This window comes from Populus nigra, chromosome 16 (assembly GCF_951802175.1).
Source record: "Populus nigra chromosome 16, ddPopNigr1.1, whole genome shotgun sequence".
NCBI lineage: Eukaryota > Viridiplantae > Streptophyta > Magnoliopsida > Malpighiales > Salicaceae > Populus > Populus nigra.
Genome location: NC_084867.1, coordinates 3,420,177 through 3,564,355, shown reverse-complemented (window position 1 = coordinate 3,564,355; position 144,179 = coordinate 3,420,177). Strand labels below are relative to the sequence as shown.

Below are 144,179 nucleotides of genomic sequence, written 5' to 3'. Positions count from 1 at the left end.
ATTAAAAACTAAACACTAACACTAAAATTCAAACCCCACACACTAACACTAAACCCTAAAAAACAATCTTTAAATTTCTTACGTGATTACACACGTACTCTAATATGGTCGATTACGAGGACAATGTGGCTAGTATGGTATGTGTTGTCACATTTTCTTCCATCTTTAAAAGAAATAAATAAATTACACTCTAAAATAAAATATGTACTTTGGAATTCTTAAATCTATTATCTATGAGCATTTAAGACATGTTATTCGATGACAAAGAAAACCCAAATAGCTTATAAATAAAATTTCTTTTAGACTTAGTATGAATTACATTAAAAAAAAACTATATTTTTCTTACCCATTTTTAACTATTATTTCTTTTCTTGTATTTTCTTTGGTTTTCAAGAAAAATCATTTGAACTGGTCAATTGTTACATGTATAATTGTAATTGGTTTCAGTAATAACATGTATCAATGTTTATTTCGTTCACTTGTAAATGTTTGAATTTAAATTCTAAACCTAACTAGAAAAATTTTAAAAATAATAAATATTAATAATTTCTTAAACAAGAAAGCCTACAACAATATTAATATTCCAATAACACTTAATCTTGTTGTCTTTGTTCATATGTCCACCAGTAAGATTTTGATTTAAAATTATATTTCTCCAAAATAAATATGAAAATTAAGATATTCAAATCTCAACTTGACCAAGCTAAAAAAATTATAAAAAACAATTATACGACCGAGGCCTAACTATATAACAAAATCTTGTTAAAGTCCTATAGAATGTGAGGTAACACAGTGACACATAATTTTCATTGAGATTCGTGAACAATATGTTAAACATATACAGTATGTACGATCTAGCATACTTATGCATTATCTCTTCATCAAACTAAAATTCACAAATATGTATTTGTATAATTCGTAAGTCATCATATACCTGCACAAGATCTCATCATCGACATTGTTTAAAGGGTTTGTAAAAGTCATCTCAAACTATTAAAGCCATATGTTACCCTTTTTAATCATGTTTGGAGGAGGTGTCATTTCAAATACATGTTTATATAGCTCATTTTAGTCATAAACCCTCTCTATTGTTATTGGTTTTTCATTAATAGGGAGGCTAAGCAAAATAATTATGTTCTCCAATATAGATGTCATTTTACCTCATTAAAAATGGAACGTATGAGACCCACGCTCAATTAAAGAAGTCAAAGGAAGTCATGATCAAGCTTGATATGCTGCAGGCAAGTAATGTAGAAAAAAAATTGCATGTGCGATGTATAACATCACATGTTCACATAGATGCATCAGCTTATGTTGTCACCAATACATCTTATCATCATCCTACAATACAAGTAAACACATTAAATATGTGTTTGACATGGTGAAATTAATATACTAGTCATATTAGTGGTAATTTAACTACAATTAAAATATACCTACAATCCTAATAAATATATCATCCTATATGTGTTTGTCTTACAACCACAAGATAGACTTAACAAGGGGACTGGGAGCAAGATAATGAGAATCTTTATCTTCACCATATGAATCTGATGTAAACATACCGAGAACGTTAGCCTAATCATGTGGATGCCCTCTATGAAGAATAAACAACACCTCGAGCATATGAATGCCATTCGTGTGAAGTTAAAGCATCACCTTGAGTATGCAAAATCTTATGTAATCATTTCTATAAGTCATAATTTATTATTGTTGATTAGAATATAATATGCACTATCAAAACAACATGGATATACGACAATAACAAATAACATCTTGTATGTATACTTATGATAATAAGAAACATATGTTGTCTCATTGGATAAGTTTTTATATTATAGATTGTCTGATTGTATATGTTATGTCTATATATGGACATACCCCTCCCTTGCATCTATATTGTTATGCAATCGAATCGAGTCTCCATCAAGAAAAGTCTAGTTTCATTAGAATGGGGTTTTAAATGCATTTATGTAGCTTTAGATAATGTAATGGCAATTAAAAAATAGGACATAATTAATATGATTTTCTACGTAACATACAAGAACATGTGAGCATAATCAATAAATTGTTTGTTATTTACCACATATGCACATTTCTTTATTCAACTTGATTGTTCGTCAAATTTATTTCTTCACATCAGGTTTTATAAGGGTATTTACATGGAAAACTTCATGTTTGATGTTGAACAACATTGCAATATGATCTCTTGATGTATTCCTGCTTGTTAATTTAACTTACATAGTTGAAGACTATATTATCCCACATGTCATTAAATCAAATGCAAGCCCTCTTAATTCAAAAAAATAAGTATAACTCCTATTAAAGGTCATTTGGATTAAAGTAGAAACATGTATTGTATTGACAACTTTCAAGACGTGATTAAAGGCTCTTGACATATTGGTTATTATATTGTCAAACTGCTAACACTCATAATAAGATAATGCACATCTTTTTTTTGGTTAACACTCAAGTTATTCTTGATATGATGGGTCTATTTTTCATATATTTACAAACCACACATTGAATTTACATTTTGATGATTCATAACACATCTTCACCAAATTGTTATTTGCAGTTGAAGTTTCTCATAGAGTGTTGGGTGTAATATCGATGATATCTTAAGGGTATATGCCATATTTCTTCCATTCCACTCTTAATATTTGCGCGCGCGCGCGCGCGCGCGCACGCACACACTCATCATTAATGTATCGCGGCAGGAAAAGTAAGAACCATTTTTAGTTAGAATTATTTTCTCCTTGACTAGAGAAAAATTTAAAAAGAATATCACATTATCTCTATAAAAGCAACTACAATCAACAACTTTTTATCAAACCTCTTATATAGACGTGTGTTGTCATAAAACTTAAACCCTATGACTGCAAGCCCAAATAACTAAAAAAACTCTTTCAAATATAATCATTTCATTATTAAAATTTGCATTGTGATTCCACTAAAAAGCCATATCGAGATTTGATTCTTTGATTACCAACATTCTTTGATTTTGGTGGCCACCTTTTACAATTTTTTATCCCATAAAATACCTTCTTATCTTTTATAACCAAATTTTCTTGACCACCTTCCCATCTCAAACTATTTTTTTCCTTCTTCCCCTAGTTTGTTTCTCCTTCTTCTTTGCCTCTACTTTCTCTTTTTTTGATGGTCTCCTTCTATGCTTCTTCATTTCCATTACGACTCTAATTACTCAGGCTTCATTTGCATGTTTATGTAATGGTATACTGGTTATTATTGTTGACTTAGCATTGAGGTTTCTTTCACCAACGTTTAAGTATTACATCGGTAATCACATTTTCTCTTCCTTTCTCCTCTGCTCTTGGTTCTTGATGTTGTGTTTTGATGATGGGAACATGCAGCAGCCATTAGATATGATTGTGATCTCTCCTTTGATAGCTAGCAGGGCAAGGTGGCGACACAAAAAACTCTCATGTGCCCATGAAAGGTTATGATACTATGATTTTATATACGAAGATATAGATGCATGACTTGACCCTTCTCTCTCTTGTAATGCATGATCAATAGCTTTGTGTATCATCTATAACAATTTTCTAATTTCATGGAAGTCAACCACAAAATATATACTTTAAAATTGAATTGGAGCTAATTTGACTTAATGAACTCTGAGCAAGGTGGGTGATCCGAGGTATAATTATGAATTCCAGCTAACATTTCTTCAACATGTATAATTGTTTGCACTGACAATGGATATGCCAGGACGAATCTTGATAGCTCATCGGAACAACATATCTAGACCTTTACTTTGATTCAAACTCTTTAAAGTTTTCTAATGCAGTGATGTTAGTATTAGTCTTCCCATGAGAACAATAATCTAGCTCATTTCATTTACAGTATCTCTCATCTGCTGGGACATTAATTGGCAGTCTGTTCATAATTGATTGTGTAGTTCTAATGATCACATATATTATGAGTGCATATGACCTAGGTACATTAAATAAGAAAAGGATATGGCCAACTTACTTCCAAAGCAAGAACACTAATTGTATGAAGGCATAATTGCATGAAGGCAGGATTGCTCTGAATCAATTTTATTTTATTTTTTTTGTTTAGAGTGTGATTGAGACACTTGAAATAAGCTTCTTGATCAATTACAACGATTGATCCCATTATCAACCATCTCGGTCAAATATATAATGGTAACTATAGAGTCTACAAAGTAACGTGGAAAATAATTTCTTAGTTTCCTACAAGTAGTAAATTTCCTATTTTCCGGTGGCATTTATTTAAATATTTCTCTATCTATTCTGAATATTAAACTTAATTAAAAAAAGAGCCATCAATAATGTATTGGGGCTTATGGGGTAAAATATTATGTTTTCACAGTGTTTGGCTTCTTTTTTTCTCTTTTTATTTTTTTTGACTTCAGTCGCTGGTTTTTTTCTTCAAATTCATTCTTTAATGTTGTGTTGATTAGAGTTTTGGGTTGATGAATTTTTTTTATTTGTTTTTCATAATTCTTTCAAACAATCCCAACATTGGGTTGGTGCTTGATTTCATGAAGAAAAAAAAATCAATTTGGTTATTGCAAAGAATTGAAGGTAAAGGAATCAAAACTGAAAACGAAGAACAATGGCAAGCCCCTTTTTTAAAATAAAAAAAATAGTGTAAACTCTGGTCTTTTTTGTTTTCTTTTTCTTCAATTATCTACAATTTTTATTTTCAATTAGATTCTTCAATGTTGTATTGATTGGGATTTAAGGTAGATGATTTTTTTGGTCTATTTTTTATGTAGTTATCTTGATCTCAAAAAAAGTCTTGCAATTGTCTTGGTGCTCAATTATATGAAGAATGGTCCGATTTTATTGTTTGTTAAAAATTAAAAATCAAATAACCAAAATTGTATGACATAAAAATTTAGAGGTTGTTTTTTTAAAAAAAAATTATTGGCAACATCTTTTTCATAAATTTCCTCTTTGGGTTTGCAAAAATTATTTTTGGTCCCTTGTGTTTGGAGCTTAAGCAGTTCAATCCAAAACTTTATTTTTTGTTGCAATTTAATCTCTGAGTTTGAGAGAGGAAATAAAAGTTGTCGAATTATTGCTAGTAGAGAGAAAATATTAGCAAACATTCACTTTTTGACGATAAAACTCGTTGTTCTTGGTGTTAATAAATTCTATTCAATGAGAAGAGTTTCATTTAGGTATTTTTTTTCTTTAAATTGCCAAAAAAAATAGAACGGGACTCGGGATTTTTTATATTCAGGTTGATTTTTCATTTTTAAACCAATTAAATGCTAATTTAAAACCAAAATAGGTTTATTGAAATTCTTACAGTGCTTCTATAGTGTTTTCTCATGAAAAAAATATGAAAAATATGTTTTTAACTACAACTGCTTTAATAAATTGTGACATTCTTGTTTTATCCTTCATAAATCACCGACTCTGATATCAATTATAACAAACCTGATAATTCAAGTTCATAATAACAACAAGTTTGTTAAATTAAAAGAAATTAATTAACAAAGATCTAATTGAAAAAAAGATAAAAGATAAAGTTCAAAATTCGATGCATTTCTTGTTTTTTTTAAATTAAATTAGTTTGTTTTTTTTCAAGTCAACTAAACTACGAAGACACCCACTAAATTGAATGGAAAAAAATTAAATGAACTCCCGCCCAATTTATCTTCACATCCGGACTGTTCTAAAATTCATGTTTTTTTTTTTTTTTTGTCTCAACTAAATTGTATAACATTGCGAAGAAAAAAAATTTCCCATGACGACGCGCGACTAATTGACTAATAAAATAAATTATTTTATGTTTTTTTTTTTTAAAAAATAGATATTTACCATCCCCATTGATGGTTATAGAAGTCAACAATTGGTCCACGTGGAAGGAAGGGAAAAGAGAAGCAGCTAATGGAGGGAAAGAAAATAAATATGGAAAGACAATTTCATCTCTGTACTTTGGAAAGAGAGGGAAATGGCAGAACTCAAAAAGGAGAATTTTGTTTGCCTTGTTTGGAAACGGGAAGAAAATGGAAGGAGCTGGAAATATCTATTGTGAAAATTACTTAAATATCCTTGGTTTCATTTAGGCAACATTTTAAATTTAAATTTAAATTCAAAAAACTTTAATTATTTGAATCAAACTCCCTCCAAATTATTTTCTCCCCTTCATTTTATTGCATGTGTTTTTTCTTTCTCCTTCCAAATAATGATAAATAACTATAACTAATAACATTTAATATAATGATTTTATATGCCTTTTACACCGCAAGCAAATCACTTGTATAAACCTATCACTTACCACGTTCATCAGTAAGAAATATTTAAATGTTACTCTTATATTTCAATAGAGTATATGAAAATTTTACGGTACTCAAACTATATAAATAATGATATTTTATTAGTTATTTAATGGAATTTACTTTGAAGAAAAAGAAAAAAACAAGTGGGAGAGCAAGAACAAAATCCATGATTAATCGAAAATGATACAAATATTTTTACTTAGTATTTCTCTCTCCTACTTATATTTATTTATTTATGTAAAGCGGGTCATATTGATTAGTTGACAAGATATCATTAATTACATCTTGATCACCATGAGATTTCTCTCTTTACAAGACACGGGTAAATAAAAAATTTTAAATATAATTGAATGGGCTCAAAATTCATAAAGCAAAGGCAACTTAATTTTCTATATAGCAAAATAATTTCACAAGCAATTTGTACTTAAACTAAAAGACATGAAGTTTGGAATAAATGTAATGCTGCCCAATTTTATTTTATTTTTTTAACTGTGGGTGTTTAGGCCAGCTTATGCGTATCTTGATTAATTCTTCGAGATCCTAAAATTAACGACCATGTAAATCTCTAATGGTTTTAAGGTTTATAAAACTTAAATTAGTAATATTTAAAAAAAAATCTAGAACTTGACCAGTTAAAACCTAAGGTTTTGATTAATGAAAAAAATTAGATGAATAGAAAATTGAAGATATGGTAACATTACAAGAAATATTAAAATCTAAGGTTTTGATTAATGAAATAAATTAGAGGAGTCCATATTTAATAGTTGTTTTGGGTTTAATTATACCGAATGTTTTGTTAGATTTGGTGATTAAGACAAATAAAATGACGGCGAGTTTTTCTTTAAAAATCCCTGATATGGATTTACACTTGATTTGATAATTTGTGAAAAATAATTAAATTTGATACCTTATTGAAGTAAAGGCATGTTTGTGTTTGGTTCGTGAAAGTAAAGGAAGTTGAATGAATCAAGATTTTAATTTTAGTATTCTTGTTTTATAATTTAAATAAATTTGTTGTTTTTCTCACTTGGTCAAATATGACCTAAAAGAACATCCAAATTGGGCATTTGAATATAATAAATTTGAAAATTCATTAGCTCAAATGGAAATTATAGGAGTACAAAAACTGGTATAGTTATAATCATAGTTTTTAGACTCGAATCGGATTTTGAGTTTTGACCGGGTCAACAGGTTGTTCGGGTTAATTTTTTTTTTAAAAAATCAAAACGACGTCATTTTTAATTAAAAAAAATAAAAATCAACAGGTTGCAACCGAGTCTTGCCGAGTCAACCGGGTCGCCGGATCACACCCGGTTTTTTTTTTTTTCTTTTTTCTTCAACTTAGCTCTGTTTCAGCCTCGATCGACCCGCCGGGTCGAACCTGGTTATAAAACTATGGTTATAACGAATGGTAATTTAATTGATTATAACTAGAGCATGGGATCAATTTATTTTATTGATTTAATTGATTATAAAAACTAAAAATCTATAATCGTCAAATATTATATTAAACATCACCTCGAGAACATAGTAGTTCATTGATCACATCATTTGTAACAAAATAATTCTGCGCCAAATACATGAGATCACATTATGCAGCTAGCGATTTTGAAAAATAAATAATATTTGCATCACTAAATAATTTATCTAATCTTTATTTTAGATGGTAGCTATATGCTTTTTGGATTAGAATTTGATTTTGCATCTTCAAAATTTAATGGCAGCATCCAAGAATTAAACATTTACCAAATTTTTTTTAAAAAATAGATAATGATTCAATTCATAAATTAAGAAAAAAAAATCAAAAGGGTATATAAACAGTGGTAGAGATTGATTTTTAAAATATTTTTTATTTAAAAATATATCAAAATAATATTTTTTTTTGATAAAATGAGTATTCTTTTATATAATAAATAATATTTTTATTGTGCAAAAGTTACTAATATTATGTAACTGAAAAATCTCAAAATATATCATAAGAAAATTATTGTATCTTCATCCCTAAATAATTTTATTTTTTTCTTTTATAAAATGAGTCTTCTTTCTTAATAACCTCAAGTCAGAGAGAAACAAAATCTCGAACTTGTCTTAGTTCTAAAAGCTATCTACTTTATTACATTAAAACATAAGTCAAATGATTGTAGAAATAAAAAATTTCTACAAATCAAAATTTGCTATATATCATTTTTATTTTTATTTACATAAAAGATAAAATAAAATTGAAATAAATAACATGAAAAGTAAATATTCATTTATATATTTTTTTGCCAATAAAAGATTGACACATAGGATGAAATACTTAAAATATTTTATCATAAATACAAGATCTCATAAATAAAAATTAATTAATAAAATAATATACTTGAGAATTTTCAAAACTTTAATGTTTATTTTGATCCTCTTTTCCTTGTTTGTTATCACTCACCAGTATTTTTATTTATTTTCTTTTTTCTTTGAATTTTTTAAAATTTTAATTTTATAAAAATTCATCATGTTAACATATGAATATGATAAGTGAAAGGGTCAAAAATTATGAAATGGTTGCCGGTGAGCTTTGCATCAAAAATAAATTTTTTAGAATTTGTTCTTTGTTTTTATAGTTTTTGAAAATGTGTTAAAAGAAAAATAGGGGTTTAAAATAAATCATGATAATAATTATAAAATTAACTAAAAAAAGGTAAAATACTATTTTTTTTAATTGTGATGCATCACCCGAGCACATTGTGGTCAAATTTGTTTTGTTATAATTATTGATTTATTTTTTAAATTTTATCCTTCCATATATATATATATATATATATATATATATATATATTACATGCTATTGTGTATATGTAAAGCTAAAAAATGTTGCGAAATAAATTTTAATTTTATCAATTAAAAATCTTAAAACAATAAAGACTAGATTTAACTTAAAAATAAAAAAAATTTACAATTTATGAGGCGTGAAAAACTACAATTTAGTCATTCAAGTTTTTGTTTTTAAATTTAGTTCTTGTATTTTAAGAGTTTCATATCAATTCTAAATTTCATTTATTTCATGTTTCAATTCCAGAAATTTAAAAATAGAGAGAAAATCATTAAAAACATGAATATAATAGAGAAAATAGTTTATGAAAAGCTGATTTTAATGTTAAAAAGTTCATCTAAGAGAGGGTGATTCAATTTTTGGTGATATTTTTCTTTGGATCTTGTCTTGAAAAACAAATAATTAGCCGTAAATGTTTTTATTTATTTTGTTAACGATGTATCATCTTCCCGTTGAAAAAAGAGAGGCAAAAAGACCAAACCTTTCAAGTTCCAAGCATACATGAGCTCAGGCTTTTTTCTTGGATATCCCTTAATTTCTCTTTCTTTTTTCCATTTCCTTATAAACTCTCTCTTTAAATCAATTTATTAAACTAAAATCCAAGTGATTGTCTAATTATACTGTTGTTTTTAAAAAGACTGATTGATTTATGAAAAAAATTATATTTTTTAATTTTGTTTGCTGTTCTTTTCACGAATATTTATTTTTATTATTATATAATTAAATAAAAAATAAGATTTAAAATTTTATCTGCGACAGTGTTCAGTATACTATACTGATTTTAACTTATGAATATTTTTTTATTTATTGAGTTGCTTATTAATCACATAATTATTCGAGGAAACAAAAATTAATTACACCATCGATTTAAATTACCACATCAAAGCTTGAAAACCATATAAACATCCATCCCACCGTGGTATTCCAAAACAAACCATGGGAAAAATATAATATATTAAAATAATATATTTTATTTTTAAAATAATTTTAAAAAATAAGAATAAAAAATAAAAAGAAATTTAATTTTTTTAAAATACTTTAAAATACAAAAATAAACGGCATCTTTATAGAACTTTTGATTAATTTTGAAGAGAGGAGAAGAAAAAGACAGGAAAAGAGTCCAATAACATTAGCCCCACAATTTAAAATAATAAAAATAAAACAAAGCAAGTAGAAGCCATTTTCAACGGTTCGATTCCATCTCTTTTTCCGCATTAAAAAAAATAAAAAAATAAAAAAAAATAAAAAACTTTATCCCGTAACCCTACAGTACTATTTATTAGTCTATTATGCAATATACTATTATTACATACCTCATCTTCATCATCATCATCATCATCATCATCATCAATTTTTTTCAATTTTTCATCAACCTCCACCCAGCCCTCAATTTCCTCCAAAACACACACTCACATCCTCCACCCTATCTACCTCTCTCTAAATTCCTCACCTACCCCTCTTTCTCTCTCTAGAAATAAATTAATTTTACTAAAAATCTCTCCTTTCTTTTCTTTCTCTCTCTAAAACCGCATCCATGGACCCACCACCTCCTTCATTATTGATCCATCCACCACTCCCACCGTCCACCCCTCCACCACCCACCACCGCCATCCCCTCCACCACTGAAACCACCCCCCATTTAGCTCCTCTTCTCAACTCTGCCCCCACTGTAACTCAGCCTTCTTATGCTGAGGTATTAACGGCATAAAACATACTAAAGAAAAGTTAAAAAGACTTTCTTTTCTTGTTTTTTTCTTTTTTGTCTAATCTTGATTTCTTTTTTCTTGTTTTGCAAGATGATATATTCAGCGATTACAGCTTTGAAGGAACAAGATGGGTCAAGCAGGATAGCTATAGCAAAGTATATAGAGAGAGCTTATCCTGGCTTACCCTCAAATCACTCTGATTTGTTGACACACCACTTAAAACGTTTGAAAAATAGTGGGGCGCTTGTTTTGAACAAGAAATCTTACATGTTACCCAGATCTGACAGTAACGCAAACATCACCACTACTACACCTACTGTCTCTACTAGCCCTACTCAGATTCAGCCACAGCATGCTGTTCCTGTCTCTTCTGCTCCTCCTGAGCAGAAAAGGGGCCGAGGAAGGCCTCCTAAAGCTAAGCTTAATGGCCTCACTCCAACTCCTGCTCCTGTGCTTGCTAATGGGCAGGCACAGACTGGTCTTGGCTTAAATGTTGGTGTTACTGCTCAGCCTCTCTCGGTTGGGTTTCCTATCGACCCCACCTCCTCGACGGTGAAGAAAGGCCGAGGACGGCCGAAGAAGGTGGCGGTGAGTGAAGCTGGGCCGTTAGCGGTGAACAAAGGAAAAGGGAGGCCACCGAAGACCGGACCTTTAGGGTCCAAGAAGAGTCCAGGAAGGCCCAGAAAGCCTAAGTCTTTGGTGGATGCTAAAAAGGGCCCTGGACGTCCACCTAAGAATCAGTTAAAGCCAGTGAACGTTCCTTACGCTGTTGCAGCTCCTACTGCTACTGCTACTGATGCAGCAGCTATGTTTAATGTGGGATCACCAAGGCCCCGAGGCAGACCCAGGAAGGGTGCAGCCCTAGCAGTTGCTGGTGTTGGTGCTGTGGTGGTGCAGGCTAAGCCACCAGGCCGCCCACCTAAGCTACCTGTAATTATGAAGCCTAAACCGAAGAAGAGTTCGGGCAGGCCTGTTGGCCGGCCAAGGAAGGTAAATGTTGCTATTCTTACACATACTTGGATATAGATTGCTGATGGTTTTCTGTTGTTACCACGTTAATTGTTGGTTATTGTTAATGTTTGGTAAATTCCATAATTGTTGGAGTAATCTATTTATTTGGCAAATATGTAGGTGCTTTCTTTTTAGTATCTGCAATTGATAGGTAATGAGGCGCATTAAATTTTGTAAGCAGTGAAGGGTTTGTGTTTTGTTTTAGAGAATTATGTTTTTTGTTATTTATTATACTGGTCTCATCATTTGAACATAATAAGAATTATATCAAGTTTCAAAATGCATTTGTTTTGCATGATGTATTTGATATAATTCTCACGATGAGCGAACGTAATGAGCATTACATCGAGATTCACAAATGCATTTGGTTTGCTTGCTATATTTTGATCTTTTGGGGTTGTAAATTGTCTTTGCTCTTGTGGGACATGAAAAGCAGACTGTTATTAGTTAATTTGCATCAATGCCGATTAGTTCCTTAGTTTCAGCTAGATCACTCTGCACTTGTTTCTTATTTTATGAAAAAAGAAAGGTAAAGGAAAGGCATTGCTTTGTTTCAATCTGTTAGCTAAGATGTGTTCTCCTGTAAGCAGAGAAAAACATGTTTGCAATTTATGTTGTGCTGACAGTCACGTTATACTTATATCATGCCATGGTCTGAAAATCTTGAACTTTTTTTTTTGTTGTTGTTGAGAAAGAAAATTTGGTCTTGAAATTTTAACTTTAATTTCTTTCAAATACTTTGAGGTGGGTCACCCCCTCTCCCAGAAAAAAGGTTTTGAAAAATTGAAAATAAGCTTAGATTTTGAAGCGATTTAATTATAAAAATAACAACCCCCATAATATTCCTAATTGAACTCTGGCCCTTATTCCTTTTTAATTATTTTAGTGTCTGTCATCTCATAACTCCCGACAGAAAATTCATACGTCTAATCCCCTGCCTGTTTTCAGTAACTTTACGCTGTGTTTAATTTGTCTCATAATGGTGTCCACAAATATTGCGAACATGTTATTGAGTTTCTGTCAATAATTCTGTTGGGTGGTGATATTATTTTTTCCCCCAGTATCACAACACCGTGAATTTGATAATTCAAGAAAAATGTGGATAAAATGGTAACAGCCAGAAGTTAGAAAAATTATTTGTGTGAAGGGAATCGTTCTTCTAAATGCAGATGGGTTTGTTTTCTAAATGTCAATAAATTGTTTTCTGTGTGTTGATTCTTGAGTCAATCATATGATACTAAATTGATACCTATTATGAGTAGAATTGCATCAATCTCCATGTTCTCCTAATCTGTTCATGTTGAGTTAATTCTCATCTATACTTCTTATTTTGGAAACAAGAATGCAAATGCACCATGGGCAATTACCAGAGCATCTGAGCCTCAAGCACAGACAGAATTACATGGAGATCTCAAGAGGAAACTTGAATTTTTTGTAAGTCAGACAACAATTTTCTTGCACTTTTATAAAATTTACTGTTCTTTGTGATGGACTGTAATTTACTCTGTAATATGTTGCTTGCAGCAATCAAGAGTTAAGCAAGCCATTGGGGTGCTAAAGCCTCACTTGACCAGTGCCACTATCAGTGCAGTTGCTGCAATCCAAGAATTAGAAGGGCTTGCATCAATGGACATTAACGTACCATGGAGAGAGGAACCTCAACCACAAATTCAACCACTGCCGCAGCCACTGCCACAAATGCAGCCACTGCCACAAATGCAGCCACTGCCACAGCCGCAGCCGCAGCCGCAGCCGCAGCCACAGCCACAGCCCCAACCGCAACCACTGCAGCAACTGCTCCAGAGCTAGGAGAAATGTACGAGGATCATGAATTTGTTCGTAATGTTAGAAACCTCATTGTCAGGATCAGAGACTTGTAAGAAACTTTCTAACCAAGACAGGAGTTAAAAACCAAAAAAGTATGTAAAGGGAATTAGGGAGGACTAATTGTTGTTGTGAAAATGAGGATGTAGTTTGTTGTTTAAGCGAGACCATGGGTGACCATGGATTTCATTGTCTGTTTTAGATTTGATATGTCATTATGATTTTAGTACATTTGAACGAAATTTGAATTCCCCTAGTGTTAGCAGTGATTTATGTCATAATTATCTCTTATCTTTGTCACTCAGCTGAAGACGAATGTGAGAGTATTTATATTAAATCTGTCATAAAATGTAGTTCATATGTTCGCACACTTTGATACCATTTTGCAGATGTAAATGTGAATTGATGTCACTTGAACTTGCCTGAAGATTAAGCATTAGCGACAGGAAATTCTGTCGAGATTTCTTGTTGCAGGCATGGATATGGATGCCAACAAGTGATTTGGTTTTGCTATGTGCTACGATTCGGCTGGCTTTAATTTGATTACTGCATGGTCACTGCCGTCCTTTCCTGCCTTTTGCTTTAACTGCTCAAGTAGGATGGAATCTCAAGAGTAGAGGTTTCAACAGTAACTGCATTTACCAACCAGATCATAGTGCATTGAATTTTTCCTTTTGAAATTCTGGATAAAAAAAACTATAATATGAAAAATAATATTCTAAAAATGCCCTTAACAACACGAGTTCTATTTTTTTTTTTTTAAAGAATTATTTCCTTCTCCTTTTGGTTTTAGCTGTAGAGTAAAGAATCTGATGCTTCAATAGAATCCAGTAAACAAGTTAAAATCAAAATAGAGTACACTTTCTTGCACATGTATACATGTTGTGTTGTAGATTTTAGCTTACAAGGTCCTTTTTCTTTTTTCATCAGGAAAAGCCCGATACCTTGTCTGCTCAAACTCGAAATGGCTTCTACGCAAATGCTACTTTTGAACCTGATAAGCTTTGATTTGAAGTATTGAGAGCATCAACTAGCAAAGACCTGTGACTTTTGAGCCCTCTTTAATTTCTTCATTTCTAGTGCTAAAATTGATCTGTAAGTTACGCTCTAAAAAAGATGAAAATATTTCTGTAGCGTGGAGCGTACAAGATATGCCTACAAACCATCAATTTCAATTACCTGGCAACAACTTCTTCTAGCATGGTGGTATGAAGAGCTGATATGAACCTGCTGCCACGGAATGATTAGCATTTAGCAGTATTGTTTTTCTAACAATATTTAGCAGTAATCTTAGAGCTCTATTAATCTTGATTTTAAATGAAGAATAAATATTGTAAATTCTCATTGTTAAAAACAGATCTGACAAACTGGCAAACATCCTGTCCCACCACAATCCATTGAGACTGGTAAAAACAGGGCTGAAAACCATCAGGGCCTGGAGCTTTCATGTCAAAGACAGCTTTCCTCACTTCCTCATCCGTCAAGTTAACCACCGATCTGTCTTTGCTTATACTATCTGTCCTGGGGAAATCAGCAAAGAAAGGATCTCCATTGTAATTGCCTCCTTCCTAGGTGAGAAGTTTTCTGTAAGATTCTGTGGCCATACACTGAAGCTTTTCATCAACCCATGCCCATTGGCTGTCAGCATCCTTCAGGCCAGCAACTTGATTTTTATGTCTTCTTGTAATGGCTTTTGTGTGGAAATAACTGGTGTTCCTATCCCCACTCAAAATCCACTAACATCGAGTTTTTTGACACCAAAGAATTTCCTCGTCTCAACGCCTGGTTGTGTTCGTTATCCAACTGCTTTTCCAATTCTAGTGAAGTAAAAACTGGTTTCTACCACCATTACGCACTCTCTGAATACCTCTCAGTCTAGCCAAAATTCTCCTTTTTTTTTTAGGTTTAAAATGTTGCCAAAAACTTCCTTATTCCATGCTTTTAGTCTGCAAGTCATGTCTTCCAAAGCTAAGACCAAGTCAGAATCCTTTCTCCAATTCTCCTGCATAAATAATCCAAACTTCTCATGTGTAACCCAAGCTGCTTCGAACCTGGACGGTCTATCCCCTCTCTACCTCAAATCTCTGCTATGCTGAAACTGAATTAACAAAGGGTGATGACCAGACTTTTATACGCGGAAGAACTTTGATCTGCTACTCTGGGAATTTCAGTCTGAATTGCTGATTGCCCAGGCCTCTGTCTAATCTCTCACCCCTGAATTTGGATTTTGATAACAGAGGTTTGGTCAAATCAACCTCCACACAAGTCCTAGCATAATTATCTCTCGAGCCAATCGAAATTGTTCGACCAATCTTTAAATTCCGGTCAATGTGATTCTCAATTTTCCATAATACCGAGGTATCATAATATTCCATCTCCAAATCTGGAGGTCTCACCCATACCGCTACCTTCCCGATGGTTGCTTCAAACTGATCAAAACTCAGATGCCATTGTCGCGCCGTAAGGTAGTGATCTGCTATCATCCAAGGCACTCCAAACAGTGCAAAATCTCTGCCATCCACGTTAGAAAATTTGGCTGGAAAAAAGTTGTTTCTCAAATCGACCAAACTGAGATCCCCTTGTATCTCTCGAAACGCACCGTATAGCTTAATCAATGCGCTACGTTTTGTACTCAATCACTAGCTAGTTATTTTTGTTGTCTACTATACACGTGTAAAGAGAAGCTAATTCTAGAATGTTGCAGCTTCCTTTAAGAATTTATTGTAACGTAATGTTTGTCATGAAAAAAAAACGCAATGAATGAATACAATTGATTCTTCTCTCTCAATTGATTCCTTTTCTTTTTCATTCTTATTTCAACAAATCATAAAAATAGCACACACCTACAATTCAATCTTGCCTGCATTGCTTAGTTATGGAACTATTTTGGTAACCATTGCTATAACTAGTATCAAAGCTTTCAATTCTTGGAATTTCAATATGGCACTAGGATCTCAGGAGATCAGGAAGCTGACGAAGTCCATGGAAGCTGCAAACAAGGACCAAATACAAAGGCATGAACAAGTTATAAAGTTATTGGAGACCTATGAACAATAACCACATACCACTAAGTTAGTACAAGATACCGAGATTGAAGAACTTAGAGAGCTTGTTAATGGACTCTCTTACCAACAGGATACCTTGTTACAGAAGCTATAATCCAATGATGGAGACTTCAGCACAAGATAGAACAATCAAACATCCATTCAGAAAAAATTTATGACCAGATCTGGTTAGCCCTACGAAGACAAATTCAATAACTCTAGGATACACAAACCTAGAAGGGACTTACCTATGTTTGAGGGTGAGAATGTTCATAAATAGTTATATAAATACAATCAGTATTCTGATTTGGAAGAGATTGTTGAAACTAACAAACTCAAATTAACTTCTTATTACCTAAATGAAATGGCTCTATATTGGCACCAGAATTTCATGAGGAGTAGGGAAGGTCAACTTGTATGTTGGAATGAGTATGTAGAAATTATGTGTAGTAAATTTGAGGGGGCATAAAGACCTTTTAGAATAGCTCAAGGATCTAAGGCAACTAAGTGACTTGGAAACCTATATTAGAGACATTGATATCTTATAAAACAGAGCTGATAAACAAGCTATGATGTTTTTTTTAGGGGGTTGAAAGCAAAGATCAAAAACTTAGTCAAGATGTTTGAGCTTAAGGAGTTGAAGTAAGCATACAACCTGACAAGATTGTAAGATAACACCCTAACATATAAAAGGACACATCAAAGTCATCTGAAATCTTTTAAAACAAACACCCTACAGCCTACCCAGGTTAAAATTAGTATTAACCCAATCAACTATAAAAATCCACCCACCTTATCTAACAACCTGAACAATCATAACCCAGCCTGCTACCTGCTCCAAACATACCACCCTTTAACAAATCATATACAAACCTATAAAACTTGTAAGGAATAAGGAGCTAGATAAAAAAAGGGCTAATGGACTATGTTTCTGGTGTGACAAGAAGTTTGTGACGGGCCATAGGTGTAAAAATAGAAAACTCCACTCCTTATGTATATCCTACTAGACAATGTTACACAAGTGGTGGAAGTCAGCCTATATAACCTAAGAATTGTGTCAGACTCAAGAACCAAGGTGAATGCGATGTATGCGACCCTTTCAGCAAACAACTATAAGACCTCTGCTTTATATGCCTTACTCGAAGCTTATCAGGATGCATTTAAGGAACCTGAGGGCCTACCCTCATCCAAACCCCAGGACCACTCTATTCCTTTAAAGAAAGGTTATGAGGCCATCAATTTAATACCTTACAGGTACTTGGGCATACAAAAAGGGTGGTGGAGAAGCTGGTAATAGAGATGTTTGAATCAAGTATACTACAACCTAGTCAAAGTCTTTTTGCTTCTCTAGTGGTGTTAGTCGAGAAGAAAGATAATACATGGAAGTTCTGTGTGGACTATCGAGCTCTTAATAAGATGTCCATTAAAAATCACTATCTTATACCACTGATAGATGAGTTATTAGAGGAACTAGTAGGGGTAACAATTTTTTCTAAGGTTGATTTAAGAGTTGACTATCATCAGATTAGAATACATACTGAAGATATTTACAAGATAACATTTAGAACTGTTGCGATGTCGCGGTCGCACAAATTAATTACCCTAGCTTCAAACACAACACACAAGATAGTATAGAGCAAGCAAGGGGTCGATCCCACGAGGAAGATTCAAGTTAGATTTTTATGCTAGATGATATGTAATTTGGAGGGGTTTGGACGTTATCTAGGCTAAAGCAAAAGAAAACAGAAAACTATCAAACTAAATTTAATAAAATCAGAAAATTATCAAGAGAACAAACCTTGGTCACAAGCACACATCCACCTACAGAAATCAGAACTGATAATGGAAACGAAACATCAATTTATATTCTGAATATTTATCTCTTCTTAACATTGGTTAGTTAACGGATCCGCCGTATAACTAGCCCTAACCATCAAACATCCACAGTGTCCGCACTAGCAATTTAATTCAATGGCAGCCTTAAGAACTAGATAAGTTGATTAATCAAGAAAACATAACTGTCCGCAGTCTATGTTTGATTTGATTGAATGTTCTCCCTAAGATTAATAACGTAGATCCGCCACAATTATTAAACTCAGTTGCTTCACAAGTTCATATACCACAACTCCGGTTTTGATATCAAACTTAACAATAGATTGTCTACAATAATAACTTAGAGTCTGCTCTAGCAATTAAAATAAACAATCATAGGAAAAATAAGCATAGGAGAACAAACATATTCATCATATAAACTGAAAAGAAAAGGTAAAATAAATCTCACAGTTCTTGAAATCCAAAGGTTTCCGTGTCCTTGCAACCAAGAAAAAGTGTAAAGCCTTGCATGTTTGTTGAACAACTAATCAAAAAGAAGGAAGAATGCATAATTTAGGGTTTCTTAGAGGAAGGGGGCGTTTTTCTCCCTTTGGCTGGCTGCTGCCTCCTTCTGCTCTTCCTCTTTTCTGCTGGCTGCTGCCTCCTTCTCTCTTTCTTTTTATATGCTAAGAAACCCTAGTCTCTATTTTACAAAATAGTCCTTCCTTGAGTTGGCAGTTTACATTTAAGTACTTCAATAACTATTTTTCCTAAAAGGAGAAATAGCCTTGCATGAAATCTTCAAGATCTGACTTAGAGGAGCTAAATTGCTGATATAAAAACTTGGATGTCGGTTTAGATGCATCGGAATGTAATTTGGACTTGTTTCTTCACGAAACTTGTTTGTTGGCAGAATTCAGTTGTCATCTTTGAAAAATCATATCTCCCTCATATGACATCTTTTTTTGCTGAAATTTGGAGCGTTGATAGGTCTGTAAGTCAGGAATCCACAAAAATTGAGTTTGCATCAATTTGACTTCTGTAACTCCAGATATTAAATTTTGAATGGCCAAAGGTCAACACTGGCAGAATGCGAGATTTGACTTTGCAGGATGTGATTTTCATGATCTTTCTCTTTTTATTTTTCTTGCATTACATTTCCAGAAAGGTATGGGTGTTAGCTTTTTAGTGCCACTGGAATCACTTCATTTCGATCTCTAGAACTCACGCTTTGCACAAAACATCGACTGAACGTCAAATCTGCCAATTACCTCCAATTTACTCCTTTTTGCATCTTTCATCCAAAAATGCCTTCAAAACATAAAACAAAGAATATCAAGGCATTTTATATATAAAACATGGACAAAACATTAGGTAGATGTGGGTGAAACTATCGAATAATATGGTTACATCAAATACCCCCACACTTAGCTCTTGCTCATCCTCGAGAAAGGATAAATAAAATCAAATTGAAAATAACTATGATCAATCTCTTAATCTCCCATCAATGTCCAAGAATATATGCATTATAAACAAGAATACAATCATGAAGGATAAATAGTATAATTCTCATGAATTCATTTACATGCAAACTTCAAAACTCAATCAATCGTCGGGATTTAAATGAAATCTATGCCATGCCAAAGTGATAGGTCCTCTCATTGATATACACTCCAACACTCATGTGTTTAGGGTTTATGTGTTTAAATCTCTCAAATTCAATCAAAGAGTATGTTCTACCATAAGCTTGTTTTTCAATCTCATCTCCATTAGCAACTTATTACAGGTACTACATGAATCAAAAGGTCTTATTTTCCGGTTGTAATGGGGCTAAGGTTAAGGTGAGGTAAAAGAAAGTAAAAGGAAAGGTTCAAACCAAAGAAAGTAGAGCATTCTGAAAAATGATATTTCAAACAAGATATTCCATCAAAGCACATAAATTTTCCATCTTTAATCACCAATGCTTAACTTCTTTCGATTTCAAGCTTTTTCAACATAAAATCTTAAGAACATAAAGGAACAGTTTTTTTTTTTCTTTTTTCTTTTCTTTTCCTTTTCTTTTCCTTTTCTTTTTCTTTTTTTTTAACCTTTGGCAACTTTGCCCATCTTTTCATCAAGCATCACTTCTTCTTTCTTTTCACATAATTTCCAACCATAATTCCATGAGATATCATAAGTATATGCTCTACTAATCCTTGGCCAGGGGAATAGAAAAACATATAAAAAGTTAAGTCTTATACTTGGATAAAGCAAAGAAAAGATAAACAAGTTCAAAAGGGGCTCACTAAGGATAATATGCTTTAGGTTGACTTTTTGGCTCAAGTGGTTAAAATTCCTAATGCCTTTATCATCTTCATGTATATATGTAATGTGAATGTAATCTCAACAAGATATGAAGCAAGTTCTAGCGATACATATCATTGAAAGAAGGCACAATCAAAGAATATAATGTTGAAGGCTCAAAAGCTTGCATTGGTATAACACTATAAAGTCAACATGGCATATTCTCAAAGTCAATCCCTAAACCAATTAAACCTTAAAATTTGCATGCATACTCCTTCATTTGATTTATATCTTCATCTATCTCAATTAATTCTCATACATAATACTCATATTCTCCAAAACCAATGGGAGTTCAAAAGATCAAACATAATTTTTTTTTATTTTGAAAAATAACAAAGAAAACCAAAATTAGAAAACCAACATTCTCCCAATACCCCCACACTTAAAACATAACATTGTCCTCAATGTTGAAATAAAAGAAAAGGAATATTGGAGAATGACAAAAATAAAGTAAAATGCGAAAAATAAAAGACAAGGGAAAAAGAAAGCAAATCTGTTTTTTTGTGTGTGTGTTGGGTTGCCTCCCAGTAAGCGCTTTTGTTTTATGTCATTGGCTCGACATGTTGCATGCTTATTCTTCATAGATTGGTTCAGCTAACTCCGCAGAAGCGGTGAGTTCTGTCGTCCAACCTTCCTAGAAAGGTTTCAAGCGATGCCCATTGACCTTGAGTACTTTGTTGGTTTCTAAACTTGTAATTTCAACTGCACCATAAGAAAAAACATTAGAAACAACAAATGGTCCAATCCAACGAGAGCGTAACTTTCCAGGAAAAAGTTTCAAACGCGAATGATAAAGAAGGACTTTGTCTCCAACATTAAACTCTTTTGTTGTAATCATTCGGTCATGGAGACTCTTAGTCTTTTCTTTATAAATCCTTGCATTCTCGTTAGCATCATTTCGAATCTCTTCCAACTCTTGCAATTGCAACTTTCTTGCAATCCCAGCAGCATCATAATCCATGTTACATTTTTTAATGGCCCAAAAAGCTTTGTGTTCAAGCTCCACCGGTAGATGACATGCTTTTCCATAAATCATCCTATAAGGTGACATTCCTATAGGTGATTTGTAAGCAGTTCGATAAGCCCAAAGTGCATCACCAAGTCGTAGACTCTAATCTCGCCGGTTAGGTTGCACTGTCTTCTCCAAAATGGACTTGATTTCTCGATTTGAAATTTCAGCTTGGCCATTCGTTTGAGGATGGTATGCTGTGGAAGTTCGATGAGTCACATGATATTTGCGTAACAATGCTTTCATTGAACGATTGCAAAAATGAGTGCCACGATCACTAATGATAGCTTTAGGGATTCCAAACCTGTCAAATATGTGAGTCCTGACAAAATCTAAAACAACCTTAGCATCGTTAGTTCGTGTGGCTTTCGCCTCAATCCATTTGGACACATAATCAACAGCAAGAAGGATATAAAGATTGCCAAAAGAAGAAGGAAATGGACCTATAAAATCAATACCCCAAACATCAAAAATTTCACTCACAAGAATATTCGTTTAAGGCATTTGATTCTTATGAGTGATATTACCTGTTTTTTGGCATTTTTCACATGATTTGCAAAAATGATATGCATCCTTAAAAATAGAAGGCCAATAAAAACCACTTTCAAGTACCTTGTGGGCCGTTCTTTTTGCTCCAAAATGCCCACCACAAGAATGAGAATGACAAAAGGTAAGAATGGAATGAAATTCATCTTGTGGTACACATCTCCTAACTACTTGATCCATACAAAATTTCCACAGATAAGGAGTATCCTAAAAATAATATTTAGCATCAGCTCGTAACTTGTCTTTTTGGGATGTAGACAAACCTGGAGGGAATTCTTTGGTGACTAAATAGTTCACCAAATCAGCATACCATGGTCTTGTAGAGGAATGTAACACATACAACTGCTCATCGGGGAATGTCTCTCTTATTGTTTCGGTTTGTATATCCTCAGTCCTCAGTCGGCTCAAGTGATCAGCCATATGATTTTCGGCACCTTTTTTGTCTTTGATCTCAAGATCAAATTCTTGTAAAAGCAAGATCCACCTAATCAATCTTGGTTTGGACTCCTTTTTCTTCAAAAGATACCTTAAAGCTGCATGATCAGTAAAAACAATGACTTTTGTACCAAATAGATATGACCTAAATTTTTCAAGAGCAAACACCACTGCAAAAAGTTCCTTTTCAGTTGTATGGTAATTGCATTGTGCACCGTCCAACATGCGGGAAGCATAGGCGATAACATGCAAATTCTTCCCAATTCTTTGCCCAAGGACAGCCCCTACCGCATAGTCACTTGCATCACACATTATCTCAAAAGGCTCATCCCAATTTGGTGGTTGGATGATAGGGGCAGATGTGACACGCCTCTTAAGCTCATCATGGGCATCTTTACATGCTTGATCAAACACAAAATCCACTTCTTTGGCTAATAGTTTGCACAAGGGTGCTGTAATCTTTGAGAAATCTTTAATAAAGCATCGATAGAAACCTGCATGGCCAAGAAAAGAACGAATTTCCCTCACGCAGGAGGGGTAAGGCAATGATGAAATAACGTCTATTTTAGCTTTATCAACCTCTAATCCACGTGAAGACACAACATGCCCAAGAACTATTCCTTGTTCTACCATAAAATAACACTTCTCATAGTTTAAGACAAGGTTAGTTTCAATGCACCTTTTCAAGATCAAAGATAAATTTTCTAGACATTTATCAAAAGAATCACCATACACCATGAAATCATCCATGAAAACCTCAATTATTCTTTCAATATAGTCAGAAAAAATACTCATAATGCATCTTTGAAAAGTTGCAGGTGCATTACAGAGACCAAAAGGCATTCTCCTATATGCATATGTACCAAATGGACATGTAAATGTAGTCTTTTCTTGATCCTCAGGATTAATAACAATCTGATTGTATCCACTATATCCATCAAGAAAGCAATAAAAAGACTTACCTGCTAGGCGTTCAAGCATTTGATCCATGAATGATAATGGAAAATGATCTTTACGTGTAGCAAGATTTAGCTTTCTGTAATCAACACACATTCTCCATCCACTCGAGATGCGAGTAGGAATGAGCTCATCATTTTTGTTTTTCACCAACGTGATTCCGGTCTTTTTAGGCACCACATGGATTGGCGCAACCCATTTACTGTCCGTGATGGGATAAATGACTCCTGCATCTAACAGTTTTAAAATTTCAGCTTTCACTATCTCCATCATAGGCGGGTTCAACCTCCTTTGCATTTCCCTTGTTGGTTTCGCATTGTCCTCCAATAGTATGTGATGCATACACATTGAGGGACTAATGCCCTTGATGTCAGCTAAAGTCCATCCAATGGCCGTCTTGTGATCACACAACAATTTCACAAGTTTTTCCTCTTGCGTATTTGTCAAACCTGATGCTATAATAACAGGAAGTGTATTGTTGTCGCCAATGAATACATACTTCAAATTATCGGGCAAATGTTTCAATTCTAACTCGGGTGCCTATAAAATAGATGGCAAAAGCTTTTTATATGAGAGTACTAAATCAACAAAGACATTACCATGGGGAACAGTTTGCAATGATTGCAAAGCCAATGCTGATTCATGCACGTTTTGGGGAACACATATGTGCCTCTCCATCTCTTCTATCTCGGTAAAATCATAGCCATAGCTCAAAGCTACGCTTAATCCATCCTCACAATTAAAATCAAAAACTTGCTGCACACACTTATCAACTTGGTCATAGCATGTGATAGAATAAACATTGCTATAAGGATATTTCATTGCATCATGAAAATTAAATTCAATCTTTTCATCTCCTACTTCTATAGACAAAGTATCCTTACCACAATCTATCCTTGTATTGGCAGTTTTCAAGAATGGTCTCCCAAACAATATAGGAGTGCTGTTTGATGAATCACAAGAATCATGTTCCATATCAAGAATATAAAAGTCGCATGGAATGACCAAACTATCAATCTTGACTAGGACATCTTCTATCACACCAAGTGGGTAAACAAAACTACGATCCGCAAGTTGTATTACAATGCTAGTTTTATTCAAAGGCTCAAGACTAAGAGAATCATAAACATGTTTGGGCATAACACTAATGGATGCACCTAAATCGCATAAAGCTCTTTTAAAACTAGCATTACCAATAACACATGGGATAGTAAACACACCTGGGTCTTTTTATTTCAAAGGCAGATTCTTTTGAACAACGACAGATACAACTTCACCCATACTTACCGTTTCATGACCTTTCAGTTTGAAAGCTCTCTTGGTAGTACACAACTCCTTCAAGAATTTTGCATACTTGGGAATTTGCTTGATAGCATCAAGCAAAGGAATGTTGAGTTCTACTTTCTTGAAAACCTCTAAAATCTCTTTTTCTTTGTCCTTTTTCTTTGACCTAGAAGAACTCACAGGAAAGGGTGGAATTGTTTTAAAACTGGAAGTCATTGATTGAGGACTTACCTTTAGAGTGTTGGTCGTGGTTTCAATTTGTGAAGGAGAATGATGTTTCTTTTTTGTACTCAATTCAGTTTCTATCTCTTCTTCTTCCTCCATCTCAATTTGTTTCGACCTTTTCTCTTCAAGTTCTTTCCCACTTCGCAGCATGATCGCACTAACATTCTCTTTTGGATTCAATGCTTGGGAGGACAATTTTCCATTCATTTGTGCTTCCAATTTCCCCACACTTGAAGCTACTTGCCCCATTTGCTTCTCCAAGTTGTGAATACTTGACCTTGTTTCCTGTTGAAAAGACATGACATTTTGTTGCAAGGTCACAGTGTTAGAAGCCAAAGTTTTCATCATCTCACGAAGATCATCACTGGATGACGACCCCATAACATTGGAGTTTGTGAATGGAGGGGGTTGTCTTGCTTGATAATTCTGTTGGGGCTAAAATCCATGGGGATGGAATTGTCGGCCTTGATTGCCTTGTTGAGGCTGGTTCCCATACCGTAGGTTGGGATGATCTCTCCATCCAGGATTGTACGTGTGGGAAAAAGGATCATACTTACGCTGAGGTTGTCCATTGAATGCTCCATCAACTGCATTAGCTTGTTCAATGTAATCTTCTTGCATTGTTGGGCACATATCTGAAGCATGTCCTTGTAAGGAGCATATGCTACAAACTTTCACCTGCTGTACATTGCCACAAGCCAAAGAACGCACAAGAGAAGTAAGATCATTAACTTTATTCTCAAGGTTAGAAATACTTATCTCATTTACTCGTTTATTTGTGAAGTCTCCACGAGTGCCAAACTGTTTCGAGTTGGCTGCCATGTTTGAGATCAATTGGCGTGCAGCCTCGGGTGTCTTATCTACCAATACCCCTCCACTTGCAGCATCAATGATACTACGGTCAGTAGGCATCAATCCTTCATAGAAATATTGAATGAGCAGCTGATCGGGTATTTGATGATGAGGGCATTGAATGCACAGTTGCTCAAATCTTTCCCAATACTCGGAAAGTGTCTCTCCATGAGATTGTCGAATCCCACATATTTCTTTCCTTATGTTGGCAACTCGAGATGCTGGGAAATACTTCTCAAGGAAGATCTTCTTCATGCCATTCCACGTTCCAATTGAACCTGGGAGAATGGAGAAAATCCATACCTTTGCTGCCCCTTTTAAAGAGAAAGGGAAAGCTTTCAACTTAACCTGTTCTTCATCAACTCCATTCGGTTTCATGCCAACGCAAACCATATGGAATTCCTTGAGATGAGTATGAGGATCTTCTCCTGCAAGACCATTGAAAGTTGGTAGCAAATGTATAAAACCAGATTTGAGCTCAAAGTTTACATTATTGTCGATGTTTATGCACAATGGCTGATTTTCCACGTTAGGAGCAGCAAGCTCCTTGAGTGTTTGTTGTCGTGCAACAACCATGGTGTTAAGGCGAGCTTCCTTTCGTAACCTGCGTAAAGTTTTTTCTATTTCGAGATCCAAATGGACTTGACTTTGATTAGTAGAACGGGTTACTGGCATAAATCATCAAGAAAACTCAAAATAAACCAACCACACAAGAGATCAAAAACAATGCAAATTGTACGAAAATCCTACGGTAGAAAACAAAAACTGCCTAAAAACCCTAGAAAACAGTGGAATTTGGCCTCGATAGGGTGGGGCTAGTGGTTTACCACTAGTCCTGTTTAGAACGTCGTTTCCCTTCAGGAAACAAATGGCCGATACCTAATTCCACCAAAAAATATGTTTTGAACAGTACCGCTGCCGTAATGAACAGTATCGCAGCAGACAAAAATTCTGTTTTTTTTTTTCAGAAAAAGAAATAACAATCACAGCAAATAAAAATAATAGCACAAGAATCAACTAAAATTACTTCCCCGGCAACGGCGCCAAAATTTGTTGCGATGTCGCGGTCGCACAAATTAATTACCCTAGCTTCAAACACAACACACAAGATAGTATAGAGCAAGCAAGGGGTCGATCTCACGAGGAAGATTCAAGTTAGATTTTTATGCTAGATGATATGTAATTTGGGGGGGTTTGGACGTTATCTAGGCTAAAGCAAAAGAAAACAGAAAACTATCAAACTAAATTTAATAAAATCAGAAAATTATCAAGAGAACAAACCTTGGTCACAAGCACACATCCACCTACAGAAATCAGAACTGATCATGGAAACGAAACATCAATTTATATTCTGAATATTTATCTCTTCTTAACATTGGTTAGTTAACGGATCCGCCGTATAACTAGCCCTAACCATCAAACATCCACAGTGTCCGCACTAGCAATTTAATTCAATGGCAGCCTTAAGAACTAGATAAGTTGATTAATCAAGAAAACATAACTGTCCGCAGTCTATGTTTGATTTGATTGAATGTTCTCCCTAAGATTAATAACGTAGATCCGCCATAATTATTAAACTCAGTTGCTTCACAAGTTCATATACCACAACTCCGGTTTTGATATCAAACTTAACAATAGATTGTCTACAATAATAACTTAGAGTCCGCTCTAGCAATTAAAATAAACAATCATAGGAAAAATAAGCATAGGAGAACAAACATATTCATCATATAAACTGAAAAGAAAAGGTAAAATAAATCTCACAGTTCTTGAAATCCGAAGGTTTTCGTGTCCTTGCAACCAAGAAAAAGTGTAAAGCCTTGCATGTTTGTTGAACAACTAATCAAAAAGAAGGAAGAATGCATAATTTAGGGTTTCTTAGAGGAAGGGGGCGTTTTTCTCCCTTTGGCTGGTTGCTGCCTCCTTCTGCTCTCCCTCTTTTCTGCTGGCTGCTGCCTCCTTCTCTCTTTCTTTTTATATGCTAAGAAACCCTAGTCTCTATTTTACAAAATAGTCCTTCCTTGAGTTGGCAGTTTACATTTAAGTACTTCAATAACTATTTTTCCTAAAAGGAGAAATAGCCTTGCATGAAATCTTCAATCTCTGACTTAGAGGAGCTAAATTGCTGATATAAAAACTTGGATGTCGGTTTAGATGCTTCGGAATGTAATTTGGACTTGTTTCTTCACGAAACTTGTTTGTTGGCAGAATTCAGTTGTCATCTTTGAAAAATCATATCTCCCTCATATGACATCGTTTTTTGCTGAAATTTGGAGCGTTGATAGGTCTGTAAGTCAGGAATCCACAAAAATTGAGTTTGCATCAATTGGCTTCTGTAGCTCCAGATATTAAATTTTGAATGGCCAAAGGTCAACACTAGAATCACTTCATTTCGATCTCTAGAACTCACACTCTGCACAAAACATCGACTGAACATCAAATCTGCCAATTACCTCCAATTTACTCCTTTTTGCATCTTTCATCCAAAAATGCCTTCAAAACATAAAACAAAGAATATCAAGGCATTTTATATATAAAACATGGACAAAACATTAGGTATATGTGGGTGAAACTATCGAATAATATGGTTACATCAAGAACTCATAGTGGCTATTATGAGTTTATGGTAATGCCCTTTGTTCTAACCAATGCTCCAGCTACTTTTCAAAGTTTGATTAATAAGGTATTTCGTGAACATCTTAAAAAATTTATTTTGGTGTTTTTTTGATGATATTCTAATTTTTAGTTAGACTACCCATGATCATCTAAAGCACTTAAAGATGGTATTTGAGTTACTAAGAAATCACAAACTGGTGGTTAAGGATAATAAATGCATTTTTGGCAGTGAAACTGTAGAGTATTTGAGGCATATTATATAAAAAATGGTGTAGCTATATATCCTAAAAAAATACAAGCCATTGAGGATTGACATACTCCTATAACCATTAAGTAACTTTGAGGGTTTCTAGGTTTAACTGGTTACTATAAAAGATTCGTCAGGGGGTATGGATCAATAAGTAAGCCTTTGATAAATCTACTAAATAATGAGGGATTTAAGTGGACTCAAGATGCTGCTGTGGCTTTCAGAAAACTCAAGGAAGTTATAACCTCACCACAAGTCTTAACATTACCTAGTTTAGATAAGATATTTATGATAGAAACTGATGCTTAAGCTACGAGAATAGAAGCAGTACTACTATAAGAGGGGAATCTATTTGCTTTCATCAGCAAGTCTTTAGGTCCTAAACAACAAGCAATATCAATATATGAGAAAGAAATGTTGGCTATTATACATGTGGTTACTATGTTGAAGTATTATCTATGGTGAAGGAACTTCAAAATTAGGACAAACCATGTTAGTTTAAAATATCTATTAAGATAAAAGTTGACTCTACCTTCTCAATATATATGGATGTCAAAGCTTATTGGGTATGACTATGAAATTGAATGCAGGAAGTGGAAATAGAACATCATGGCTGATGCACTTTCTAGTACATAATTATGTTTACTAGGGCTGCCTATTATCTCTATTAGGATTATAGAAGAGATTAAGGCAACATGGTCTAATGATAAGGCATTGCAAGCACTTATACATGATCTTCAACAAGACCCAACTTCCCACCCATACTATCAATAGATTAATGGCCATCTAAATAGAAAATGGACGATGGTGGTGGGTGACAATCCATCATTACACATGAAACTAATTTCTCTTAAACATGATACAGATATGGGCGGTCATTTAGGCATTGTGTTACAACCAAGAGAGTGAGGGTTATTTTCTATTAGAAGGGATAACAAAAACTTATCAAGCAATTTATTAAGGAATGTCTCGTATACCTGTAGAACAAGAGTGAAAATATGGCCTATCTAGGTATGTTATAACCTCTCTCTATACCTCAAGCACCATTTATTGATATCAATATTGAATTCATTGAAAGTTTACCTAAATTTGATGGAAATGAGGTAATTTTAGTGGTGGTGGACAGATTTAGCAAATATACTCATTTTATGGCATTGATGCATCCTATATTGCGGCTATTATGGCTAAAACCTCCATGGGTTACGTCTACAAGTTACATGGGCTACTAGTTACTATTGTTAGTGACCGAGATCCTGTTTTTCTTAGCCATTTTTTAAAACAAGTTTTCAATTAGTAAGGAATCGACTTACACCATTCCCCAACTTATCACCCACAAACTGATGGTCAGATAGAGATAGTAAACAAGTGTTTTGAAAACTATCTTTATTAATGGTTAAGAAGAATCCTACTCAATAGGTCAAGTGGCTAGGTGGTATAACAACAATTTCCACTCTCTCACTAATGCTACTACTTATGAGATATTGTATCACTTAAAACCACCTCTTTATGTACCCTCTATTCCTAAGGACTCTATGGTGGTAGTTGTAGATGCTTTCTTAACCATGAGGGAAGAAATGTTCAAGAAATTTAGAGCTCATCTACAACATGCATAGTAGAGGATGTCACACAAGGCAAATAAGAAAAGAAATGAAATAACTTTTGAAGTGAGAGATTATGTTTATCTCAAATTACAACCTTATCATCAGACTACTATGACACATCAAATTTCTCAAAAATTAGCTTAGAAATACTGTGGTTCGTACCTAGTGTTGGAAAAAATTAGAGTTGTGGCCTATAAACTCAATTTGCCTATCTCAACGGCTATTCACTAAGTGTTCCACGTCTCCCAACTAAAGAAACATTTGAGCAATCACATGACTACTTCAACTCTTCCCTACCTCTCAAAAGAGAATCCGTTACAACCCCAAGCTATCATGGAGCAAAGAATGGTAAATAAAAGGAATTAAGCCGCCACACAAATCCTCGTCCACTAAAAGAATCAATCTCCCATTGACTCCACTTGGGAGTTTATGGAAGTTTCCAAATTCAAATTCCCATAAATTAACCTTGAGGAGAAGGTCGAAACTTAAAAGGGGGAAGTTGTTATGAATTAAAAATTAAAAAAGAAAACACTGTAGTTGGTTACATTGTCTAGCACCAAGGAAATAAAACATCATTATCAAAACACATCGTATAACTTAATCTATGCATTGCGTTTTGTACTCAACCATTAGTTAATTATTTTTGTTGCCTACTATACACGTGTAGAGAGAAGCTAATTCTAGAATGTTGTAGCTTCCTTTAAGAATATGTTGTAACAGATTGTTTGGTATGCAAAAAACATAATGAATGAATACAACTGGTTCTTCTCTTTCAATTTATCATTTCTCCTTCCTCCTCCTTATTTCAACAAATTATAAAAATAACGCATAACCACAATTCAATCATATCTGGATTGCTGAATTTTAGAACTATTCCGGTAATTATTGTTACAATATGCAACAAATATGCATAGCCTAATCTCTTCCCCTATTACCTTTACAATAATGGTTTGTCTACAAGGTTCTCTAATACTTTTCTTTTCCTCCACAGATAACTTAATCAACGGGGAGTCCTCCTCTCCACAATCCTCCTCATCATTTGATATGTATTCCAACTGAGATTCCTCGTTTGGTATAAGTAAGCAGCCCCCACAAATGATTTTTTTATAACTAAAACCTCCTTTATATCCACTTACATCCTTCTATGCTTCTGAAATTCCATTCTTCGTTAGCTATTTACCTATATCTATCTTGATTTTCTTATTGATTTAATTAGCAAATCCACTTCCTTTAAAGTATTTTCTTGCAAATTTATTTTACATTACATGAATCAATTTTTGTTTATATTAATAGAAGTAGAGAGTTTTCTCTAAAATATTAATTACTAATAAAAAATGAGTCTCCCTTATGTTTTTAGATGAATCTAAAACCTATAGCCTATAATCTAAAAAATCTTGTCAAAAGATAAATAAAAGATTTAATGTATATTTAAGAATAAAATTTATCATGTCTTATTATATAAGAATATTTTAAACCATTAACCTACTTTTTTTACGTGTATAATCCGTGTATGTATCAAAATAGAATCAAATATTTTCTTTGTAATAACAAATATTTCCCATGTACTATGGTTAGAAGTCATGAATCATGCTTTCCAATGCAAAATTGGCCTTAACTAATTTTCTACAGTTTCCCAACCTTGAATAATTATTACGAGATGCATGCCCGCGCACTGTCGCAGGTTTATAAAATAAATATATTTGATAGTATTATAATTGTGAATCAGCACTAGATAAGTAATAGAAACTAAAGGTATGATGGAGCCAATATTTCATGACAGAAAAAAAAGTTGTATTGGTGATAAAAAAAATTTAGAGACTGAACAAAATGATTTGTAGGAATTTACAGTGTTTTGAGAGGAAAGATATAATATTTTCACCACATGATTTAGCTTTTTTGTTAATAAAAAGCAAAAACAATTACAAAGCTAAATTCTCTACCAACTTAATATTAAAAAAAAACCAACAAAGATAATTTTGGAAGGAAAAAAACCCATGAGGAAAAACATTGTAGCAATTCACAATGTTTTGTGAGGAAAACTACAGTGTTTTCCCTAATAAAATAAAATAAAAAACAATTTAGAGAAATACTATAGCAATCGATAGTGTTGTGTGAGAAAAACTACAATGCTTTCCCCATATGATTTAGCTTTATTGTAATTATAATTCTTAACCATCTCAATATTAAAAAAAAATTGACAAAGATAATTTTGAAAAAAATCATATGGAAAAACACTGCAACAATTCGCAGTGTTTTAAAGAAAAAAATTACAAAGCTAAAATCTTAATATTAAAAAAATCAAATCGACAGAGACAATTTTAGGGGAAAAAAACAATAAAAAGGGAAAAGAAATCATGTTGGAAACACTGTAGTAATTTATAGTGTTTTGTGATAAAAGCTACAATGCTTCCCCACATGATTTAGCTTTATTTGTAATGACTTGTAATTGTATTTCTCAACAATGTTTTGTGAGGAAAGCTACGGTGTTTCCCCACATGATTAAGTTTTATTACAAAGTTAAATTCTCACCAACTCAAAATTAAAAAAAAAATCGACGAAGATAATTTTAGAAAAAAATATTACAAAAAAAAACATAAAAGAAACTAGAAAAAAACTATGTGAGGAAAAACTGTATCAATCTATAGTGTTTTGTGAGGAGAAACTTATTTTTACTTGTAATTGCAATTCTTAACCAGCTTAATATTTAAAAAATAAAATTGAAAAAGATAATTTTAGGAAAAAATATAACAAAATAGAAAAAAAAATCATGTGGGAAAAAACACTGTATCAATCCACAGTAATTTCCAAGGAAAGTTACAGTGCTTTCCTCACATATTGTAACTGTAATTTTTAACCAGCTCAATATTAAAAAATAAAATAAAAAAATATAATTTCAAAGAAAATCATAAAAAAAATAAAAACAAAAAAAAACATGCGGAGAAACACTATAGCAATCAACAATGTTTTAAAGAAAAAAATTACAAAACTAAATCTCAATCAGCTCAATATATAAAAAAATAAAATCAACAAATATAATTTTAAAAAATATAAAAATAAAATATAAAAATTATGTGGAAAAACACCGTAGCAATCCATAGTATTTTAAAAAAAAATTACAAAGCAAAATTTTTAACCAGCTCAATATTTAAAAAGTAAAATCAACAAAGATAATTTTGAAAAAAAAATAAATAAAAAAAGAAAAAAGGGAAAGTTGGAAAAAAAAATGAAAAAGTGCAAAAAATAAAAAAATAAAAAAATAAAAAAAAAGAGAGAGGATTGCATTGTGGATTACTATTGTAATCCACAGTGCATTGGGTGTGGGGGGACAATGATTTCCCCACACCCTTTAGTTTTATGTAAAAACAAAAATCGACAAATATAATTTTAAAAAATAAAAAAATAAAATAGAAAAACTATGTAAAAAAATACCGTAGCAATCCATAGTATTTTAAAGGAAAAAAATTACAAACCGAAATTTTGAACCAGCTCAATATTTAAAAAGTAAGGTAAAAAAAGATAATTTTAGGAAAAAAAAGAAAAAATAAATGAAAAAAAACAAGGAAAAAAAAAAGAAAGTTGGAAAAAAAAGGAAAGTAATTTTGGAAAAATAAATAAAAAATAAACAAAAGAAAAGAAAAAAAGGGAAAATTGGAAGAAAAAGTGAAAAAAAAAAACGTGAAAAAAAGAGAGAGAAATGCACTGTGCATTTTGGTGTGGTAAACAATGATTTCCCCACACCATTTAGTTGTATGTACGAGATGGCATGCCTGCGTGCTGCCGCAGGTTTGTAAAACAAATATATTTGATAGTGTTATAATTATGAACCAGTACTAGATAAGTAATAGAAACTAAATGTATGATGAAACTAATATTTCATGATGGAAAAAAAAGTTGTATTGGTGATCAAAACTTATAGACTGAACAAAATAATTTGTAGCAATCCACAGTGTTTTGGGAGGAAAGATACAGTGCTTTCGCTACATGATTTAACTTTTTTGTTAATAAAAAGCAAAAACAATTACAAAGCTAAATTCTCTACCAACTTAATATTAAAAAAAAAACCAACAAAGATAATTTTGGAAAGAAAAAAACCCATAAGGAAAAACATTGTAGCAATTGACAATGTTTTGTGAGGAAAACTACAGTGCTTTCCCCAATAAAATAAAATAAAAAACCATTTAGAGAAATACTGTAGCAATCGATAGTGTTTTGTAAGAAAAATTTCAACGCTTTCCCCATATGATTTAGTTTTATTGTAATTATAATTCTTAATCAATTCAATATTAAAAAAATCGACAAAGATAATTTTGGAAAAAATCATAAAAAAAATCATATGGGAAAATACTGCAATAATTCACAGTGTTTTTTAAAAAAATTACGAAGCTAAATTCTTAATCAGCTAAATGTTAAAAAAAAAATCAAATCGACAGAGACAATTTTAAGAAAAAAAAACAAAAAAAAGAAAAAAAATTATGTTGGAAACATTGTAGCAATTTACAGTATTTTATGATGAAAGTTACAGTGCTTCTCCACATTATTTAGCCTTATTTATAATAACTTGTAATAGTAATTCTCAACAATGTTTTGTGAGGAAAGTTACAGTGCTTTCCCCACATGATTAAGATTTATTACATAGTTAAATTTTAACCAACTCAATATTAAAAAAATTAAAATTGACAAGGATAATTTTAGAAAAAAATGTTACAAAAAAAAAACACAAAAAAAACTGGAAAAAAACCTTGTGAGGAAAAACTGTATCAATCTATAGTGTTAAAATTTTTAACAAACTCAATATTAAAAATAAAATAAAAAAAGATAATTTCAAAGAAAATCATAAAAAAAATAAAAAAAATCATGCAAAGAAACACTATAGCAATCAACAATGTTTTAAAGAAAAAAATTACAAAACTAAATTCTCAATCAGCTCAATATAAAAAATAAAATTGACAAATAAAATTTTAAAAAATAAAAATAGAAAATAGAAAAACTATGTGGGAAAACACCGTAGCGATCCACAATATTTTAAAAGAAAAAAATTATAAAGCAAAATTTGTAACCAGCTCAATATTTAAAAAGTAAAATCAACAGAGATAATTTTGGAAAAAAAATAAATGAAAAAAAAAGGAAAAAGAGGTAAGTTGAAAAAAAGAGAGAAAGTAACGTTGAAAAAAAAACAAATAAAAAGGTGGGAAAGTTGAAAAAAAATGAAAAAATGCAAAAAAAAATAAAAAAAGAAAGAAGAGGAATGCTCTGTGGATTACTGTTGTAATCAACATTGCATTTGGGTATGGGGAAACAGTGATTTCCCCACACCCTTTAATTATATGTATGATATACTCAATTTTAGCTTCTTATAATAATTATTTTTAAAAAAAACTATCTATTTTCAATGTGCACTCTTTTATATTTTACTATAAATTGGAGCAATGTCATTTTTTTTGTCATCAAATTTTTTTATTTTTAATTTGATTTTTTTATGGGCAAATTGATGGTTAAATACTTTGAATTTGTTAAGAAAAGACAAGAATTGAGAATAGAGGATTGAAAAACACCGGAAAAATAAGTTGTCATTAACAAGTTGACATGAGAATTCTTCTTTGATCTATCTATTTTCATGAAAGTTCATTTCTACTTTTAATTTGATCTATCTATTCTTAGTTAAAAAAATATATTTTTTATTTTTTAGTTCTTAGATTTGAAAGAGGAAAAAGAAAGTTGTTAGAAAATGACAAAAAAAAGAGTTATAATTTCATTAGTTTAGAATTTTTCTTAGAAAAGGATTTGTTTTTAATTGAGGTTGAGTTTTATTTCAAAACTGATTTTTGGACAATCTAAGATTATAGATAGATTTATTGAGATATCTAAATGTTTTTTAGATGTTTTTGTATTAAAAATAGGGTTTTTTTGTTCAAGAAATAAGAGACTCAACTTTAGTACAAAAAACACGTCATCTAGTTATAAAAAAGAAAGAGATTGGGTAGACAATATATTGCTCTAGCAAAAAAAAACATAAAATTATTTATTAGAAGATTGTTCTATTAAATGCTATTTAGCTTTGAATTTGTTTTGAAATGAAATTATGAATTATTACTTTTTTATATATATTAGGAGGCATTTTTTTTACAACTCTTTATTATTGTTTTTTTCTTCAAGTTTAATCAAAGTTAATTATAATTGAATAAATAAAATTATGTTTGAAATATTATTTGATTATATGTCAATCAATTCAATATTTATTTTTGAATGAGATTCTTTCAATTCTTTCATTTTTTTAAAAGAGTTAAAATAATGGTTTTTCTTGCAAGAAATAATCTTTTTGTTGTATAATTAAATGAATATAAATTTGTAGATCTCCATGCATGGATATTTTAGTATGTATTTTTTTGTCATTTTCTAACTCAATCTTTAGTTAGTGTTATAAACATTTTTAAAATTTATCAATTCATTGATTTACTTAAGCAAATACGTACATATCCTTGCGGTGCCAATGTCTCCATTTTTTCTTAGCATCGATAAAAAGATACTCTTAGCATAAAAGTCAACAACCCGCACGGCCCAGCAAATTCTAAAACATTAATATATTATATACATCTTGTTTTCATCGAAGGTAATTCATTTTCATAAATTAAAAGAGAAGGAATGACTTTTAAAAGTAGTTTTTTTTATTTAAAATAATATTTTTAATTTTTTTTATATCAACCCATCAGAACAATTTAAAAATATAAAAAATAATTTTAAATAAAAAAATTAAATTTTTACTAAATAGTATTTGAGACGAGTTCTAAAAAAAAATAAAAAAAAATGAAATGACACCATAACCTACCAATTAGCACTTACTAATTAAGTATTGTCATAAAATTGACAATTCACAAGGACTTTAGACTTTACATTACTATATTAATTGATTTTTAGCATAGTTTTTAGACCTGATCCGATAACTAGCCTGGTCCAAGACACGGGTGGATTTTAATTGGATCACCCGGGTTAATTTTTTTTTTTAAAATCAAAACGACATCATTTTAGTAGAAGAAAAAACAAAAGTCAACGGGTTGCAACCGAGTTTTTAACCGAGTCAACCGGATCATCGGATCATACTTGGTTTTTTTTTCTTTTATTTTTTTTAACCCGATCAGATTTCAACCCCGGATCAGCTAAATTTCAAGTCAACCTGTAAAACTGGATCAGATTTCAAAACTATAATTTTTAGTGGTCTTATAAAAGGATACAATTGAATCGAAGTAGAAGTCAACATTGCATCTTGGGAAGGAAAAAACAATCAAAGCACCATAAAATTCTCCCCAAACAGTCCCCCAGCTTGGATCGCCGAGTAATTTACACAGAGAGGCACACGGTCCAATAATAGTCTACGAAGATTTTCCACTTTTAGCTGCTTTTTTCTTGGACAGTGGTGGGCCGGATTTTTGCAAACCTTTATCTTAGACTCCTTCACATTGTAAAAAGCTGATATTAATTTAATAACTTCAATTATTAAATAAAATTTTAAAATATAGTTTATATTATTTTTTAACGCATTTCTTTAAATAAAAGTTTTTTAAACTTAAAATTTGCATAAACTCATACTATTTTATGTTTAATTTTTATCAAATAAATAAGGATGATGAAATTCAAACTCGTGATTGTTTGATTATCAAGACTTTGATATCATGTCAAAGAACCAATTTATCCCAAAAACTTAAACTTTTTTATGAGGTCTTAGGATATGATTTATATTATTCTCTAACAATTTGAATAGTATTTAATTTCAAATTAAGACATCATTTTTCTTTAAATGCTAACATAAATACCAATACAGAATATAGGTCTACTTACTGACATGATCACAAGATTGATGTCTTATTCCAAGTGCAGGAGTGTCGAAGTAATAAATAACCTGGCAAGATCGGGATCATTCCACAGGGAGGTCAACTATATAAATCATAAATAAAAGAAAAGATTTGAAAAGAGCTTTGAAATGTGATAATGATATAAGGATTTAAACAAAGATAAAATAATTGTCAAGGGTAGAGGATCCACTAATAGTATTTCAAATAAGTATAATATAAACTCCTTTTGTTTCTCAACTGGAAACCACACACAAAGGAGGTTCCAATCGGATTATAAATTATTAACATGATTATATTAATTATCTTATTTGAGTAATGCCAATACTTGTAAATGTTGTCAGGTATTTATGATGATAACTTATGTTAACAACAAATCAAGTTCCTTTCATAGTACAGATGTCGATTATACCATACAGTTATGATACGGTTCAGCCTTGTGATGTGACCCAAGTAAGGTCAGATTCGGATTTTGGAGTAAAAAGCGCAACAGTCCAGGTTTACGGCAATAGTCATAATTCTCAATCCAACCGTTGGATCGGGCTAATGTTTTATGTGGACTCTCCAGGCATGTTGTCCTATTATGGGTTACAATTTCAGGTCAATCAGAGTTCGGGAAGGTACCACAATACTGGTCAACATAGGCTGTATGAATTTTGTTATTTACTTCCATTTGACTTGTGGACTTCCTATTTGGTTAGGATTCTTTTCCTACAAGGATGTGGCAGCTGGTTTTGGGAATTTCACAGTTCCACAAGGATCTTTAATAAGGTGCAATATAATCTCCAAGTGTGGCAAGGATTCATTAATGTTTCAGAATCCTTTTCTTATAAGGATTTCTTATTCATCCTAGCTACACAAGGAAAGAAGAGCTAGTGGTATTTAATGACACATTAGTTATTTTTTTTATTTTCTTTCATGTTTGGGCTTAATTAAAACTTTATTTTGAGCTAGGATTTGAGGCTTGTTTGGATCAGGTTATGGGCTTTTCAGTTTAGGGTTTTTAGGTTAGTTTTGTATGGGGTCAGTTCAGCCCACAAGAGTAGATCCATTAGGGTTAATTTTTCAAGAACTATTTAAACTCATGTAAGCCAAAATTTCAGCAGCTTTGATGATTATTACTTCTGAATTTTTCAGTTTTAACGTGTGAGAGTGATTCTTGCATTCTCAGTTCTTGAACGAACTGAATCTGACTTATCGAAGATTAACTGGCTTCGTGGCGTCGTTCTACTTAATCCAATAGTGTTGGTGCCTTGGGGCAGGTTTCCATTGTGTCACACTCCTATCAGACCTATTTTGACTTTCCGGTATCAGATCTCAATCTTGATTGTAGGTTGCGTGACCACGTGATCACGAGGTTCGCATCAAATTGGCTATGAAAGGATCAAGTATTTGTTGTACCAAGGGTTGTTCAACACAAATCTAGATCAACCATCTCACAAGCAAGGTATTATGAGTGAGTAAGATAACAAATACAAGGTTCGAGTCCTATGGTTGCTAATATGATCGCCACTGGAGGCTTGCATAGTCGTTAACTTTAGGGCCCGTGGGATTAGTCGTGGTGCGCGTAAGCTAGATCGGACACCCACGTTAATAAAAAAAAGAAAAAAAAAGATAACAAATACAAAGCATGTTAGTATCAAACATTAAAGACCATGTTGAGTTTATACTATACTTATCCTTACACCATTAGTGTAACCTTTTCACCTTGATATAATAAACTTAGCTAAACATTATGAATAAGAGAAACATAATAGACTAGATAAGAACATAGTTATGATGAAAAATATAAACAAGAAATTAATGAAAACAGAACTTGAACATTACAAAATTACAAAGAAAGAGAACAAGAGCAAGATCTTGATCTAAAAACCAAGATATCTAAATGTATGGAAAATGCCTTCTTTTACAGGCTAAAATTCAAAACTATTGATTTGATGACTAATTATTGAGTGGATGGCCACCTCTTGACTTGGTGACAACCATTATCTTCTTATCTAAACAAAACGTCATTGCTAACGTCAGAATTTGAACAGATAGTCTTCATGAAAGTTCTGGAAATTTGTCTCGACTTTCCAAAAAAACAAGAATGAGCTCATTTGAAATTTTAGAACTCGAGATATGGGCTGAATACTGAACAGTTTCTGAGCTGCAGGATAGATTCCGACTTCTTTTTTGTTGCTACAATTTGAACTTGAAAATTACCGTTTTGAATCTTAGACTCTTCATGAAAGTTTTAGGTCTATATTTTAGCTTTCCATCCATATAAATCAGACCTAAAACCAAGTGCTACAACTTCAATTATGATCCAATAACCGAATGATGTTCCAATTTAAATTTAACCGTCATATCCTCTTTAAGCTTAGTCCTCTCTTTGTCTTTTCACTTTCAATAGTTAAACACATCAATCAATCTTTTAAATTGTGAGATATGCTTGCATTCAAAATGAGCTTTACTATAAATTAAAGATATCTTATGTTATCAGACTTGTTATTATAAAACATGCTTAAGTTATATAATTTAATGATACTTTAAATGTAATATAATAATATAAAACCTTGATAAAAATATATTTTTAAGTACTAATCACTTACTATCCAAATATTCCCTTTAAAAATGAAGATTTCCCTTTGTATTTACATTATAGTTTTTTTTTCATGAATTGGTTGCATTATTTACATACATTTCTTAAAAAAAGAAAAAGAATGGCAAGCATGTTTTACTTTGGCATTGAACACTTGCTGACAACAAAAGCCGCCCGCCTATCAATAATAAATCCACGCGGACTAGACTAGCCATAGAAGTTGATGGGGTTTTTTTTTTAATAATTTAAAGGGTTGATGCCAAAGTTATACTTATTTCTTTGATTTTTAAAATTTAAATAGTAAGACTAGTATTTAGAAATATTTATTATATTTTTTTTTTATATCATGTGGATGTAAATGTTGTGTTCTTAAAATCGGGCAGAGAGAATTTAAATTTGAGCAATGTATAGAAATATTTTTATTATTAAATTAAAAAAAAAAACCATGACATTTCCTTCTTTCTCCTCCTAATTGGTACTACTCGAAAAACGGAGAGATTCTCTAGTAAATTGTATGCTATGAAAATTTGGTAGTCGCCACCGGCACGGTACCGTTCTTAAAATCTATTTTTATTTAATTTTATAAATATTAAAATAACTACTTTAAATAAATTGAGTAATTGAAATTATAGAGTAAAAATTGTATTTATTCTATTAAAACTCTGTGTTCTTATTATAGACAAAACTCTCTTTTCCTTGTTCATTCATTTTTTATTTTGGTGAGCAAAGGTTTTTATTTTTCAGGAAATTAGTTCTCCCTAACAAAACTTATCATAATTCATAAAGTAATTTTCAATCGAGAAATAATTAATAATATTTCAACTATTCTTATGCAACTACATGATAAAAATAAATTTAAAAAAATTCAAGTGTTCATAGGCCTACAAGAACATGCATACTAATTTGATTAAGTATTTTTTAAAATAAAATAAGAAATGACACATTTTTTAGATTATTTTTTCAGTTATTTTTACAGAAAAAATATTTAACCTCTAAAATCTAATTTTGAATTTGTTTTTACTCCTTCTAGGAATCATCGAGAAGTTATTCAATTTTTGGTTCATATACGTGGATTTGTCTATAAATTTCCTGTTTGTTTTTGTGTTTTAAAATTATTTTTTAAAAAATTTAAAAAATTTTATTTTTACTTTAAATTAATATTATTTTTAGTGTTTTTAAATTATTTTGATGTGCTGATATCAAAAATAATTTAAAAAAAAATATAAAAAAAATATTTTTTTAATATATTTTTAAATAAAAAATACTTTAAAAAATAATTATAACCGCAGTCTACTAATCTACAAAAGAGAGGCATGAAAGCTATGTGAATTGATGCTTTAATAATTTGATGCTTCGACTTTCTGGTAACCAATACGAGAAACAGGTTCCTGGTCCTGGGGAGCTAATTAGTCAACACTTCAATTGCTATAGCTCAAAGCTATGAAATGATGGATGTTTCATCGGTCATCTTCACCCTCTGTGGGCAAAACATATATCGCTTTCTCATGGTAACTACCACACTAAACCAAGCAATCCTCTTGATGGAATATTAGGGTTTTGTAAATTATTGGCTGATTAATATATACCAAGGTGGCCCACGAATTATATGTGCCTTTACAAATAATATTATGTCAAGATCTTGAGTATAAGACAAGACAAGACGCTTTTTCTAAAATAGCGGGAGAGTAATTTGTTTTTGAATTCTTAAGATTTTCATGCAACGATCGAAACTCCTTCTAAAATTGATGTTAATTAGGGTTTATTGGAGTAAGGAAATACATGTAATGAAGAAAAATGACTGAAATATTTGTGTATCATGAAATATGCATAGGAAAAGAATATTAATGATACATGGAATTGTTTGAGCTCAAGAATAAAAGAATATTAATGGAATTACCTCAAACCCCATAGTTCTAATTAGTTTTGGTAATGTTTGAGAATACAGTTCAACTGTTATTTGATAAAAAATTATTTTTTTTATATTTTTAAATTGTTTTGATGTGCTAATAAAAAAAATAAAAAAATATTATTTTAATATATTTTCAAATAAAAAACATCTTAAAAAATAATTGTTAACACACTTTCAAATAATACCTTAAAAGATTGACAACTTCGTTAGTCAACACAAATGCATGCACAAAATAAATTACAAATTATAATTGTGAGCTTATGTATTTCCACGCAGCTACATGATTTTCCACGCAGCTAAATGAACGGTTTATGGTGCTAGATTTTAGGGCATGAAGACTAATTTGATCACTCTTTTAAACTTGAGGGACCATAATTAATGCATCAATTTAAAACATAAATGCTCTAAAATTAAAAAAAAAAAACAAAAAGAGATAGTGATCTATTGCAGAACCAAAACACAAAACATTGTGAATTAAAATAATATGATTATGTTTTTGCTCTTCTTAAAAAATCTAACAAAGCTTACTTCAGGGGTAATAATATTTTTTTCCAAAGGATTCATCGGACATTACAAAATTGATTGGAGGCAAATTAGTTTGCACATATTTTTTTAGCATGGTGAGATGAAATTTTTTATCCTTACAAGTAATGTGTGTGTGTGTGTGTAAAACTTTCATAAAGGGGTTCTTTTGTCTTTTTATTTTTTTATAAATTGTAAATTGATGAAATTACCCTCAAAAGCAAAAAACATAAATTGTCATGCAGGGGCATTTTTGTATTTTTTATTATGGCTTTTTAGTTACAATCGATTTGGCAAATGGAAAAATAGGTCTTTTAATAAATACAAAAAAGTTATTTTAATAAAAAAAAAGGAGGCGTGTGGAAGATCCCATATTTTTTTATCAGCACATGCGGTGGCGTCAAAGACGGCGATGAAATTTTCTTAATAACCTCTCCATCCCTAACCAGCACGTGTGGTTTCATCACCTCTAGTTCAACATCAACAGTCATTTTTTTTTTCTTTTTTCTTTTTTCCTCTTCCTTGAAAATTGTGTTGACCCTCCAAATTCTAAAGCCAACCCTTTAATTAGTTTTTCCTCAAATTTGCTCCATATTCTTTTTATTAGTATTTGAAATAATTTATAAAATTAAATTTTTTTTTTACAATTTCATCCCCCTTCAATCCTTTTCCTATTAGATTTTATCTTCATTTTTTTTATTGTGATTTTTTTTTTACTTTGGTAGAGTTTTTAGATTGATATTTGTTTCTCGATATCATCTTTCAATATTTAATTTGTTGCGAATTGAGCTTCTTGGTTGGGTCTAGGTGTAGGATTTAATGAATTGCAAATTAGGAAGATTAACTTGAACCTAGGTTTCTTTGGTGTATCCTAATTTCCAAAACAATGTCAAATGATCAAATTACCTTTAAAAACAAAAAAATATTAAATAGCATCTAGGAGCTCTTTTGTTTCTTTATCATGGTTTTTTTTAATGGATCTGAAACCAAGGAGAAATATAGTATTTTAATAAATATAAAGTATTTTAAACATAAAAAATGATTGGCAACATGTTGTTTTAAACAAATAGTTAGTATCCTAGGTTTTTTTTTTATCCTTTGACTTTGTTCATTTTTAAAAATAGATTTCATAATTTTCTTTGATTTTATTTCAACTAAGTTATTTCAATCTTATGACCTTGATAATAAATTTGGCTAGTTAACCATGTTCTTTAGGGTTTTTTTAAATCTTTTTTTTGTTTTATTCTTTAAAATTGGGTTATTTTTTAGATTAAACTTTGTCATTTTTGCTAGTTTACCTTCTATTAGGTTATCTCATTAACATAATTTAGCTTGCGAGGTTTGGTAGCCTTACCCGGGTTTTCAATTGTTTCATTGTTTTGGGTTTCTTTTCGTTTGCTGATTTTATTTTTGATTTTAACCTTCTACTTTTTTAGGGGTGAGGTTTGACAATAAAGGTTACAAATATTGCATGCTAACTTGGGTTGATTTGAAAAGCTTTATTTTGCCATTTTTTAACATCGGGTTAATTATCTTGGAATTCCACTTTGTTGTTTTTTTCGACAAGCGTTCTTTTACTCATGGTCATTGTTATGACCTTTTCTTTTAATATTAGATCCATTTAATGTTGCTGCTATTTCTATCATCTAATCAATTTAAATCCAAGATAATTAACATCTAAGTATTGTTTTTTAGGTTACAAAAAATCATCATAGCCCGTGACAAAGCACGAACGATCTATCTAGTAATATTATACAATGCATGAAAAGAATAAGCAAAATTGATCAAATGGCTAAGCAACACAATTTTTTTTCGCTTATTGGCCAAATAACACAAGTAGAAAAAGTTGTGGCAAAATAACACAATTTGATACATGTCACAATTATTAGTAATGAATTTGTCAGATCTTTTCAATGGCACTGGTGTTGTTGTCATCGGAGTTTCGATGTGCCTTCAGAGTCTTTTCTTTCTTTCTCTCTCGTCTCTCCTCATTATAATTACTCAGTTGCCTTTAGATGGAGAGTGTGACCTACTTCGATAATCGTTGGTAACCCTTCTTAATGTTGTTAAATTCGTCTGTTCAAGATTTTTTTAATGGTATCGATAGTGTAGTAATTGGAACTTCAGTATGCCTCCAAGCTCTATTTTTTTCTCCTCTCTCCCCCTTGAAATTTATGCAATTTATTTTAACAATTTCTCTAGAAGTTATCATTCTCAATTATGACTTTTTATAAAGTCGCTATTCATAACCTCATATGTATCCAATTGTGTTACTTCACTAATTTTTTTTTAATATATTATTTCACTAATATTTTTTAAACAAATCTAATTTTAAAAAAAATAAAAATCAAGCAATAGTGAAGTCATTGAATTTTATTTAGGATCAACTCACAACATAAAACTCGAGAGCTTATACCATAAAAAAACATGTTTAAATGTCTCTCAAAATTTAATCTTTAAATTTAAATTTATTATTTAACACTATATTATAAACGGTGGACTTTTAAGAGTTTATTAAAAAGTATATCATAAAACTGTTCTTTAAATCTTACATAAACAATTTAAATCTTTGATTTTATATATATATATATATATATATATATATATATATATATATATATATATATATATATATATATGCGCTTAATGTTTTGTCTAGTGTATACTCGACTATTTTAATATAAAAAATTAAGTTTTCTTTCATTTCCATCCAACTTTTATAATATATCATGTAACTGAAAAGTTATTCCATTAGGGAAGGATTATTGTTTGTTGGTAGCCATTGGTGGAAATAAACATTTAAGACGCAATGTGAGGGGACGATAAAGCCAACATATATACAGTCACTTGATGGATTGGTTTTACTGAACAAAAGTAGAATGGATTAGTAGGATCCACATCAGCATCCAAAAAGCCATGGCTGCGAAGTGCCCTAAAATAATATACAAGAATAATTAAATATATAATGATGTAATCCAAAACATATTCTTTTTTTTTTTATCTTTTAAATAAGTTAAATTTGTTATGATTAAATTTTACACATTAGGTATTATATTGATTTGATCACTCTAATAGCTTTTTTATATATATATAGAGTGTGGTGTTAATTTATATGCCTCGTAACTAACCAGTTGATTACATATAACATTAACTTTGTTTATGTAATTATAAGATTTGTATTGCATCAATGCATTGTTCCTAAAATATCCATGGTTAATGCTCTATTATGACCGGATATTAATTAGAGTTATAATTTTGATTTAATTAAGTGTTAAAAAAACAATGGGTATCATGGAATTAATCTAAAATTTACAGAAAAATACATGTTTCTCTTTCAAGGAAATTTAGGCCAATGGTTGAATAAGAGGGATTAGGATTCTTTAGTCTAAATTGATATGGAAATTGTGATTGATTGTGTTATATGATATATTTAATATTGGGTATAAAGTTAATTGAATGAAAATTTGAAGAAAAACCTATGTTTCACTTTCTCTGAAGTTTCAACCTAGACGAATAAAATGAAAATAAACTTTTTTGATTTAATTTTTGTGATAATTGGATTGATTTGTGTTACGTAAAGTATAAAAATGAAAGGGTAATGTGAAATTAATATGAAATTTTGAAAGAAACTCATTCCTTATTTGAAGGGTATATTAAGCCAAAATAGGGGATGATGGAGAATTGCTTTGTGCTTTAAATTATTGAAATATTTATGTTTAATTGTGTTATTTAGTATGTTTAATGAATGTCTATGGATCTAATTTCATGAAAATTATGAAGGGAACTTATGTTTCTCTTGAAATAAGGTGTCTCATGTGGGTGAGAGGTGTCAGGAGGTTGTAGGAGTCACCATCTAATTATTTGTTTCAGGGTTGCTAAGAAACTCGGGTGTACTGGTTTTATCAGAAATTTAAAGGGTAAGAGTCTGGCTGCGGTTAGAAAAGGTATTAGCACCCTTATCTCACCCTACCTGCGGTAAGCTGCAATGTATGGTTTGAAGGTTTTGATGGGTTCCTAACCAGTGGTATGTTTATGACTTAAGATAAGAATTTATTCGCGTGAATAAACCAGGTGTTTAGAATTTTATTATGGGCTCGTGTATCCAAACAAATTCTTATGGAAGGGATCCATATAGGTGTCTTGATAGGGTTTATCTATCCTGGAAGGCAGATGAGTTTTCCACAACTCACGTGTTGTGGTGAAAAAATACTCCCAATTAAAATTGATGAATATTTAGAATAAATTTAAGATTTTTTTGGTCAACTCTTGATATTTAAATACTAGTATCACTTGGAGGTTTAACATTTATACCATAATATTAACCATTAATTTTCATGAATTAAAACTTTAGTGATTATTGGAATTTGGTCACAATCCGATGGATTGAATAAACTAGTTGTTAAATCCAAAATGTATACAAAAAATAAAATAAAACATACAATGTATTTTGTTTTTTTAAAAAAATATATAATTTTTTGTATTTTTGCGAGGCTTGGCCGTTTGTAACACGCAAAAAGACATTATATGTTGTAGACTTCTTGAAATAGAAACTACAAAAAAATCTAAAGGGATTTTGCCATACACATTCTTAAACAAAATATTCAATTAAAATCAATCCAAAAAAAAATTAAAGACTGATATGATTTTTTTTACCCGACCGGGTTCACCTAGAAATAGTTGACCTAATTAGGTTGACCTAACTGGGTTGACTCAGAAACAAACCAAAAAAGCAAAACCAAAACCAAAAGAAATCAAACTTCACAAAACATAAAAAACTTAAAAATATTTCAGTCAAAACGGATTAAACACATAAAAGACAAAAAGAAATGAAGAACATTCATCAGCACCTCTATAAACACAAGTCTCAATCCAGACCAGATCTCAAACAATGAGGGGCATGGTTTGTTCACAATCATGCATAGAGCAAGAATAAGGGATTTGTTTGCTTCAATTGTCATCAAATTAACATGATTTTACCAAAATAAGTTTCGATTTAAAACCAAAACTCTAAGATTAAAACCTACTAAAACATGTTATTGGTGCATAAAACTTCTAGATTATTTACTAACAATGACAGACGAACTTGCGTAAACTGAAATTTAATTAAAATGAGCTCTAAAACTAGTACCTAAGAAAAGATTCATCGGATGAATCTATAGAAACCAAAACCCAGTAAACCTCGAAAACCAAAACAAACCCAGAATGACCATTTTGAGTCTCTAAAGCATGCTTTCTTTATTCCCACAGACCACATTATCAATGATGTGGGACTAAAAAATAAACAAAACTAAAAAATTGCATTGATTTTCAATCCTAAAAACTGTCAACTCAAACAAAAGGCATGCTTGAACAATCTGAGCTTTAAAATTCATCTTCGTCATTCCAAAAGACTAAACCATGAATCCAAAACTTTGCATTGAACACGAGAAATCAATCTCGTATGCCTAATGGACTCCACTTTTAAGGTTTGAATGTATATACCTTCTAAGCTTAAAAATATTCAAATTTGAATCGACTTTTGATAATGCCTTCCTTTTCCTTTATCTTCAGACTTAACAAAACAAAGTTGAAGCTTCAAAGTTCTTTTAGATTGAATTTCTTGCACTTTCGCTAAAAATTCTTTTTTCTTCTCTATTTTGCTCACTTTTTATCGCTTCTTGTTTTGCCTCTCTACTCTTAGTTACCTTTTCTCTTATAGGTAGATTTAGAGCTTCTAAACAGGTGTGTTAGGGTTCTAATAAACTAAAACTAAGCTAGTTTTGCCATAGAATCAATGGTTTTGTGTTTAGGTGGTTTTGTAAGAAACTTAGAGGCCAATGTGAGGTGTTTTTTGCCTTTAGATCCAGAGAGAAGGGTTTTAAATCCTTGATAGGAACTCTTTGAGGGTTTTTTAAAATGGGAACACATGAAAAAGTTAGGTGGTTTTTTACAAATAGGAGTCTTAATCAAGGCTGACTAGGTTGGTAACTTTTGTAACTTCGCTGGAGCAACTCTAACGTCAACGTTGTCTGAGACCACTTGAACTTGGTTGAGGGGGTAAATACCTTTTGATCGAATCTATTCTTGTTTAATTTAGAGATCTGTAGTTCCACATTCAACCGTTTAAAAGTGGCAACTCAAACAACGTGACAACTGAAACTGTAGTGATAGCTAATTAGGGACAATAAGTTGTAGAGATCAATAGAGAATATAGGATATAAACATTTGATTTCAAATATATGGAGTTTTAGGGGATGTTTCTCAGTTTAATGGTGGTGGCTGCAGTTTCTGAAGTGATCGGAAACGCCACATTCATTCGCTTGAAAGTGCCCACTCGATCAACTGAAAACTAAAGAAAAGATATATAATATCTTGAACGATGAAGTTTTGGCTAAACCTTAAAGATTAGGGTTTTTTGATTTGGGATTTTACAATTTTCAATTTGATCTCTATTCTTTCAATTTTGTTTAATTTTACTCTTAATTTCTCTCTAAACTCCTAATTTCATGCAATTGCATCCTTGCCAAATTCAATTGCCAGCCTTAAATTTGAGCGTCTTTTACAAGTATGTCCTTCATCTTTGATTTTTTCAAGTGGACCCCTAGATGACCATCAAATTTTTAATTTTCTTCTATTTGATCCCTGATTTCACCAATTTCAGTCCCCGAAGTTGAGCCCCTTTTGCAAGTTGATTCTTGTTTTATAAATTGTTCAATTAAGTCCCTAATTTCTCACCAGACTTTTAATTTTATGCAATTAAGCATTTGATTTGACCAATTAAAATTTTGAAAATCCAATTTCAGTCCCCAAACTTCGATTTGTTTCAATTAACATCCAAATTGAATCTAAAATATGATTTTTCTTGTGATTAAGTCCTCAATAAATTTAATTAAACCTTTCAAAATTTCAATGAAGTCCTTAAACACTCAAATAAAGTATTTTTACTAATAGGCCTCTTTGTTAATCAAAATTTAGGTTGTTAATTTTGTCAAATCTCGAACATTGTGGTTTGTCAACTTTTACTTGGAATTTTGGTATTTCACCAGCAAACTTGGGCAGTCGTGTTTAGGATTTCTTCATATGTATTTAATTGTAGATATTTTTTATTTTTTTCTTTCTTTTTTTGGATTAAAAAAAAGGTAGAAACATAAGGTTTGGCCAAAATTAAGAATATACATTGTTATCTTGATTTGATATGATATTTTTTTTAAATAGGGAGATTCATATGTGTTTGCATGGTTAAATTATTAATACGCTTGAATGGAAACTTAAGGAAACCATTTTTGAAGTTTTGGTCACATTGGAAAGAAAATGGGTGGGTTTGTTGAATCATATTTTTTTAGTGTGAAAATATGTGTTGATATGTGTTTGGATGTAATTGAAATAACTTATCAAAATGGGAAACAAAAGACAATATATTGTTATCCAAAGAAGGACTTTTGGCTGAAATTCCCTCCATATATGGAAGAAGGATCTAATTTTTTTATTAAATCCTTTTGGAATTGTTGTTAATTGAGGATTTAAATATATGAACCTTTAATAATAAATATGTCCATAAAAGTATGAATGTATAGGAAAATTTATTATTTTCTTGTTAATGCCTTGAAATATGAATTTATTTGGAAAATTAAAATTAAGTATAAGATGGTTGACATGGTTATAATGATGGTATCCCTATTGGTACAGCGGTAAATGCTAGATCAAGACAGCATCAGGGAGCAACAATACAAGCACAAGCTCACAGTAGGTGCTTTGCACCTTCTCTGCTTTTAGGATATCTCAAGTACATATAAGTAAAAATCTTTAAATGCATTTAATTATATATTTATATTTCAAGAATGATTTAATAAACTAGCTATTTGAAAGTAGCTAGTGACTTCTGTTAAACTAATGATTGCGATATTTGATAACCTAGTTGTTTGGAAGGAGCTAGTGGCATTAGTAAGACTGATGACAAGGATATTTGATAGACTAGCTATCCGAATTGAGTTAATGGTGTTAGTGAGACTGATGACTAGGATAATTAGATTGACTAGTTTACCTGAGGGGAACAAGTAGTGTCAATGTGACTGACTGCCATGATGATTGATTGACTAAATGCTCTAAAAAGAGTTAATGGTGAGATTGACTTTCTTGGATTATAGTTTAACTAGTTGCTATAAATTGAGCTAGAAGTGCCATTGAATTGACTTGTCGATTTCTTTATGAAAAAGTTTAGATGATCAAAGTGTTAATTGATAAGGGAGGGGATATGTTTTCGAGATATCAAGAATTTTTACAAGATTGATTAGTTGCTTGTGAGTTTGTTGGTAGATGATACTAGTGTGATTGACATTAGAATTACAATATTGCTCATAAGAATAAAAGTTAAAGAATAGGTTGACGAGGGAAAACATGAAAAGAACTTGAATGTTTTAATAAAATACATATCTAGTTCTGAAAAAGGCCAAAAAAAGGAATTAGAGTTGTGTGAGAATGGAATATCAAGGGATTAGTAAAAAAAATAAATAGAGAAATCCAAAGGAAAAGGGTATCCAAAAGGAGTTGGATAGTAGAAACAGGGGCTAAATTAGTAAATATAGCCTTAAAGTACTAGAGATTAATTGAATAAAGGAATTGTAAATATGAGTGGCATGAGTTAAGAAGTGGGTTTGACAGCTCATTAGAGGTTAGACCAATGACAATTGATAATCTAATTGTATTAGAATATTGGTTGATTTAGCAACAGGGTTAAATGTGATTTAAGGTTATTCCTGCAGTATGTTTAAGTGTAAAAGAAATGTCATTTGATTAAGCATCAAATGAATTTCAAGATTATCTATGAGGCAGTATTGAGGCATGATTCAAAAGTTATTTCTACAGTGTAATGTATAAGGTTTAAAGCTGTCTTTGGAACTACGTTGAGGTTGTGTCTAAAGGGTTATTTGACTGCTCAGTGAAAGAAATGAGGATCATTTTAAGGGCTTTTGGGCAATAAAATTACATTAATTTAAGGAATTGTTGAGTTAGTTCTAGGGTACTGTTTTGACAAATGAGATATCTAACATTAAAAAAGGAATATAAATCATGTGATAGATATTTCATGGTTAGTGGGTATAGCCAGCTACTTGGGACTCTGATTAAAATTTCTAGTAACTATAAGATAACACACATGATGGCACTTATTCTTTAAGGAACTATATGATATATGTCTGAAGGAGAGACTTACTTCAATCTTAACATGATGATGGAAGATAATGTCATAAAAGAATAATATATGTAATGAACCTTTAAGAGGGGATCCAGAAAGTATGCCTTAAAATAACCATGAGTATGAGGCGTGATTTTAGAAATGAAGTTACACCTCTTAATTGTCTTGAATAAAAAAAAACATACAATATGCATGTTGAGTTGATATTTATGGACAATATCTTGATAATAATATTAAGATAAGGAAATAAAAGATCAGGTGTAGAACTTGTACTAAAGATAAAAGAAATAATGACTTGGTATAGACTACGGAGGAGGGGGTGTTTGCTAGTATATGGTTAAAGTAATTAAAGCAAGTCTATAAAGTATTGTTTCGTATCTTACATAACGTATGGTAAGGTAAATTACCCAATATTTCTTGTTAAGGGGTAATTAGAGTGTAACTTGATGTATGAAAAAATAATTATATAATTGTATATAAGTGTTGAACTTAGAATGATGAAGTAAATAAATATGTGTATTTGATATCAAGTGATTTATGACATTGCATACTTATTTCGTGTGTGTGTGTGTATTTGATTTCAGGTGCTTCTCAAATTTGAGCAGAGTAGTATATATCTTATTGGTCTTTTTAGATAAAAAAACGATAATGTAATTAGAGACCTATTAGATTTCTTTTGTTACATAACAAGATGTCGACCGTTTTATAATGCAAACAAAATAAGTATTAAAGTTGTAAGTGACTTAGTTCTTGCTTTTATTTATTATGTTGTAATTTAGCATTCAACTTATGTATATTAAATTAACTATGAATACAAATAAATTAAAATGGTTTTTATATATATAATTATTAATGTTGTTTATTGCAAAGTTAACGATGTGCATGATCTATGAATTATAATGGATAATTTGATGGAGTAGAGGATATATACTTTTGACTTGTGTGGAGAATGGAAAAACTCTGAGATGATTGGACAATATGAGTTTTTGATGTTGATATGTATATAGGTGTCGATAACTTGAGAATGTTCATATTTAGGGAAGACTCTGCCAAACTCTCGATAGAATCATTATTCATATATTAAGTATGAAAACTATGAAACTAGTAAGTTTGATGGATTATGAAACTAATATGGAATGTATATGCAAAAAAAGAAAATTACCTTGTTTTCCTAAGTTTAAGGCTCGAAGCCTTTTTTTTTTACATTATAATTTTTAGGTTGTTATAGAAATCCTCCTATCTTCCCAATTGATTAGGGCATCATAATGAGACAAAGTGAGAAACGTATATTTATCTACAAAGTTGTTACCCCGATCAATTATCTTTTCTTTTGAATCCAAATTTGGATAGAAGAAGGACTTGAACCAACCTTTATCTATTTTTGTATTTGCTCTCCAAGAATTTAAGAAATTTGTAAAATAAAATAAAAATTTCAAAGATTAATTATTATTGTTATTGTTATTGTTATTATTTTGAGAATGAAAATAAGTTTCCTTTTAAGTGAACTAGAGGAAATAAGTAAACCTTTGGAAATGTGTAGTTTACGTCTTTATCATAAATTTATGAAGGAGTGATACTTTCCAGATGCAAATATGTTGCCTCCAATAAAATCAATAGTCAACTAGAAAAATTAAACATTAAACTATTTTGTGCCTGTCCAAATTTAGAACAAGATAAAAAAAGACTTGAAATTGATTTTTGAACTTGAATATTATAGAATGTTATCCATGCATTTGCTACAATAAAAATAGTTTTGCCATCTCAAAGGGGTAAACTTTTATACAAAAATCTTAAATTCAACTTGGAGCAGTACTCTAAAATGGAAAAACAAAGCAAAAAAATAGATTTAAAAAGTCATCAATTGTTAGGGAAATTAATATTTGCAGGTGTATATATATATATTGGTATTATGGTTGAAATTTCTTGCATCCAAAATATGAATATGATAATCAAATAATTGAATATATATTATTGAATATCGCGTTGTGTTATGGGTCAGATCAATTTTTTTAACGTAGAACAAATATTCAAGCATTGTTAACATGTTTTCTAATAAAAAATAATCGAATCAAATCAGGTCAACCTGTCAAAACCATAACCTGAGTCATGAGATCGCGATGACCCCATATAAAGCAAATCAAAAGAAATCACAAAGCTCAATTAAAAATAAATCAATTAAAAAGGGACAAAAAATTAATAGAGTCAATATAGATGAACTTGCTAAATTCATGACCCTGGTTATAAGGTCGTGATAACTCCATAAAAAATAATTCAAAAAACAATTATGAAGCTTAATTTTCAACCAACCCAATGTTGAAGGTTTAAATTGGAAAAAACAATAAATTAGAAAAAAAAAGAAAAAAATGACTCGAGTGAAGTTGTTAAACCCGCGACCTGAGTCATGATATCGATGTAAATTCATAGAAAACAAATAAAAAAATACAAAGCCCAACTTCCAACAGATTTAATATTAAAGATTGAGATTGAGAAGAAAAAAAAACTAAATGTATTAGACTAGTATATAACCCAACATACAGAAAATTTAAAACATTATGAAGCAAAATTCATAAACATAACATAATATTAAAGGATAAAAAAAAAGGATTAGATTGTTGAAGAGAAAAATAGAAAAAAAAAACTATTCCAATAAATAATGTTTTGTGAGTACAACTTTAGTGATTATCCTTTAGTATTTTGTTAATGATCTCTTTAAAACTTGAGTAGTAAGTATATATCATTATTATCACATTTTAAGTTAGTGTTTAGCTATTAATTTAGAATAAAAAAAAGATAAAAATAGTTAAGATATATAAGAAACTAGATATGTTGCCCGCGCTTCACCATAGGTCGAGGAATTTTTTTTATGTGAAAAAAAATGTTAGGCTAAAAATATCAAAGTCCTCAGTCATTGGTTCAAGTTGTAATTTAAATAATGTGAAAAAAAAATAAAAAAAAACTAACCAAAAAATAACCAAAAAAAAGATTAAAAAAACCATACTTGAGACTATTCGGATTATTAAACAACTCAATGCTAACCTAATAGAAGAAAAACCTTAAAACAAAAAAAAAGAGAAAAACTTAAAACAAAAAAGGGAGAAAACATAAGCTTAAAAAAGAAGAAAAAAACCAAGAAAACCCAAGCGAATCTCCTAAACCTAATCTAATCTTAAAAATTTACAAGTCATGAAATCTTGGACTTGAGTTTAATTAAGAAGCTTACTTGTCAATCAATATAATTTTGAAGAATGAAATTGTTGAAACAATATTGATAAAAAAACTTACAAAATAAAAAAAAAACAATAAAAAGAATGAGAATACAATTTGAGACAAAAACACCTAAGGAGAATGAAATTTGAAAAACAAATCCCAAACAAAATAAATAGCAATTAAAAGAATAAGTATGAAATTTGAAACATTAAAAAATCATAAGGGATGAAATTGAAAAAAATTATGGATGGCTAATCTTAGGGGTGAGAAAAAAAACCAAAAAACCGATTAAACCGAGAAAACTAGAAAAAAATAACCTAAAAAACCGAATCGAAAAAAAACCGATTAAAATTTTGAAAAAAACCAGCCGGTTCGGTTCGGTTTCGGTTTTATAAGCAAAAAACTAAAAAAACCGAACCGAACTGAAACCGAAAAAATCAAGCCAAACTAGAAAAACCAAGCCAAACCGAAAAAATCGAGCTAAACCGAAAAAAACCGAGTCAAAACCAGAAAAAACCGAGCCAAAACCTAGAAAACCGAGCTAAAACCGAAAAATCGAGCCAAACCGGTTTGAATTGGTTTTTGCCCTAAAAAAACCGAACCGAATCGAAAATGAACACCTCTAGCTAATCTAACATAATCAAACAAAAAAAAAACAAAACCTAAAAAAATAGAAGATTAAAAATAAGCTCAAAAGGGAAAAAAAAACCAAGCAAACCCAAGTGAACCTTCTAAACCTGTTCTAATCTCCAAAACCCATAACTTGTGAAATCCTATACCTAAGTTTAATCAAGAAACTTAACTCTTAACAAATTTAATTTTAAATGATGAAATCATGAAAAAAATATTAATAAAAAAACTTTGCAAAAGGAAAAAACAACAACAAAAAGAACAGAGATAAAATTTGATAGGAAAAAACAAAAAGAAAAAGAAAAATTTGTAAAAAATTAAAAATGATTCCAAACAAAATAATAAGGATTAAATTTAAAAGATTAAAAAATCATAGGGGGCGAAATTAAAAACATTTATAATTTGATAGATTAAAAAAAATGATAAGGGGTGAAATAAAAAGAAATTGATGAGAGCCAACCCAATAGAATCAAACCATAAACTTAATAAAATAAAAAATAAAAAATAAAAAAGGAAACATCATTTTATAAAAAGGGGAAAAACCAAGTAAACCTGACAAATCTCTTAAACCTGATTTAATATCTAAAAGTCACAACCTGTGAAGTCTTTTACCTAGATTCAATCAAGAAATCTAATTCTCAACTAATTTAATCTTGAAGGATGAGACCGGTAAACAATATTTAGAAAAAACCTACAAAAGCAATAAAAATAATAAGGATAAAACTTGATAGAAAAAAACCAAAGAAGGATGCAATTTAAAAAAAATGATATGAAATAAAATAAAAAGAGGTCCAAATTTTAAAGATAACAAAATAAAAAAATTGATAGATTAAAAAAATCATAGGGGTGAAATTGAAAAATATGTAAAATTTAATAGACTATTTATATATTTTAAAATGTTAGGGGGGGTGAAATTAAAAAATATTTATGATTTTATAGATTATTTACAAATTATTTATAGATTAAAAAAATATTAGGTGGGTAAAATTGAAAAGCTTCTATAACTTTAAAGCTTATTCTAAAATAAAAAAAGTAATAAAAAATATAGGGACCAAATGTTAAGGGAGAAAAAAAATTGAAGGGAATGTTTAGAATTTTTGTATGGGCCGGTGCAAAACTCAAAGAGGAGAGAGAAAATAAAATAAAAAAATGATCGTCATGACAAATTGTTAGAAATCTTGGAAAATACGTTGTACCACCATGTAGAGGGCATCAATATCTTCCAATCGTCGCCTTCAAAGGTGGTGTTTGGACGACCCCTTATGCGCCAACAAATTGTTTTTAAAATTATATTTAATAAATTTAATTTATAGCAATGTCCTTAAGTATTCTTGAAAATCACAATAAAAATAATGTAAAATGATAAAAAAAATCCTTACGTGAGGGTTCAATTAGTTTTGCCTTTAAGAACATCAAAGTAATTACACTATTCTAAAAAACTAGAAATACAAAAATATCCTTGAGTAATATGCATTATACTATTTAATTACATGGTTAAATAAATTTTTTTATTGTATATTAAAAACAAAATTACTAAAATATAATTGGTAAAAACAATTATTTCATGGTAAAAAAATAACTCCTAGTTAAAAGTTTTAATGTTCAAGGAGTAATATAATAATTATATTATTACAATAAATAGTAATCTTTATTTTGGGCATAATAACTTTCCTTTGTTTATATTTTTTTATGTCTCTTTATCTTTATTTTTTATTTTATTTTTATTAAAAAAAACTTAAATTCACTCAAAACTATTTCATTAATATATTTATTTTTTTATTTTCATATTTATCTTTACAATCTTACCTATTTTTGTATTTTCAGTTTTAAAACATTAACAAATAAAAATCTAAAATAGCTTATGATTAATGAGTGCTTGAGAATATAATAATTTTTTAAAGACACATTTTAAAAATATGTTTTACTATAAAAAATATCAAATTAATTTTTTAATATATTTTAATAATTTTAATACAATGATTTTAAAAATAAAAAAATTTTAAATTTTTTTAATATATTTTAAAACAAAAAAGATTTTTTAAAAACACCTTTCTTTACCCCCCAATTCTTTACCACCAATTCGGTTTAAAAACAATTGTCCGAATTCCAAAAGGTAATGGAAAAGGATGCCTGTAGCACAAAACGACAAGTCAAACATTTGAAAAGAAAAAAAAAAGAAAAAAGGTTGAAGAAATAGTACCAGTTTCAATGTAAAATCTCTTCAACTTGCAAATTGAATATTATTCCATGCCTCACAAATTTCCAACTAATGCCCACCATAATACCCCTCCATAGGGAGGGAGGAGTTTGAGACTTCAATCCCATCTAGAGAGAGGGACCAGGAAAGAGACATCAGTTTTTGGACCTTCTGAAGAGAGAGAGACACAGCTAGGAGCAGTTTTTTTTTTAGAGAGAGAGAGAGAGAGAGAGAGAGAGAGCGAGCGAGTTGAGATTGTTTCTGTTTGCCACTAAATTAGTCTTTTTTATGGGACCTTGAAATCCTTGTGCCTCAAAAACTCCTAGTGGGTCATTCTTTCTTGTTTCTCGAGTCCTACTCTCCCACTTGTTGCTCTTTGGCTTTGCTGTCTCTCTGCTGCATCTATTACCTTTTCTTGTTTCCAAACTTAACCCTCCTTAAGACCCTTTCTTCTCTCGTTTCTATGTACCATCTTCCCTATATCCAAAGAAAGATCCATTCCATACCGTGTTGGTATTGGTTTATTCTTGTTGGAGGCTACAAAGATCAATTCTGTTTAGTGGGATAGTCTTTGTTTGTGTAATGCATGCAAGTAGGCAAGGGTGTTGCTGTTCCCTGGAAGGGAAGCTATTTTCATTCAATTGAAGCATCTGGGCATTCTTGATTTTTGAAAAGATGAACTGGGTATTGCTTGAAATGGTTATTCTGCTTATTGGATTGATGGGTTGATTTAGGGTCAGTTAATGTTACGGGCTTTGAGGCAATATCCGTGTTTTGGATTGGTTTGAACTTAATTTGTGTCTCTATTGGTTGTATTTTAGACTTTTTGTGATTGAGATTTCATGCTTGGTCCAAGACAATGGAGAGGTTTATGGCCAGATTTTTATTTGTTTTGCACTGAAAAAATTAGTCAAAGAATATGAAGAACTTTCTCAAGAAGCTTCATATCATGCCTAATCAATCAGAGGATGCAGAGGGGTCAAATTCATCAAGAGGCCATAAGTCCACTAATGGATCATCCCCTGATAATAAGTCTTTTCATTCTAGGTCCCAAGAGAATAAACCCTTTTCTGGCCTTTCAAATTGGTTAAGCTCAGTTGCTAATAGAAAAAGTCCTAGTCCACCATCATCTTCAAATGTGACTAGAGGAGAGAAGGTGGAGCAACCGGAGTCAATTAGTAGTAGTGGTTTTGATGTTGTTTCAGAAGCTGCAAGGCGTGATTCAGGGTCTACCACCTCCAGGGATCCTGATATTGAAGAGGAGTATCAGATACAGCTGGCTCTGGAGTTGAGTGCAAGTGAGGATCCCGAGGCAGTTCAGATTGAGGCTGTTAAGCAAATAAGCTTGGGCTCTTGTGCACCCGAGAATACTCCTGCTGAAGTCATTGCTTATCGATATTGGGTAAGTTTGTCTGTCTCTTCATTTGCCCTGTCTAATCTATTCAAAGTATCCTTTTTCATAGTCTAGATACAGTAGAAAGTTATGAGGAAATTTGTTTGCTTAACAGCTACTTGTTAAGTCAACTCCTCTATGATACAATACAATGGTTTGAGGAAAATGTATATGAATGGAACTTGTTCATTAGATTGTTCTCCTGACAATTTTTAGATTGCCAATAAATTTATAAAATTGCTTCCATGAATTAGATTGTCTCCGACATAATGATAATGGAACTGCGGAAAAAAGAGAAGGAGAGAAAAATGGCTGATGAGGGTGCCATTATTAGAAATCCTATGTCACTCGTCATCCTTTCTAGCACCTGTAAATAAAGAAATAACTGAAACTATCAATCTATAGTATCATTATGGCACCGTAAATAATATTGTTGAAGGTTCACAATGATGCTCCTCTGTATTATTAACTCTAACCAGTTGGAAATCAGAAATAGTGGACAAATCATGACCTTCACAATTTAGAAAATCTGAAAGATCATGTACATATGAAAGAAGAAAAGGAAAGGAGAAAATTAGTAGGGACCTTTTTACTTTCATCAAGTTAGTGGAGATTACAAAAATGCTGGCTGGAAGAGAAAAAGGGGAGGAAAGGGAAAGCTACATCGTTCTCAATTTTAGTATTATAAGTGAAGTTGTGGTAGTAAAGACAGGAGTGTTCTTGACAACTTTTTAGTTTCCTCTTTCCACATCTATGACTGGATGTTTATTAGTGTGTGAAATTGGTTCCTTCAACTCCTGTGTTTTAATGAGATCAATGACTTGAAATCATGCTTATTTGATCTTATTGGAATGCTCATTGTCAAGGAGATAGTTGATGGTTTTGTTCTAGAAATTAAAAAGCACAGTCTTGAATATTGTAGTGATGAGTGATGGAGGGAATATATATAAATGTATGAATTAATGCATGCTAATGGCCTATTGTCACCAGAAAATCAACCAGGAAGATGTCAGTGCTTTCCATTTGTTACTTTTTCTACATTTGGAAAACATAGCAGAGGTCAATGTTTCGCTTTTGATTATGACTTCTGTTATCTTCTTTTTAAACCTGGTCTGCAGTCTCTGGCTTTGGCTTTGGCTTATATCTCATTTTTCTATGCACTGAAGATATTTTTAGACTAATAGGAAGTTAATATGATATACATTAGATTTATTCCTTCAGTTGACTCTCTTTTCTCGAACTCAATTTATCACATGTATATTCCTTTCTAACCAATCTCATATCGTAGATTTATGCATGCTTCACAGAATTACAATGCTCTTAGCTATGATGACAAGGTCTTGGATGGTTTTTATGACCTGTATGGAATCATGACCGAGTCCACAACAGACAGAATGCCTCCTCTCGTTGATTTGCAAGGAACACCAGTCTCAGATGGTGTCACCTGGGAAGCAGTGCTGGTCAATAGGGCTGCTGATGCTAATTTGTTGAAACTTGAACAGAAGGCACTGGAGATGACTGTCAAGTCAAGGTCAGAATGTCAAATTTTCATTGGCAGTGCTTTGGTGGGAAGGCTTGCTGTTTTAGTTTCTGATTACATGGGTGGATCAGTTGGGGATCCCAGCAATTTGTCAAGAGCATGGCGCGGTCTTAGCTATAGTTTGAAAGCAACCCTTGGTAGCATGGTTTTGCCACTTGGTTCTCTTACAATCGGCTTGCCTCGTCATCGTGCATTAATGTTCAAGGTACTTCAGTTTTCATTTTTTTTTAATCTTAGTGCTTGATACACTTAGTCTAGGGTGCTACTACAACTTTTAGGTAAATGGTTTACTTCTGCTGACATATTTGAAAATTGTTTTGGACAATTTGACGAAGTTTATGCTTGCATGTTACCTGCTCACATTGAGCACACTTTCTTACTATGCAACATTCTTCAAGCATCCAACAATGGGTCTCTGCTGTGGGAGAAATTTTTTCAATAGTCATGATGGATTTGTTGAAATCAATCTTGAACATGCTTTATAGATCTATAGATAAGACAGGTTCAAAACCATCCTCCTCAAATGAACTGAACAGGTCCTTGATTTTTTGAACTCCAAATATCAGTAATGCTCCTCATTTACTCAGTTTGGCCTCTGCATATCCTGTCTATCCAATAATAAACTTTGATAAACAATCTCTATCAGGTTCTTTAGGAAGTGGCCTACCAAGCACCTTTATTTCTTAAACTTAGTCTCTAACCTCTTCAAAGACTGGTATTATTATTGGTGTATTTACTAACACATAAATATTCATGCTAAAAGGAAATGCTCACCCTGAGATAAGGTGGTTTCACCTTCTCTTAGAGCAGCTGATGACCACAGCTTCGGATTTGTGATCTCCAATGATTGTCCTTGGCACCAGTGAGCCATTCAATTATATTCTCATCTTTAATGAAGCAACAGAAATTCAAATTTGTTTATAGAAATCTTGGTTTGAACCTTCTGAAACTTAGCATATGGAAATTGGTGTCTTGCATTGCAGAAGCAAAGCTGTATCCTGTGAAAGGCATTGACACTACTGAAACCCTCTGAGGTTTTGTATGGTTTGTCTTGCTGAAGCTGTAATCACATCTTTTTCCTTAGGAAGCATATACAGGGTGTAACACAGCGGGTTCATATTCTATGCCAGAGAGCAGAGAAAATTTCTGCTGATCAAGATTCTTTTCCTTAGGAAGCATATATACAGAGTGTAATACAATGGTTCATATTCTATGCCAGAGCAGAGAAAATTTACATTGATCAAGATTCCCTTTCATGTTTTGTTTTATGCTGAAAAGCATGCTTATGAATACTTATTTCATATATCCTCCACATGTTAGTGTTTGAAAATTCATATACATATTACTGATATAGTCTTCTGACCAGTTGCTGTTCTTCATATTTATGAGCTTTAAGTTTGCCATATTTCATCAAAATTCTTTTTATGAGATTGATGGTACTGTTTGGGAAGTCTTGGTATCTTACTAATTGCCTCTCTTCTTTACCTTTTGGTTTCAATGATTATGTAGGTTTTGGCTGATAGTGTTGGCATACCATGCCGGTTGGTAAAAGGGCATCTGTACACTGGTTCTGATGATGTAGCTATGAACTTTGTAAAGCTCGATGATGGAAGGTAATTACAGTTACAGTAGTTTATTTATTCCTTCCAGTGGTGAAGTTTCTTAATGAAATTCTGCTGGATTGTTTAGTGTTTAGCTCACTCTTTTCTGTGCAGTAGAACAGAACATGATTTGGTATGCAAATGTGAGGTGCTATCTCTGATGCTTCTAGTCAATGGATTCTTAAATGCAGATGAAGCTTTTAGATTTTAGCTCTGCAAACTAGCTTATATGAGATTCTTGTAAAAGAAAACTTATGCTGGTGGCACACATGATTTTGCATTAGTTTTCTTATGAGTTTTTTGCATTTCTGTAGCTGTTACCATTGATTGTAAATTCTATGGATTGAAAAATGGTAAATTGCCTCTAAAATTTGTAATATTTCATTGGAAACGATTGAAATGCTTAATAAAAGTGTTTATTAAGGTGATAGATGTTGTGAATTTCAGGGAATACATTGTTGATCTAACAGCAGATCCTGGCACCCTTATTCCTTCTGATGCAGCTGGATCACATATAGAATACGATGAGACATTCTTTTCTTCCAGTCCTTTATCTAGAGACATTGACTCTTCTCATATAGCTTCTTCTAGTAGTGGACACACAAGTTCATTTGAAGAACATTCAGAACTTGGGACATTGGAAAAGCAATCCAGATTGAGAAATATTGCTGCTGTAGGGAACCAATCTGATGGGAGAAGTGAATCTCATGAGGGGGCAAGTTTAACTAGGCCGAGTAAATGTGGAGAAGAATCTACGATGTCTTCAGATGATTTTGGAAAAACTTCCAATGCTGAGAAGGTGCCAGTGCGGGAGCTTCCTGGCAGACCTATTTACCCTTATGCACATGCTCGCTCTCCTTCTTGGACTGAAGGTGTTAGTTCTCCTGCTGCCCGTAGAATGAAAGTAAAAGATGTTTCACAATATATGATTGATGCTGCAAAAGAGAATCCACAGTTAGCCCAAAAACTTCACGATGTGTTGCTTGAAAGTGGTGTTGTTGCCCCCCCCAACCTGTTTACTGAAATCTATGCTGAACAGTTGGATTTGTCTACTGCTGAGACCAAGTCCCCAACAGTAGATAAGGTTGATCACAAACAGAGGACTGAAATCCGAAGTGTGAAGGATCAAGATGATCTTGTTCCTGCTCGATTTTTGCCTCCTCTGCCTCCTCATAGGCTGCCATATAAAGCCAGTTCACCTGGTAATCCACCTGATCAATCTAAACCTGTGGAGGGTTCAGGGGTCAACCATCCTTTTGATACAAGGGAGATTACTGGACTACCCATACCATTGCAGTCTGAAGTTACTCCTGTGAAATATGTTAAAAAAGTTCCTGTAGCTGCTGCAGCTGCAGCCGCTGCAGCTGTTGTTGCATCTTCTATGGTTGTTGCTGCAGCAAAGTCAGGTACTGACTCAAACCTTGAACTTCCAGTTGCAGCTGCTGCCACTGCCACAGCTGCAGCAGTGGTGGCAACCACAGCAGCTGTCAACAAGCAATATGAGCAGGGTGCACGGAGTGATGGAGATGCAGATAGTGCTGGTTATGAGCCACGAGGTAGTGGGGACAAGGGTAGTGGAGGACGCAGCAGTGAAGGCCATGGCAGTGGTGGCCGAGAATGTGATGCTTTAGGTGCCAATTCAGAAGGTGAGAGAATATCTGACAGATCAGTTGGAAATGATAGCTCAAAGTCTGATGCTGCGATGGATGATGTTGCAGAGTGTGAGATTCCATGGGATGAAATTTCCTTGGGTGAACGTATTGGACTTGGTACTGCCACTTGCTCTTGCTGTTATTTTTATGACTTCATATCTACTGTCAATCTCGATAACTGTACTCCCAGTTAGGTTTCCTCTGATTGCTTTGGATGCTTTGTGTTGCAGGATCATATGGAGAGGTATATCGTGGAGACTGGCATGGAACAGTGAGTATTTTCCTGTTGACCCTAAAGCTAAGCCTGTTTGCTATCTCTATGTTGCATGCATGTGCCAGAAAGACAAAAGACAATAAATGGCTTCTTGTCACTGATTTTTTTTTGGAATGGTATACAAAATGAATAATGCCAGAATGAGTTAGTTGAATTTGAAGATTCTTACAAGATTCTGATCAATTTTGGGGAATGGAATCCAAGGAAGCAAGTTTTGCAAAAGGAAAAAGTTGCGGTGAAGTTTGACAGCTGGGATTTTGTGATTGTGCCTACTAAACAGAATATCTGCTGACAATAATAAATACTCTATCCCAATGCTTACTTATGAAAATATATTGACTTTGTTTTGACTCTTGTATTTCATAGGAAGTTGCTGTGAAGAGGTTCCTAGACCAAGATATTACGGGTGAATCTCTTGCAGAATTCAGAAGTGAGGTATAAGCCCATTCTATTCTTGCTGCTGTGTTAGTAATTCACTCATTTCATATCATTGAAAGCAAAGCATAGTTGAATATTTTTATAATGCTTGCAGTTGAAGATGTCTTAAACTTGTGGTAATTTTTATATTATTAGAAAATATCTAGGTGAGCACGCACATTAAGTCTCATTATTGCATGATATAATGCAGCATCCCAGGTATCTCATACTATATATGATTTAGGTCAGCAGTCCTTTCAATTGATCATATTGTTATTTTCATATTCTCTAGCTGATCTGAAGAAACAAAGACAGGCTGACAAAATAACTATGCTAGTATTGAGCACATCTTCCAGAAATTTAATGGTAATTGGGACACTTTGTGAAGTTGATGCTATAGGTATAAGCGCATATTCACAGAAAATTTGCACTTTATGGGATAATCTCCTAGATGCTGAATTGACTTTGCAAATCATGATATGTATATAGTACTCTCTTAAAATTTGAAGATTTTTCTTTTGGCTCTCCAATACTTGGCAACAAATGGTTTGTTCCAATTATTAACCTTCTAGTCTGAGATCTTTGGTACACCTTTACCTGCTTACAGCTAAACCCGTGAAAAATGTCAATGAAGGATTTCAGTGCTCTGTTTGGTGTGCTATCATATTCTGGAAACTGTAGTCATTGCATAAAATATATCTCGGTTTAAGTAGATGACATGATTACTGGGCATTGGTCTTTCATATATGTAAATTTGACGCTAATGTTGGCTGCTTCATATTTCATTTTTGCAATTATAAAAAAATGTCTTTGCAAATTAAGAACATGTTTGACATTTTAAATTTTAGGGTGAAATACTTTTGGTTTGCATGGTTCAAGTGTACCTTACTGCTTAGAATTCTCAGTGAACTGTTTTTAAATTTTAAGGTGTAGCTGTGTCATATTTTGCAAATGACCATTCTGTCTATACATGTTAGCAAAATCTTTTCTTATAGGATTTCCTTAAAACTTGCATTGCCAAAGTTGAATTTAGCAAATCTGTTTGTGGTTTGAATTGCTAGGTTCGAATCATGAAGAGAGTCAGGCATCCCAATGTGGTTCTCTTCATGGGAGCAGTAACTCGTGCCCCAAATCTTTCAATTGTTACAGAGTTTCTTCCTAGGTATGTTGGTGCTCTATAACTTCCATGTTCATAATTTTATCTCAAATAATATCATCTGCAAGTAAATATTTGAATATTTACTGAATGGACCATTACTTGGTCCAATGATCCAATGATAACATTCTTTGACTTGAAATCATAAGGTACGGGTTTGAGTATTGAGAGCAAACATTTTCATGCAAGCATGATAAATGTTAGGACTGTCCAAATTCTCCCACCCAAGAGCCCATGTATGCTGTATAAGCCTTTTGAAAAGACTGATATGATTTATTCAGGCGCTTGATGCAGGAAACAAATAGCACTTCTAAGGACTTCTTGACCTGTTCTGATAAGTTTGGGTTTAAAATGCAATTTGTATGATGCTCAAGTACTTGTGTGGTTCATTGTTCCTTGAGAAAACGTTCAAGTTCTGATGACAAATGAGATTGTAGCAAGTTGAAAACCAGATGCTTACACTGAATGCTTTTAAAACCACTGAAATGGCTTCATCAGAAGAATTTGTATAGGGTCGGATAGTTTAAAGCCCATATGTTGTATCTTGTCAGCAGGCTTGTTTATTTGTCACTGGAACATTCATGTTTCCAGTGTGTTTTTTCCTGGTCAAACTCACTGTAGTCTTTTTCCTGTAAGCTGTATTCTAGTTTATTGACAAGATTTCAACAAGAGCTGCAGTTTCCTTGCCTTTGAGTTGAGAGTTGTAGGTTTTCTATACCAAATATTCATGTTAGTTGGGGTGTATTGAAGCATGCTAATATTTTGCAGAGGTAGCTTGTATAGATTACTTCACCGGCCTAACAGTCAATTGGATGAGCGGAGGCGTTTGAGGATGGCCTTTGATGCTGTATGCTTTTTTTAATTTTGACTATATTCAAATATACTATTTATTGTGCTGAGTTCATTGGAGGTTCTCATAATTGAAAATTTTCAGGCTCGGGGAATGAATTATTTGCACAACTGCACCCCAATGATAGTACACCGAGATTTGAAGTCCCCCAATCTTCTGGTTGATAAAAATTGGGTAGTTAAGGTGTTATCTTTTCACCAACATCTTTGAAAAAACATTTGAAATATATTCCATGCATTTATTATTTCCCAAGTTTTACCGAGCATGACTTTGAAAGTCCTTTTCCTTTTCATTTACTTATTTAGGTATGTGATTTTGGATTATCGAGGATGAAGCACAGCACATTTCTCTCTTCAAGATCAACTGCAGGAACGGTAAGCTGTGCCTGATAAGCTGTACCTTTTTATGTTTTAGCTATGTATTATGTATTTATGTATGTGTATGTATATAAGCAAGTAATAGCATTTTGCCCATGCATCATATGGATTTATATTTTAAAAATAGCATTATAATGATTATATGAGATTGTTCACTATCAGTGATTTTTATTATATTGAAGGATTTGTACCAATATATTAAAATGTGTTAGGAATAATTATCTTCAAATCTAACAACCACTAATATTTTTTATTAGTTGAATAAGATCTGGACTAGTAGTTTTTTGGTTTGGTGCAATTTGAATGTGATGAAAGTGGAAGAGATGAATAAAGAGAAACAAATTCAAAGCATTGGTGAGAAAGGGACATCGAGAAGAACCTTCCGATAATTTGAGATTGAAATGGAGTTGGATACTCTTCATTAGCTATTCTGAGCTTAATTTATGAAAGAAAAACATATTAATAGACCAAATTCTGAAATAAGTTAGTGGAAAATTTTGTATGCAATGTGAAATTTATGAGTCATAATGATAGGCATATTCTAAATGAACCATGTAGCACTTGGTACCTTTGAGTAGAACATTGTGTGTTACATACTGACACCAAAAAGCGCTTCTGCTATGCCATTTACATGTATGAAATTTTTTTATTGCAATCTGTTTCCTCATTTCCTTAAATAATACCTGTTGGTTTTCTGCTATTAAAACTGTCACTCATAAAAATTTAATTTCTCTTACATGACTTTTCAGGCTGAGTGGATGGCCCCAGAAGTGCTAAGAAATGAACCTTCAGACGAAAAGTATGCAAATATTTCTAAAATTTGTTTTAATGTTTATGAACTTTTCATTATATGCTTATATTAAAGTAAGAATCAAAATGCAGGTGTGATGTTTATAGCTTCGGGGTTATATTGTGGGAGCTCTCTACATTGCAACAACCATGGGGTGGAATGAACCCAATGCAAGTTGTTGGTGCGGTTGGATTTCAACATCGCCGTCTTGACATTCCAAATGATATGGATCCTGCAATTGCAGATATTATTAGGAACTGCTGGAAGACGTGAGTATTTATTTTTTTGGTTTATCCTCACTGCTCTGCACACACCTGATTTCTTCTTTTTTCAGTTTGATACCACTGTCTGCAAACATGCTTTGGTTTATATTTTTGGTTGGGTTAAACTAGAGTATAAAGAGTTTCTACTTATGGAAGCCATACTTATGCCAATGAAAACTGGTAGTTCCACTAAACATACTGTAACGAACTTCAAGGCCCCTTTTCTCTCATTTTCATGTTTGAACATAAAACAACATCTTGAGAAAATATCAGGTATTGGGTCTGGATGCTTTTGTGTCAAAAGCAGCAGCTTCTGCTAAAGACATGGCATATAGTTTTACTTGGATATGTTCTTTATTTATTTATTTACTTAATCGATGTAAAATTGGCATTTCTTAAAACCGCAGAGATCCAAAATTAAGGCCAACATTTGCAGAAATCATGGCTGCGCTGAAGCCATTGCAGAAGCCTATAACTGGTCCACAAGTGCCCAGACCAAATGCATCATTGAGAAGTGGGCGTGAGAAGGTTCAGCTGTCGCAAGAAGCTGAAGACCAGGCAGGCTAGCAGAGCAAGTTAGAGACCAAACTGAACATTAACTCATTGGATTGCCAAAAATGGAGGCAAGTCGCGGACTTTGTGGGACAAGAGAGACTGGTCGAAGACCAGACATATACTTTGATTTGAGATGACTGATTCTTTTTCTTTGTTTTTACCTTTGTTGTTTATATTCTTGTTCAGCCATTCTCAAGGTTGTATATTTGTTTGTAAAAATTAATTTGAAAATTGTTGTAATCAATGTTTTGTTCTTCAATTGTTTCTTTTCATTTCCCAGCCGATACATTGCATCCCAGAAATTTCATGAACTGGAGAAGCAAGTCAGTAGTTGTAAACCATTTTTTTGGCCATGGAAGCCGAGGCAAGATAAAAAATGACGTGAACTTTGTGCCGCCATAAAGACAAGACAGCAAGCGCAATGATCCCAGGGGAAAAAAACTTGTCGCCAACATTTTGGAGTCAATCATCTAGGTGACTCGTCGGGCAACGTACAATTGTTCTGAGTAGCGTATTTTGGACCCTAAATCCCTTGCAGTGAGAAAGATCTTAGTGGCCAGCAATTCAACTTTCACAAGTCAATATTCCTCAGTAAGAAGTCTTGAACTTGTGTAAGAATGGCCATGTTTTGTTTGATGGAGATTAAACACATTAGGTCTAAGCTCTCAATGCTTATTTGGGACTAACTCGGCTTTTCCACAGGTCCAAAAAGGCAGATATTTGCGGAGGCAAAAGGATGCAAAGCTATTCTCTGATGCTGTGAAACAGGGACGAATGGGGGTGGCCTTGTCGCCTCCCCCAAGTTTACAAAAAAATTCAAAATTCCCCTTATTCTTTGAAACTTCTCAAATAAATCACATTTTGAAAATGTAATAGCCACCCCAACCAAATGAAAATGTTATATCTTGGCCCTCCCAAACACCTCATTCTGTATTGTCCCTGCTGCCAAAGCCACACCGTTCAAGTCCGTAGCTTCTGCTGCACCTATCTATCAAGCTTCCTGATGCATATTTTATGCAAGGAAGTAAGTAGTGACTGCAAAATTCTGGAGGTTTCCATAGTCAGAGGAGGCGTTGGAGAAATTGGCAGTCTCGTTGTGAAAAAAAAGATGGCGCATGGGATGGGTTTGGTCATGCTAGTGAAACAAGGATGGAGGTTTAGTCCACGCAAATTTCTTCACCTTAATCCATGGTAGTTCTGTGAATCTCCGAAACATTGTTCCTCTGATAATGGAGTTACACCCCCTCAAGTTATAGCCTCTCGAAATGAATCTGATGACGAGAAGAATGATTTAGTGTTCGAAGATAATGATGAGGAGAGCAAAGAAGGGGAAGATAGCAACTTAGCTATTTATTGTCTCAAGTTTGTGATTGTTTTCTTCCCTTCATCTGGGCAAAAGCATGGAGGAATAGAGTTCGGTTTTGCTCCCTGATGAATTAAGGGTCCTAAACAAGGAAAAGCAGATGGATTGTTCATTGTATCCAATCCACCACTTTGCACAATCCTTGATGATACTTTCATTTTGATTCCCATTTGTCCTTTTCTTTCGGCATTTTGGATGGATAACCCGCAATTGACTAATCATATACGACAAAATAAAAATAAAAATAAAAATGGAGTGATAAATTTTCCAGTGCAAATTTTTTTATTCAAAAGACGTGTGATTGGAGATCTAGAAGATATTACATATTTCACACGTAACATGTTGTGGATGAGATCAGATTTTTTTTAATAAAAAATAACATTTAGAAGTTGCAGAAAAGATTAAATCCGGTGGTTTATTTGATATAACTTGGTTGATTTTACAGGTTTAAAAGTAATTCATTTAATTTGTAAAAATATAGTTTGATTAAAAATAATTTCAAGATAATTTTTTTTTAATAATAAGATAACAACTTACTGTATTGACTTGGATAAATCCGGGTTAACATGTTAAATTTGCGACCTACATTATAAAACTATGATAATCTCATAAAAAACAAATCAAAATAAATTATGAAGTATAATTTCTAATCAACTTAATATTAAAGGATAAAATTGAAAATAAAATCAAGTAAGAAATGACCTAAAAAAGCGACATGAATTAATTTGTCAAACATAAGACTGAGATAACCCCATGAAAAATAAATTGAAATAAATTATGATTTTCAATCTCTAATTAGCTCAATATTAAAAAAATAAGATTAAAAATAAATCAATTAAAAAAAAAACATAAAGTCACTCCGCCAAATCCATGACCCGGGTCATCAGACATATAACTTCATAGAAAAAAATAAAAAAAATGATCTGATTTAACTCGAGTTAACCTGAAAAATTTGCGACTTTGATAATAAGATTGAGATAACCTTATAGAGAGCAAATAAAAAATATTATAAAACTTAATTTTCATTTAAAAAATAAGTTTGTATAAGTTTTAACTAAAAATATGAAATAAAAAATAAGTCAAGTCAACCCGGGTTAACCCGTTAAGTATTATTGTCAAGTTATGAGGTTGAGATAACCTAAAAAAGAGAACATGAACAAATCATGAAGTCTAATTGCCAATCAAACACAATATTAAATGATGAAATTGAAAAAAATCAATTAAAAAAAAAAAAAACTTAATCAATTAGGTTAACTTGCGAAACTCGTGACTTAGGTTATGAGACGATGACAATCCAATAAAAAACAAATCCAATGTTGAAGGACCAATGACTTGGGTTATGAAACCGAGATAAGCTCCTAGAAAAAAATAGTCCGATTTAACCAGGGTAAAAATACCAAAACTCATGATCTTGATTGTGAGGCCAAGATATCACTATAAAAAGCAAATCAAAATAGATTACGAAACTCAATTCTCAACCGATCCAATGTTAAATGATTAAATTAGAAAAAAAAATTAAAAATAACACAAAAAATAACATGAGTTAACTCGGGTTAACCTGTTAAATATTATTCTTAGGTCATGGGCTGGAATAGCATAATAGAAAGTAAACAAAATAAATTATGAAGTCTAATTCATAATCAACATAATATTAGAAAATAAAATTGAAAAAAAAGTTAATTAAAAAAATCCGAGAAAAAGTTAATTAAAAAAATCCGAGTTAATCAGGTTAACCCGTCAAATCCGCAATTCGTATCATGAAAATATAATAATTCAATAAAAAATCTAATATTAAAAAATAAAATTAAAAAAATATTGATGAAAAAGAAGAAGTAAAGCACAATCTAAATAAATAATGCTTTTGAGAAGAAATATAGTAAAATCCCCTTTTTTTTATTTTTAGTTTATAGTTAATAATTAATTTGAAAAATGAGAGGAGACATGCAAAAGTGAAGAAAAAACATTGGGATTACCTTTTAATTTTCATTAGTTATGGGCTTATCGCACGACGGGATATCATCATAACCTCTAGGAAACTCTTATGGATTATAGAAAATTTAAATCTTATCACGTAAATCTTAGAAACAATGATAAAACTTTTTGAAATTTTCTAAATATGCTATATTAACATGAAAGTTATGTCTTAAAATTACATCCCAAGAAACTTAATTTTGTTATAAAATAATATAAATTATATTTTGAAACCTTACCCAAGATCTTAAATTATTGAGTTGAGATGATTCTTTGACTTTGTATTATAATCTTGATGACCAACCGATCACGAGTTCGAATCTCACTATCCCTATTTATTTAATAAAATTTAAATATAAAATAATATAAATTTGTGCAAATTTCTTTCACTTGAAAAGATATGTTAGAGAATAATATAAATTATATTCTAGAATCTTAACTAACAACTTAAATTATTAAATTAAAATGATTTTTTAATAAATTTAAGTGAAGACGACTCAAGGATAATGTTATCATGGAATATATATATATATATAAAGAATAAAAGGGAATTAAAAAAAAAAAAAAAGTGGTTCGTTTGAATTGTTCCCATCGCTAAGGCCCAAAAAGAGGAAAAGGGAATGAATTGAAAACTTTGAATGCTAAAAATAAACAAAACAAAACGGTGTTCAAATCCCAACCCCATAATACCTCTCTCTTATCATCCACACATTTTTATGGCAAGAGAAAATAAAAGAAGAGACACCCCATAAGCATAAATGAAGCTGACAAATGAACACAACAAACTGAAAAAACCAGTCTTTCGATCGAACAAAACTATAGTGAAGTACAACGTAATCCCCTCAAAATGGGAACCGTTTTAGACTCCCATTTTCTAGCACTCACTGCCATCGTCACTGTAAGTTTCTCCCTCCCTCCCTCTCTATCTATCTATCTATCTATCTTCCATTCTTCAATGGCGGCCTTAATTTTTTTTGAACATTGCTGTTATTTTGTTTTATAGGTGGGATACCAACTGCTGTTTTTTGTTATCACTGCCCTTCTTAAGTTTGATAAAGTCACTGACTTTGCCGGTATTGTTACTTTTCTAGACTTCAATTTCCCAACTTTCCTTGAGAATTTGCTGGAAGGAATTGATGAATAAATTGATATAATCAACTTTGTTGATTTAATTTGTTGTTGGTAACTTTTGTAATATTTGTGGAAATTGATTCTGGTTCCTTATATCAGGAAGCACAAATTTTATTATATTAGCTGTGTTGACTCTGGTTTTGAAAGGGACATGGCATTTCAGACAGGTAAATGTCTCTCCTCCTGAGGTTATAATATTATTTTAACACTGTTGTATCACTCTTTGACGGATGAAATTGTTATTATGCCTTAAGACTCGGCTGGAGTCTTTGATAATCCTAGACTCAGTTGATGATGTGATTTAGCAAAGCATTATATAACCCTTTATCCACATCTTGTTCAATGGGATTTTATTGTTTATATCCTTCTTCCTTTCAACTTTACTAAAAATCCTGGTGTCCTTTGATTACACGCATGTACAGACATGTATGCTGAGAATTGCTTTAACAAGACTCCTAGTGATGCGAGTTTAGTAAGGTGTAACGAGTCACCTATTTTATTTAGCACATCTTGTATGACATAATACTGGAATTTGATAGGCTGATTGATTTGAAGTGATCAGCTACATGGATTCCACATTCCTGTTTGTAAACCTCTAGCTTTCTTTCCTTCTGTAATTTCATCTGGGCAAATATTGTTTGCATTACTACTGTAAATTCAATTGCTTGCTACTTAATATTTACTCTGATCCTGCCCTGTGTTTTTTAGCATGTAACCTTCCACATTTATGATTTTGCTGCTCTGTATTTCAGGTAGTCTTGAGTTTCCTTGTAGTAACTTGGGGTCTTCGCCTGGGACTGTTCCTGTTACTGAGGTACTAATGACATGATATTCTACGGAAGGGCTTTTAAATTCTATAAGCAATTCTACGACATACTATTATTTCAGTTCAGAAGTTTTGAGTTGCATGAGATGAGATGAAGTTTGCTTGATACTAAAATCCCTAATCAATTTGCCACTCAGACATTCCGTGGTTGCCTGTACTAGCTTCATGAGATACTGGATAATAGTATATTGAAATTGATTGACTGTATTTGTGTGCTGTTGTGAACAGGATTCTGCAGTGGGGGGAGGATAGACGTTTTGATGAAATGCGTAGTAACTTGGGGAAATTAGCTGTTTTCTGGATATTTCAGGTTTTTGAGGATTCTTCATCTTCTTTTTAAATTAATGATATTCATATCTCAATTCTTGTCGGGTATGGTTTGATGTTTGAGAGGTGAATTATTCGTTTTCATCCTCTTATTATTCACTGCAGGCTGTCTGGGTGTGGACTGTGAGTTTACCTGTAACAGTGGTTAATGGAATTGACAGGGATCCTTCCGTTCAGGCTGCAGACATAATTGGCTGGATTATGTGGTTTGTTGGTGTTTCAGTTGAAGCTACAGCTGATCAACAAAAACTGACATTCAAGAATGCTCCGGAAAACAGAGGGAAATGGTGCAATGTTGGATTATGGAATATATCTCGTCACCCAAACTATTTTGGCGAGGTTTGTCCTGCATTTTTCTCACCAATGTTGGGTAATTTAGAAAGCAGAGCAGCGTGATGCTTTTTTAATGCTGGTTGAAATCAAGCGGTGCTGCTCCTGTGACAACTTTAGAAAAATATGCTCTTTGTTCTAATGGTTACAGGTTGTAAGTGCAAACTTGACTGTTTCAGTGCATGCCCTTCATATTCAACTTCACTACCTTGGCAAGTACCTGAATGTGATTAAATATTGAACTTAAACCTCATAGGTTTCAGTCAATACCTCTATTGGCTTTATTAAATGTGCTGGATGTTTAATTTGGATAAACAAGAAACATATCACAAATACGAGCCTTCACTATTATTGTGCTCATGGCACGCAAAAATTTGTACCTCGTGAATTATTAACTTAGTAATTTTGTGAGAAGTAAGTAACCTGAAGTTGTTTCATCTGAGTTTTTCCTGGAACAGATGTCTCATAAGTTTCACATACTCCAAAGATTCACTTGATCTGCTTCAATCTTATTTCGTCATGACAAGCTAAACCTTATTGAATGTCATGCTCAGATTCTCCTTTGGTGGGGTATTTTTGTGGCTTCTGCACCTGTACTGGAAGGTGCTGAGTGGCTGGTGATCCTTGGGCCAATCTTTCTCACATTGTTGCTTCTTTTTGTCAGCGGCATACCATTGCTTGAGGTTTGCTCTTCCTGCCTCAAATGTTATTGCTGAAACTTCATTTTGACATCTCAAAATGCTTACCATCCACAACTATGTGAACAGCAATCTGCTGACAAGAAATTTGGCAACGTGGCTGCATACAGGGCGTATAAAAGGACAACCAGGTTAAGTTTGTTTTCTCTTAGTGCCAGTTTTTATTTTCAACTAATCTGGAGGATAAACTAGCTGACTGAACTCCTGTTTCAGCCCTCTAATTCCACTGCCCCAAGCAGTGTACAGGAGCTTACCTTCATGGTTCAAATCTGTTTTCCTCTTTGAATTTCCTCTCTACAGCCGTAATTTTCCAGAAGAGGGGTCAACATGGTGAGACACCAATAGAATTTTTCTTTTGTTTTTTTTTTATGTTCTGGCATGTAATCCACAAATCCACCTTTCTATTCATGGGGTGTCCATGAATTGTAATGTGCATTTTCCAAGAAGTAATTCCAACATGTTATGATAGGAATGCATGTAGAATTGAACGTGTGAAACTGCAGGGAGATAAAATTTGCTCCTTTGTACTTCCATTTCAACCATTGTCTCTGTTGCCTATTATTGTTGTCTTTGTCTGACTGCTACTTCAATTCATTCTGTTGGTTGGAGACTTGTCTTCCATTTTTCTTTTGCCTCCTTTCTTTTACTTACCTTGGAACCATTTCCGTTTCATGTTGATTTTTTTTAAGCAAATATAGTTGATGTTGAGAAGCAAATGAAGAACTGAACTAAGATTTCTGCATGTGGATTTGATCTGGTAAAACAATGACTAGACTTGCACTGCATATATATTGGAGATGGACTGGGAATATTTATTTTGTTGATCTGATTGTGATCTACCTCACTCCATCGTAAGAAATCCACTGCTTGCTATCAAAATAAGTTTATTCAACTCTTGTAAAATACTTGTGTTTTTGCCTGAAAGAGAAAAAATCTCGTTGTTGGATGTGTAGTGCTTGTTGAGTGAAAGTAGACATTGTTAGGTTGATAATATTTTGTTGATCTGATTGTGATCTACCTCACTCCATCGTAAGCTATATGCTTCTCTGCTTCTGCTTCAAAAATCCACTGCTTGCTATCAAAATAAGTTTATTCAACTCTTGTAAAATACTTGTGTTTTGCCTGAAAGAGAAAAAATCACGTTGTTAGATGTGTAGTGCTTGTTGAGTGAAAGTAGACATTGTTAGGTTGATAATATTGTGATGTTTCAAGTTTTTGATGCCATTGCACCTTAAAACTTATTTTGCAAGTAGACATTATTCCGTTCAAATTTGCAATGTTTCTAAAGCAATCTCTGTATGTGCAAGGAATAGAACAAGACAAGGTGGAGGCAGCGATGGATCGAAGATTGGCTAGAAGTTCAACAGGGAATTTGCCCTGTTTTGGTAACTTTTATGTACTAACTAGGAATAGTTATAGCTGTCAAGCTACATATACGCCATGCTATTTCTATTACTAGCTGTCGGTTGATTTTCTTTCTCCTGCCTGAAACATGTCTCCACCTCTACTGTTCTGTCCACTGAGTTTCCTTCCCACAATCAATGCTGATTTCTTATATTTAAGTTTGCTAATGCCCTCTTGATTTTGATCAGTGAATGTGTGGTAAATGTTGAGTTTTAAAGTATTTTTTATTTGAAAATATATATTAAAATAATATTTTTTTTATTTTTTAAAATTAAATTTTGATATTAATCCATTAAAATGATTTAAAACCATCAAAAATATTTAAAGAATTTTTTAAAAAAAATGATGAAATAGTCATTTAACTGCAATGCCAAACAGTTGTTTAATTGTTTAATTGAAATTATAAAAAAAAAAAAAAAAAGGGTTAAGAATCAGTGCGTGACAATTTTAGGTAGTGACCGAAGGATTTTTTTTTATAAAAGTATAGTTTTTAAATCCGGTTTGATTTAAGGTTCGGTTTTGAGTTTTGATTGGGATATCTAGGTTAATTTTTTTTAAAATTAAAACAATGTTATTTTAGTAAAAAATTAAAAATTAACGGATTGTAATTGAGTATTTGACCTGGTTAACCGGGTCACATCGAGTTTTTTTTTCTTTTATTTTTTCTTCAACCTGACTCGATTTCAGTCCTAAATAAACCGAGTCAAGTTTCAAAACTATGAATAAAAATGTCGCCCTTAAAGAGTTCTTTAAATTTCTCCCTTAAAGAGTTCTTTAAATTTCTCCTTGTTTTCGATGGAAGTCAATGCCCACAAGGATTCCATCAAATCATAGTATAAATATATAATTAGTATTATATTTCTTGGCACATCACGACCTATACAATAATTCATGTCTCGTTTTATTTTAAATTAGAAAACTATACATTGGCGTATACGTAGGGGAGCCCTTCCACAAACCGTTTCCGAAAGAACTATTAGTTCTTTACATCTCTTAGTTTTTAGCTGCAATGAGATTTCTTTTATTAGCATTTTCACTTGCTCCATGCAATCATGGACTCTGCAAATCAACCTTCTCAAGAGTTACTTCTGAGGATTTTCTACTACACTTACTATCCTTTTCAAGAGTAATTTGGAGGGTTTTCATGTTTCTTTCCTAGAGAGAGAGAGAGAGAGACAGATAAATAATTATATATAAAAAAGAAGGAATTTTGCGTTGATATATTTATTACTTTTCTTGTTTATACATGAATCATTACAACCCTAGCAATGTAGTGCTTTAACACTGGGTAATACAAGACCTCTCAAAAAAGCTGAGGAAAATATATAATATATATACACACACCACAAGCAATTACACACCTGCAGTATTGTTGAGATTTTCCAGCGAAAAAACAGCACCAGATCTGCCCTCATTTGATGATTGGGAGGGTGCCATAAGAATGTAAATGACCCAAACGTGAAGGCATAAAAGATAGACCAGACACCACAATTTTGCTGTTGGATTTCTCCTTAGAAACACTACACCTGCAAGGAAAATAGCGTCTAACTGCTGAACCAATGATCCCAAGTGTTTCCTTCCAGCACGGATTTTGTCCTCAAACATAGGCCTCAACTTTGAGTCAGAAATTGCCCATTTTCCTGATTCCAAATTACTTGAATTCACCACCGACTTATTTTCCTCTAGCAACCTTGAAACAGCCTGAAAGTGCATGGCAGCATAAATAGCGAATCACAAAAATCCATTAGATTTTTTTTTTCTGTTGCCCGTGGTACTGCCAATCATTCCAAGTTGTAAAAACATACCTCAATTCTGAAAGCTATGGTTGCCTTCTCCGAGGAGAGCGCTTCAACCTGGATGAAGAATCAATGTCAAAATTTTGTCTTCACGCAGAACTGAGAATACATAGTTGAAATTGACACTTGACAGCTCAAGGCTATCTTTCACTTGTTGACTCAAAACAACTCAATAGATCATGGCAGAGAGAAGTGAAGTTATTAACTCAAGACTTTTGAATAGAATTACCAATACATTGCTATAGGGTCAATGCTACTTGTGGAAGTTTCAACCAAGAATTTGTTGAAGATGAATGAATTGGCAACCAGTAGTCCTTTCAAACAGTACATCATTTACAAAACAAATCTGCCTAATCTATATAAACAACAGAATAGTTGTTCTATTTGTCAGAAGTCAGAACATGATGCCGCCATATACTTCCTAAAGTATTCCCACACAATCAACTCTTTTTTCTTGAATTCAACTCGTAGTTTCAAGAGAATGACTGTCTAATTAGATCATAAGATGAAATAAAAATGTCTGGAAGAGCTCTAGTCTTATTTTATTAGGCAGCTCACATTGATCTTATAGAAATTGACGAGTTCATGGCTAAGAAAGAATGCCCTGAATAACAAAACTCCCTTGGTTTTACATATGAAATTATAAAGCTTGGCAGCTCTATGAGAAAGAATCAAAGTCTAAAATTCTTATTTCAAAACATCAATATTAGAAATCCTTGGATAAAATGACTCAATTGGGAGACCTGGGAGACCTAAAGAAGAGAAAAACTGCACATCCCAGTTACTACAATTGACTAAAAAGGGCACATCCCAGTTACTACAATTGACTTGAAAGTAGTTTGAAAGACAAACCTGGGCTTGTTTCTGAATCAAATGGTCAGTTAACTGACCAAGCCTTCTCTTGAGCTCAATTTCTACTTCTGTCGGATCCTCCATCTCCTTTCTTGTCATCTCAATATCTGCTTCTAGTTTCTTTGCCTGAAATAGACACGTAAAACTTATGTAGGTAAGTAACCTGGCATGGGAATGTATCAGCTGGACATGCCAGCTTACCACAGAAAATCATCCAAAAAATTGCTTGAGATATAATATATCAAAAATGTCCACAGCCATGTAAGTAAATTGTGAACATCATTTCTGTAGCTTAGCTATTGGAAAGTCATTGTATGGATAAAGATCAAAATTGTCTTGCAGCATCGAAAAATGAGGTTAGGATACAAAATTGAGACCTTAATAATTAACAATGAGGTTTTACTGCTAAACATTTGTTACCAAATATCAAAGTGAATGCAAAAGCATCAAGTTCAGGATCTTCCATGTTTAATTAAGCTTTGCACTGATGCAAAAGGATAATCTCTAATAATTTTTTTATTTCTTAATTGCATGCACACAAGTTCTGGGCAAATTATTTTCAAACGAAATGCAAATCAGGAATACAGACTGAAAGTTAGCACTTAAATATGATAAGCTTCAGGAATTTAAAAAACATGCAGTATTTTTCAAAAAAAAAAAAACAAAAACAAAAGGACAACAAAAAGTTGATTAACTTATAGATGTCACAAATACAGAGCAAGGTGACAACTTGGAAATGTTACATTATGTTGAAACATGAAAGCTAACCTTGTCTTCCAATCTTTGAATTTTATCAATTAGGAACAAGTACTCTGTCTCAAGAATCTCTCGTTCAAATTGAACTCCTTTTGAAGCTGCAGCCTACAAAATTCCAAAATTAACACAATTGATTACAAACTGGATGGGTTGGTGAAAAGAGTTTAATAAGAACCAGATAAAGCATATAACTCTGTACAAGGACTGTAGGATCCTCCATAACCTTTATTTGTGCACCAATATGATCACAGGAAGAATGTGACTCACCTGGTTTAAATATGTTTCAGTCTGGTGAGTCTTGGAGATCCTCCTCCTGAGATCTACAAGAAGAAAAGGAGACTCAACAATTCATATGTGCATTAGAAAGTGATTTTATGCAAGATATACTTCATCTTAATGATAAAATTATCCTTGATATCTATGAAGATCACAAATTGGTTAAATGCAAATGATCAATTTATGGTATCATATTTGTGCTGGTTGAGATCAATTTGAAGTATAAAATACAGTGCCACTATCTCATCTACAACTGAAAAGCTCAAGCTTTTTAATGTTTTGTATTCTTGTTATCTAATTAACACATGATTTATGCCAAAGAAGCCAGAAGAAAAAGTTCTTAATAAGTTTCCATTTTGTGAATTGACAATTTGTTCACCAGAAATTTCTAAACTAGAGAAGTCAAAATATAAAGCTAAAGGGGCAACGGTTGAAAATTAAACAAAGAAAGAAAGAAAGAAAATTTGGAGCCTGTCAGAGTTCTGTGATAGTGGGGCGTTAACAGTTTAATAATAGGCATCACGTTACTATTGAGAGTGATGCTAACATTAATGAACAAGATTAAGAAGAGACAAAGTACTTTTCCCGGTCATTGATCACTCTTGCCTTCAAACTCAAACAAGAATACACAATGACCATTAGAGGGATTGAGGGAAAGGTTCATGAGCTAAATACATAATCTGTAGGAAACTATATTCTTAGGTTTCTCTCCAAAGAACGTAAGAAGACTCTGTTCTACAATTTGTTAATGTTTTAAATTTGACTTTCTCTGGCGCTCTTGTGCACGCTGCATCCTTTCTTTCATGTCTGTTACAATCAATTCATTATTTATCAGAACCAATAACAAACTTTAATCTAATTTCTGCAAGTCCTGTTACTGATTAACTTCAAACTTCAGAGTTAATACTATTTTGGTTGCACGTTCCTAACACCTCAAACCTAACATTCCATTCCTGTAAGAAGTTCAAGGAATTTATCACCCAAGTCCAGCAACTGACTTAACTTCCAACACTAACATGTGCCTAGCACATTTCCACTTCATAAACCTTCAGAATGTTGGTTTATTGAGATCTACATCCTGACAACAACATTTACAAATGTTTTTTTTTATTTCCTCCAATTATCCCATAATGAATTGACTGTAAAGACTGCTGATGCATGCTTTAACATTATCTCTATTTCAAATGCTTAACCCCACTTTTTTCAAGAACTGATTGAAACATAAAAGGACCATATACAAGATAAATAGCAGGTTCATTAAAATAATCAGATCATAATCCAAGCATGCACACCTTCAAGAGCCACTTCTTTTAATTCAAATTGTTGTCGGAGTTCTGCCACCTGATTAATCTAGTCACAAAAGTACAAATAAAAATAAATAGAATTATTATGTGCATGCATGTTGTACTATATACATCAAGAAAATTTCAAAATATAATCAGCCAAGGCTAGCATTGCACATGGTCCTTTAACAAAATAGCATACCAAACTAGAATAAAAGGCATGTATCAGAACACAAGAGGGAAAAAGGCTATAATTAAGCAAGGTAGAATTATAAAGCAAATTATCAAAAATAGAAGTTAATAAACTTTCTTCTAATGTTATTCCATTTGGAAAGAATGCAATTTATTCAAAACAGACAAAATATCTCAAACCAAATTCTGAATGAAAAGGAAGGTAGATCAATCATAACCCAATCACTTGATTTAGAAGCCCATCATACCTCTAGTTCAAGATTCTTCTGTGCAGTAGCAAGGGATCTTGCAAGATCAGCATTTGTGGTCTGCAATCACATTGCTCTTTAGAGACAACTAAAGTAACAAAAAATACTCATGCTTTCTATTAAAAAATTCAAAGGATATAGAAACAAATACCAGTCTAACTACATCTAAAGAGCATATGAAACAGGCTAATGTACCTCAAGTTTAGCCAATCGGGAAAGAACTTCCATTCTAGTATTATTATGTTTCTGCTTTTCTAAGTCAGCAGCCTCCATTGTTTCCATCGTAGTTGTCTGAAGCTCCGAAGCCTGTCAGAGAAAGAAGAAGTCATCACACAATTGCGGCTTGAAAGAAAGGATAAGTTGATAAAAATTTAAATTCTACAAATGTAAATATCACATGGTAAGAATCAAAAGCACTGACCACCAACATGGTTTGCATTGTCTTACTTGACCATGTCACTTATAGCAAATTCTTAGTTTACAGTTGTCTTAGAGACATTGGTATTTTGAAAGATAAGTGGGAAGCAAAATCTGACCCAGGGTTAAGCCAATGCAAGCAGAATCAAAAAGTTATCGGCACCCCTATAAGTGAAATTTCAGCTTGGTCTATGTTCTTGAAGCTTGAAATGAGGTTGGATAGATTCGCTTTCTCAACAGAATTATAAATAGAATGGATTCCAGTTGATTTGATCAGCTCAATCCATTGTCCTATTATTTTCATCGATGTTCAACAATAACATGTGTATAGCAAGTAGTACGTAGAAAATTGACTGTAATTTTTTTGTTTACTTTACTAAAATCAAGAAAATGTTACGTGTTTTTGGTCATGCATTAAATCCAAAACAAAGGATTCTTAAAGGCCCATTCTTTCAAATCAAATATATCATGATCTAAATTACACTAACAATAAAGAAAACAAATCAACTATAAGAGCAAAGTGAATGCCTAGTATTACCTCTTGTACTTGTTGTTTTGCTCGTTCTTCAAGTATTTTCTCCAAGCTCTGCTTCTCCCCTTCCAATCTGGCAACCATATTCTCCCGCTCTATGATGGCCTGCACAGCTTTGGCTGCTGCTCTTTCAGCCAAAATCTTCTTCCTTCTCTCCCTCTCCTGTTCACTCTCAGAATCAGATGATGAACCCGAATCACTATCTGAATCAGAGCTCTCATCGCTAGTCGAATCATTTTTCTTCAAATCATCCGAGACAGAGCTTCTAGATGCAGCCCGAGTTCCCTGCTTCCCTTTCACAGTACTTTTCAAGCGACCATAAACATCACCAACTCCCTTCTTCACATCAGATATCCCATCTATTTTCTCCGGTGCAGAAAGCAAAGCATGATTCTTATTTGCCACATGCAAGACCTCCCCTTCCACAGCATCCTTGTTTTCAACACGCCCGCCATTTTCTTCACTTCCCTCATCCTTCCTTTCTCCAACTACCTCACCACCCACATTCTTATATTGCTCCAGTCCTGTCCCATCCATAACCTTACCATCACTTGGCAACTCAACACTTGAAGACCTAGCTGATGAGCCAGACTCCTCTCCATCACTTGGTTTCCCATTCAACTTTAAATCCAACCTCTTCGATGTCACCCCACTGTTATTCTTATCACTATTACCCCTAACTTTCTGGTTCCTTTTCGCCTCGACCACCGAAGAATTCGAAACCAAACTCCCTTGCCTCCTACCCTCCTTTCTCAACCCACGAATGGCAGGTGCCCCATTACTCCGATTAGGCGAACTTGCATTCTGACTCGGAGGAGTACCAAGTAGCTCAGTCCAGTCACTATCAGTAAGCGTTGCCCTAGGTTTGGGAGAAATTTTCGGGACATTCAAAACCTCCTTATCATTGACACTACCAACAACATTGTTATTAACAACATTATTCTTATTCTTATTAATAGCAAAATCAGCATTCAATTTTCCGTTGTATTCATTGTTAAATTCAAGTGTTTTCTTCTTTAATTGATCCTTTAAAGACAGAGAACCCCCCGCTTTCGCTGGTAGATCAAATTTCTGATCATCGTCAGATCGTGGCTGTTCGTTCTTCTTCAAAGATTCTGCTGCTTGCTGATCGATCTGAACCGTTGATCACCAAAAAACAAAGCAGGGAAAAAAAACTAATTATCATCCAAAAAAATATAAAAATAAAAAACAAACTGTAATAACAGCAGCACAATGACATTGAAAATAAAACCTAAATAATAATGATGACGATGACGATGACGATGATCTGTTTGGCTAGTGAAAAAAGAAAAAAGAGAGGAGGAAAGAGGAATTTGGCTTGCCTGTTCGAAGAAGGTTTCGGCGACTTTGAGTTTTGAAGAGATCCAATTCGCCATTCTCTCTTTGTTGTTTGTTTGGAGTTCAAATTAGTGAGTGTGAGGTTGTGGTTTACGCACAAGACGCATTTTAGCAAAACGCATAAAATTTTGATTTGCAGAGAAGCGAAGAAAAATGGGGAGAAGGGATAGAGGTGTTGTTGAAGAGGTGAAGCTAATGTAACGGGTAGGTGAGATATGTGAGGGTGGTTTGTAGCGAAGCGTGACGATTAGTGGAGAGAAGGTGTGGTCTGTGAGGAATGGAAAGGAGACCGGGGTGTGATTGTTGTGGTTTTATGGAAGTGAGAGTAGAATGTAAATTGAGTTGGCACGTGTGGGGATTATGACACACTAACGTTTCAGACAAGAGAGAGAGAGAGAAACAGATGGATACTGGATACAAGAGAAGAGAGTCGAGGCCTCGAGGGGATTGCCTTTTCGATATTGCATTTTTAATCGTACTTATTTACGTTTAGGGTCGGTTTGTTCTCCAAATAGGTTAAACTAATTTTTAAATTTTTTTTATGTTTATTTATTATTAAAAATATTAATCATTAAAAAATATTTTTTGATTAAAAAAAATATTTTTCAGTAAAAAAAAATAGCTTGGTTTTTAGGAAAGTGTTTTCTTATTATTTTGGGTGGAAAACATTTTCCGGAAGTTATAAAAAATTTAGAAATGTCATATTATTTGCTGATTATATCAAATTTGGTCCTCAAACTTTTGATTGTTATATATATTTTGTTCTGAATATTTTTTTTAATTTCTTTTCTTAAAATTTAATTTTTATATTAACTTTGATCCTTATTTTTATTGTTATTTGCTTTTTCCTTATCATTTTTTAATTAAAATTTTTTATCTATCAAATTTGATCTTTATTCTTTTGATTGTTACTTATTTTATTTGAAATAATTTATGAAATGTTAATTATTATTATTTTAATTTCTTTATCTTTTAATTTTTTTATTTTTTAGATTTGATCTCTATTATTTTGATTATTATTTATTTTATTTGAGATAATTTATGAAATTATATTTTTTTTCAATTTCATTCTCATTCACCTTTTTAATTTGTAAGATTTATTCCTCATTATTTTACTAAACTTGAAAAAAATTAAAACATTAATAAGTTATTTTCCAACTCATTTTCCATAATATAACCAAACACTAGAAAGTATTTTCCAACTTATTTTTCATTACACTACCACACATCGAAAAATAATTCACTTTTCCGGAATTCACTTTCCAAAATGAAACTACTTTCCAACAAACAAACGAGGTCTTAAAAACATGTTTGTTTTAAAAATATTTTATTAATATTTTCAATATCAAATATGCTGATATTAAAAATTAAAAAAATATTTTGATATATTTTAAAGTAAAAATTACTTTTAAAAAGTAATTTATATCAAAATATCAAACACGCAATAAGAGAATTAAAATAGGTTTCACTTAAGTTTGTTAATTTCTTATGTGCTTTTTCTATTTCTTGTTCAATCCTAAGATTTATTTTATTATTTTTGATCCAAATCTTACTTGAAAAAGAATTTTAGTTATTGATCTAGATAGAATTTGTGCTATGCCATGGACCAACCCAAATTTTTCCAACATCAAAAAAATACTAACAAGATATAAGTGTTAATAAAATCTAAAAGCCAAAGATGATTCAAATGGATTTAATAAGTTTAATTAATTTAAATAATATAAATAAAAAGATGCAACGATAATATATAAACTAATAAGAATATGACAACATTAAAAGGTCAGGAAAACCAGGTCTTAGCCTATCCAAATTAGTATGTCAAATCTGCAACTTGGTCATGATATAAGAATAACCCTATAAAAAGCAAACTGAGTAAAACTATAAAGGTTGATTATCAAATAACCTGATGTTGAAGGGAAAAATTAAAAAAAAACATTAATTTTTCAATTTCATCTCTCAGCATTTGATTTTAAATTATTTTATATCAAATTCAGTCCCTATTCTTTTTATTGTTATTTCTTTTGTTTTGGTTCCTTTTTTGTTGTTTTTTTTTTCAATTTTATCTTTCAATATTTTATTGATATAGAATTTTACTTTGTTATTTTTTAGGGTTTACCTTAGGGGTGAGCAAAAAAACCAGAAAACCGATTTAACCGAAAAAACCAAACTAGTAAAAAAAACCGATTAAACTGGTTAAAATATTTAGGAAAATGTCTGGTTCGATTCGGTTTCCAGTTTTGGTATGTCTGAACCGGCCAACCCGAACCGAATCGAACCGGTTTGGTTTAGGAATGAAAAAAAAAACTAAACGGTCCAAGCCGCGGGCCGCCTCCTCCCATTACTTTCCCTTTCAACAACCCTAAAAGACCATTTATCTGCTTTCCCTTTCACACAGTCGGCCCTCCCCTCCAACCCTTTCAATTTTCATTCACACTTCACAGTAACACAACCGCCCCCTTCGATCACGCCGACTCCCATTAACAACCGCCCTCGCCCGTTCCCATTAACAGTCGCCTCCTCTTCACCAGTCAACGAGGTTAGGCTATTACGACCATTCATCACATCTCGAAAAGAATGGCAGACTTAAGCAAAACCCTAGAAGAAGGGGAGAGGATTGTGATTCCTAGCAGATGACCTGACGATACCCTTAGAAAATCCATTCGGATTCAGGCTGGTTATACCCCCCCAAGACGAAGTCGCCGTCTACCAATCGAAATGGGCCCTGGTATGCTCTTCTTTGATCTGGAGAATCATGAGTTTGGTTCCATTCTCTTAAATTTTCTGCTATGTGTGTATGTGGATGAAGAAAGATTGATATGGGTTGGTTTCTTTTATTATAATGTGTGACGCAGTGGAGAAAGGAAATGCAGACTCAGGAAGTTCCTCCGGGTTATGATCCTGTTGTTCCTACAAAGCCAAAAACTAAGTCTGTTAAAAGGAATGAAAGAAATAAGGAAAAGCGGCTTTAGAAAAATAACCATAGGTTTTTTCGATTTTGGACCTCAAAAACCGAACCCAAACCGAACCGAAACCAGTCAATTTGGACTGGTTTCGATTCGATTTGGGTCCCCTTTTTTTTCCTTCCGGTTTGGTTGTTTTTTAAAGGTAAAAACCAAACCGAATCGAACCGAAAATGATCACCCCTAGTTTACCTTATATGAGTTTAATCTTAGGCTCGTGATCGGGATCATAAGTTTCAAAAGTTAACATAGGTTGATTTTAGTTTTTTTTTAGGTCCTTTTTAAAAATTAATTTTTTTTTCAATTTCATCCTTCAACATTTGATTTATTTGAAATTGGTTGTCGTGTTTTAATTTTCTTTTTTTGGGGTTATTTTAATTTTATGTCCATGGTCATAGGGTTAATAGGTTAACCCGATTTAACTTAGATTTTTTTTCATTTCATTTTTTTCCTGTTTATTAAGATTTTGATGTTTCAGTCCCTCAAATTTGTAAGGAGAAAGAGTCATAAAAAATGGTGTAGAATAGAAAAAGTTGTCAATTGACCAAGTTTTAGGGACAAAAATAGTCAAATTCAATTTAAATGATTTCATCTTGATTAGAGGAGTGTCATTTAGGTATTTTTTTTTATTTCTCATGTCACCAAAAAACAATATACCAAGGTTAAGAAAGAAATTTTTAATTGGTTTAATTTTATGTTTTTTTGATCATTTTAGGGGTTTCGATGAGGCTATAAATTGATTTATTTGAATTTTTAAGGTGTAATGATGTATCATTATAGTTATATGAAAAATGATGGAAAAATATTATTTTAGTTCCAAAAAACTCTAGCTTAGCTTTTTGACTTGTTTTTTTAATGGCAGGAGTCTAGGCAATAGATGATGCGATGCTTATTTTTAAAAAAAAAAATTAAAAAAACAAATGATATATTATCTATTTAAAAAAAATAATAATAAAGAAGGCCACACATGCGGGTCTAATACTTTTTAACCTAGGTTATTGGTTTTTTTTTTCAATTATTTTTTAGGTTTTGATTGAAATGCAATATAAATTTGAATGAATTTATTCTTCTTCATTCTATTCACGTTTCTAGAGCACATTGCTCTAGACTTCTCATAGTTTACCTTAAGCCCAGATGCCCTACAAGAAACAGAGAGGATGCTTGAGATAAGTCTAATCTGGGAATTTATATGAGCCTTTGTGAGAAGCAATACATCATTACATTAGCCAAAAAAAAAAAAAAAGATTAGAGATTCCAGGACCCCTTGTAGATATGTGCACCGGTTGTCATACATTCTCAGACACTGTCGGTGATGATATTTGCACCGGTTGTCATACATTCTCAGACACTGTCGGTGATGAAGCAAGGCAACTTCTCCATACAAAGAATAAAAAGGTAAGGTGACATTGGATCCCCTTGTTTTAGTCCACGAGTAGAAGCAAAACAAGGGGATCCTATGTAATTTTTTTTTATTGAAAAATATATTTTAAAAATACTAAAACGTTTCTAAACATAAGATAAGTATTTTTTTTTTCACTTGAGGGGCAACCATGTAATTTTCTAGTGCATAAAGAATAAAAAGACATGTTTGCCCATGCATGATTTGAAAAAAACATTTATCACTCAATATCTAGTTCAAATATTTTGTTTGTATAAGAATACTTTCATAATTACACTATTATAAAAAATAATGTTCTAGTATAAATGAACAATAATTTTCTTTAAAAACATAATTTAATGTGATGAAATCACTAATTCTTGGTAAGACATGATTTTCAACTTTGTCGTAAATATTCTTTAGAGATGTTTGGTTTGGAGATGAAATGATTTTTTTTTTTGAAGATATAACCCTTTTAAAGCATAAACTATACCTCGTAAAAATAAAAATACATATTTTTTAAATGGATCCCACTAAAAAAAATCATTACATCTCCAAACCAAATACACAAAACCCTCTACGACGCCCAAAAGACGTCCAAATTTGGAAGATGGGCTCTCTACCAAACTTCATATCATATAAGTTATGTAGTTATTTAATGGAAGATTTTGATAAATTGGAGAGATTGTAAATAAAATAAGAATGTTTTGTTCATAATAAAATATTAGCATCATCCATCTGTTTTAATCAATCCAACATCATAGACTTGTGGCGGTATGATAGATTGTAGGAAATAAAAAAGAAGAAGAAGAAATATTAGCTTCTTTTTGGGTATATCATAATAATTTTTAAAAAATATTATGAAATTATATAATGGCTATTAAAGAGTTGGAATATTCACAAATATACAAAAATCATCATCATTATCATTATATCATCATCAACCAACGTTTTTTGCTTATCATTAATTGCCCCTTAATGACCGAATTAACTATCAAACAAATAAAAAAAGAAAAGAAAAGAAAATGTAAAAAAAATAATAATGAAACATAAAATGTAAAAAAAAACAACTTGAGAAGCATTTTCCAAAACTTTAATTTCTCTAGTTATCTATCCATAAATATTAATATGAACAGCAATAACTAGCTTGTTTAGTTGCAGATACCTCATCATCAATATTAATCACTTCTTTTCCCACCGGAAGAGCCTTTATGGTAGAAATTGTTGTTTCGTTCTTCTTAGCCTCCAAGCTTTTTTGGCTTGCGATTTCATGGATTCTGGTGATCATTTGCATGAAAGCTTCCTCCACGTTCAAATTCTCCAACGCTGATGTTTCCATGAAGTACAAAGCTTCGGTCTCTGCAAGGTTCTTACCATCATCTTCATCAACTTCTCTAAGATGACTAATATCAGATTTATTTCCGACAAGAACAACGACCATATCTGAGCTACCAAAGTCTCTTAGCTCATGCAACCATTTTTTCACATTGTCAAACGTTGCTCTCCTTGTAATGTCATAAACCAGCAACGCACCTAGAGCCCCACGGTAGTAAGAACTGGTAATAGCTCTAAACCTGCGCGCAGCAGGTGAAATTATTTCCATCTTAAATAATGAAAAAATAAAAACTTTGTAATTATTTGTTTTAAATAAGGTGATATTCTTGAATCAGTTTGTACCTAAACCTAAATAATGGATGGTTGGATCTTACTTACACCATTTAAGACAGACAGCCCAGATCATGTGCATCTTTAATCGTTAAAGTTCATGAATATTATTTATTTTTGTGTTTTAAAAATATTTTTGAAAAAATTTAAATTTTTTTTATTTGTTTTAAAATAATATTGTTTTGATGTTTTTAGATTATTTTGATGTATTAATATCAAAAATAAAATATTATCTTAATATATTTTTAAATAAAAATATTTGAAAAAATAATATTATATGTATTATTCGCCGCAAACAAGATTGAGTTGCAACAGAGAAGAAGATGATGAAAATGAAGAAAAATTAATGCTTGTAGTGACGTACAGGGTTAGGATGGAATAATTTTTTACACCTGTTTTATTGATAGCACCAAAGGAAGTTTCGTGGGGCAGATATCTGCACCGAATCATTACGGTTTGGATTTAGACATTGCGGTATAAGTTGTTTTATTGAATTATTTTTATTTAAATATATATATATTTTTTTAATTTATTTCTAATATTAGTACATCAAAATAATCTAGAAATATAAAAAATTAATTTAAAATAAAAAATAATTTTTTAAATATAATTGATGAATTTTAAATACAAATGCTCTCAAGAATTGCCATTGCCATGAATATTATAAGAAAATCAAATAAAAAGTGTATTTTTATGAAAGGAAATGTCATTTTCTTTCACCAATTAGTTGTATTGTGTTTAAAAAGTCCCTGTGAAAATGAAATCAATTTAAAATAAAATCTGATTGTGTTAACTTTCAAATCAATTTAAAATAAAATCTAATCTAAGTTAGATTTGAATAAATTTTAAATTAATAAATTATTGGATTGACTAATTAGACAAGATGAAGTTTAATATGGTATAAATGTTCGGTGATGAAGGATTAATCATATTAAAAAACAATTTATAAATTATACATCAGTTGTCATAGGATCCAAATCACATTAGTTTTACACCTCCTTGATTGTTGTTAATGAAATGACAACGGGACAGCACAAAGGGGACGAAAAAGAACTGGAAATTAATTACGAGGTAGAACTTTGTAGCAGCAAGTAATTCGATAGACGTTCTTTTCATGAATCTCTAGTGGATTTACTTTTGCGTTGCACTATTAATTATAAAAATCTAAGATGAACAGGATACATAGAACTCTAAGTCATTATGCGGGTCCCAAATAAGTAGAAATCATCTTCATCTTTGGTAGCATTTTAATGGAGATTAAAGCAGATCACATATGATGATCATAAACAGTGTTCAAATTCTGGTTGATTCATCTGGTTGGAAATTTAAAGGCAGGCTATATATCCTGCTGGATAATTAACTGCAAATTAATTCTGCTGGAATGAATCTCTTCATCAAGCATCAAAACTCAAAGGGTGAGGCTGGTGGGCTGGTTTCTAGATGAACATGTAATTTCACACAGACACGCAACCTTGGCAAATCTCAGATATGAAAACATCTATCCTAATCCGAAAAAATGATGATTCACCATGCCAAAAGAGTTCTGTCACCTGACAAAATCATGGAAAAAAGAGAAGAAGAAGAAGAAGAAGATAGGCATACCTTTCTTGGCCAGCGGTGTCCCATATTTGAGCCTTGATGAGCTTATCACCAACTCTTATATTCCGGTAAGCAAATTCAACCCCTATAGTTGGCTTAGAATCTAACCGGAATTCGTCTCTGGAAAACCTTGATAGAAGATTTGATTTCCCAACTGCAGAGTCTCCGATAAGAACTGCTTTAAAAAGATAATCGCACTCTTCATCATATGAATCAGCCATATATATCTATGATCAACTCCCTGGCTAGCCTGCAAGCTCTTCTTCAAAAAAGAATGAACAAGAAAACCTAAAGAATATATCAAAAGATGCAGAAGGTTGAGAGTTTTGATCAAGAAATAAGAAACAAGACTCTTGAGGCATGGTGGAAAGTCATGTAGAGAAGTATATCTATATATAACTCCAAAATCAAAAAAGTCATGTTCAGATTTATAATTGCAAACACAGTGACAGGTACATGTAGTAAATTAGTAATCTTCTCGGCATAGGTTTGGAGGGTATTGAGTGTTTACATGTGAGGACATGGATAGAGACATGATGGCTGTTTCTATAATGCTGTCAAGATAAAGAGGAATAATCAATAATCCATCCTTAATTCTTAATCCTTCCATTATTATTACAACTCCTGCAAAAAAGCGAACGAAGGACCACTAATGTTCTTCCACGTAGCTCTTCCAACGACTTTTCAAAATTCCTGTTGCCATCCAATGCTCAAGTGGCAATCGATAAACTGGGATGTCTTCACTGAGCGCTGACAGTGTTGTTACTCTATCAAGGATCCCTTGTTTGAATTCAAAGATTGTAATTAGTTGCTTGAAAATATTGGATTAAGCTATAATGGCTAATCATTCCAGTCTTTTATGTTAGGGTTTTTAAGCATTTGGATTTGACCAGAGGTTGGTGGTGAGTTTCATTTCTGCAACTAATAAATAACCAGATATGGAATGAAATAAATTATTTTTCTGTTTTCTTTTTCCTTACAGCAGGACTGAGTTAAGTAAAAGCTGTGTGAGGATGGGAACTTCTTGTGTAGCAAGCAAGAACAGGCAAGTTTATATGCAGTTTTGAGAATGACCCGTGAAATGAAGCTGGCAAACAAACAAAGCCACTATGATTCAATTTTTTGTTTATGCAACAATTAAAAATAAATTATAAAAAGAAAGGTAAAGGATCTTCGGAATAAGTCAAGAAACCTTTCGGCTTTCACGAGATTAATGAAAAGCCAGAGAAGACAAGCTAGCTGATGACTATAGCTTTTCGAGATCATGATAATTACACATCTTTTTTTTTTCTTTTATTGATAAAGGCTAACTAGACATCTTGATTACAAGATATCATGTAAGAAAAAAAAGCAGAATGACTATTAATCGAAAAGAAAGATGAGAAAATAAGGCCATGGATGTCTCTACTTATATTTTATCATATATTTTCTTCTACAAATCATTACAAGTTACAACCTATACGAGACGACATGCTCGCGTGCTAATACAAGTTTATAAAATACATATACTTGATAGTGTTATAATTATGAACCAGCGTTAGATAAGTAATAGAAACTAAAGATATGACGGATCTAATATTTCATGATAGAAAAAAAATTTGTGTTGGTAATAAAAAACGTAGAGACAAAACAATATGATTTGTAACAATTCACAGTGTTTTGTGAGGAAAGATACAGTGCTTTCACCATATGATTTAACTTAATTTTCTGTTAATAAAAAGCAAAACAAATTACAAATCTAAATTATCTACCAACTTAATATTAAAAAAAATCAACAAAGAAAATTTTTGAAAGAAAAAAATCCATGAGAAAAAACATTGTAGCAATTGACAATGTTTTATGAGGAAAACTACAATATTTTCCCCAATACAATCGACAAAGAAAATTTTAAAAGAATCATAAAAAAACTATTTAGAGAAATACTGTAGTAATCTACTGTGTTTTGTGAGGAAAACAACAACGCTTTCCCCATATAATTTAGTTTTATTGTAATTATAATTTTTAACTAACATCTCAATATAAAAAAAATCGACAAAGATAATTTTGAAAAAAAAACATAAAACAATTATGCAGGAAAATACTACAACAACTCACAGTGTTTTAAAGAAAAGAATTACAAAGCTAAATTCTCAACCAGCTCAATATTAAAAAAAATCGACAGAGACAATATTTGAAAAAATAAAATTAATAAAAACATACAAAACGCAGGGACGAAAGAACCATGTTGGAAAACATTATAGCAATTCATAGTATTTTGTGATGAAAGCTACATTGCTTCCTTACATAATTTAGCCTTATTTGTAGTGACTTATAATTGTAATTCTCAACTAGCTCAATATTAAAAAAATAAAATTGACAAAGAAAATTTTTTAAAAATCATAAGAAAAAAAACTATGTGAAGAGACACTGTAGCAATCCCACGATGTTTTGTGAGGAAAGTTATAGTGTTTTCCCCACATGATTAAGCATTATTACAAAGTTAAATTCTAACCAGCTCAATATTAAAAAAAAAATATCGACAAAGATAATTTTGAAAAAAAATATTACAAAAAAAAAACGCAAAATAAACTGGAAAAAAACCATGTGAGGAAAAACTGTATCAATCCAAAGTGTTTTGTGAGGAAAGTTATAGTGTTTTCCCTACATGATTTAGCTTTACTTGTATTTATTTGTAATTGTAATTCTTAACCAGCTTAATATTAAAAAAATAAAATTGACAAAGATAATTTTAGAAAAAAACATAAAAAAACAAAAACAAAAACTATATGGGAAAAAAACATTGTAGCAATCAACAGTAATTTACGAGGAAAGTTACAATGCTTCCTTCACATATTATAACTGTAATTCTTAACCAGCTCAATATTAAAAAATAAAATTGAAAAAGATAATTTTGGAGAAAATCATAAAAAAACAAAAACAAAAAAACTATGTGGAGGAACACTGTAGCAATCAACAATGTTTTAAAGAAAAAAATACAAAACTAAATTCTTAATCAGTTTAATATTAAAAAATAAAATCAACAAATATAATTTTAAAAAATAAAAAAATAAAATAGAAAAACTATGTGGAAAAACACCGTAGCAATTCACGGTATTTTAAAGGAAAAAAATTACAAAGCGAAATTTTTAATTAGCTCAATATTAAAAAAGTAAAATTGACAAAGATAATTTTGAAAAAAAAAAGAAAAAAAGGGGGAAAATGAAAAGTGCAAAAAAACTGAAAACAAAAACTAAAAACTAAAGAAAAAAAAAAAAGGAATGCACTGTGGATTACTGTTGTAATCCACAGTGCATTGGGTGTGGGTGAATAGTGAATTCCCAACACCCTTTAGCTTATTACTTAATTAGAAGTTCATTAGCCACGCGCACGCCAGATAAAATTTCTTCTGAAACAAAAAAAGAAAGATTTTATAAGTGTTTACAAAGCATATTTTTCACATAAAAAAATAAATTATAATCCCAAATAAAAATTTTATATATGCAATTAATTAAATAATCCGAGAATTCTCCGTTACAACTGCTAGACTATTAGGCCACGTTACACCTGGGTTAGATTAAAAACAATTGAATGCGAAAAACAATATTTAGGCATTGTTAATATGTTTTCAAAGAGCAAAAAAAAAAAATGTTATCATGAATTCAAAATCTGGGCCATATTGAATGGTATTTTATATATATAAAAGTATTGAGATGATAATATATCAGATAAACCTGGGTAAACCTGAGTTAATCATCTAAATTTATGATTCAAGTCCTGAAAATGTCATAACCCCATAAATAAAACAAACCAAAAAAAATTACAATGTTCAATTCTCAATCAAATCAATGTCGAATAATGAAATTAAAAATAAAAATATTGAATTAAAATAAGGACTAAAAAAAGACTCGAATTAACCCTCAACAAACCTGCTACATCCACAATCTAGATCATTCACCCCACTAGAATTAACAACCTTTTATTTTCAATTTTTTTTTTCATTATCTATACCCTAACCAAGTGGGTGAGTTTTTTTTCATACAAAACAAGAAAAACAAGGGTTGTTCATGGGACTAAAATAAAAACAAGCCTAACTTCTTTCAAAGCTTGATAAAAAGGCTTTTTTTTAAGTTAGATTTTAAAAAAAAGCATTGTAATACCAAATAAAGGATGACATAATATTTTTTGAAGTCTATGGGTTGAAAATACCATTGCTATAAAACTCTGGCTAATTCGCTACTTGGTTGACTCGGGGCCTATGTCATGTCGAGTTTGTTTAAAATATAGGGATGAAATAACCCGGTGTGACCTGCTCAAAACATATAAGAATAAAATGACTCGGTGTGATCCACTTAAAAAGTATGAGGATGAAATTGAAAAAAATAAAGATGAAATTAACAGAAGAAATACATTTTAACCCAACTTCTTGCTTATCCTGATTTTAAAATTAAACTATGTGGGAATTGTATCGACATGATTTAATTGACTTGGTAGGTTTAAAGGCAATATAAAAGACTGTAAAAAAAAAGATTTGAGTATTAAAATGAGGAAAAAAAATAATTAAATTGAAAAAAAAAGGGGAGAAATGAAGAAAAAAATAGTTGAACTAATAACAACATGGTTGGATCAAGGTCAATATTAATGGCAGCTCTCTTGGTAACCCAATTTGATCTAGTTGCGGAGACAACATGAAAAGTCTTGCTGATGCATTTATGGATTATATAGTTATGATAAAGTTTAAGAAAAAAATCTTGACATGTCAAATGACTAGTTTGGCGAAAAAAACCATAACTTTAGATCTAAATATTAGATTAAGCTCAACTCGGATAGAAGGTTCTACATACCTAGTTTTATAAAGAGTTAGTTGGTTACAATAACCTAGGTTGGAGAAACCCTTAAATAAGGTCTAGAAGATTTTTTTTTTGAAGTTTTGATTATTTTCCTAACTATTTTTAAATTTTAATTATTTTCTCAACTTAGTTTCAAATTGTTTTCTTTAGGTTGGTTTTTACCATTGTATAAATTGTTGATGTGTTATTTTTTCATTATAATCTTATAAATTATTAAGTTTTAAGAATATATTAAAAACCTTAGAACTTGAAAACCCTAATTCCAACTTTATGTTAGAAGATCTATTCAAATATCACTTAGGCAGTTAAGCTGCATTATTTATGTGTCTGATATAAACTAAGAAAATATTATGTTTTATAATCGTTGATTCATCTAGGGCTTAAGAAAAGTCTTTCTTAGTAATAAAATTCTTATCTTATTAGGTTAAAAACATAATTGTTCTAATGCCAACATAAAAAATAAAATAAATTATCTTTTTATTTAATATCAAGAATATATCTTATACATAACTTTAAAATCTCACATATTAAAAGATTTTTTTTGATATTTTTGAAATGTAGGCCAAAATCCTTTGAAATTTTACAAACTTATTGTAAAATCCATGCAATATTTTAAAAAAAACATGTCAAAGTATTTTAGATTTTTTCTTATAGAAAATATGCTTAAAAAAATTTAGAATTTTTAGACATATGCAAGAATAAAGAAAATGTTTTTTATTTTATTTTATTTTATTATTTCTAAGGTTTTGTTTAGCAAAAACTCATTTTTCTTTGTAATAAAATTATCAAAAATAGGCTTAAAAGGTGTTTGCCAAACACACCCTTAAACCCAAAAAATAGCAAACTAAACAAGGTGTTAAACCCTTTTAGTAGTCAATGGTATGTTCCATCTCAAATGTATTATGATCATCTATCATTGGTAGTGATTGAGATTGTCAAAAACTAGTACCGAAAGGACAAATGATGGCTTTTTTTATCAGGTTTCCACCGACAGTGCTAGTGATGATGTCCCAAAATATCCAAACAACTTAGGAGCAAGTTTCATATGTTAGATAATCGGTTAATTTCTTAATTTTAGCAATCTGATATATTCTTCTTGACTAAGATGACTGGTAGCCTATACCTGACGCTTGATGAGCCAAGGTGGCTAGTGATTTGTACCTATAAAATGTCCTTTTTAGTAGCTTTGGGATTCTCCAATGCTTAAGTATGTTTCTTTTTAGAGAGAACAAATGCAATGATATTTTAGAGAGAAAAACTCTAAAAATATGTATGCTAAAACATATTGAGAATGAAAAGATTATGGATCTAACGTCTAAAGGATTCACGAGATATTTATAACCCATGAATCTTATCCTTTAATGTATAGGAGGGGTTGAAGTGTCATTTTTTCCTGATAACATTTAATGAGTGATGGATATTCTTTACATGAATATTCTTTACATATCATTAATGAGGGATAAATATCTCTTACACATCATTAATGTTGATGGAAATATTGTAAGTCCTTAGAAGACTTTCATACACCTAGGGGTGTTAGAAGATGAGCATCTTTGAACTTAACATTTCATGTTAAGGATGATAAGAATAAATAAATGAAGTTTTATAACCCAATAAAGGGCTCAGAAAGATTGTCAATTCTATATCCATTTGGACTCAGTGCATAGCTGAGCCTGAGTATGTTGGGTCTGGCAACTCGTCAAATCTATATGTACTTAGACTTATAAGGATATTGGATTATCACCATGTCTTTGATTTCTTTTTAACCATTATATATATATAAACATTTTGTTCCATCACGATGATATCAGCTAAATGAGTGAAGTTGGATATTATGATTCATTGCTGATATATATAGGAACTGGCATATGACTTGTTTCCAAAAAAAGCATGTAATGGAATGATGGTTTGCTTTTTCTATGGACTGAACTTTGCTCTCTTGATATCTGGTCTCAGGTAATTTATCCACTTGAGTCTATAACTTTTACCGCATCTTTGAAATCCTAAATGAAGAAAACAAGGAAGAGATCATGAGAATGAAATTGATGTCTTGTGCACTACCACATTTAATAGTTTTATCAATGAAATTTTTTGTTGGTATTTACACTACCATTGCCTCAACAATAATTTTACTGACAAATTCACAAATGGAAACCATTTGTCGATAATTTCATTTCTGACAGTAAAAAAAAACACTAATGGTTTTATAGACGAAAAATACACGTAAAGTCTCATAAATCGATGCCCCAACATGCGCCTTGTTTTTTTTACCTTTTTTTAAGGTTAAACAAGTACATGTATGGAATAAAACGAATGTTTTCAATTGACAAAAAATAATGAAAATAATATCGAAGATTACATTGCATATGTAATCTCTAACTTCTCGAATGGATACTTCCATCTATACGAGATTGGGCCTTCAACTTTTGCCTCATACGGTAAATGGATGGGTAGATGCTTCATGAAGTCAAAAACTGATGGAAGAAATATCATTTCAAGTTTGCATATTGTCTCAACGATATTCGTTTCAAGCCTCTCAATGTGTTGTGTCTGCAACTTACTAGAGCATATATCTCTAAAGAAATGACTAATCTCCGTAAGTGCATCCCATATCCCATTTAGCAATAAATCATGATAAGTTAATAGAATTAGTGTTTGCATAAACACGCGGTAATCATGACTCTTCATTCCATACAATCTACAATCCTCCAAATTAACCAATCCTGATATGTTTGAGGCATGTTCATTGAGAAAATGCAGACTCTTCAGTCATTCATACACCAATAGTTGTGTATTCTTGTCTAAGACGAAACTTTCTTTGGGCTTTGCAACCAGTGACTCAGCATAAACTAAATTCATATTTTTACAGTGACAAAACAACATTATATTTATTCTAGTCTTGATGTTATCCTTTATCTTTCCCTTCATGACCATGATCATGTTGAAATGCAAAATCCACAATAAAATTGCTGTTGTGATTGGAAAAGTTGAAAATGGATGAGTTGTGTTGAGATAAAGGGTGCAGAGGGGAAGAAGGAGAAAGAAGGAAGGGGAGGGTCGATGACCAGATCATATATTAACTATTATCGATGAAATTACCGACGAAATTATTCCATCTATCAATCTATTAACAATTATATTGGTATAAGTGACAAGTCACTATACAATTTTCCTTGTTTTAATTCAATTGTAATTCCGTTGGTAAAATCATTTACAAAAAAAATTATACGTTATCGTACTTTTTAGTTTTTTTCAATTCATTTTATTTCAACTGTAATTTCCTTAATATTTATTCACATAAATATTTTGTCAGTAAATACCAATAAAGTTAGCAATGAAATATAATCAATCAGTAAATATCATCTCAAAATACTGACCGAAATTTTCATTGTGAGTGGTGTATCATCAAGGATTATGGAGCATGGCTGAGAGTATAAAAAGTTAATAGATCACCAGCTTTTGCCAGATTCCGTGGCCATGTTTTTCAACGTAAGCTAAAAGCTTCTTGTCTTCTTCATGAGTCCATGATCCTCTCTTCAAACCCTTATTCTCTCAAAACGAGGAGACTTTATCTTTTTTCTTTTTTCTTTTTCTTTTTTGTTTAAACAGACCAAATTACAGAATGATTAATGAAGTTTAGTTTGCTTCTTTGATACCAAAAAAAGCACGTTCGTGAAACAATAACAATATATATATATATATATATATATATATATATATATATATATATATATATATATCCGATTACATTTGTAAATCAGTTGTGATCTAGTAAATAGATTTATTTATTCTTTATTAATAATATTGATAATAAATAAAAGATATTTATTATTTACTAAATGTTATAAAGAAAAATAATATTTGAACTCTTCTTTATATCAAAGAATTTTATATCCAAGAATAAGATTTATGAGTAATGAATATTTAGTGAATTTTTTTTTTAAAATACTAGGTTCATAATTGTTTTCTTTTCTTTTTAATACATTTTAATTTGTAGCTTTTTTTCTCTAAAGTATTAGTTTTAGAGCAATTATATATAGACCGGAAAAAAAGTTGCTTAAAAGTATATGCTCGGTGGCTCCTTGAAATCTTGGGTGCATTGGAAAAATCCAAAGGCACCACTATTTTCATGTACCCGATGTCTTGTGTATGATCAAACCAAATTATGGCATAACTATATATAATTGTTTTTTTTTCACGATTAATATATATTTTTAAACTAGTTTATATGTTAATCAAGAATAAATCATTTTAAGAGTGTATTAGTCACATTAACCTAGTTTGATGTCAAAACTATTATATATATATATATATATATATATATATATATATATAAAGCTAACTTCATATTCCTTCCTTATTAAAAACTATCTAGGAATTTCTAAAGATTTTTATTGTTATTTATAATTATGTTCTTTCCTTATTTGCATCTTGCCCCCTATATTTACTTCTATTTTCACATTGACCCACTATTCCTTTTATTAATCCATTGACCCCCACTTTTTCTCTTTCTCTTTACTAACTCTTTAATCCTTTATTATTGTTTTCAATTTCACCACTCTCATTAAATAACTTCTCTTTTAATCCAATTAAATTAATTTGTGTAATATAATCATTTCTCCACATCCTTTGTATTTTATTTTATTTTACTAAAATCAAGATGAGATTATTATTTACGAGTGTTTACACAGTGCATGCGGTGCACCTGAGATGCCAAATTGTGACTTTTGTGATAGTGTTTGAATTAATTCAGCAACCCTTCCATTTCTAGGCGCCATGTATGGCCAACGGACTTCTGGTTTGGCGCTGACAGTCTTTTCCATTTCTAAGCGTCATGTATGACCAACAGACTTCTGGTTTGGCGCTGACGACCCTTTTTGTTTTCTCCTTTTTCCTCTCCTCCTTGATTTTCATGTTGATCCATTCAATTTTCAAAACAACCCTTGACTTTGTTTTTCTTTTATATTTGGTCCATATTCCTTTGATTACTATTTATTTAATTTATAATAATTTATTAAATTGAAATTATTTTTCAATGCCATCCTCCTTCAATCTTTTCAACTGTTAGTTTTAGTCCATATTTTTTTATTGCTATTTGTTTTATTTGAGATAAATTTTAAAATATAATGTGTTTTACAATTCCATTCTCCAATTTTTTTTCTTATTATATTTTATCCTCATTCTTTTGATTTTGATTTTTTTTGCTCTTACAATTTTTGAAATTGATTTTTTTAATTTCATCATTCAATATTAAATTGGTTGAGAATTGAACTTAGTCATTAAGTTTGGGTCTAGAATTTCATGGGTTGCGAGTTTAAGATATTAACCCATGTTTAGGAGATTTGTCCGGGTTTGCTTGGTTTTGTTTTTCACTTTTCAAGTTTTTTCTTTATTTTTTCATTCAGCACTTATTTAATTGGATATTGCGCTCCATTATTTTTTTTATTAGCATTCTATAGGATTTTTCACTGATTTTAAAAATGACCCGAGTTGTCTTGGGTCGTTTTATTTGTTCTTAGTTAATTTTATCTTTTTAAAAAGAATTTTTATTTTTGAATGAAATTAAATTAATTGATTAAATATAAAAATGAGATGTTCTCTTCATGATATTTTATTTGATTTATTTTCCAAATTGTTTCTCTAACAACCCTTACAGCGTCTTTCAATGTTGTCGTGAAGTCTTTCAATGTTGTCGTGAAGTCTTTCACAGTTGCATTGTAACCGTCTCGGTATGTCTTTTTTGGTGGTGGAGTGGTGTTTATGGCGGAGCGACTGTACGTCTTCAAAGAGCTTTTTTTTTTCTCTCTCTCTCCTAGATATGATATTGACATCTTATTTTTTATAGTTAATTATTGTCTAATTTTTATTATTTTCTTTATTTATCATCAATATTTTTTAATCATATTATTAAATTAACCGAGTTTATTAAACTTATTTAAATCAATAACACGGGTCTCAATTTTTTTTAACTTTTTAAAAGCACTAGTATTATCTGAACAATTTTTCGTTTTACATTATGAAAAATTTAACATGACCTCCTATCTAGTTTAACTCCTCTTCTTTTTTTTTTTTAATGATATCATCTCATGAGAGTCCACATGTCAAATCTCATTGATTGAAAACCAATGTTAGCTTTCTCTGTATCCCACAACAAGACTATGCCATTTTTTACATGAACTCCCTACCTTGTTTTTTTTTTTTAAGTTTTATACAATAAAATACAATTAATATATTTAATATCCATGTTATTTGTTTTTTTGAATGAACTACTTATATAAAAAATATTGATTGAATTTTAAGTTAAGTTGAGGGTAATAAACTGACACAAGACTTGCATTATTAGATAATGTTTAAAAATATAGTAGTAATTACTTTTTAGAATATTTTTCATTCAAAAATACATTAATAAATATTTTACGCCATCACAAGATCCTTGACATCCCTCCCTTTATTTTTTCTTGTTCATGTTCATTTCAGAAATCTTGGTACTCAATTGATTATATCGCTTGTTATGTTTCTTGGAATATATAAGGTCATATGTATAAAAAAAATGTTATTTAAATTAATGGGTATTTTGTTTCTTGGTCGTTTTTTAAATATTAAGATTAGTCTTGAGTTCATCAATTTATATGATGCTATTGAGAGAAAAATAATAAATAATAAATTATTATTATTATTAATGTATATTAAAATTATATCCATTCATTTTAAAATAGTTTATTGTTCGTCTTTATCACTTCTTGTAATTGTTTGCAAAAACTTGCACATAAATCAAGAATTCGAGGATAAAAAGAGAAAAAGGTATTTAGAAATAGTTTCTTTTAACAAATTAACACAATGAAACATAATAGAAATAAATATGAGACAACCTCAAGCTAAACAGAAGATACAAATTTCTCAAACATATGTGTGGAATCTCGATGGATGCTCAATGTTTGTGACTGTAGCCACCTTTCCCTTTTTTTTTTCTTTTTTTTTTAAACATGTTTCCATAGGCTAGGCCAAGCCCTAATCTGAATATATAGGTATGTTTGGTTCGTCCTATTTTTCTTTAAAAAATAATATTTTATTTGATTTTTAATTGTATGTTTGTCAAACACGTATTTACGGTATTTTTTAACTCTTATTTTAAGCTAAGTATATGTTTAGCAAACACGTCTAGCTAAACAAACCCTTAAAAAATAAAAACAAATCTGAAAAATTCAAGGACTATTTTGAAACTATTTGTGGGTTCCTCATGCTTTTTTTTTCCCAATATTTTGATCTAATATCGGACTATAGACTTACAATATAAAAAGATGTGAATACGATATTAAAAATACCTGATTTTTATCCTAAAATTTCAAAAAAAAATTTCAAAAACAATTTCCTTGTTTTAGAAAACACAAAAAACATGTTTTCTTTCAAGAATTTCATTTAATATTAGGTTGTAGAATATGGACCCGATATTAAAAATACTCGGTTTTCTTTGGAATTTCAAAAAACTCTAAAACTAATTCAAAAGAATTTCTCATTTCAAAAACACAAAAAATATGTTTTGTTTTCATGCATACGACTAAATTTTAAAGGTTTTCATGTATATTTTCATATTTTCTAAAAAACAAAATCGCATTTTATCATACAAAATGGACATCGTAACCAATTTATGATTATTCATTAGGATTTGACTAAAATACCAAAAATCCCACAACAATTATTTTGCTTAATTAATATTCAAAGTATTAGGATTTAGTTGTATATTTAAATATTTAGGGTATAAAATTACATTGTAAAATATACCCTCAAGTATTAAACATACAAAAATAGAAAGTAAATATAATACTAAAATTTAGGCCTTATAACGATTAGGATTTAACTGGATAAAATACATAATTTCTCATTAAGAGAGATTCGCCTTGAACCTTAGGCAAGACCAACGGATATATACATGACCTAGAAAAATAATCAATTAATAATGCAGCCTACCTTAGATATAATGCACTAGAGGTGATGCGTCTTTCTCCTTACACAACTAGTCATCTTGTTTAGGCTCTGCAGACCATAGGTTTTCTAGTAATCATATACTAGGTGGCGACTCCCTCAAATCATAACTTTATGATTAAACTCAATACCCTTTCTATTCTAAGAGACAACTCTGTCATTTGACGTCGTGTATGTCTTCACACCTAAAAATAAGAGACTTGTTGAAAAATAACATTGGTCCTTAAAAATATAAAGTTCATTTATTATTTTTCAAATGTTGTGTTAATTCCTAAAAAAGATATTTCATCAATTTTATAAAAAAATTTAACTTTGGTCCCTTTTAAAAAAGGATACTTGTAAAATTAAAAGGTAGATGGAAAAAATCATGATTAAATTTTAATTAACAAATGTAGATGGAAAAAACCATGATTAAAATTTTTAAAAGGTAATTAATAAAGAAAAAACTCTTAAATAAAAACTGATAAAACATTAAAATAAAATTAACCCAATAATATTTTCCATCATAAATTTGTTCTAACAAAACATGGTAATAGCATCACAAGTCAACATTTCAAAAATAGTCAGCATTTTATATGGCCTCCCATAGAATAGAAAACGCTATCGTATAAAGGAGGCATCGCCAATTGAAGGGGCTGCATAGTTAAAGGAACTTCTGCGTGTAATAGCAAAAATGACAGGGAGAAAGTTCATTTTTTTTAAAAAAAAAATACAAGGAAAACGGAATGGAAAACGCGATGGCGAATACTAATTAATGCTAAATAAAATGTTCAAAAATATTATTTTTATATATCCAGCAAAAATATCAAAACTTTATAAAATACTATTCTTCCTAATATTTTCTTTCACTAGTTTTTTTTTTAAATTTATATTTTTTTCAATTTGCTTTCTCTCAAAACTCATGATTTATGTCATGAGCAGAGTTTTTAAACCCCGCTCAAGGCCAAAATCATAGATTTTATCAAGGTTATTTGGTTTTGATCGGGTTATCGAGTCAATCCTAATCTTTTTTAAATTAAAATAATGTTGTTTTGGTTAAAAAAATAAATAGTTAACGGGTTAAATCCGGATTTTGCAAAGTCAATGAGTCAACTTGTCGGGTCACTCTAATTTTTTATTTTTTTAACTCAATCTGGTTTCAATTTCGGATCGACTCACAGGGCCAAGTTTTAAAATTATAATTATAAGTTTGATAAGTTTACATAGTTGACTTAGATTTTTTTAAAATTTTTTTTAATATTGAATCAATAAAATCTTCATTTTAGAGATTGAAGTTAATATTTTTCAAAATAATAGACAATTCTTCTTTTTTCAAAGGAACCGACGTATTTTTTTTTCCTAAAATCAACGAAATCTCGTTTTTAGAAATTAATGTCAATATTTTTCAAAATAATCGGCAAATATCAAATTTTTATCATGTTTGTTTATTAAATATATTAAAAACAGTTGACTTTTTACCTTTCGAACATAAAAGTCATTTATACTATTATTAATTTGACTGTCCTAAGCATCTTATTTCGTTGGATACTTTATTCCCAATTCGACTCTTTAAAGTATCTCTTCTCTTTCCATTAAGGTTTTTTTCTTTTTCTTTTTTTTTTTTTGTAATTCAGGATGTTCAGGCCAGTTTTCACGTACCACAATTAATCTCTGGATCCACTAAACACCCTGTAAACTTAGTAGACAGGTAAAATACCGTGAAGATGACAAACATGCACGCTAAGACTCAAACCCAAATAACAAAGACAAGGAAACCTTGCCTCTGCTACTGGGCTACAAGCCTTGATGCTTCCATTAAGGTTATTAATTTTATTTTAGTTGGTGCTTTATTTTTTAATTGAAATAAAATATTTTAATTTTAAAATATTTTAACATCTTGTTTTAAGGTTATATTCCTATATATTAACGAATATAATTCAAGTTTAAAATAAATTAATTATAAATTATATGATACACATATAATATTATAATTTTAAAATTTAAAATATTTTTAAATAATTAAAATTAAATAAAAATTTAACTTAAAATAATTCAACTTAAACAAAAAACTAATTTGATTTAATGGCATTTTAAACCCTAAACGAAATATAAGAAATAAAACTAGAATATTCCAATCAAAATTTAAATTGTTTTATTTTTTAAATTGATATAAAATATTTCAAATATTAGAATAAAACAAAACAAAATTAACAACTTGCTTTGGAGATGCTGTAACAACTACAGCATTCAACACTTGTTACTGATTTTGCCCCTGAAGAAGAAGAAGAAGCAGCAGCTTCAACTATGCCAAAAATTGAAATACATCCAAATCACTAAAACCCCATCATAACTGACAACTGCAATGCTGTTAATCCCATCATTAACGAGTTAACCATGAAAAGAACAATACCCATCAGCCTTTTATTTTTATTTGTAGCATAAATACAATGAAATCAGTTAAAAATATTAATTTAATATTTATTCTAAGTGAAAAAACAATTTAAAAAACAAGCACAATCAACGAATCAACTCACTCCCCAGTATATCCTTTTCATGAATTGTAATTCAATCAAATAATTAAGAAATTAAGGGAGGGGGGGGGGATAATCAATCCACAGAAAGCACAAAATGAATAATTGACATGAAACGGTCATTTCATTGATTTCATTCATCATTTTAGAAAGTACTAAAATTAAAAAGAAAAAGAAAAAAAAAATCACAATCACATTTTCATTTACCAGTTAGCAGCGCCATGACCCCAGATTTTTCACTAAACGAAACATTATCCATTGATCAAATCAATCGGCACCGTCCGAAATAGATCTAGGGAGCCACGACAGCGGAGCCATTATTGATGTTAGCAGCCATCATCTTCTGAAACTCTTCAAAGTTAACACACCCATCACCATCCGAATCGACATTCTTAATCATCTGAAAGCACTCGTCCACCTTACACTTCATCCCCAACCGGTTCAGCACCTGGTGGAGCTCCGCCGCCGAGATCATCCCGTCACCGTTCTGATCATACAGATCAAACGCATCCCTCAGCTCAGAGGCGGCGGCAGCGGCGGAGGAGGATCGACACAGCTTTGCAAACTCGGCCAAATCAATGTACCCGTCCTTGTCGGTGTCCACATCTTCCATCACGCGATGAAGCTCCTCCATGGTGTAGGTAGAGCCCATGGATTTCAGCACTTCTCCGAGCTCCGAAGCTGAGATCTTGCCGTCACCGTTCGTGTCGAATTGGTTGAATACCTTCCTGAGCTCCGCCGTATCGTCGAGGTTGATGGTAGTGGAAGATGCCGGCGCGGTGGTTTCGGGTCTAGGGTTCGAGATTGGGGCTGCCATTTTTTGGGATATATTTAAAGAGTGGGGAGGCAAGCAGTTTCCGTTGAGGCGAGAAAAGAGGAAAGCTGTGGGGGGGAGGAAGAAATTGGAAATTTATATTGGGAGAGAAGTGTAACGTGGGCCAGGGAACTAATTGCTGGCCCATGATTTATCGAATAGTGATAAAACCAAGTAAAAAGAGAAGAGTCGCGAAGGTCACGCGTGCTCTTTTTTCCTTTTCTTTTTTTTTTTTTTTTTTGCAAGAAAAAGGAAAAGCATGATCCGTACACGTCGACTAAAGAATGTAAAAGTAAACGAACACCTGTCTTGTCTTGTATTTTAAAATAATAAAGCACGTGATTAATAATAATAATTTTAAAAAAAAGTCTTGTTATTAAGCATCGACCAGCTTTCTTTTCCCTTTCTGCCCCACCACTGGACAGGAATTTATTTTCACTTTTTAACACTGTTGTTTTGTTTTTTTTTAAATGCCCAAAATAACACTTGTAGAAATTATTTTGCTCAAATGGCACAGTTTAATACATGTAGGACCGGAAACATAACTTTGTAAGAAGTACAGGGTAGAAATATCAAATTCTGAAAAATAATTATTAAAATAGTCCCGCACAAATCTCAAGAAATAATAGGACAAAGAAAAAAAAATCAAAAAATACAATGAAACTTTGATTATAATATTACTAGTTTCATTAGAAGATTTTGATAAAACAAATACAACAATACAAAAAAATCACTAATAATAGAAGCATGTTACACTCTCTTCCTGAAAAAAAGTGAGTTGTCCTTCGTGTGTGGTCCACTACAATTATTATTTGCAATTTTTTTAGTGTTGTTGGATTTATTTTATCATAATTTTTCAATAATCATGTGGTGTCTTAAATCAAAGTCTTAATATTTCTCTAAAGGTCTTTTTTTTTTATTTTTTTATTTGCTCTCTCATCATTATAATTGCTCATTTGCCTTTTAATAGAAAAATGTGACTCACTCCAATCACCATTAATAATATTTATTGGCGTTATTAGATTCATCTTGTCAAAATTTTCTTGTTGGTGCTTCAATGTGTCTCTATTGTATCTTTCATTCATTATTTCTTCTCTCTCTTTTTCTCTCTGTCATAACCCAATTTTTGACCATTTTATTTTATTATTATTTACCGAAAAGGATAAAAAAAATGAAAAAAACAAAATAATAATGATGAAAAAACAAGTAAAATGAAATAAATGAAGAATGAATTAAAATTTGGGTTAAGGGCAATATGATTGGAAGTTTTGGGGTTTAATTAAACTTTGGATTTAATTTAATTAATCCAATCAAGGGTTTAATTGGAGAATTGATTAAGTTTTGAGACTTAATTAAGCTTGGAATTAATTTAATTCATCCAATCAAGGGTTTAATTGGAGAATTGATAAGTTTTGAGACTTAATTAAGCTTGGATTTAATTTTATTAATCCAATCAGGGGTTTAATTAGAGAATTGATAAGTTTTAGACTTAATTGGACTTTGGATTTAATTAAATTAACTTATTCAGGGACTTAATTGAAGAAATATTAAAGTTTGGGGTCAAAATTGGAAAATTAGAATCCAAGGATTACATTGAAAATGTCGCGCAAATGCAAGGATCCAATTACATTTTAACCAGCAGCTTGATTGCAAAATTACAAAATTCCGAGGACCAAATTGAAAGCAGCCTTTGGAATTGTAAAAACGGAGTCGTTTTAGGAGGCGACTGTTCGCTCGTCTTCTTCCCCTGTAGCGGCTCCGCCATTAAACGCAGGGACGTTTCTCCATTGAATGGAACGCCCCACGCCATTACTGCCGGCTGTTACAGCGCCGATCGATCTCCCAGCCCTATAAAAACCCGGGTAAATGCAACCTCGCAGAGAGGGAGGAGGACAGAAAAAGACTGGGGGGGAAGGACGAACCAGAATAGAAACTGTTTTCCTTGTTTCTTCTCAGAGAACAGGGGCGAAGAAAAATAAACAGGGGAATAAATAGGGAGTAGATAGAGAGAGAGACCAGGAGAGGGACACACGAAAAGGACGGGGAAAGAAAAAACAGAACCAGGGCTTTGGCAAACACAACCAGCAACCCATCATGCCTTTATTGCCATCTTCTTCGTCCTGAGCAGGGGAAAACCGAGAGACACCAGGGTAGCAGACCATTGTTCCCCTGTTTCTTCTCAAAGAAACAGAGGCCGTCCTCTGGCTTTATAAAAGGGACGTAGAGAGGAGGACAGTGAAACAAGAAACCCACTGACCACCTCTTCTCCAACACCAGCTTCCAAAACCAGAGGAAAAGGCTAAAAAAGAGAGGAACGAGCAGTTGACAGAAGGGGAACGAACGAACGCAGGGATCTTGAGGCAAGGATAGATGACCAAGAAAGACTGAAAAATCCGGATCGCCACTTCCAGCACCAGGTAAGTTGCGCTTTCCCTTCTTCTGGCATTTTAATTACATGCTCTTATAGCGGGCGTGCGTGAATTGTTCACACACGCCTGCTGGTGAAAACAAAAAACAATGGCCAGCCGGGTCAAGCATGTGACCCGGCTAGGCCTGCTGGGTCCAGCCCAGCCCCATGGGCTGAGCTGGGCCCAGCCCCAAAAAAATATAGAAAAAAATAAAAAAACAGAAAAAATAAAAAAGGTAGAAAAAATAAAAAAATAAAAAATGTGTATGCATGAATAAAAATAATGTAAATTTACTGGTTTATTCACTGACGCCAGAGTCAGGAATAAGAAATACCGGTTTAAATTTATATTATTTTTTATTCGTTGTATTTTATTTTATTTAGCTAGAAAAATAAAAATATGTGCATTGCGTAAAAATAAATTTATTTTTATTTGTTTATTCACTAGACGTTAGAGTAAGGAATAGAAAATATTGATCTAATTAATTTTCGTAGCTACGAATTTTTACCAACGCCAGAGTTGGAATTATTCGAGCTCGAATATTCACTGGCGCCAGAGTCAGGAATATTATAAACAAATCATCATAGCATAAACTAATAAATATTTAGCAATTTAAGACAAAACCGACAATGCAGTCTGCCTTAGGCAGAACGTTTAAGGGGTGATAATATCTTCCCTTTTACGTAACCAATCCCGAGCCATAGAATCTCTGTTGACCAGTTAGGGTTCCTAGTGACCATAATACTAGGTGGCGACTCCTCAAACAAGACCTTTTTTTCCCTAAAAGAACAAGATGCCAGAAATCTGTTCTTTTTCCATAATAATTCTAGAATTATTTTTAGGGCCGCCGCGATGTCGGGTGCGACACTGTCTCTTCTCTTTTTCTTGATATTTGCGTGACTTGTTTTAACATTTTCTTTAGAAGTAAATATTCTCAACCTTGACTTCTTACAAAGTCGTTATTTATAACTGTGACAAGTATCAAATTGTGGTATTTCACAAAATATTTTTTAAATTGTGTTATTTTGTAAAAAAAAAAAATTAGAACTAGTGATTTTTTTAAAATCAAATAATTAACAAAAGCATAAGCCTCCTCATTAAATCATTGTACCTCTCCTCATATATTATTATTCATTGGAATAGTGTGAAGACAATTTTGACCTTGCAAGTTAAAACTTTTAAACTTAAGATTGAGGGCAAGACAATCTTTCCACTAAGATCAAATTATTATTATCAAGTTTACCAGGGCCATAGACACCTTTTTATATTTTTTTCATGGACAATAAAAAGACTTTAATGTATTTAAAAGTAAAATTAATTGAATTGTTATGGAAGGTTTTTTTTCTTTTACCTTTCTAATTTTTAAAAATAGTTAACTTCATATTTGCCCTTTGATTTTTAATTTTTAGAATTGTCGGTTAGGGTTGCTTTGGTTATGATTGTTTGGGTCTTTTTCTTAATAAAAAAATATTATTTCTAGAAAAATTGGTTAATGCATTGCCACACGCATCTGCACGTATAACTTTAATTAGTGATTAAACACTGCTTTAAATAGTGGTGTTAGAAGTGTCATAACATTATCTTTTTTTATGGTTAAGTGTGTTTTTACATTGGAGGAATGGTTTGACTCTGATAGACTTTTTTCCCCTCCTTTTTCTTTCTTTTCTCTTTGAAAAAGTTCAAGAGTGTTCTGTCATTTATTTTTTATATTCAATTTGGTCTTTATTTTTTTTATTCCTATTCGTTTTGTTGTTTTTCTCTCTTTTTTTTTCTCTTTAATTTCATCCTTCATCATTTGGTTTAATTTTATTTTTATATCTAATTGGTTCTTATTCTTTTGATTCCTATTTGTTTTGTTGTTTTTTCATTTAATTTTTTGTCTTCAATTTCATCCATCATCATTTGGTTTAATTTGATTTTTATATCCAATTTGATCATTATTTTTTTATTCCTATTTGGTTTGTTGTTTTTATTTATTTTTTATTTTTTTCTCTTCAATTTCATCCCTCATAATTTGGTTTAATTTGATTTTTATATCAAATTTGGTCCTCATTCTTTTTATTGTTGTTTATATTTTTTTCATTTTCATAATTGAATTTTATTTTCAATTTATCCTTAAGCATTTTGCTTTGTTTTGTAATGTCGAATTTTGTTCTCATTTTTTTTTCAATTTCATCTCTCAACATTTCATTGATTTATAATTTTGCTTTATTATTTTTTAGGGTTTGCATTTCATGGGTTCAGTCTAGGGTTTATGACTAAAGTCACCAATTTTGAAAGATAACACAAGTTCACTTTAATCCTTTTTTGTCCCTTTTAAAATTAATTACTTTTTATATTTTGGTCTTCGAGCTTTCCCCCCCTTTCTTTTCTATGAAATTATTATAATTTTATGTTTATGGTTGCGGGTTTAATAAGTTAGCTCGAGCTAAGTTGCTATTTGTTTATTGCTTTTTCAAAAATTATTTTTTTTTTGTTTTTGTTTTTGACCTTTGCGTTCTTTTATTGTTATTATTTTTTTCAATCCTTTTTTCATTTGATTTTTTTTTCAAATCATCCTTTTTCTTTGTTATTTTTCAATTTTGATCCTCAATTTTTTTTGGTTCTTTTGTTAATTGTATTTTAATTTCAATTTCACTCTTCCATAAAAAATCAAGATTATTTTTTATTTTCTTTTTTATCCTTATTATTTTCATTTCAATTTTTTTGTTTTGAATTTTTTTTTATAATTAAAATTCTTTTATTAATTTCATCCTTTAACATTTGATTAGTTGAGAATTGAGGTTTTTGGTTTTTCTTGTTGGGATGCTTTTGGTTTAATGATTTGGATCACAATTTTTTTTTTTGTGTTCTTACATATTTTGTTTCTAGCTTTCATCATTTGATAATGATTTTTTTTTTAAAAAAAATAGGCTTTGAGATTTTATTTGTTTTATTTTATATAGGGTTATCATGATCTTATAATTTAAACAACAAATTTAATGGGTTAACTTAGTTTGACTTTGCCTTTGTTACCCGAGTTATAAGTTTCTCATATTAATCCGGGTTAAATCTACTCAAGTTTTTTGTTCCTTTTTTAACCCTATTTGATCCTTTTTTATTTAATAGAAAGGAAATAAAGCTACATTGTTTTTCTTTTGTGAAGAGAAAATATTTTTTCAATATCACCATGATTACTCTTTTTTTTTTAAAAAAAAAATTAATCAATATGATATATCGTCTATTTTTTCTATCTAATTATAATTATAATAGAATCAATTTATTTGGTCCATCTGAGATTGAAAGCTTTATAAAGAACAGGGTGAATTGTAAAAAATACAACAGCAGAAATGACCACCGCCAGAGAGTTAATAGCCAGTTGGGGTGATTGACTGCAGCTTGAAAGCAACAAAAATCAATTCCAGCCACTGCAAATTGATTGTCTCTTTATTTCCTGAGAATGAAGATCACAAAAAATAAAAAACCAAAACCCCACCAGACTGCTGTATCATGCTGTTTCTCATTTATGTACAATTTCTCCCACAAATTGTATTATCATTTCTCCCGACAAAAAATTGAGAGTTTCTCCAGAATGCTCTTCTTTACAGACCAAAGCAGATCTCCACCAAGAATCACATCTTTTTACGGGGTCGTGAAGACCAATTTTGGGGCATTAGAGATTTCAGTTTGTGATTCCTTTACATGGGGCGAGAGAGAGCAGGAAATCCATTCTTTTTGGACACATAATCCTTAACGAGAACTTTTCTCATTCCTTCAGTATCTGCAGAATATGCTTCACATACACGGATGTTGAATCCACCCCTCACCTACAAGCCTTCTGCCCACTGACAAGTTGAATCGTATGTTAATAGTTAAATCAATTCTTCACTTGTCCATGTAACTTATCAAGAGTCCGCCACGTTACCGCATCAGGGGTCAACCCATTCTTTTGCATTTCTCCTGCAATTTGGTAAGCTTCTCTTTTCATACCTAAGCTGCAAGCTCTGTCAATCACAATGTTATAGCTTACAATATTAGGATTGACCCCAGAATCTACCAATTCATAAAGGAAATGTATGGCCTCATTCAAATGGCCTGAGCGGGAAAGTCCTTTGAGAATGGCTGCATAAACAAAATCATCATGGATTTTTGACGGCCAAATAACCTCATCCCAGAACTTCTTAGCCCCATCTATTTGGCCAGACTCGCATAATCCCTCGACTATTATACTGTAAGTTTGACTATTGGCAGCTACACCATCAGTTATCATTTCATCAAAAACCGCCACTGCCTCATTTGTTAACTGAAGTTTAAACAAACCACGAAGAATTGCATTGTATGTCACAACACCGGGAGTGATACCCTTTTCAAGCATTTGAAGCAATAAATTGCGAGCTTCTTGACTTCTTCCAACATTTAATAAACCACTTATGATGGAAGTGAAGGTCACAGCATCAGGGGCAGAAAATTTCCCCGTCATCATATCATTTAGCACCTTCAAAGCTTCTTCAACTCTTCCCATCTTGCAAAACCCATTAATAACTGTGTTGAGAGTGATCACATCAGGCTGACAATTAGTTTGTAGCATAGAAACAAGCACATTCAAAAGCTCAGTTGGATTATTCATGAGACAAAGAGCTCTTAAATATATATTGTAAATCCTAGTTCTATTCATCCCTTCCTTGTTCAACATAACTTTTAAAACTTCCCTTGCCTTGTCAAGATCCATTGCTTGACAAAGTGCTTCTACCAGAACCTTGTAAGTATACTCAGACAGCAAGTAACCAAATCCAACCCCTTCCTCTAACAACTGATAAGCTCTCATGCAACCCCCTTCCTTACAAAGCCCATGTATGATTGAATTATATGACACTATACTTGGTGTAAACCCTTTTTTCCTCATTATATAAACAACCCTGGAAGCACCATGGCTCCTCCCAACCTTACAAAGGGAATCAATCAAATGCCCATAAGCAAAGTCCACATTCACCCAATTTCCTTGTGGCATTTCCTCGGCAATCATAAAAACCTCATTAAAAAGCCCTTCTCTACACAAACAATCAACAAGATGAGCAAAAGCGGCACTATTCACTGACTGATCCTCTTCATATCTCATTCTCTGAAAGAGCACGTGCATCAATTCTCTTCCACGTTCAATGTCTCTCTTTCTTAAAACTCCACGAATCAACAAACTATAAGACAGCGCATTAGGCACGACACCCCATTCAGGCATTTCATCGAACAGCTTATAAGCATCAGAGATTTCACCAATCTTACAATACCCATTAACCAAGGTAGTATAACTTACAATACTTGGACAGTGCCCTCTGTTAATCATGTCGTACAACATCCTATGCGCTACATTCGGCAGCGAGACCGAGCAAAACTGATCTATCAAACGGTTATAATTAATCAACGAAGGCACAAACTCAGGCTTAAATTCAATCAAACGATGAATAACATTCAATGTCCTAAATGGGTCTTTAGAGTGAAGCAAGCGAGCAACGAGTACATTACAAGTACGCTCATCAGGGACACAAAGGGAGGTTAAAAAGATGATAAGGCGTTGGTGGGCTTCATTGAAGCGGTTGGCATCACAGAGGCCGTGAATTATGCTGCTGAGATTGAGGGAGTCAGGGAGGTATCCACGGAGGCGGAGATGGTCAAGAAGGCGGAGGGCTTCATCAACGTTGCGGTGTTTGGTGCAGAGGTCATGGATTTTTTTGGTCCAGTATGACCTGTTGGTTATGCAAATGCTTTGTTGTTGGTGGTTCAGTGCTTGTTCTTGGTGTTGTGGTTGGTTTTCTGGGTTTGTAGAGAGGAATGAGAGAGGTGAGAGTTTGGGTTTGAAAGGTATTGAGAGCTTCTTGAGTTTTGAGAGATCGGGGAGGAACATTGCTTTGGAGCATGCTTTTCTGAGAGTGACTAGGTTTTTAAGCGCCAACTGCTTGATTAGTCAAAAACGAGTGGTCATATTCCAAATATATTTTTATTTAATCTTGTTATAACTATTTATAATAATTTTAATGATTTATATCTTTTACGAGAGAGAGAGAGAGAGATTTAAGACAAGATATTGAAGGTCATATTAGTAAAAAAAGTTTTTTTGCTATTTTTAAGAATAATTTTTAAATATATACACCATTTATTACTTTATGTTTTCAAAATTTTAAATTAACAGTTAAAATATCAGAAATAATTTTATATTATTTTTTTAATAATATTTTGAAGTAAAGAAAATTGAAATCAACACTCAATATTTTACATGGAAACTCTTTTTTTTTTTATTAGTAACGTGGGTGCCTGGAATAGTTTATGTACATCTTAACTAATTTTACGAGTTCTAAAGTTAACAACCATGTAAATCTCCAATGACCTTCAAAAAACTCAAATTCATAACCATTAAAGAACAAATCCAAGACCTGATCAATTAAACTTCTTCTCAAGAATTACATGGAAACCTCTTAATAAGACAATGTCTAAAACTCTTCATGGTGTAAAAGTTACAATTACAATATTTTTTTTTCTATAGAACACAATAACATCATTTGATAAAAATAAAAAATATATATATTCAATTTAAATAATTGAGCAAATCTTCAATTAATTTTTACATATTTAATTATGCCAATTTAAGATGGTGTTTGTTTTTGCAATGACACTATATTTTAAAAAAAATATTTTTTTGCTTTAAATTGTTCTTATTTTTTAATTATTTTTGGATCATTTTGGTGTGATAATATTAAAAATAATTTTTTAAAAATAAAAAATATTATTTTTTATGTATTTTCAAGTGGAGAATATTTTAAAAAGTAAATGCTACCGTATTATCGAACACTATTTAAATTTTAAATAAAAATATAGCTTTCTATCAAAACGATAAAACTTTGGCATGATTATATATATAATTGAAGACTAAGGTAGTGTGCAATTCATTCGTCAAAGTCTGTAGTTTGAATGAAAGGATTAATTGAAAATAAAATATTTATTTAATATCTAGATAAATATAATTAAGAATTAATTAAAAACTCATCTCTTGAAGATGAATTAAATAAAAATGAAAACAAAGAAGGAAGTAATTGATTTGAGCTGCACATCTAGCTGTCCAAGCTTGCCTAACTGCATGCATTTGCATGAAATGTGTACGAAGATGGAAGAGAATGCAACGAGTTCGTGGGAGGGCTACTGCTTCATTTTGTAGCTGTTAACACAAACCTCTGAGTAAATTTGCCGTTCAAACATCTTCAACTGTGGGATTAATTAGCTCCTCCATGTTTAATTTGGTATGCAACAATGGAAATCAACAATTCCTGCAAGTTAAAGAGCAAAGAGGGAATTCTTGAAGAATCATTTGAAAAAATAATGAACGTCTCGTTCACTGATTTGATTCGATTTTGGCAGTGGAAACGTTTTGAAACCAAGCTCCTCTATCTCCTGCAAATTTAGAAATTCATTTAGCAGTAGAGGAATTTGTGAAAATATGCACAAGAAGCAGGATAGTTTAATTACCTCTCTCGGCTCTCGTCCCAGTACCTTCCTTTTCCATCCTCCCCATGATATCAGTCTTTTAGAAGACGGCATTGATCATCGATAGCGAGTTCCTCCAGTTGAGTAGCCTGTCGAGGCCATACGGTAGCCTTTCAAGCTTCCTACAACCACTGAGGTCTAAATTTCGCAGATATTAATGCTGTTTCCAAATTTCTTCAGGCAGCCTTTCAAGCTCCCAGCCACCACAGAGGTACGAAGTTAGCAGATTGTGCGCGCAACCTCTTAAACCTATCAAGTGGTGTACACCTTATTTTCAGAATTGTCTCTCCTCGTTTGTTTGGTTTTGGAATACCAGGCATTTCTTAGGATTCATTTATTTGCCGGAAAGAATTGTTTTTCGAAAGTGATTTTTTTGGAAAATAAATTTTTTGAAAGTAAATTATTTTTTAATATTTGATAGTATTATAGAAAATAATTTGAAAAACACTTTTCAGTGTTTGTTTTTGAAAAGTGATTTTTTTAGAAAATAAATTTCTTGAAAGTGAATTATTTTTCAATATTTGATAATATTATAGAAAATAATTTAAAAAATACTTTTCAGTGTTTGTTTTTGAAAAGTGATTTTTTAAAAAAATAAATTTCTTGAAAGTGAATTATTTTTTTGGCTAATGTAATGATGTATTGCTTCTCACAAAGGCTCATATAAATTCCCAGATTAGACTTATCTCAAGCATCCTCTCTGTTTCTTGTAGGGCATCTGGGCTTAAGGTAAGCTATGAGAAGTCTAGAGCAATGTGCTCTAGAAACGTGAATAGAATGAAGAGGAATAAATTCATTCAAATTTATATTGCATTTCAATCAAAACCTAAAAAATAATTGAAAAAAAAAACCAATAACCTGGGTTAAAAAGTATTAGACCTGCATTTGTGGCCTTCTTTATTATTATTTTTTTAAAATAGATAATATATCATTTGTTTTTAAATTTTTTTTTTTAAAAAATAAACATCGTATCATCTATTGCCTAGACTCCTGCCATTAAAAAAACAAGTCAAAAAGCTAAGCTAGAGTTTTTTGGAACTAAAATAATATTTTTCCATCTATTTTCATATAACTATAATGATACATCATTACACCTTAAAAATTCAAATAAATCAATTTATAGCCTCATCAAAACCCCTAAAATGATAAAAAAAAACATAAAATTAAACCAATTAAAAATTTCTTTCTTAACGTTGGTATATTGTTTTTTGGTGACATGAGAAATAAAAAAAAAATACCTAAATGACACTCCTCTAATCAAGATGAAATCATTTAAATTGAATTTGACTATTTTTGTCTCTAAAACTTGGTCGATCGACAACTTTTTCTATTCTACACCATTTTTTGATGACTCTTTCTCCTTACAAATTTGAGGGACTGAAACATCAAAATCTTAATAAATAGGAAAAAAATGAAATGAAAAAAAATCTAAGTTAAATCGGGTTAACCTATTAACCCTATGACCATGGACACAAAATTAAAATAACCCCAAAAAAAGAAAATTAAAACACGACAACCAATTTCAAATAAAAAAATAAATTGTTAATATTTCTTTTCAAGTTTATTAAAATAATAAGGAACAAATCTTACAAATTAAAAAGTTGAATGAGAATAAAATTGAAAAAAAAATCTAATTTCATCAATTATCTCAAATAAAATAAATAACAATCAAAATAATAGATATCAAATCTAACAGATAAAAAAGTTGAAAGATGATAAAATTAAAACAAATTAAAATTTCATAAATTATTTCGAATAAAATAAATAAAAATCAAAAGAATGAGGACCAAATCTGGATAAATAAAAAATTTCAATTAAAATAAAATAATAAGAGAAAAGCAAATAACAATCATAACAATGAGGACCAAAGTTGATCTAAAATCAAATTAAATCAAATAGGGATAAAATTTAAAAAAAAAGATTCAAAACAAAATATATAACAATTAAATATTTGAAGATCAAATTTGATATAATCAGCAAATAACATGACATTTCTAAATTTTTTACAATTTCTGGAAAGTGTTTTCCACCTAAAATAAAAGGAAAATATTTTTCTGGAAACCAAACTAATTTTTTCTTTGATTGGAAAGTGTTTTCCGTTGACCAACTTTTCTAATGACAAACAAACACAGGAAAGTTTAGAAAGTGATTTCCAGAAAACTATTTTCTGTGAAACAAACGGGGTCTTAAATGACAACAACAAGATAAAGAAGTCCTAAGGAGAGAAAGTGAAGAGCTAAAACTAGAAATCAGCAAAAAAAGTCAAGAGTGTGTTTGGTATTGCGGTAGCTGTTGTGGTTATGATTGAAAAAAGTTGTTTTATAAAAAGTAATTTTAATTGAGGTTGGTTTGGAAAAAATAAATGTTTGGTTAAAACTGCGGTTGAAATTGAGGTTGAACAAAAAGTAGTTTATTGTGTTTGGTTAAGAATGCTTTTGAAATTGAGGTTATAAAATAATTTAAAAAAAACATATTAATATTTATGGTTTTTAATTTAAATATTGTAGATTTAACTATTGCCATTGCATCATGAAATAAATCATACTTTATATAAAAAATTTTATTGTTCCATTAAATTATCTACAATTCCATTACATACAAAATTCATCCGACAAGAACTACAGTTTCCATGATTTTTTGAGCGTGCAATAAAATTAGGTAAAATATTATTAGGAATAAAATTGAGATTACAGTACGAATAAATTTAATTTATCTTAAACTAATTTTTTTAAAAAACAAAAAAAAAATTATTGTTCACGTTCACGTGAACAGTACGAGTAAAATCAATTAATTGCACTGGTTTTTCAAAAAAAAACTGTTCACTAAAATGAACAGTACGACAGTGGAGGCATGCTGCACTGTTCATTGAATAGTGCAGCATGGTGCAGCCGCAAGAAGCAGCTCCTACCTGCTTTCCTTTTCCATGCATTTCAAATGCTAAATTTGGTGGATCCATGAATAGTAACTGTGGTTTTTTTTGTAACCAAATGTTATTGCATCTGCGTTTAAAGAAAACACGGACGCAAACAAACACTGTCAAAGACTCCTTAAATGAATCTCAAATCTCTCAAACTCCATATCTGAATGCATATGTAAAGGTTACACCCTCCAATGCCATTCCTTGCTCCGCATCATACATTGTACTGTCGAGATCTGTGAGGTTATGAATTATACTATTCCAAGTGGTTTTCTAGTGCTTTTAAGTGTTTGAGCAATCGATCGCGATCTTTTAGTCTGGGAAGACCTATTATCATTCAAACCAAATGAAAAAATAACATTATTAATTTTTAAATACCATTGATGGAAAGTTTGTTTTAGTCCATATATAGATTTTTTAAGTCTACAAACCAAGCGATTGTTCCCCTCTAAAATGAAATCTTCTGATTGTTTCATGTAAACCTCTTCCTTCAAGTCTCAATTGAGAAATGTCATTTTCACATTCATTTGATGCAGCTTCATATCAAAATGAGCTACTAATGCCATAAATATTCAAAATCAATTCGTTCTTGAAACAGGAGATAAAGTATCATGATGATTAATTCTTTTTTGTTGAGTGAATTCTTTGGCTACAAGTCTAGCCTTATAGACATTTCAATATTGCCTAAAAAGTTTCTTTTGATTTTAAAAACCCATTTACAATGAATGAACTTTCTATTTTTAGAAATTTCAAAAAGATTTTAAACTTCGTTATTAGAAATTGAATCCTACTCATCCTTAATAGCAATATACCATAATGTGATTTATTTTCATTTATAGTATGGGAAAATATAATAGGGTCATCCTTAGCACTAATATCCATGTTAGATTCTTGTAGGTACATAATATAATTTGAAGAAATTATATATTTCCTAACTCTTAAAGATGTTCTCAATGTTGCATCAATATCTCTACCTTGAGAATGCATAGTAACTAGATCTATAGGAATATCCTCATGATGTTATGGCTCTTCAATGATTTGTTATTCTTGAGTTATCAAATTTCGGTAATTATCATGAAACATAACTAATTTATATGAACATGTAAGAGCATATTTAAAACTACTATCCTCTTACAAAACTAAGTTTCAAAGTTGGCTACTCCTACTAATCTCATCATTCTCAAGGAACCTTGCATTTATAGATTCCACAATTCTCGTCACACAAGATAGATAATAAAATTTTTCTTTAAACTTTTTTATATTACCAATTAAATATCCGTGAAATGTTCTCAAGTCAAATTTTATTTTTAATGGATTCTAGACTCTAACTTTAGTTAATCAACCTCATACATGTATATATGCCTTAAACTAAGATTCCAACCTTTCTAAATCTCAAATGTGTTTTGTGAACCATCTTGGTTAGAACCCTATTTAGTGCACATGTCATAATTTTTATAGCTTTACTTCACAAAGGTAATAGGAGATCAGAGTTACTAATCATACTCCTCACCATATCCATCAATGTTTGGTTTCTCCTTTTAGCTATACCATTTTGAGATGGTGAGTCTAACATTGTTTATTATGTCACAATACCTTGTTACTTAAAAAACCTTACAAATGAATCTAGCAATTATCTTATTTTAATGTACCTGTCATAATATTCACCACCTCTATCTAACCTTATAATTTTGATTTGATTGTCTAATTGTTTCTCTACTTCTTTTTTACGAACCTTAAAAGCATCTAATAATTCACTTTTATCTTAAGTAAATAGAGATACACATATCATGTATAGTAATTAATAAAGGTAATGAAATATTTTTTATCATTAAATCATCAATCATAAGAACTTGAAATATTAGTATGTATATTTAATACAAGATCAGAAGTCCTCGTGCACCTTTTTTGTACTTGTTAGTTTTCTTTACTTTAATGCAATCTACACAAGAACTAAAATCAGTAAAGTCAAAAGCCTCAATGACTCCATCATTTACCAATCTTTTAATTCTATCAATAAAGATATGACCGAATCTTTTATGCCATAACATGAAGGATCTCTCATTTATAACATCATGAATTTGAAATGATTCTTCCTCCATATACTAGGCATTTAAGATTCAACAGTTATTGTATTACTATTTTAAATTATTTGTTAATTTATTCTTTTGTTAAAAAAAGTAAGTAAAATATTTATGTAATTTAATAAAAAAAAAACATAAAGTTGACTGAAATAATGGTAAGCTAAAATCACAATGAAAAAATCATTAGGTGCTATGGCAATTGTTGTATCACTACCTAGTTAGGTAGCTTAACTTTGTCTTTGCTTGTAGTTAGTTTCTTTGTTATTTTGGGTTTAAATCTCTTTTTCTACCCTATGAACTTTTTCTTATAATGTTGTTCCATTTATCCAATGTACGCATAAAAAAAAATAACAAGTTTATATAAGCATTTACACTTTGAATTTAAATTCAAAAGAAATTTTATTATCATTAATTTTTTTTATGATAATCAAGATAACATGTAATAAGATGAAAGCTAGAGTTATTGCGACAATGACATAAAAAAAAGAGTTCAGTATAAATTAAATGAAAAAAAACAAATGTAAATATAATTTAATTGGACAACATTAGAATACCCTCTTAGCCTCTATACAAATTCATGCATGTATATTTGAAATTAAGATTGTTAATATTCGACCACAACACCAAGCGGTGTAGAACAAGTTAGAAATTAACTGACCAATTGAAAAATTTATCCTGAAATATAAGATTATTCCAGCACAACCAAATTCCCCAACAAATATCATAGGCAAGTATAAGGATTGCCTGATTTTAAGTCTCTCTTTGAACAAAAACTTCCACTGAAACAAAGCCCGATCAATGGTATATGGCATGCACAATTGAAAACCTAATAATTTTAAAATTTTACTCTAAAATTTCCAAGACTGAATATGTAAAAGAAGATGATTTGAAGTCTCCAAATGATCAGCATTGCAAAAAGAACGGGAAGCATTCCTATAAACAAGCTAGTTTCTACGAACTAACACATCTCTACTATAAATACTATCATATAGTAGAAGCCATATGAAGACTTCAATCTTTGGAGGAACAAGACCATCCCAACATAAAAAAGAGTAAGGAAACAGGCCTGAAAACATGACCCTGTTATGAATTAAACTTTCAGACCTAACCGTGTATGTTCTAGACTTGTCAGCCACTCAGTGTTGGACACATCAACATTAGGAGTCAAGATTATCCCCTCAAGATCAACCATGAGATGACCTAGGATGGGAAGCTTATAATCTCGCAGATTTCCAATCCAATTGAGATTTGCGGTACCATAGCATTACTAAGAACATCGACAATTATGATAGGTCCCTGTCAGATCACAATGAAAAACACATAATAACTTGACTTTCTTTGAGTGAAAGACAACCACAAGTTTGAATAAAATTCTACACGTCCCTTTGGTATTCCAAATGAACTCCTTAAATATAGTTTCTTTACATCAACTAAATAGCTAAACTGACTCCTAGACTTCAGCTAGTTAAAACCATGACTTAGCTATTATTCTGGAGGTGACTAACCACCTATGACCAAACAAACAAATTCAAAACAATAAATTAGAAAAGAACAATGCAATCTTAAGCTAAAAACTTGGGATTTTTTTTCAAGACCCTGGAGGATCTTCTCGGTATATCAATACTCCCTCCCACAAGTGAAACCTTGTCCTCAAGGTGCAATGCAGGAAATTGTTGTTTGAGCAGTTGTGTATCCTTCCAGGTAGCATCTTTTACAGGCAAACTCTTTCACTGCACCAAACTTTCCTTAATAAACTTGGTACCATGCTTTATCCATCTTGTATCGACCACCTGCTTAGGTTCAACTTGGATTTGTCCTTCGTTCAAAATTGGTGGTAGGTTAACAACCGCAGGCAGAGAAGTACCCACATATTTTTTTAGGAGAGAAATATGAAACACTAGGTGAATTTTAGCTTCAGGTGGTAAACTGAGACGATATGCTACCTTGCCCAATCTCTGCTAAACTGGAAATGGGCCGTAAAATTATTAGCAAGTTTTTGATGCGAACGTTTGAACACAGAATGTTAGCGGTAGAGGTGTAGTTTAAGTAGCACCAACTCTCCTACATGAAACTCCACTTCTCGTCACATTCAATCAGCCACATGTTTCATTCTAGTGGCGGCAAGCTCTAAATTCATTTTCAATTGCTGTAGTACTTCATCCCGATTAAGAAGACTTTAATCGACCTCATTAACACGAGACAACCCATCTGTATAATGAGGAATTGATGGAGGGAGGCGACCATATAAGGCTTGGAATGGTGTCATCCCAGTTACATACCAATACTTGACTCATGGCAGATAGCTATACCATTTACGAGGCCATTGATGGACGAAACATCACAAATATTGTTCTAGACAATGGTTCACCACCTCTATTTGTCCATCCGTCTGAGGATGATAAGCTGAACTTAGCTTCAACTTAGTTCCTGACATAGTAAAAAAATCCTGCCAAAATTTGCTTACAAAAATGGGGTCTCTATCACTGATGATGGATTTTGGCATTCCATGAAGTTTAATAACATTTTCCACAAACTTGGCAGCAATACTTTTCGCAGAGTAAGGATGAGATAAAGCAATGAAATGAGCGTACTTACTCAGTCGATCCACAACCACCATGATGTTATCCTTGCTATGTGAAGATGGCAATCCTTCGATAAAATCTAAAGAGATGTCATCCCAAACGAGACAAGGAATTGGGAGTGGTTGGAGCAATCCAGCTGGTGCCAGTGTCTCAGACTTGGTTTTTTGGCAGGTTATATAGTGTTGAATGTAATTTTGGACATGTTTGTGTATAAAAGGCTAATAAAATTGCTAAGCTTGTCTCTTGAAAGTTCACAAAACTCCAGAATGTCTCGTCACCTTACTGTCATGAAACTCGTGGAGAAGTTGATCCCGTAATGCAAGTGGAACCACCACCCTTTGCTTGTAAAAGCACAACCCATTCTTTACTACATAGTTGCTAGTTGGATCATTTGCTGCCCGCTGGAATATTGTTTACATGTACAAATCAATTTCTATTGCCTTGCGAATGTCATCCCATAAAGAAACTTGTGAAATAAATATGGAGTTGAGTAGAGGACTACTGGAAGGCGAGACAAGGCATCTGTTGCTGAATTTTTTTTCCCTGGTAGATATATGATCTCATATTCATATCCAAGAAGCTTAGCGACCCGTTTTTGTTGCTCAGACGTGGCTACTCTTTGCTCCAAAAAATATTTGAGACTACGATGGTTGTTTAGAATGAAAAACTTCCGACCCAAGATGTATGGCCTCCAAGTCCAAATGGCCTCCACAATTGCTAACATCTCTTTGGCATAGATGGACCAGGTGCATTTAGTAACCCCCAAAGCTCGACTCATGTATGCAATTGGTCTCCCTTGCTAAGTCAGAACAACTCCAATTCCATCTCCAGAGGCATCAGTCTCGATGGTGAATGGCTCATTGAAATTTGGCATTGCAAGAATTGGTGTGGTTGTCATAGTTTGTTTGAGCATGGTAAATGCAACAACAACATCTGTATCCCATTTTAAATTCCTATTTTTGAGCAAATTGGTAAGTGGACGAGCGAGTACTCCATAATTCCGGATAAATTTCCTGTAATATCCTGTCAAGCCTAAAAAGCCATGCAATTCAGTAATATTAGTGGGTTGTGGCCATGCTACCATAGCCTCAATCTTCTTGCCATCTGTCTTGACACCATGATTTGTCACAATATGGCCCAAATACTTCAATTCTAGCTTACCAAAGTCACATTTGGTTGCTTTGATGAAGAAGCTGTGCTTCTTTAAAATCTCTAATGTTTTCTTCACATGAGTCAAATGCAATTCCCATGTAGGACTATAGACTAATATATCATCAAAGAAAACTAATATGAATTTTCGGAGGTAGGGACGAAAAATAGAGTTCATTATAGCTTGGAAAGTAGATGGAGCGTTACATAAGCCGAAAGGCATAACAAGATACTCAAAGTGGCCATTATATGTCCGAAATGCAGTTTTCAGAATGTCGGGAGCATGAACTCGTAGCTGGTGATAACCAGCGCGAAGATCCAGCTTAGTAAAATAGGTAGCACCGTACAACTCATCCAACATGTCGTTCATTGTTAGAATAGAAAATCAATCTTCAATCATAGCTACGTTTAATGCTCTGTAATCTATACAAAACCTCCAAGTATCATCTTTCTTTTTCACCAAAAGGACAGGGGATGAAAAAGGACTGGTGCTTGGTCGGATGATTCCTACATCCAGCATTATCTTCACTTGTTTCTCAATTTCTTCCTTTTGAAAATATGCATACCGATATGGTCGAACATTGATGGGTTGGGTGCCTTCCTTGAGAGGTATATGATGGTCGATTTCTCGTAATAGAGGCAATTGAGTGGGTTCTTAAAATACATCCTCAAACTCACTTAAAATTTGCTGCATATCTGGTTGAGTGTCAACCCAAGGCAATTCTTTCAAAGTTTGAACATATATAGCGAAAACCATTTGACCCTGTCGGTGCTCCTTTGCAATGGTCTCAAGTGAAGTAGCTTGAATGGGCCTTTGTATCCCTTGTAGTCTTCGTGCTTGATTCTCCCAGTTGAATTCCAACATCTCCAACCATTGTATTCCCAGTACCATGTCTAGACCTGTTAATGGCAAGGAATAGAAAGTAAGAGAGAATGCAATGCCTTGTAAATCTATTGGTACCTTCTCAAATCTCCCTTGACACAAGAGTCGCTCTTCATTGGCAACATGAATTGTGAAAGACTTCGTAGGAACCACTGGAAGCCACAATGTTCTAGCCACTTTATCACTCAAAAAATTATGTGTAGATCCACTATCGATTAACACCATCATTGGTTGGGACTTGATGGTGGCAGCTACTCGTATTGTCTGTGGAGATGCCCATCCTGTCAATGCATGTAAAGAACTTCAAGTTCATCTTTTCTGCTACCTTTTATTTCTGCCTCTTCCTCTTCACCTTGCACATCATCGTGACCTTCAATTAGAAGTAGTCTAGGCCTTTGGCATTTATGGCCCGGTGTGAATTGTTCATTGCAGTTGAAACATAGCCCCTGAGCTCTTCGTTTTTGCATCTCTTCCCAGCCCAATCGTTTAGGAGCTATCATTGTTCTTTGGTTGATCAGAGTGACAGTTGCTGGAGGGTGATTTGGTTGGATTGAGCGAACAAACCTCCTTTGTCGTGTAAGTTATTCATCTCTGGTTTTAGCTAAACTGATGGTCTTCTTTAATGTTTTTGGCTTAAACGTTCGTATTCCATCGACAACCTTTGGTTTTAATCCGCCTATGAAAGTTCCAACGAGAGCCTTATGAGCCCACCCATGTACCCGATTGCCCAATTTCTTGAATTCTCTTTGATAATCTCGAAGAGAACCGCTTTGTTTTATATGTGAGAGAGCCTCGTCAAAGTCTTCTCCATCTGGTGGACCGAATCGTGCCCACAACTCGTCTACAAACATAGTCCAAGTCACGATTCGATTTTCTTCCTTGTATGTTCGATTCATCCATTGCCACCACTGGTTTGCTTCTCCTTCCATGTGGAAAGCTGCCAAGCACACCTTTTAATCTTCGGGAGTTCTTTGAAATTCAAAATACTGTGCTACTCTATTGAACCACTCCGTAGGATCATCCCCTGCAAATCGAGGAAACTCGTTTTTTGCTCGAAGAATAGGTATGTTCAGACAAGAACTTTCTATCTCATCAGGTTGATAGTGAGATATGTGTCGCTGTTTCACCGAGGTCGAGGAATGAATTGCCTTTGAGGAGAGAACAACATTATATAAAGCTTTTAAAGACTTCTCAAGCTGTTGTATACATTCATTCCAAGTCCAAGTCGCTGCACCTCATCTTGTAAACCTCCCACTCCCTGCTCTAATATTTCAATACACTTTTTGTTGGTTGTCATTAATACTCTGATACCAATGATAGGTCTCTGTCAGATCACAATGAAAAACACACAGTAACTTGACTTTTTTTGGGTGAAAGACAACCACAAGTTTGAATAAAATTCTGCACGTCCCTTTGGTATTCCAAATAAACTCCTTAAATAGAGTTTCTTTACATCAACTAAATAGCTAAACTGACTCATAAACTTCAGCTAGTCAAGACCATGACTTAGCTATTATTCTGGAGGTGACTAACCACCTATGACCAAGCAAATAAATTCAAAACAATAAATTAAAAAAGAACAATGCAATCTTAAGCTAAAAACTTGGGATTTTTTTTCAAGACCCTGGAGGATCTTCTCGGTGTATCATTATTGAGCCTTGATTAGCTAACAAATAATACATTGATGAAGCCATTGATCTGATCAAAAATGAATATTCCTCTCATTCCCAACTTTAAACTGAATAACACTCTTCATTGTAAGTTGAAATTCATTATTGCAATTTATAGTTGAGTAAATACCTTGCCATATATTTGATAAGGAAGAGGAAAAAAACCAGAAGACTATTCTCAAAACATGGATTGTATTTCTTGGTAACCATCTCCTGCCACCCATCTGAATTCTGATCCTAAAGCCTCCATAACGATTTAAACAAAAGCACCTTATTCTTGCCCTGTAAAGAGTCGAAGCCGAAACCACCCGAGCCTTTTCCTTCACTATTTGACTTCAAGAAACTTTGTTTATTTTTCTAGTATCAGAGGAACCACTCCATAGAAATGTTCTTTGAATGGAATTAATTAGTCTTATTACACCTTTTTGGCATGAGAAAGATGGACATAAAGTATATAGGCAAGGAAGACATAATGGTTTTTATCATACAGATTCTACCAGCCAAACCAAGCACTCTTTCTTTCCACAACCGTAGTCGTTTCTGAATATTTGAAATGATAGGTTTCCAAGTAGAGATACGTCTAGGATTTGCTCCAAGTGGTAAACTAAGATATATGAATGGTAAAAAGTCCCATCTACAAAATATTTCATTTCTCATGCCAACAATATAAGCACCATCCAAGTTTATCCCCACCAATGAACTCTCAGAAAAATCCACCTTCAAACCAGAGCACAAATCAAACCACTTTAGAATCCGCTTTACATGCAATAAAGAATGATAATAATTAGGAATGAAAATCAGAGTATCATCCATATACTGTAGATGACTGATATAGTCTCCATAACTATACTCAATGCCTCTATAATATGAAAAGGTCGAAGCTCTCTGATAGAAGACTGATAAATCTTTAACAACTAAGAAAGAGGATCACCTTGTTTCAGACCTCATTTGGTACTAATAACGGCTCAGGATTGCAAGTCAGGAATGAGATAAACATGCTTTGATCAATAACCTTTATTTGGACCCAAATCACATATAAATCATAACATCTTATAAATACTCCCAAGAAATAGAGTCAGATACCTTATGAAAATCAATTTTGAAGATATATCCATGTTTACCACTTCTATTCAGGTTGTGAATAACTTCATTGGCTATTACAAACTCATCAAGAATATGCCTACGTACCTAATATAAATTTTGTTTGGTTGAAGTTGATAACATCAGACTTAACTACCTTAAGCTTGGCTACTTTAGCAATAATTTTGTATAAGCCATTAATCAAGGTTAGAGGCCTGTAATCAGATAAACATGTTGGTTGTTTGCATTTATTAAATAAAGCCACATGTGCACTATTGATACCTTTAGGAAGTCTTTTAGTTTTGAAAAATCCATTCACTAACCTCGAAACATCAGATTCTATAAGTGTCCATGCCTTTTTTATAAAAAAACAAGAGTGAAACCATCCGATCCTAGAGCTTTCGAGCCATCACAGCTCCATATTGCTTGCTTGATCTCTTTTAAAGTCACATCCTGCTCCATCCATGCAAACAATTCAGGAGTAATTGATTTAAAGCCCGTGTTACCTATTACTGCCCGTGGAGATTTTTTGTCGTCAAAAAATCTTGGAAAAGAACATAACTGTTGACTCCTTTATTGCTTCTGGAGTTGTGTTCTCTTTGCCATTGTATCGGATAGTAGCAATTGAATTTCTAGATCTGTTGATTTTTGTTGCCAAGTGAAAGTATTTTGTATTCCTGTCACCCAGTTTACACCAAGTCTCCCTCGACTTATGCCTCCATATTGCTTCCATATTCTTACTGACCTCCCACTGTTCTGTAGTCAACTTATACAACTTTATACTTTTATTATCTGATAAGGCTTTATTCTCCTCTAAGGCCTCTAGATTCTGAATTTAACTTTGTGAATCCTTTAGTTTTTGTCCTTGATTACCATAAACATAATAATTCCAGCTTCTAATTTTTCTGGCCTTCATAATTTTCTGACAACTCTAAAATCACCTGGAAATTCTTTACAACAGTCATTCCATAATATTTTAAGGTCTGTCATAAAACTATGATTGTTAAGCCAGCAATTAAAAAACCAAAACGTTCTTCATCCCGAATTCCGAATAATCGACCCTAGTGTAAGCTGATAATGATCTAATAGACCTTTCGGGTACCTGGTTGGTGCCAAAGTTGGAAATTTCATATGACATGCTGCATTGGCAATTGCTATGTCTATATGACTCATGAAATTTCCACGAAACTAGGTAAAACGATGCTCATTCAGTGGGAATTCGATGAGGTTAGATTTCTGTTTAGGAAGCCATTTTTTTATCGCCTGAAGTTAAAGTTTCATTAAAACCAACTACAATAAACATCAGAACTGAAAAAGTAGCATGAAGTGTTTTCAACTCCAGCCACAAATATCTATGTGAGGCAATAGAATTAGCACCATAGACTCCGACAACAGCACATTTAAAACTGGTTTGAATATGCGAGCCAAATAAAGCTACCCACTGACCACCATACTCGATCGTCTTGGTCTTAAAATAAATATTATTCCACATTGCCAGAATCCCTCTTGACTTTCCTTCTGAATCTAAAGCATGCCAGGCAACATCATTAACATTCCATATGGAACTGACAAAACTATCTGAGCATATTTCCTTCTTAGTTTGAAGAAGAAAACAAACTTCAATATCATGCTGAGCAAACATCTTTTTAATGGACTCTCCTTTAATTTACCTAACATTCCTAATCCATAACAATTCCAAAAGAAAATCTTCATGTAAAGGAATAAAAAAACCTTACCAGAACATTGAAGCTACGTACCACCACTGTATTACTGAGTTGCTGCCCAATTTTCCTCCTCCCTGTCAACTGGTTCTCTAATCTCTGCTGCGAATATCTTCAAAGAGCCATTCAGTTTCCTCCTCTATCGTGTCACGAACCACAACAGGCTTATTATGTTCATCATTCGTAGCCACGATAGGACATAGATTGACACCCACAACGCATGTTTCTTTGTGTTTTGGTCCTGGACCTGCACCAATAATAACCGCAGTTTTATCTGGAACAGAAGAAGGCGTAGACCTCACCATTGCTGCATAGCTTCTAGAGTCTCTTTCTCTGATATTCACGTCGAAAACACTATGATTTTACCGTTGATTAATGGGTATTGCCCTCAACCTTGCAAGTTATGTTGATATCGTTCTACATGCTACGGTTTGATTCTCTTTACATGCCCTCGTGCATGCAAAGCGTTTGAGAAAATTCTTAAATTGAATTAATGATAAATTTCATGAAATAGAATTTAAGGTTATAATTATAACAAATTGAAAGAATAAAGTCCAAAATAAACAAAAGAGCGTTTTATATTTTTATGAGAAAAAATCATTTTGGTCCTTAAAGTTTAAATTTATATATTATTTAGTCCTTATTTTAGAATTTTATGTTTCATTCCATAACTTTATTTTTTCATTATTTTAGACCTTAAAAATTGAAAGATTAAGAGAAAAAATCACCAAAAAGAGAGAGAGAGAGAGAGAAAGTTCTCAGGTGACCAAATTTATTTTTCATTTAATTTAAATTTTTAGTTTGTAGGGATATTTCTTTCAATTGCTTCAAATAAACAGTTGACAATAAACAAATATCAACAAAAAAGGAATCACCTGAGCAGAGCAACCAGACTCGTCGGTTTTCAATGGTGCCAAAGCACCAGAAACATCATGGTCGGTACCAATAACCCAAATTTGTAGTCTCAGATTCATTAGGTAAAGGAAAAGGGAGAGAGTATTATCAGTTTTTTAAAGGAATAGGTGTCGGAGAGGTCTTAGAACAGGAAGAGGTTATATCAAAGAACAAGAACATGAATATTGTTGCTAATCACAGCCCAATTCCCCAGCCACCCACGCAAACAAGCAGAGAGCATCATTGAGTCAATTCTCTAAGAACATGACTAAGATTTGCAGGTTATTTCAAAAACCAATCTTCTGTGAAAAACCTCCTTTTTAGACCCACGCCACAAGGAAATTTCAGAAAATTTAACATGCAAAAGCCCTTCTATGCAGACATCCTACATTGAAAAGTGCTAGCTGGGCCTAATTTAATCCAGTACTGCTCATTTGAGATGAATCTCGTAAATATGTTCAAGAAAAGAAATAGTAAAGCTGATAAAGGCTGCATGATTCAATAAATGTTCATATCTTGTAGTTGTGATGGATTCTATTTCCAACTTGAAACCAATTACGATCTGCAACTGAAGATTCAAACTGCACCAATTGATGAACATCATCAAGACCAAAAAGAACCCTTCTAGAGCATAGCCTGTGACTTTATCTCGTCCATTCCTCCATGGAAACCCCTGTTTTTGTCTCTCCATTAATCTCTGTGAAAGAAGTTCACGTAGAAAAACCATAGCATGCTTTTCAGATGCTACACTCACATGTGTAATAAAGCTATAGCTAAAATGACAACCTATCTTTCCATAGACTGCTCTAGCTATCGCTGCCTTGCCACCAATCCCACGGTTCCCTAAAATTGAAAAAATCATTCATCTGCGGAAAAACAACCCCATTTCTTCCGTGTACACTGTTTTTTTGTAATTTTAACACAGTTAAATAAAAGTTTTGAAAAAACCGCGTCATTTTTTGAATTTTGTTTTACTTGAAATTATTGTTATTTAATGTTTTTAAATCTTTTGATATGTTAATATTAAAATTAATTTTTTAAAAATAAAAAAAATTATTTTAATGATTTAAAAAACACTAGTTTCCAGGTTCCCTTGCAATTGAAAAAATTATTCAAATGCTAAAAACAATCCCATTTCCTCCAGACATGAATTTTCACTTCCACCTAAATCCTTGGCTAGATTTAAGTCTGAAATTTCATTTTCACAATATGCTCAGTATCTCTTCACAATGCCTTGAATAAACGCAAATGACATTGATGCATATCTAATAATTGGTGATTTTCTGTGTAAAGATTATCAGGTTATTAGTGAAGATATCAAGACAAGCATTCAAGACCTTCAGAGAAAAAGCTCCAGTGAATTTGTATACCTCAAAAATTCATCTATACAACTCATCAAGGTCGACTCAAACTGCAAAACATCTTGGGAAACGCACTTGTATACTTATATCCATGGAAAACTTACCCAGATCTCCTTCCAGAAAATCTCATGGAAAACATAATGAAAATCTACAACGTTCTTAATCTTAGCTCACGCCTCATGGCCTCATTATGCAAGTTGTCAGTTTTTTATCTCTCCACATCACACTCTTCAGTTTTCCTTAATTTAATAGCAGGGGACTGAATGTTCACATGGGGTTCTCAAAAAAAAAAAAAAAATTATGTATCTAGCAAGAATCAACCCCTGTTTGTTTTTGCAATCTCTCATGTCTAACCAAGGACTGTGTATCCATTCTAATCAGTGGCAGGAATCGTACAACACAGGACTTATTTCTCTTATAATGTTTTAGTGTTTCAGCTTGTTGACATCATGGCCCAATGATGGGAAAGAATGCAGCCGAAGCAAATGCCTGCATGAACATTGCATGAAATAATTACCCAGATCTCCTTCTAGCAAATCTCATGGAAAACACATTGAAAAGATACAAAAGCAACGACCTTTTTAGCAGCTGCTCGACTTCTAGCAAATTTCTCCTTCTACTATTTATCTCCTTGGCAAACCAGTCGTGCAAGATTAGCAGCTGCAGATGCGTTCTGTGATTTGGGAGATTGTTGCAGATGCTTTCGGTGATTTGGGGGAGATGAGGGTATTTATGTCAAATGACTTAATGAGAAGCAAATTTCTCACCTAGGGGAAAAACTACAATTCGCTGCTTTTGAATCTAAGAAAATGGAAATAAAAAAGAGTTTTGAATTCAATTTTTATGATGGGGGTGATTGCCAAATATGATAAATTGGACAATTAGTATACAAAATTAAAAAAATTGATGAATTGATAAATGATAAATTTTTTTAATAAAATAGTATAATTTAATTATATCACTCTTCAGTCTTCATAAACACAACATTATTAAACTTGAATTGTGTTATTGTTTTTTTTATAGGTCAACTAATTTAAAAAATAATATGAAAATTTTAAAATTATCAAAATTAGAGATCCTCGGTAAATATTTTTTATATTTAAAGATTTGACAGTTCTTATAAAGACACAGTTATTATAATAAGAAAAACAAATTCTAAAAACTCATGTAAAAATTTAAGTGCAATTTAATGTATGGTCTTTTTAAACTGTTATTTTAGTATGACATAACCAAATCTCCTCTTGAATCTAAACCTATCTTAATGGTCTAATAATGCATCTACTAAATTATCCACATAATTTGTTTAAAGTAAATTTTTATTTAATTATAATATAAATTACATATTAATACATGAACAATAACTTTTTAAGATTTTAATCAAAATCTATTTTATAGTTTGCAAATTATCCAAAGATAAATATCTTGATTTATAAAATATATTTGAAAAAAAAAACTTTATATTATCATTTTCTTTTTTATTTTTATTTCATAACATTGAAGAATCAATTATGTATTTCATTCATATTGATAATGTTTTTCCAATGTCGGCAATCCAGAAAAATAAAAACAAAATGAAGCCAAAACATGCATAAGCTCAAAATAAATCATGTCTAACTCAAGGAAGATCATTACCGTATATTATTAATTATATAACATAATTAAGTATCTATTAGAATTTAGAAAGGTACTTCAATGGAACACCATGACCACGTAAACTTGTTTTTTAAAATATTTTTTATTTTAAAAAATATTAAATTAAATATTTTTCTTGTTTTTCAATAGTTTTATATATTAATGTTACAAATAAAAAAAAATATATGTAATTTTAATGAAAAAGTACTCTTTATAAAAATACATCAAACCGATTACACTCTGAATAAATACTAGCACTACATTATATAATAACCCGAAACAAACTCTCCTACTTGAATAGGATCAGCCACTGATACCTCACTCTCATCAGTGTTGATTAGGACAGAAAGTGACCAAATAATTTCCACGAGTGCAGGTTGCAATGCTAGTAGGGTCATCATAAGCATAAGAGTAGGCCTTCGGACAAGCTGCCTTGAAGATCCTCGAATAAGCAGTTGGCTTGCAAGCTTGTGGGGTTCCAAAGCTACCAGTACAGCAATACCTCGGGGAATTGAAAGCAGAGCAAGCACTCTTACAAGCCACGACCCTGTTGTTGTCTTTTGACCTGACTTGTAACCCCACAGGGCACATCATGTTCAAGTCACGAACACACCCTGCATAGCTGCACTTGCCTGAGCCTTTAAATGGAGTTATTGAGATTGCAAGATTGTAGCCATCAACAAGGCTAACATCATAGAAATCTTGTTCATTGCCTAGGGTGATTTCTGCTAGTGTGGCAGGTGGGGTGCCTCCAATGCCATTGCAAAAGAGGGAGCCTCCACAGTCTCCAGTAGCACAGTGGCCGCGCCCAGAGGCGTCAAAGGAGCAGCCATGGCGACCCCACAATCGGCCTGACCAGAGTGGTGGGAGGTTGAGGGTGTAGGCCTTGTTGGGTGGGAGCTTGAACCCTCCACGGGCTAACACGGGCCTTCCTGCACTTGGTTGGACGCCTGGCCACACTGGATGGGTGCACTTGTTGTGAAGTGTTATTGTTGTTGATGAGACCTCTGCATTATGTAGAAAAAAAATAATAACAATTAGAATGTTAATAATAATCAGCAATTAAGAAACTGATATATTATATATTTGCTCATAGGAAGCTGTGTTTAGAGGCAATGTGGTATGGTCTAGGCCAAACTAAACAACAGCACATGAAAATATAGGAAATTTTAAAAAAGACTAGATCTTTACCTCTGCCTAAGAAAACCTGCAAAAAAAGGACTCAAAAGCGAAGAGGGCACGAGTTAGTACCTGAAATGTGGGAGAATATAAGAGTGAAGAGAGTGAGAGTGAGCAGAGATCTCAGCATTGCTGCCATGGTGAGAAACTGAGAAGCTAGCGAACACCACACAATGGATTTGAGGTTGAGGATAGCTAAGCAGAAAGAATCCTCTCTCTCCTCTTTCCAAGAGCTTCCCGTTAGTAGGGTTTTTATAGGGAAAAAAAATGTGAGGGTACAGTAAAGAAGTGGAATAAAGTCAGTAGAGTTACTGCCGCTTGATTATTTTGAAAAGCCAATAAAGTTTGTTCCGACAGTTTTGAAAACTTTTGAAAATTTGATTCATTTAAAATTATTTTTTTATAATTTTAAATTGTTTTAATATATTAACATTAAAAATAAATTTTATAAAATAAAAAAAATATTATTTTAATATATTTTCAAATAAAAAATATTTTTTTAAACAATTTATATCATTATCTTAAATACTTTTAAAATAGAGATCAATCAAATTAATTTGATTGAGGTCAGACTTATATAAGTGAAAAACTTTAATTTTTAGATACATAAGTTTTAGATTTTTTTTTAAAATTAACATAATTTGATAAAATATGCTAACAAACTAGCATGTATTAAAAAAATATTTAAAAAATAACACAACGTAGTTATAGTTGTTATTTTTTACCGCTACTTTTCAATCCTAAACTAAACAAAAATAAACCCTAAATATTTGATTTTTAATATCATTTTAGATTTTAGAGTATAGGGATTAAAAGTTGATGATAGTTTAGATTTTCCCATTATTTTTATTTTTTAATAAAAAGAATAGGTAGAAGAAGGAAGGCAGAAATTTAACTTAGAGGGGAAATCAATATCTAGAACGTTAATTAATAGCAGTATAATAACTAGGAATATGAGCTAGCTTGATATTTGGATGCAAAAACAATACAGTTAGAGAATCTTGCTTGCAGAGGACAATGGTCCTAGTGGAAGAGAGATGACAGTAGAAGATCATAGTGAATCATGTGATGCAAATAAAATAATAGCAAACCCTAATCATACACTTAGGGTTTATGGGGTTGGGATAGTTTAAGATTTATTTAAAGTTAGTTTATAATTAGGGGTTAAAGTCATGGTTAAAAACGCCAACCATAACTTTAATGTTTGTTTTGGGTTGATGTTGAAACTGTTTGGAAACGCGGCGTAAATTATATTTTTAAAAAATTTATTTTTTTAAAAAAATTTAATATATTTTGTATATTTTGAATCGTTTTGATGTGTTAGATGTCAAAAATAATTTTTAAAAAAATAAAAAACATCATTAACATGCATTTCAACACGAAAAATTATTTAAAAAGCAACCGTAACCACACTGCCAAATATATTCTTACTTGTCATAAAAATATGTTTTTTTTAAATTAAAATTTTTAATATTTTTATACAGTTTTGAAATAATAATATTAAAAATAAATTTAAAAAATAAAAAATATATATTATTTAATGTTTTTCTCAACAAAAATAATTTAAAAAATAACCATTACCATTTTTTAAAACATATACTTAATAAAATTATATTAATTTTTAAATAATTATTTTAACATTTTGTTTTAGTTTGTAAAAACTTTTTGAAAAACTGTGTTAGATTGAAAAAAAAAACCCAGGTTTTAAGGGTTCATCTGGGAAAGTGCGGTGGACAAACTGCACAGCTTTCGAAGAGATGTCAGAGAGGCTGGTGGAGGAGATGTCTGCATCCCCAGAAAAAAGAAAACCTCCTCACATGCCTTCGTGGAACCCTCCAATACTAGCTTGCCAGACGGTGCCCTGTGACTATCCACTCCGCAGCTACATTTGCCATTTCTTTTTCTTCTTCCTCCTTTTCCAATCTAGCTCCCAAAAATGTAAACAGATTCTTTTTTCATGAAAAATCATAAATATTCAGTGATACCCACAATAGAAATCTCATGATAAGGCGAGATTCACCCTTTTTTAAAAAAAAAAAAAATAAATATTCAGATTAGTTTACGGGCTTCTTTCTCAAAACTCTAAAATTAATAATTATATAAACGTTGATTAATAGATTTATAACACTATAACCGATAAATTATAAAAATTAAATTTAAAATCTTAGTAGTTAAATTTAACCCTTTCACCCTCTTCAGTCCCTCCTCATCGAGCCTGCCAGCAGATACTTGTTCTGTAAACCCAGATAAATTCAAATCCTGGGGTCATTGTGACGTGATCAAAGATCTTGAAGATCAATGGCACAGATGGGTGGATGTGCACCTTCCATTCAATGCTGAACATGCACGTGAACAAGATCCTTTCACATATAATATTTTGTTGCTCCCATTCTGTGTCCCAAACAAAAATCTCATCGGTGAAAGAGATTCTGCAGGAATAGTTGTCGTGTAATGGAGCACAGGAGAGATCTAAGCCGTTGGAGTCTTGTTTTTGCATCCCTAAAATGTGGTGTCAGATTTACGGGGGTATTTGTAGCTGTAATAATAATGATTGTTTTTTAAATATTTTTTATTAAAAAATTATTTTTAATATCAACATATTCAAATGATATAAAAATACTAAAAAACTATTAATTTAAATTAAAAAAATTAATTTTTTTTAAAACTACTATAAAAAAACAAAAACAAAAACTCATTTAAATATGTGGTAACGGGCATGGGATAGCATAGGAAAAGGCAAAGCCGAGGCCATCAGCACTGCTACCCCACTGAAGAACTTTCGTTCTTTGTTTTTTAAAAAGTTTCTTAGGGTGTCGTACGAGGCTGCGACTTGTTTGAATGGGAAAATAATTCTGCGGGGGAATTACTTTAGTGAATTACTCTGGTGATGTGACAATGAAAAAAACAAAAAGAAGTTCAGAAGGCTTCATCCATCCCGCCTGTGACAGCCTGGGCACGTTCCTAGACCGCCTATGACACAAACCTGGATTTATTTTTTATTTTTTGTATTTTTATTTTTATTTTTATACATATTTTCTACTATTTGTTTTTTATTGAACAAATATTAATTATTAATCATTTATTATAATTTTTATTTTTAATGTCATTATCAATTATTACATATAGCTTCATTTCAAAGAATGGAGTACATAAAATTCTTTTAGATTGGATTAAGGAGCTTAGCCTTCCATTTTGAAATAAATTATCACTTGTGGAAACGTACATTTTCCTTTTTAAAATCTTTTTACCCCTATATTAATAAAAAATTTAGAAATTACAAGGACTTATTTAGAAATAAAGAGCAAGAACATTAATTTTATCCGAAATTAATGAATAATTACTCGATCTGACTTAATAGAATGAAAGAGTTTTTTTGAATTATTATATTGCTTGATGAATAATAGATAAGATATGAACTCATCTCAAATCTAACATGGAATATATAAATTTATATCATATAGATATAAATGCAGAACATTTATATTTTTTTTAACACAATATAATATATACAGATCTCAATATTAATACACATAATATTAAGTTGAAATACCCATACAGACACTTGAAATCCAATAATTATGGTGTGGATCACTGTTATTAAACCCGGCCCGGCCCGGCGGGTCGACCCGGTAGCTAGACCAATCCAGGTTTAGTAAAAGACCGGCTATGACAACGACTTATTTACTACCCTTCAACTTTTCATTATATAAATTATAAGAAAATCTTGTATTTTTCTTATGTGAGAAAAGGTTTTGGATTTCACATAAACATGTTAACTAACGGTTTTTTAAGATCAATTTCTCATACACCCATAATTTGTTTAATCATGTTAATATTCCATGTTGAATAACTTATATAAAATAATAAAATTTAACCTTAAAAATAAGTAGAACCCGCTTAAAACTTGACCTCAAATATACCAATTAATCATGATTTAAAACAAAATCTCAACATGTAGAACCCAATTTGAAGATGGTCATTGACGTCAGTAACAAATTGAGCATATATTTCTTTTTTTTCTTTTTTTTATTAGAAACACTACTAGAATATTGCATATCACTAAAAAAATATTTTGTCGGTGTTTAAACATTTATTCGGTTGGACATAACTTCACCGATGGAATCACGGATGAAAAAATGTCATTGAAAAATATATCGTATATGATTTATATTTTTTAGTTCAATCCATCAATAATATACCAATGAATTTATAAACGAAAACAACACACCAATAAAAAAAAATACCTACATTAATTTCAACGGTAAATCCATCGGTGATTATAGCATATAAACCGTTGGGTAAATCCATCAATGATCATATACATATTACCACCGAAATTAAACTATCGGATAATTACATCTAACAATGGTAAGTCCTGTAATTTTTTTTTCAACTCTCTAGAACTTTCAAGAGACGTAGTCTGTCAAGCATTCCATCAGTGATTCAAATTCCATTGGTAATTCTATTAGTATTGTATTTAATATTTTTTAAAAAAAAATATTAAAATAAACAATACAAAAAAAAATAAAAAGCAAATTCTTATTATTAATTTAAAGAATTTTATTGAATATAATTTATCTAATGGACAAAAGCTAGAGGAGGAGGCAGATCGTCACTGGAACCAGGAGAGCAACAAGGTAGACCACTTGAACCAGTGAGAGTTGACCTCAAATGATAAATGTATGATATATCTCTTTCAATAATATAAGTCTCACTTATCGAATCCTTAACATGCATCTTGTTTTTAACTTTTACTTACGATTGAACAAGTATCTGCATGGAATTAATTAAATGTTTTAAATTAAAAAATATAGACAATATTAATTTAATTAGGATGCATATGTAATCCCTAAACTCTTAAATGATTACATCCATCTATACTGGACAAGACCTAAATTTTTGCCTCAAACAATTAATGTATGATAGATGATCCATTAAGTTGAAGAAGAATGAAGAGAATATAATTTCAAGTTTGCGAATTGTCTAGATGATATTTATTTTAAGCTTCTCCATATTTTAGGTATACAACTTGTTAGAGAATATATGTATAAAAAAGTGATTAATCTCTGTAAATGCACTTTATATCCATTTTAAAAATAAATCTCGGTAAGTAAGTGGAATGAGTGTTTGTATAAATATATGACAGTCATGACTCTTTATTCCATATACTCTGCCATCCTTCAAATTCACCAATCTAGATATGTTTGAAGCATGTCCATTAGAAAAATATAGACTCTTAAACTATTAGTAGACAAGTAACTATGCATTCTTATTTAAGACAAGGTTAGCTTTGGGCTTTGTAACCCGTGGGCCATTATAACCAACTTTATAATCTCACGGTGTCAAAATAAAGATATATTTATTCTAGCCTTCATGTTGTTCTTTATCTTCCATTTAACGTCCATCACCTTTTCAAAAATATCTCCAAACATGTTTTTTTATTTGCATGACATTTAAATTATGGTGGAGAATATTAGTCTTTCAATAAAAAAGCTCTCGAAAAATACTTCGTTTTACCCAATAATGGGTTACATGTAAACCAAGAAACTTCTACTTACTGTATTGAAAACCAAAAACAATAACCTTTTACTATAAGACCACATCATACTTCACCCAATGTGATACAAACCAAGTCAGGTTATAAATGTGACTTTAAAATGTCTACTGATCAATTTTGCAAGATTAGACATATCTCTCAAACAGTACATCAGAACGAGCTGAAATTTTACAAAGACATACTAGATATATGCCACTATAGTTTGGTAAATGTTTAGGTCAAATGAATTTTAAGAATATATTATTTCTGAGAGTCAAAGTTACTAGAAAAATCTTGTCAAATTTGCCATTGTATATTGTTATGGACATATTTTGAGCTACAAGTGGAATTTTGTTACGATTCAAGTTGGGATGGAAACTAAACATATCAAGCTTGATGTTTTCAATCATATATGGTAGACCAAGTAATTAATCTAGATGAGAGAGAACAATATGTTTGAAGTCGGGATTGAAAATCTACCGAGAATATGTGAAAATTGAAGATTTTGGTTATATGGAGGAATTTTGGCATGAAGAGTTTGTTTTCCTTATCCTAT

At 31.8% G+C, this 144,179-nt stretch overlaps 8 protein-coding genes across 11 annotated transcripts; 3 read left to right on the top strand and 5 right to left on the bottom strand.

The window, feature by feature from the left end:
- Positions 1–10,421: 10,421 nt before the first annotated feature.
- On the top strand, positions 10,422–13,914 carry LOC133675786 (uncharacterized). Its single transcript, XM_062097266.1, has 4 exons — positions 10,422–10,785; positions 10,889–11,788; positions 13,151–13,243; positions 13,334–13,914. Exons 1-4 carry the CDS (start codon positions 10,627–10,629, stop codon positions 13,616–13,618), a joined length of 1,437 nt encoding a protein of 478 aa, XP_061953250.1. The 5' UTR covers positions 10,422–10,626; the 3' UTR covers positions 13,619–13,914.
- Positions 13,915–58,731: 44,817 nt separating this feature from the next.
- LOC133675490 (probable serine/threonine-protein kinase SIS8) lies at positions 58,732–69,790 on the top strand. Of its 3 annotated transcripts, XM_062096893.1 has the most exons (14): positions 58,732–60,065; positions 61,364–61,801; positions 63,106–63,209; positions 63,645–64,843; positions 64,916–64,966; positions 65,080–65,120; positions 65,490–65,558; positions 66,602–66,702; positions 67,465–67,543; positions 67,631–67,729; positions 67,852–67,920; positions 68,673–68,722; positions 68,806–68,982; positions 69,384–69,790. In XM_062096893.1, exons 1-14 carry the CDS (start codon positions 59,583–59,585, stop codon positions 69,541–69,543), a joined length of 3,120 nt encoding a protein of 1,039 aa, XP_061952877.1. In that variant the 5' UTR covers positions 58,732–59,582; the 3' UTR covers positions 69,544–69,790. The 3 variants fall into 3 exon arrangements, with proteins under 3 accessions (XP_061952877.1, XP_061952876.1, XP_061952878.1); XM_062096892.1 differs by having other exon boundaries at positions 58,734–60,065; positions 63,645–64,966; XM_062096894.1 differs by having other exon boundaries at positions 59,927–60,065; positions 61,345–61,801; positions 63,645–64,966.
- A 3,756-nt stretch (positions 69,791–73,546) lies between these two features.
- Positions 73,547–77,748, top strand: LOC133676244 (uncharacterized). 2 transcript variants are annotated; one of them, XM_062097889.1, is made up of 10 exons: positions 73,547–73,763; positions 73,869–73,938; positions 74,096–74,163; positions 74,749–74,810; positions 75,051–75,132; positions 75,255–75,488; positions 76,034–76,162; positions 76,247–76,308; positions 76,391–76,507; positions 77,491–77,748. In XM_062097889.1, coding segments are annotated over exons 1-10 (876 nt in total). In that variant the 5' UTR covers positions 73,547–73,712; the 3' UTR covers positions 77,492–77,748. The 2 variants fall into 2 exon arrangements, with proteins under 2 accessions (XP_061953873.1, XP_061953872.1); XM_062097888.1 differs by having other exon boundaries at positions 77,485–77,748.
- Positions 77,749–78,768: 1,020 nt separating this feature from the next.
- LOC133675877 (golgin candidate 2) lies at positions 78,769–85,565 on the bottom strand. The gene is made up of 10 exons (XM_062097408.1): positions 85,277–85,565; positions 83,940–85,067; positions 83,180–83,290; positions 82,985–83,044; positions 82,554–82,611; positions 81,253–81,305; positions 80,998–81,090; positions 80,230–80,355; positions 79,387–79,434; positions 78,769–79,282 (listed from the first exon to the last, which is right to left on the bottom strand). The coding sequence occupies exons 1-10, from the start codon at positions 85,328–85,330 to the stop codon at positions 78,935–78,937; spliced, it is 2,079 nt and encodes a 692-aa protein (XP_061953392.1). The 5' UTR covers positions 85,331–85,565; the 3' UTR covers positions 78,769–78,934.
- Positions 85,566–90,536: 4,971 nt separating this feature from the next.
- On the bottom strand, positions 90,537–93,445 carry LOC133675468 (ras-related protein RABA6a-like). The gene is made up of 2 exons (XM_062096855.1): positions 92,898–93,445; positions 90,537–91,204 (listed from the first exon to the last, which is right to left on the bottom strand). The coding sequence occupies exons 1-2, from the start codon at positions 93,113–93,115 to the stop codon at positions 90,754–90,756; spliced, it is 669 nt and encodes a 222-aa protein (XP_061952839.1). The 5' UTR covers positions 93,116–93,445; the 3' UTR covers positions 90,537–90,753.
- A 14,870-nt stretch (positions 93,446–108,315) lies between these two features.
- LOC133675431 (probable calcium-binding protein CML27) lies at positions 108,316–109,135 on the bottom strand. The gene has a single exon (XM_062096800.1). It carries the CDS (start codon positions 109,025–109,027, stop codon positions 108,503–108,505), a length of 525 nt encoding a protein of 174 aa, XP_061952784.1. The 5' UTR covers positions 109,028–109,135; the 3' UTR covers positions 108,316–108,502.
- Positions 109,136–114,830: 5,695 nt separating this feature from the next.
- LOC133675650 (pentatricopeptide repeat-containing protein At3g18020) lies at positions 114,831–117,347 on the bottom strand. Its single transcript, XM_062097099.1, has one exon. The coding sequence runs from the start codon at positions 117,305–117,307 to the stop codon at positions 115,289–115,291; it is 2,019 nt and encodes a 672-aa protein (XP_061953083.1). The 5' UTR covers positions 117,308–117,347; the 3' UTR covers positions 114,831–115,288.
- A 19,752-nt stretch (positions 117,348–137,099) lies between these two features.
- Positions 137,100–138,334, bottom strand: LOC133675405 (thaumatin-like protein). The gene is made up of 2 exons (XM_062096772.1): positions 138,160–138,334; positions 137,100–137,915 (listed from the first exon to the last, which is right to left on the bottom strand). Exons 1-2 carry the CDS (start codon positions 138,224–138,226, stop codon positions 137,236–137,238), a joined length of 747 nt encoding a protein of 248 aa, XP_061952756.1. The 5' UTR covers positions 138,227–138,334; the 3' UTR covers positions 137,100–137,235.
- Between the last annotated feature and the right edge of the window lie 5,845 nt (positions 138,335–144,179).

Coding starts and splice junctions, on each gene's coding strand:
- LOC133675468 (XM_062096855.1), bottom strand. CDS start 93,115: ATGGCTGATTCATATGATGAAGAGTGCGATTATCTTTTTAAAGCAGTT. Junction 91,205..92,897: donor GACACCGCTGGCCAAGAAAG/GTATGCCTATCT, acceptor TGCTGCGCGCAG/GTTTAGAGCTATTACCAGTT.
- LOC133675405 (XM_062096772.1), bottom strand. CDS start 138,226: ATGGCAGCAATGCTGAGATCTCTGCTCACTCTCACTCTCTTCACTCTT. Junction 137,916..138,159: donor TATATTCTCCCACATTTCAG/GTACTAACTCGT, acceptor TACATAATGCAG/AGGTCTCATCAACAACAATA.
- LOC133675786 (XM_062097266.1), top strand. CDS start 10,627: ATGGACCCACCACCTCCTTCATTATTGATCCATCCACCACTCCCACCG. Junction 11,789..13,150: donor CTGTTGGCCGGCCAAGGAAG/GTAAATGTTGCT, acceptor TTTGGAAACAAG/AATGCAAATGCACCATGGGC. Junction 13,244..13,333: donor AGAGGAAACTTGAATTTTTT/GTAAGTCAGACA, acceptor TGTTGCTTGCAG/CAATCAAGAGTTAAGCAAGC.
- LOC133675490 (XM_062096892.1), top strand. CDS start 59,583: ATGAAGAACTTTCTCAAGAAGCTTCATATCATGCCTAATCAATCAGAG. Junction 60,066..61,363: donor TCATTGCTTATCGATATTGG/GTAAGTTTGTCT, acceptor CATGCTTCACAG/AATTACAATGCTCTTAGCTA. Junction 68,983..69,383: donor ATTAGGAACTGCTGGAAGAC/GTGAGTATTTAT, acceptor TTAAAACCGCAG/AGATCCAAAATTAAGGCCAA.
- LOC133675650 (XM_062097099.1), bottom strand. CDS start 117,307: ATGTTCCTCCCCGATCTCTCAAAACTCAAGAAGCTCTCAATACCTTTC.
- LOC133675877 (XM_062097408.1), bottom strand. CDS start 85,330: ATGGCGAATTGGATCTCTTCAAAACTCAAAGTCGCCGAAACCTTCTTC. Junction 81,306..82,553: donor AAAAGAAGTGGCTCTTGAAG/GTGTGCATGCTT, acceptor TTCTTCTTGTAG/ATCTCAGGAGGAGGATCTCC. Junction 79,283..79,386: donor CCATAGCTTTCAGAATTGAG/GTATGTTTTTAC, acceptor ATGCACTTTCAG/GCTGTTTCAAGGTTGCTAGA.
- LOC133676244 (XM_062097888.1), top strand. CDS start 73,713: ATGGGAACCGTTTTAGACTCCCATTTTCTAGCACTCACTGCCATCGTC. Junction 74,811..75,050: donor GGACTGTTCCTGTTACTGAG/GTACTAATGACA, acceptor TGTTGTGAACAG/GATTCTGCAGTGGGGGGAGG. Junction 75,489..76,033: donor ACCCAAACTATTTTGGCGAG/GTTTGTCCTGCA, acceptor TGTCATGCTCAG/ATTCTCCTTTGGTGGGGTAT.
- LOC133675431 (XM_062096800.1), bottom strand. CDS start 109,027: ATGGCAGCCCCAATCTCGAACCCTAGACCCGAAACCACCGCGCCGGCA.